The sequence below is a fragment of the Lepisma saccharinum genome, chromosome 17 (genome assembly GCF_977018435.1).
Source record: "Lepisma saccharinum chromosome 17, izLepSacc3.1, whole genome shotgun sequence".
Taxonomy (NCBI): domain Eukaryota; kingdom Metazoa; phylum Arthropoda; class Insecta; order Zygentoma; family Lepismatidae; genus Lepisma; species Lepisma saccharinum.
Window position 1 is genome coordinate 39,643,227 of NC_139245.1, and position 144,179 is coordinate 39,787,405.

A 144,179-nucleotide genomic window follows, 5' to 3' on the forward strand; every position below is an offset into this window, starting at 1 on the left:
CTAGATCTATCAATTGTGGTGATGAACCTGATGAATCACAAAATAAGAATGGTGCCATGAATATGGTGAAGTGCTGCAAAGATCCCGATAAGGAAAGGTTGGTAGCTTGTGAAAATTGTGGCCATTGGTATCATTTAGAATGTTTGGGTTTGTCCGATAAGCATTGGGAATTATACCAGTTAAATGAAAATTATTTCTGTAGAGATTCGTTGATCCGTTCAGTATTGAAGCTTTTGTGCAATGGAAAAGAAGTCAAGAAAATGTTCAAGAAATTGACATTCGTCCTTCTGAATTGGCAGAGACGTCAACGAGGCAAAGTAATGTTCCTTTTCAAATGTTTGATCTGCTGGCAGAGTTAAGAAAAATCAGCGAGTCACAACAGATGGAATTTACAAAAATTAGGGAAACTCAAGATTCTATGAGGCAAACTCAAGAGCTTGAGTTTACAAAAATGAGGCAAACTCAAGAGTCTCAACAGCTTGAGTTTACAAAAATGAGGCAAACTCAAGAGTCTCAACAGCTTGAGTTTACAAAAATGAGACAAACTCAAGAGTCTCAACAGCTTGAGTTTACAAAAATCAGGGAATCTCAACAGGAAATTCAAAATTCACAGCAACTACTCAAGCTTGACTTCCACGAATTGAGTACATCGTTACGAAAGGAATTAGCTGAAGTTGCAGAGTCCTGCAAATTAGCAACACGTTCATTACATCAGGAAATGGAAAGAGAAGTGCAAGGACTAACAGAGAAAATCGAGGAAGTAAACACTACTTGTACAGAGAATTCTGATAAACTTGCTGGCTTGAATGATCAGATTACAGAATGCCAGAACAATGTTTCAGGATTGTCTCGGCAAGTTCAAAGACTTGAAGCCGTTGTGAGCAAGGATGAAATAACTAAGCGCGTGGAAGCATGTGAGGAAAATATTACTAAGTTAACATCTAATATTTCGACTAATGTTGAATCAAGTAATCCTGTACAAGTTTACAGTTCTCATGTGAATAGTAACTGTCAACCTGGTATTCCTGCACGGAACCTAACCTCTCCGAAATCATCTGATTCTTCAGCGTGTGATGTTTCTGATGATGAACACAATCGCATTGCTTCACAAAGACACAAACGTTCTAGAAATAATCGAGTGAGAACTAGTAATACTAACAAGTTATGTCAATCAACCCGTTCTTTATATTCTGATGGTTCTGGTCAGGAAAGGAAGAGGCAAGTAAATCAAAAGTCAGCAAATACGCAGAATCATCGATGTGATTATCCTGACAATTGTATGCGTTCGCTTACTCAAGAACCTCGACGGTTGGTAAGATTGAATGAACTTACTGTTCTTCCTAAATATTCTGGAGATCCTGAAAAATCAAGCCCACGTAAGTTTATTAAAACTTTAACGTCCTTCTTAGACTTACTGCAAGTTCCTGACATGCAAAGGCTTGAATGTATTACTAATTGTTTTCAAGGACCTGCAGAAGGTTGGTATAATACTCATGTCGATTCGTTTACATCGTACAAACAGTTTGTTGACGAATTTCTGAATCACTACACGTCTTATTCGTTAACTCAGGCTCAATTATCTGAACTTAGAAGTCGTAAATATGATCCTAAATCGACGAGTAGTATGGAAGTTTTTGCTATTCGTACGCATTCAGCATATTATAATTTAGTTGATCGTCCAAATGATGCAGAAGTTATTGATATTTTAATCAATCAGTTGCCCACATCTATTGCACAAACAATATTAGCTGCTAGATTAGTTAAAATGGATGATGTAATTGCGTTACTAAAGAGGTTGGATTTAGTGAATTCAAGATCAAACAAGAGTTTTAATGTTCATGATAATGTACGTGAAAAAATTTCCGACATGATGGAAATAATTCGAAAAGTTTTACAGACAATAATAGTGCAAGGGCAAAACTGAGAGTTCAAATTGTTGCTAAAAGTTCATCGTTTGTGAACGATGATGAACCTAATGGAAATCAAGGTTCAAGACGTAACGTAAGACCTAATGATAGTGTTCATTTTGTTTCTTCTAGCGATGAAAATAAAAGAATTAAGAATCCAAGTACAGATGTTCCGTTTGTTGCTGAAAACCAAGAATCAAACTCCAGCCAAAAGACGATGATATTTAATAGAAATAATAATTTTGGGAAACCTAACCTAACTAACAGACCATATAATCGTTACAGACGTAATGGTGCAGGAACTCAAAATTTCCGGCAAAATAGAAGTCCACAAAGCTCACGATACTTCAACAATAATGGTAGATTTATGAGCAACAGTTTTAATGCCAGAAACGAGCAAGAACAACAGCAATTTACACTGCGTCCTAACTCTCAGTTATCTAACAATAATTTCCACTCATTCCAACCATGCAGTGTATGTGCCAATTGCGGATATTCGTCTTCTCAGTTGTCAACGGGAAACAGTTGCAATGCAACTGCAGTGGCGAATACTCCATTAAATGAAAATGCTCCATCTTTCGATCCAAGAGAAACTTCTTGTAAACAGTTCATTTCTCCTGTCCCTGAAGCAACATTAAACGAACGTCGCGGGTGAACGTGGACCAGTTTGCTCGCACTAACATAATGGAGGGTCCGGCTAAATCATATCGTAGTGATAATATAGGCACAACTTGTCAGTATGCTGTATTAAGTAATTCCGTTTTATCTGAAGTTGATCATTGTTATCCACTTTCAATATTTTTTCAATTAGATTGGTACGAAGATGAACCTACTTGGATTTTAAATGATACTGGTATACCTACTCCTATTACTGATCAACCTCTGATCACAGGAACAGTTTGCGGTATTACCATACAGTGTGTCATCGACAGTGGAAGCCAGTGTAATTTAGTCAGTTATGAATTATGGTGCAGTATAAAATCAATTATTCCGAGTGCCAAACTGGATACAGTGGATCAACTTAAGTTATTGCCGTTTGCAGGACATCAGAAGTTTCGTGTTGCTGGTCGGAAGATTATAAGTATTTCAATTAACTCGGAAGTTTTTTCTTTGGAGATGTTTGTATTGAAGCAACTGCATGCTGAATTAATTCTCGGAATACCATTTTTAAGGCAATACAAAGCTGTACTCGATTTTAGAAGAAACGAAATTAGTTTGATGGCGTCTACTGGTTCCGAATTGGTTCAGCCATTAAATTCTAGCAAAAGCACAACTGATAGGGATTCCTGCCAGATGCAGGAAGTTACTATAGTCAAAGAAGTAGAAAATTTACTTGTCGTTTCTCTAGATCAGATCACAACGAAGGTGCGGTCGTGTGAAGCACTCAACAGAGCAGCAGTCTCAGCTTGAGAATCTAATAATAGAATATCATAGTTTGTTTTCTGATCGACCCCGATCTGCATTCGTAGAACCTTATCAAATTGAACTAGACACAAAGGAACCAATTAAGGCACCTATATATCCAGTACCGTTCGCCAAAAGAGCGGCGTTAGAAAAGGAACTAGAAAAATGGAAAGCCTGGGGAATAATTAAAGAGATGTCTTCACCTTATTTGAACCCAGTACATATCGTCCCAAAATCTAATGGTGAGTGGCGTCCAGTGGTGGATTTTCGTCGCCTAAACCAACATGTAATATCACCACTTACCCATGTTGAACCGATAAACGAGCTACTTCAACATTTTAAGGGTGCAAGATATTTTTCTTCGATTGATCTCTCCTGTGGATATTTTCAAATACCACTTACGCCCGACTCATATAAGTACATAGCTTTTTCGTATCGAGGACGACAGCACGTGTTTTGTTACTTGCCATTTGGTATAAAATCAGCTGTTTCTGTTTTTGTTGAAAGAATGAATAAGGTGTTTGGACCAGAGACTCATTCATGTCTGATGATATATGTGGATGACATTTTAATATTTAGCCCAACAATAGAGAAACATTTTGAACATCTTGATTATGTTCTACAGACATTGCAGAAGACGAACATGTCCACAAAATTTGCCAAATGCAAATTTTTCCAAACGGAAATTAAGTTTTTGGGTCATGTGGTGTCTGGTTCTGAGATTAAGGTCGATCATGATAAAGACTCAGCTATTCTACAGTTTCCTGTTCCTCAAAACAAAAAGTCACTTCGCAAATTTTTAGGACTGGCAAATTGGAGGAATCGTTTTATACAGGGATTTTCAGATATTGCTAGTCCATTATATCATCTTTTACGCAAGAATGTGCCATTTTATTGGACACCTCAGTGTCAAGAAGCTTTTTTGTTATTAAAGAATGCTCTAATTTCAGCACCAGCATTGAGTCAACCCGACTTTGAGTTGAGGTTTTGTGTTTCTGTTGATGCAAGCCAGAAAGGATTGGGTTGTGTACTTTGGCAAGTTGATAATGATGAAATTCGTGTCATACAATATGGCAGTCGTGCTCTTAGAGGAGCAGAGATTACATATAGTACACACGAATTGGAATGTTTAGCTATATTATTTGCTCTGGAGAAATTTGCTATATATCTTAAAGGAACTGATTTCAACTTATATTCAGATCATAAGTCGTTGTCTTGGCTTAAAACTGCACAATCACTTAATTCTCGTCTCACGAGATGGGCTCTCAAACTGCAGTGTTTTGATTTCATGTTATATCATGTCCCAGGAGTTTCGAATAATATTGCTGATACGTTGAGCAGATTTCCGCCTTGTACTACTTATTCTGCACTTGATGATAAATTATATATCAATCAAGTAATTGTGGAAGATTCACAATATGATACTTCTTCTATTTGGTTAAAAGCTCAACGAGCAGATGAAAAATGCAATAATGTAATTTCTCACCTGGAAGATAGTACAACTGATAAAACTTTTTCAAAGTATCTTCTTCACAACAAAATTATTTTTTATAAACCAAATTCAGATGAAATTTGTAAACTTGTAGTGCCACGTGAGCTTATACCTTTGGTATTGCACAAAATGCATGATTTAAATGGACATTTTGGTTATCAGAAGGTTTTAGCAGCTTGTAGAAGGGCATATTTCTGGCCGTACATGAGAAAATCAATTAGAAATTACCTGAAAGATTGCTTAGAATGTGCACGAACAAAGATTGTAGGTCGGCCGTTGCGGAGAGATGAATATCACGTCGATTCTCACCAACCTCACGATTTCCTCTCTATTGATTTAATCGGAAAATTACCAAGATCACGTACATATGAATATCTCCTCACAATTGTAGACGTTATGTCAAAGTTTGTTATGATTTATCCGTTAAGAAAAGCAACTGCCAGGGAAATTATCAATCGTTTTGAAGGACAATATTTTAAACATTACCCTGTATGTAATGTATTATTATCAGATTGTGGAAGCCAATTTACATCAAATGAGTGGAAAGCCTACATGGATTCAAGAAAAATTAAGCATATTACTACCACTACATACAATCCGAAATCTAATCCTATTGAGAGGTACAATAAGGAGATTGTTAGATTACTGCGATTATTCTGCAATGATAATCACACCAGTTGGTATCCAAGAATAAATTCTATTATTCAGTTATTAAATCATTCATGCTCTTCAGTTACCGGATTATGTCCTAGTGAACTTTTCTTACATGAAGATATGAAGGACTCAATATTTGAAGAAATCAGCTGGCCAGAACAAATTAAATCTTTGCCATGGAAACGCAAATTGTTTTTAGCAGAAATCAGGACTAGACAATCTAGAAGAAGTAGGAAGATTAAGAATGCATTGAACTCGATCAAACTTCAAACAGGAGATTTGGTTATGATAAAAAATAGGCAAGTTAGTTCCAAAATTAACAGCCAGATTCATAAATTGTTCAACTTGTATATTGGGCCATTCCTTGTCAAGGAAATTAAGGACAATAATGCAATTCTTTACACAATGAACCAGCAATATTATGACAAGGTGAACTTTTCAAATCTTCGAGTGTTTAACTGTTCGGAAGAAAAGAGGAATCAACTCTTGTCTGAGAATTAAATTTATGAGAGTAGATACTTGAAAAAAATGAAACCATTCTGTTTATTACTTTGTACAATTGAATGTTGTATTATGTGCTGATTTGTTATTACCTGTTAGGCACAAATCTGTCTATGTGCACGTTGTTGTCGAATGTCAGATAATATTGTCCATTTGTAACTTTGTTGTAGTTATGTTGATACACATCTGACTGATTTATAAATGAAAACTCCTCCTCGTTGTTTCGTAGTTTTCATTTTCCCGGAGGAGGGGAATGTTGTGACGGTGCTGTGAATCCGCACAATATAATTATATGTTTATTGAAATTATTAATTTCATATTATAAAAATCACTTTATATTAACGTTTAAAAAATGTATAATTATTACTTTGTACAACGTTAATTATGTTTTATGTTATTCATTGCACTCTACGCTGTATAAACGAGATATTTATAATTCTAACGTTGCTATAGCAACGAGAATCAATAGTCAGTATGTAGTAGTGTGTCTGACAAAAATGGAAATATAGGTAATAGTGAACTGCATATTGCTCAGTTATTTCACTAATATATAGACCTATAGAAGTTGTATCTTCACCTTCGCGTTTTAGTTGTAATCGTGCAAATAATTGACTTGTGAACGTCACATTGTTTAATTCCTCTTTATGCATTGAGGTTAATCGAAACATAACTTTAGACTTTTACACGGAATTGAAACATAGAATGTTGCCTCCTTTGATTGAATCGAACCTGTGACTCCTCTTTGATCACAAAACAATAGTGACGGCCATCTTGCTTATTTTACCTACTCTTTATGCATTTAAGCTAATCGGTACTGGGGCCCCACACGGCAAAACAACAGATTCTAATTTATTTTTGCGTTGTAATCAAAAGGCATTTTGTTTTGATTTTTAATATCTGTTCCTGCATAAATACTAATGGGGACTCAACACACATCTTTTTTTTTATTTTAAAAACAACATCATTATCAGCCAATTTGACATTGTGAATCGAACCCCGGGGCCTTTTCATTACAGCATAAACATCCTATTTCCAATTAGTCCATTTTCTCTTTGTGCACAAAAAAGCTAATCGGAACTTTTAAACAAATACAATTGAATATCCAATTTTCACCAACATTGGGAATCGATCCCTCAACCACTTGGTTAAAACATCTCGCGGAATAAACCCCCCGCACCGCGCCGCCCCGCTCCGCCCCGCGCCGCGCCGCGCCGCCGCTTAACACAAAACGCGGCCGCCATATTGATTTTATTCAAATACTATTTATGCACAGATGGACTAATCGGGACCTATAATGGCGGGACAAAACAATTGGCCTCATTTAACTACCTAGAAAATCGAATCCGCGACCTCTTCATTACCAGGCGACAACATTAACCACTAACCCCAAGGCCGCCATATTGATTTTATTCAATCACTATTTATGCACAGATGGACTAATCGGGGACCTAAAATGGCGGGACTAAACAATTGGCCTAATTTAACTACCTAGAGAATCGAACCCGCGACCTCTTCATTGCCAGGTGACAACATTAACCACTAACCCAACTCGATTTTCGAACTCAGCCATTTTGTTGGCTTTATGTACACACAGGCTAATCGAAATCATTCAATATTGACATCGTCGACTTGTAATCAAGGGGTCCCAGGTTCGATACTCGGTGGAGGCACATAGTGGTCCGAATTACCACTTTTCAACTGTAGGTCCACTCCTGATTAGTCTTGCCGTGCATAAAGTGGACTTAAAAAAAACTAACTCAATCTATCAATCAATCAATATTGACTCTACCAGGAATCGAACCCTCGACGCCTCTTGTTTTACAGAGCAATAACCTTAGCCGCTAAGCTTTCGGGGTACAGCAAAATTCGGCGCCATCTTTAAATCATTTCTTCATGTGTTTGCATCATACGCAATGGTTGCGCGCGCATTTCCTCCACAGACACACACACACACACACACACACACACACACACACACAAACATACGCACGTGTTAGGTTAGCATACATCAAGAAACAACGTGACAAATCCATTGACCCCCCTCCCCAACCGCTTCCGATGTCTTCAACGTGATCAGACACGTTCTGCTGACTCAACAATAAAATCGCTCGTACACCGCTACGACCGGATGTAGCATAACACCAGTCGCATCGAATTTTTGCTGACGCGTAGGAACGAAGTGCTGCCTCTCTACTCTGATATTGTCATGTGTGTTCAAGCGATAAATACGGGAATGAAATACGTTTTCTTCAATAATTTCAACTTGTAAGGTGGACTTACAAGCCTTACGTGGGCACTACGCCGCTGGTGCCGACTCTGGTCATACTGTGTTAACTTCTATTTACTGTGATGGACTTTTCCCAGCGTCCACCCCATGGTTTGTTTTTTTGTTTATTTTTTTTTTCTTATTTTGGAAAGTTAGCGTCGGTCGTGGGAACTCTCATGGACGTCACCCCTATTTTTGACCACTTTCTTCGCACAGCATGGTGCTGTCACAGTTACGTGAATTTACCACCATGCGACTTTCACGGCCGAGGGACAGAATGCAGCAGCTAGTCTAGAAAGCTGAAAAAAATGTAACAATAGAGCTAGGTCTCCTCAACGAAATGCGCGTCTGGACGTCAGTGTTGCCAGGCATGTCAAAATTTCACCGGCATAAGTATGTAAAGGTATCACTTTGTCTTTTCCTCTTTCAACTTTCTAAATCTAGTGATTTTCTTCCATGCTAGATGGCTCCACACCCTCCATTCTAGGGGGGGTCTCTTCCGATTCGAGTCGCACCATATTTTCAGACATTCTCACGTCAAGCCTTTTCTCCGTCCATCTGTGCGACCATATATTTGTCTCTCGAATATTTACAAGCCTGTCACCATTTCGAAAGCATCCCTTGCGTGTAAATTTCAGAATTAAGCTCAAACGAGAACTATTTACCTTCATAAATTTCGAATCTAGGCATGTTTCTGTCCACTTTAGTAAAAGGGTGAGATATATATATATAACGCTGTAAACTTGCGAGGTCACACACCCTCCATGTTCATTGTCAGTAGTGGATAATGGAGAAGAAAGTGCAAGCTCCTGATTGGTCAGGGGAGCACAATAGTGCAAAATAGTGTTTCCAGGAGTGTGGAGAGTCCTGGGACAGACAGTCTAAGTTTTAACGGTGAAGAAGTAAGGAGGCGAAGTGGTCGCTCTCGAAAAGTTCTTTGATTCTTTGCCTTGTACGCATATGAGAGCAGTGCGGATCTGTTGACGCTCGGGCGTGTGAACGTGCAAGTGTTAAAACAGCGCCAAGTACGAACTACGTATGTGTGCAGTGCTGATTTGTTGACGCTCGGACGCGTGAACGGGCAAGTGTTGAAGCACCGTCAAGTACGGCGAGTCCAACGTTAAGATGCCTGCCGAACAGCTTATACAGTGATCAAGCGCTGAAATGGACTGAACCGGAGACGACCAAGGAACCCACCAGTGGTTGTAGCTGCTATACTGAAGGACCGCCATCATTTCATCTATTACCCCCCTCCCATCCATATCTCTTCAAACGTTACATCAGGACCATATCAGAAGACTGGGCCCCAACGATGAACTCAGTGCGCGCTTATATATATATTTTTCTTTACAATGTGCATCGGCAGACAAGGTAATGTGCAAACTGTAGTGTAGTACGCGTACTGCATGCATTACGTAATTGGCCAAATAATTTCAACTCTTCATTGCTAATTTAGTTTGTGACAGTGTGTGTAAATTTTATAAATATGTTTATAGGTCTTGATTCTTGGATCAGTTTTGTTTCATGCCTCAGTTAGCTAAAATAATATAAATTAAAATTATGGAAATAATAATGATTGTGTTTGCATCTCGATTTACCTACTCATATTAAGTTTCACCTGCACATGTGTGTGTTACAAGGAGCCAGTTGAGGTTGTATGTATAGCTAGCCGTGGATTTAATTTTCGATTTGTCTTGTTTTGTTGCCCAACTGGTTTCTGGAGGCACTGTTGCCTCCATGATGTGGTGGCTCCCTATTTCTACCGGTAGGCAGTCATTACATTACATTTAGCTTCAATTGTTAATAAATAACATTACATCATTTGGTTCTATGTGTTTCACCTTGTACTTTTCAGAGGCATGGTCGACTCATGGACGACAGTCAGTGGACACTGTAACAACAGTCACTGGGCAGCGTGACAGTCAGTTGGCACTGTGACGACAGCCAAACTCCAAATGTTGCATGTTGCGAAACGAAAAGTCATAAATGGTTGGTAAGTACAATTTACTCCATATTCTCTCTAAAATTGCAAATTTAGTTTACTGTTGATTTTGCAGCAAGCTTAGTGTTAACATGTTCAATAATTTTGTGAAATACAGCAGATTAGATATGGTGTAAGTATTTAAAAAAATGAAAAGACATGCTGAGGACATCAACAGAAAATTTCTTTATTGCTTGCATTTGTTTCGTTGACAAGTAATTCTCTTCGCTATATTTTAAACGTTTATGTACGAAATGCAAAATTTTAATACAATGACCCCACAAATTTCTCATTTAATTTTATAGAGAAAATTTTGTTGAGGCATCGCTTGACTTAAGGAATATGTCATGCAATCCTCTAATTTTGAAAACCCGCTACGATATCTACGATATACCAAATGGTAAAAAAAAACAAAAAAAACAACATCTGTTTAGAATTCATTGTAGATCATTCAATTGAATGGTTGTGTGGTTTTCTTTCGAAATATCTTCATTTATCGCAAACTTGTTCCAAGTACAGCTTCAGTACGAGTGAGAACAGTCACAGATATTTAAATGGCTCCTTGAATAATTGTTTTTTGCAATTTTGGGGTTTTTAAACTAAAAGTTAATCGTTGATCTCGAGTGCAGCCTGAACGTTATCGCGTGTGGAATCTGAGTTGGCGCATCTTTTATCTTTTTAAATTACTGAGGCAAGAGATAAGTTGCATCACTTTTCTACCTCAAGAGTAAAAGATAAACGTTTTATTTACAGTTACATTTCTAAAGTAATGGTTAATTTAGCTTCATTTTGAAATTTCTTCCTACGATATCACGGCATGTCGTCATTTCAATGAGCACGACAGAGCGAGGCATCTCTCCTTAGACAAAGGGACGAATGCCTCTTTTGAGAGAATGGAGAGGGGCCCCATTAATTTCATGTGGGAAGAGATGTCCCAACTTATTTTGTTTCTAATTTACTGTAAAAGAATAATTGTAATAATTCTTACGAATGAATAAATGAAGATATTTCGTAAAATTTTAGTGAAATCTAAGAAATTCCAGATGAAAGGTAAGGAATCATATATTAAAGGGCAATCTGCACGATGAAGAATACTAGTTGAGCCAATAAGTGATGATTAGGGAAAGGATTTTAAGGTGCAAAATCATAATCGGGAAAGGAAAATAAAAGGTTCTGAAAATATTTTCAAAAAGGTGAAAAAAAAGGTGATGATAAAATGCCTTGAGCTCTCTTTTTCTGCGGCTTCTGAATATAATGCGCGTGGACCGCATAGAGAACTGTGCTTCTGCCGAAAAGATTTTATTGAAGTTTGTTGGTTTTGCTACATTATCTTGGGAACTATTGGGGCTGCAATGATTATATTATACCATTTTATAGCTCTCGTTCTGCTATAAAAAAGGAGACTTTAGGATTTTATGTAGCTGCTCAAGAAGTGAAAATCATTAATTTTTTTGTCCAATTTTTAACAAAATGATGAAAGATAATGAAGGAAATAGGTGATGAAGCATCAAAGAGGAGGTAATAAATGTGCTAATCTCACGAAAAGGTGCAACCGAATATGTCTATTTAGAAATGTTTTCAATTTTCAATTTAAAAACACATTTGTCGATAAATATTTGTCATATAACTATGTCATAATGATTTTACAGTATTTTACTTTCAATTCAGCAAACAAGTTGATTTTGATAATTTACGTATTTTTCACAATAAAACTCCATTTTAAACTATTTTAGTTTTATTTTAAACAATATTTATTGTGTTAGGGCATCTCCTTTAATTTTCAGGAGAGGTGGCCAAATGGATAGTAAGAAATTCTCAAATTTCAAACTGCTAATTTACATTATTTTTCAGTCTACCACAAACCTGGATAAAATGAATGCTATCTATCTCTTGCAGGTTCCACAAAAAAAAAAAAAAACTTGGCACACACGTTGTCTAAATTTAGAAAAACCTCCCCCGACAAGAGGCCAGTTATTGGGCAAAGGAAAAACTAGAGTACATTTCTTAAGGGTCGACTAGCGGTTAGAGGAAAGGGGTAGGGTGGGGAGGGTTAAAAGAGGGGAGAACCAGCACTGCGGAGGAGTGAATGGTCCGTGGGGGATGTTACCCAGGCCGGGAGGGGCGTAGGCACCAGCAGGTTGCTGAAAAAGCAGTCGTTGGTGAAAACTTCATACTTCCACCCTTTGACGTGCCGCGTTTGAATGGGCGCTCCGGAGATGTTGGTCTCGGTACCGGGGTGGTGTGATGGGCTAGTGGGCGTGGGTGAAAATTTCTCCTCTGTTGGCGTTTGTGAGAGGCGGGCGAGGCAATCCCTTCTCCCTTCGTAGTTGTAATTCCGTAGGAGAAGAGAAGGGTTGTAGGTGATGTAGTGGTTACATGGAAACTCGCACGACTCGCTCCTCTACTCTTCACACAGCTCAGTCTTCTGTCGCCTGGAAGCAGTTCTATCTCCTTTCCATTTTTTTCTCTTTCCAGTATTCATCCAGTGACTCATGGTCCACAATCAGAAAGCCATTCAAAAGATGGCAACAGTCTCAGACCACTCTATTCTATATAATTTACTGCCCCTTTTTTACTTCCTCAGTCGAATAACAACAAACAAGGTGAATGATAGGATTGACACAACGCAGTGGCGCCAACTTATATGGGCCTCTGGGGCTCGAGCCCAACCAATAATGTGCCTGTTTAATATATTATGTTAGAAATAAAGTCCTTGTTCTTAAATGAACATGTTTTTTCACATACACTTAAAGAAATCTCACAACGTAATTACTTATTAGTGTTACGAAAATACTTCATAATGTGTTACGTCTCCAATGTGATGCTATTCCGTGTCCTATATCATTTATGCATCCGTCGTTATATTGTTAAGAAAGTAAGGGAGGAAATGGCTTACAACTAGGATGAGAATCGATAAACACTAAAAATCTCAAAATAGTCAGGCAAAAGAGCACTGCATCTATTGCACACAACCTCTCTAATGAATGAGGGGTTAGAGCTTTGTTCTTCCCTTTAAGGTGATGTGATGCAATTTGATTAGTTGTTGCAGATGCATTGTCCTTCAACTACAGTGCACTCTGATTGGCTGTTACAAACTAACGGACCATGTAATAGCAAAGAGTGATAATATTGACGGACATGGGTTGAAAGAAGAAAAAGAGACTCAAAATCCAACCAGAATATGCAGATATTAAACTGATTTTTCATCACTTTCTCATTTTAGGTACTCAAGTAGGCAATTATTTTCGAAATAGGCAGTTATTACTAAAGTAGGCAAAAATAGCCACTGTAAAATTCACGTATTTCTCTCGACAATGACCTGAAACGATTTTTAAATGTAAAGGCCTACATTTACCTAGCAAAGGACCAAAAGCGGCATTTCATAGCAATAACTCAGTCTAATTACGACATATATTCTTGCATAAAAATATAACAAGTCTACGAGCTCAGCTCATGGCGCCACTGCACTCATGCGTTACTCAGAATTCGAACCTAAAAACTCTGTCTTCAGAGCGCATTACACTAACCACTCCTTCGCCACAGTCAATGGCTCAAAACATATCGTGTAGGAATCCATTTCAAAAGCGACACGTTGTTTCTGGCACGTGTAGTTTTCAAGCCAGAGACGGTTTTCAAAACTATTTACAATCTAGATATCAAAATCTTCTAAAAAGCACAGACAAACATCTAAACACTATACATATTCGATTCAGGTTTTAGAATCAGTGTGACTATCATCTTATTGTATGACCTTTACAGTCATTCAATTTTAAAATCATTAAAGGAAGACACAAGAAAACTTTAAAATACTAAACAGTACTTATATCAGATACCCGTGATTAATCAGTAGGAAGCGATTTTCTTCCGGAGGCTCGCACTCTCCTTTTGCACTTCGTAGCCACGCCCCTTACATAAGTAAAGCGATCTAGTGGCAAACCAATGTAACAATTCTTTAATAAAGGGCCTCCCCGATGGCGCAGTAATTGCGTCGTTGCCTTGTAATCAAGGGGTCCCAGGCTCGATACTCGATGGAGGCACATAATAGGTCCAGTCGCGATTAGCCTTACTGTGCATAAAGTGGACTTAAGACACGAACTCAACCAACCAATTATTTAATAAAGCCACTGAATATGGTTATACCAGTTTACACAGGTAAAGTGAGCTAAAATATACTAGGGCTATTTTTCAATAAAAGTATCGTATCATATCATTTATACAATTACAGAATTCTATACTATAGTTTTTATATATAGGGCAAATGACGTAATTTTTGTTATTTTAAGTCGCCCTTTTCTTTTCTAAGGTTATCGCGACGATGAAGATGAATTACATACGGACACAAACTCAACACACATGCCTTCTTCAGGATTCAAATCTAGTCTATTCAAATGGTGTAGGCATCCAAAAGCAACTGACCACTGAATGTAGACATGAGTCACTGGACCGCGAACACTAATGTCAATTACATTTTCTTTATTTTCTTTACTAGCTTTACCTTCTTGATTGTGGCATTGTTCCTATTTATAAGATGTGTGTGTATGTATCAAGATGTGTTCACTAACGCATTGCTTATAATAGAAGTTTGTGTGACGTCACACGTATATCTCTGCATGCTGATCATTATGAACTGCTGAAATATGTTACTGGGGCAAACATCACATATCCCTTCAGTAAGCTCAGGATTCCTGATTTTGTAATTCATCAGGTCTATACTTTTTAAACAAAGACCAATTTTGTTAATCTCTCCGTATCTCTTCCTCTATCTCTCTTTCTCTTTCTATCTCTTTCTCTCTCCTCTCCTTTTCCTTTTCCTTCTCTCTCTCTTTGTTCCTTCTTTCTTTCATCCATTCTGTAGCCATATTTTTCTTTATCTCTCCCTTTCTCTCTCTCTCTCTCTCTCTCTCTCTCTCTCTCTGCCTCTCTATCTTTCTCTCTCGCTCGCATTCTGTTTCTTTCTTTTCTCTCTCTCACTCCTCTCTTTCTTTCCCTCCTTCTCTCTCTCCCTCTCGCTTTTTCAATCTCCACGTTCCCCCGGAATGGTATTTCATTGGTAAAGTTTTCCACTAGGAGTTCTCTCTTTGATTCTAGTATCAGCATGTCATTTCATAAGCTGTCCGTACAAGATCAAATGAAACACGAACAACACATTGAATTCCAGTCTTAAAGCAAGTGACGCCAGAGCACACGCCATATCTCTTCTCGAATTCAAGATTACCGCCAAATGCTTTCTAATTACGAATGGTTAAATAAAGCCCTTCATCACAAACTCTGGACTAATCAGAGCACATGTTATTAAAATAGATTATCGAAATAGCATCGAGGTACAGACTGCCATTTATTTATGTTCTCTGGCGAAGAGAAAGTTGTGCGGAAAGAGGAAACAAGCGGTAGTGACTTGCGAGTAAGGAAAGTCGAAATCGTGCAATATCCTTGTCTCTATTTATTTAATCGCAATTATACAACAAAGCAACATAAACTAATGTATGCTTCTACAGCAAGGAGTGATGAGACAATGAATTGCATTCAACAACCAGCCGTGAAATATATCTTGAGTTGATACTAAATTTCAGTTTAGGCAAACAAAGTGAAACACGTATCTGTGAAAATGATATTTTATGCTGTTATTTTTTCAATATGATCACACAGTTCCTCTGTTGCAGTATATTACACTTAGACCATAATTCCGAGATGCATACATCACACTTCTCTCGAGTTTCTGATATAGGTGTGTTTCACCTACGTCGCAAACTGTTGCATTGTGGCTTCGAGCAGCCATGATTGAGGCCAGTTCTTGAAAGTATACGGAATTCAAGCGGGCAGGCGATAGATACCAACACAGACATTCGTGTTTTAAAACAAACGTGCAGTTGGTGCAGATGTAACGAACGCTACGTCGTGGATATTTCGTTGCAAATAAAATTAGCCGTAAACATGGCGGTTGTGCGCATCCTGACTTAAATGAAAACCACTTATACATTTTTCTTTGGAAAGAACATTTCTTTTTCGCGGTTGATAACTAATCTGTTTATTTTATTCTTGACGTACACAGTGCCACCTTTTGGCAAAATGTAAAATTGACATTTTTCATTGATCGTGTACGCGTGAATTTTCAGATCTTTCAAGATTTCCAATAAGAACCCAGTTCAACGGCTTTCAATTGTCGATTTTGTTGGATCGTGAATGCTCTGATTCAAATAAAATTGAATAGTGTAAGGACAGCTTTACATCCGGGTCCTTCTGTTCATACTCCTTCTCATTTTGCTCTCATTCACTTGCATTCCTACGATTCTAGTCTTTTCCTGTCACTTTCGTAGGCTACATTCAAGTTGTATTTGTTTATTTGTTACTTTACGCCGCTTTGTACTTCTCTAGTTTAATCGCGGCAATGAGGATGGATCATGAATTCATGAAACCCCATGTCTTATGAAAGATTCGAGCCTAGGATCTCTGGCTTCGTAGCGCCAACCACTCCGCAACGGAGGCAGGCGTTACATTCAGTTTTAAACGATGAAAGAGGAAACCGGACTGCTTCTATGTTTCTTCCTTGCTTTCTTTCGCCATCTTCTCTGTCTTACTCTCTCTCTCTGTACCTCCATGTTTTGTGACTTTTCCACATACATTTTTCTTTTCTGCCGAAGCCATGTTTAACCATGGCAATATCTCTTCCATAATGATTTTCTACTACACCTATGCATCTTTCTTGGTTTTTTCCAATTTGATTCTTTATCACATAATTTTCCAGCATTTTCATTAGTCTCTTTACACGTCATACCTAACAACCACATAGATAGCGTGTAAGATTAGCATAGGGGAAAGTCGTGCAGTACCCACCACCGTAAGTTTTGTTACCGTTAATGTGCCAGTGTGAAAAATCACAATTGTGGAAACGGTGATCTACAGCAGGGTTTATGCTAAATCAAGGAAAGCTTATGATATCTCATGAAGTTATTGAAAAGAACTCCTTATGAACTAAAATAGATACATTTCCAGGGTATAGAAAAATGCCGTCCAGTACCGACCAGTCGCTTCTTTATGATTAACAGCTTAGTGATAAGACGTTTATTCAAGTAAAGGAGAGGTGTAAAACGTTTACAAGCTGATAAATTGAATGTGGTAATGCAAACAAGATTGAAATTAAAATATGTTAGACAAAAGTTCCGAAACGAGGCTGGGCCTAAACTTAGCTACACTTTAGCTTAGGTACAGCAAAAATAAAGAAATGGAAAGATAGCTTGCGTTGGGGAGATTATTAGAAATAGATTAAGCCATATCAAATAGGAAACTAAAAACCTATTAAGGTTTAGGTGAAGAGAAATTGAAAGATAGGACACGTTGGAGATATTATTAGCAATAGAATAATCCATATCAAATAGTAAACTAAACCTATTAAGGTTTAGGTGAAGAGAAATTGAAAGAAATGGAAAGATAGGGCACGTTGGAGAGATTATTACCAATAGAATAAGTCATATAAAATTGGAATCTGAAACCTATTAAGGTTGAGTTGAACATCAAATATAGGGAACTAGGTCTGAAGGTGACATAATAAAATGTCAGAGCTAGGGTAAAATGAACACTTATCAATTTGACTTAACATATAGTTATCAAAGATATGTATTTGTATTAACATACAAGAAGCGCTTTCTAAATAAAGTAGAAGTTTCTCTTAGGTGAAAGTTTCTGATAGGAATGAAGATAGTTTTATGTAATGAAGTACTTGTAATTGAACAAGTTATACGTACAAATAAATCAATCAATATGTATAATCAGTACTTAGTAAAAGAAGTACCCCTTAGGAGAAATAGAAAAAAATATTACTGACTTTTATAAGCTAGAGTAAATAATAGGAAACTTCATTTTTATGAACTTGCCATTGCTCCAAATTCAGAAAATTCCCTAGGGAGGGTATACATGAAAAGCTTATTAGGAGTCTATATAATGATAGGAAAAACATAATATTATTGACATTATCCAGTTATCTGAGAACTAGATCAGTGAGGAATGAAACATCGGTGCAAAATAATTAGAACATTCACAAGAATTGTCGAGAAAGTTAAGTTTAGAATTTACTTTTATAAGTCTGAAAACAATGTTGCAAAGTTTTCGAGGATTCCAGACAGGAAATGATAGCAATAGAGATAAGGATTAAAGTCTAAGTAGGTTCAGTTTAGTTAAATATAAGTTACTTTAGGTGAAGTTTCAAGATAAGAACAATGAGAGTTTAAAGTATTTGTGATATCACTCAAGTAATGTACAGGTATTGGACAAAATAATGGAAACACCTGTGGAAGTCGGAACATCATGTATTAATACGGTGTTGGGCCACCTTAGCATGCAATACAACTTGGATTCGGGACGGAATAGACCGATACAAGTCCTGAATGGTGGTGAGTGGAATTTGAAGCCATTCTTCATGCAGCACAGCCTCCAGCTCAGGTAGAGACGAAGGAGGTGGAAATCGACGCCGAACCCTGGATTCCAAAACAGCCCACAGAGGCTCGATGATATTCAGGTCTGGGGACTGGGTGGGCCAGGGAAGATGTTGAACTTCATCAGCATACTCTGGAAACCACTGTTGAACAGTGTCAGCAGTATGAATGGGGGCATTATCATCCTGGAAGATGGCATTCCAGTTTGGAAATAAGGTTTGCACCATTAGGTGGATCTGGTTATCCAAAAGTTCTCTATACACTGCTTATGAGACCCGACTGTGCAATGTGACAAGGGGACTGCCGAATACCATGATATAATGCCCCAGACCATAATAGAGCCGCCACCATGTTTGACAGTCGGGCGGTGACAGTCCACATCGTATGGTGCCGAGGGTGTTCGCCATACAAACACACGTCCAGTAGTGGGGAAGAGGGTAAAGGTTGACCAGTCTGACCAAATGACATGTTTCCAGTCCTGCAACGTCCAAGTTTTGTGGTCATTGCATCATGCACGTCACCTTCGAGCACTCGTCTCAGTTATTAGGGACTTGGCAATAGCAACACGCCCATGGATACCCATTTCATGCAATTCCCGCCTCACTGTTTTGCATGATACGGGGTGTTTAGGTGCTGATTAAGTTCTGTAGTCACTTTGGAGGCCATTGTTTTCTTCTGCAACGTCACAATACCCTTCAAGGCCCGGCGGTCCCTTTCCTGCAGCTTCGTCTTTCAACCACTATTGTGCTTAGCAGACCCTGTATCACCGTGCACTGTGTATGCGGTCATGACTTTCGAGATCGTGCCTCGTGTTACACCGCATAACTTTGCTGTTTTGCTCACAGATGCTCCAGTGAAACGGGCACCAACAATTCGACCTCGTTCAAACTCCGCCAGGTCGGCTATACTGGTCACTCACTACACCTGAACAACGTGCACTACCACACTGCCTCACTCTACTGTCAGTGCACAGTCCATACTAGCTGCAACAAACAAGAGAAGGTTGATTTCCGCCGTGCTCAGTATTACCAGGCACATTGAAAATATGTCCCACTTCTGACTCGTGTTTCCATTATTTTGTCCAATACCTGTAGTTTCTGACATGAGATCCATTCTGCCGGCACCACAATCACTCATCTTTATCATTACATGAGTTTCACCTGGCAACGAGAGTTAAGGGAGAACGGTGACAAGGCTGGGCCTAAACATGCTGTTACAGAAAGACTATCTCCACACTCATAGGGTTTCCGTGTTACCGCTATTGCTAAGGTAGTATGTGGGTGTTTATGTCTGTGCTATATTTAAGGGTGATCTCCGGCTGTTAGAGCGGCTAGAGACACCATTAGTATATAGGGGTGATCTCTGGCTGCTGCATGGCGGCCGGAGACACCATTAGTATGTAAGGGTGATCTCTAGCTGCTGTATGGCGGCCGGAGACACCATTAGTAGGCTATATAAGGGTGATCTCTGGCTGCTCTATGGCGGCCGGAGACACCATTAGTATATAGGGGTGATCTCTGGCTGCTGTATGGCGGCCGGAGGCACCATTAGTATATAAGGGTGATCTCTGGCTGCTGTACGGCGGCCGGAGTCAGCGTAGTTCACCCTCCAATTGCCCCCTCACTTCTTAGTTTAATAACTCGCAGTGTTTTCTTTTTTGTGTGCCTCTGTGTGTGAGTGTGCGTGTGCGTGCGTGCATGTGCGTGTGTATGTGCCTCTCTCGTCCCTTTCGGCGCTCACTACGGCGGGTTGATCCCTAGATCCTCTTCTGCTGCACCATCACTACGGCGTCTGGGAACTCTGGGGTGTTCATTCCTACGTGGAGGGGGGATTTGGCGGGAAGGAGGGCGGAAGGCATGGAGGTACCCCACGTCCCACTCCGACCTGAGCTTCCCCATTGTCCAGGATCTCTTCTGCGGTGCTGGCTTTCTCCCTAGGGGCATTTGGGGGCTCTAAGAGGTACCGGGGGTCCTCAAAGGGACCCAGCGGAGCCCTGAAAGGGACAAAAGGAACCTAAAGGGCCAAATTGGGCCCTAAAGAACCCATGAGGCTCTCGAGGTCCGTAGGGGGTTCAAAGAGCCCAGGGTGGGAGTTATGGTCAGACCACCTCTTAAGGAGTACTCCAGTCCGTGATGGTAAACACAAAAAATAAAGAAGGAAAAGAAAAGGAAGAAAAACAAAGAAAGATTTAGACAGCGATCTGCGTCAAATCTGAAGCCAGCCAGGGTCAAGGAAGCAGCATGTGCAAGTAAGTCTTGTTGTTTTATGTAGTATTTTATCAAACGAGCAAAAATTCAATAGAAGTAAATAATTGACATTAATATTCCTTGAGTTTTGAAACACACGATTCATTTATATTGTGTAGTAACATTGGCATTCACTTTAACAACCTATTTTGTGCAGCCACCAAAAAACATTTTGCTTAGTAGTATTGCACTTATCAAGTTTTCTAACCTTTTGCCAGAATTAGACGCGTATACTTAGTGCCTAGTAAGTAGTAAACATATGGAAACTTAGCTTGTAATTTTTTTTTACTATAGAGATGTACAATTGTAGATATCTCTAGCCACTATGCCCTAGAATCCTATTTTGTGATTGGAAACTACTTCCTTACAATTGATTGCTGATTTCAATACGCGCTGGATGTAATTTAATACACTTCAATTGTTATTCTTTCAGTGTCGAGAGAAAGTTCTCACAACAGAAGTCGTCCTCGAAAGCCGAAATCTGGACGTAAAACTCATAAGGTGCTGAAGATGTTCTTATCAAGACAACAAGATGTGTGATGTACTTGTCAAGACAACGAGATGCCAAATAAATGCTTTTAAAATACCTAAGTGTTTATGCTTTACTATCCACATTTATCACCTTCAGCTCTTGAATACTATAACATATGTGAAGCTCATCTCACTGTGAATTGGTTTGGAAAAGTGTGGCCACCTTCACGATTAGCTGTCCAGGATTTGAAGACAAACAGCAAAGACAAGTAAGAAGAGAAGCTTATTCGCTTTCTGTTTGTCGAAAAACAGAATTCATTTGGACATTAAATAAACTCAGATATATATATGAAGCTATATAGGTATAATCTAGTTGAACGTGTGTGCGTTTTCTTAATCTGTGAATTGATTATAAATCGCCCAAATATTCACTTGTATAGGTTAGTATCATATTAACGAAAGTATTTTAAAGATATCTATATGTCATAAGATTAAATCTAGTAATCTAAAAATTAAATAATTGTTTCAAATCTTTATGAAGGAAGTTCAAACTCTTTGCATATTTCCAGTGCCATATTTAATGGGTTTTTTTATCATTTTTTCAAATGAATCTGTTTTCTTACTAGCGATCGTTATATTTCAAAGCAAATCTTATTCTTATAATAACAGTATCCACATGACTCGTGAAGGTTAAATTTGGTATCATATTTAAAGAGAAACTAAATAGTTCTCAAACCTCGACAGGTACTAGAATAAAGCAGTTATGTACCGTATGGCGTATACAGTATTGATATCAATGGTAAACACACTTTTTATTGCCAACAAAATAAGGGGATTCTTAAGCCATGCTAAAGCATAGATCCAAATTTATTTGAATAACCGTGCAACTAATATACAGGGTGGCTCAATAAGTCACTTAACACCCTCAGTACAAGGCCACTGCGGCATGGAATGTGAAAATGGCGATGACCAATCATTGCCTGGCCAAGGGGGAACCACGTTGACGCCACCCACACGGTCGGCGGCCATCTTGATGTCCGCCATCTTGAATTCAACTTCAGAATTTTAAATGGGAAGGGGGTCGTGCGACATATCAATATGGGCTAGAATTTCACGAGAAATGCAATGGTGAAGGTTTTTTCGACGTATCTTTAACCAGTAAAAAGTTATGACTGAATTCTTGTACAGTGTCTCTCAAAAGTTTTATTAGAACGACATTTTAAACTAGGCAACCCAATTTACACAAGGAGTTGGTGGGTTGCGTGTAGACCTAGGCTCAATTTCAGGGTTGCCACATGCACAATAGATATTTATAAAATACGCGAAAGAAATAAAAACAAGTATTATTGTATAAAAGTATTAAAAATATCACTATAATATCTCGTGCGACAAAATTCCTTCGCAAATAAAAAAAATAGGTTTTCTAGTATTTCATCGCTGATGATATATACAAAAAGGAAAAGAGGTGAGAGAAAACGAGAGGTGACAAAGGACAGGAGAAAGAGAAAGCGAAAGGAGAAGACGAAAAGTAGAGGAGAGAAGAAAGAGAGGATCGACGAGGAGAGGAGATGTAGTAAGGAAAATGGAAAAAGATTCTAGGAGAGATGAGCAAAGAAGAAAAAAGATAAGAAAAACGAGATGAGAGAAAAGGAGACGAGAAGAGGGGAGTGGAGAGTAGAGTAAAGGAGAGAAAAAGAGAAGAACGAAAAGAGGAGGAGAAAAGTGCAGTCAAGTCGGAAATCTAAGACTGGAGAGAAGGTACGAGGAGTGGAGATGAGTGGTATGGAGATAAGATGCGAGAAAAGTATGGAAGGCGATATGAGATAAAAGCAGAGCAGAAGGAGAGGAAAGAAGAAGGAGGAGGAGAAGAGAAGAACAGAGAAGACTGAAGAGAAGAGGTAGTTGCAGAAAATATCGTCTCAGCGTTAAGAATTGATGCATTGGTGAAATCGTCGACATGAAACATTCAATAACATTTTGAAATGTATTGGAGAATGTATTAGATCGGTGCGAAATACCTTTTGGCTTAGTTCAGAGCAAGATAAAATCTTCCATGTAAGATCTTTGATTTTACCTGCGATTATACCACTAAAAGCATGAATGTAATTTTAATATTTATAAGAATTATCCAATTTTTGTCCACTTCTCGGTTCGTTGAAATGGAGATTTTGTAATTTAATATTTCCCCTCCCCCCATCGTTAATTCCAAACTGAATTATTCCGTTTCACACGGCGTGGACAATGAACACAATGGGATAGGTCTAAAAGTTACGAAAATTTTCTGCCAACGGAAGGATTTGAACCTACGACCATCAGATTGACAGTCCTGAACGGTAAACACTACCCTACAAGCTTTCGCTCCTGAAAGCAAGTAGAAGGAGCTGACCAATGTGAAATGTAGATGCAACTCTCCTCCTACATGTAATGTGCAAACAATACTTGTTTGTAAGAAAGAAAACGAAGGTAGTACGACTCGGCGAAAACATTTAATGGAGAATTGCACATGATGAGAACTTTTCATTCGATATTTGCGGATGTAGCCTACCCAGTGGTCAGAAGTAGCGAGCTACTTGTAGCGTCGCTACTGTAGCTAGCTACAAAATTTGTAGCTGTAGCTGTAGCGACGCTACATTTTGAAAATTGTAGTTGTAGCGGTAGCGAAGCTACAAAATTTCTGTAGTTGTAGCGAAAAAAAATTTCTCAGCATTTTGAGGTGAATTTAATGTGGCAACAGCGTCAGAAAAAATCGACAAATACCCTTAATTTTGCATGAGGTTCATTAAGACAGTCTATTACATGAAGAAACAGATTATGTAGATTGTAGATTATAGATATCTGCGTAATTTATTTAATTAGTATCAATAATTCAGATATCCACATAACTAACTGACATATATGAATATATTCCAGCTAACAGCTTCGTTTTTTAGCTGCATCGCTATTTTGGAGAGAAACATGCCTCGTTTGCTGCACTGCTGGAAAAAGTGCCTTGTTTGCTTCGCCCCTGGAACAAATCCTGTGGATATCCATGGTGTAAGAAACACCAAAAAATCATTAATTGCTGTGTAAAACACAACTTGCAGTGCAAAAATGAGCGATGCATTTTCCACTGCACTGACAAAGGAATAGTGCCAGCAATAAATGGCTCAGTACGTTAACAGCATTGATCATCGTCAGTATATAGAACCTCACCAGCAAGAAATTATTGTTACAAGAATGATATACAGTTTCTGGAATTATAATTATTTTCGCGATAACTTTTGTTCACAAATTTTAAAATTACAATACGTTTAGAACACTCAGGTTTACACGACAGTTTCCTAAATATATTTTATCATATTGCAAAAAGTATACATTGTTTTCAAATTTATGTATTTTTCCCACTTTTGCGTCGCTTTGCTGTAACTTTTGCTAATCATGACATTCTCATCATCATCATCCTTTGCCGTTTCCTGCCTCTGGCTGGGTAGGCATAGAAGTCAAGCCTCTCCATTTTTCCTGGTCTTCCACCACTCCTCTCTTTCCACGGGGTTCCAATCTTGTCCTCTTCTCCTAACACTCTCCATTATCTGCTTTTTTCACCAACATCTTGGTCTCCCCCTTGGCCATATTCCCACTCCTTTTGCATTATAAGCTCTTACTGGTAGTCTTTCTGCATCCATCCTCTTCATGTGCCCGAAATATCTCATCTGTACCTGATCTATTCTGTCCTGAAGCTTCACCCCAACCACTGTCTGTCGGATCTCCTCATTCCTTATTCTATCCCTTCCTCCACTGCCTGCATCTTCTTTTTGTTTCTCTATTACATTGTCCAAGTCTCTGCTCCATACGTAATTACTGGCACATAGTATGTGTTATATATTACCTTCTTGCATTTCATAGATACACCCCTGTTCCATATTAATCTTCGAACGCTTTGGTATAGTCCACCACCCATTTGTCCTCTTCTGTTTACCTCCTCATCTATTCATCCACTTCTCTCAATCATGACAATGAGGATGAATGGTTTATTTAATTATTCTCTTATCTAGTCTCTTTCTGACACTTTCGGCTAATTGTAAGTACGAGGAAGAATGATGAGCAGTGCGGGGAATGGAGGAGCAGGAGGATCCCATCCTCCCAACTTGGCATCTTTCCTAGTTTTTGTTTTGAGTCCACTTTATGCATAGATAAGCTGATCGAGACTGGATCTGAACCACTATGTGCCTCCGCTGGGTATCGAACCTGGGGCCCTTTTGTAATCAAAGGGCTCCAGGTACTTTTCATTCAAAATGCTGCCTTCCTATCAGTCTATAAAAAATGAAATATTTATTCTCAAGAAAAATATGTTGATGTGAACATGAATACATAATCCTTCCAAATTTTATTTGTGTATAGTTGTAATCATTAATTTGGGTAACACCCTAATTGCAATATTCATATATCAAATTTGGATTGATATGCCACTTGCATAGGTATGGTATTCTCAAAAACTATAGTAAAAATAAGTAACTGAAGTAACACTGCTATCAAAATTATCGAAAGACTGGAATCATGACAACAAATAACAGAATCTATTTACCAGTAGTAGGGGATTTTTTTAATACCCATATGGTTGTTTTCATTTTTTTATGCAGAAGTAGCGCAAAAAGTAGCGAAGTAGCGAGTAGCGAACAGGAGTAGCGTAGCGAGCTACTTTTTGGAAAATGTAGCTGTAGCTGTAGCGAAGCTACATTTTGGAAGAGTAGCTGTAGCTGTAGCGAAGCTACTTTTAAAATGTAGCGTTCTGATCACTGAGCCTATCCTTGCATTGAACTCGAGTGGGAAAAGGGGTAAAATTAGTACGTCCTGAATTGCACAAATATAAATAGTTATTTCATTAATATTTTTCAATGTCTTTGAAGCAGTACACAGTTATCGTTAGAGTATCATAATTCACGATCTTATACATGAAAATATCCCTTTGAACGTGTCAAATCATTTATTTGCTTATTTTTTTATAAATTCCATATGCAGAACAATGTAGCCACTATACACTGATATTACAAATAATGTTACCATGCTCTTGTTTAATAGAAGGGGATTTAAAAAAAGAAAAATAACACCTAGTATGGAGGATCGAACCTGGGACCGCAATCAATTCTTTCAAGAACTCTAACCAATAGACTACGCCCTTTGTTTCCCTTGGAGCAACAGTTTTTAATTATTCTTCCGCATCAATATTGTAAACGTTATCCTGCAAAAAGAAGTCCAATACTCTGATATAGCTCTGTACTTCTAGAATTACTCTATACACATGCATTTGAAATTTTACTCTGAATTTATTTCTTCGTTGTTAGTATATCTAAGCTTGTGAATATATTTTATTTGTAATTTTATAACGGTTACATGAACATCTACGAAATAGTTCCTTATAATAACCTCCGGTTGACCAAGTTGCCAATATAAACAAATGGAATACAGATTGTCTTTGAGCTTACATTGTTAAAAAGGAGCGGATACACGTATTACTATCCCAATACTTATTCAATAAGGTTTCTTGTTTGTCAGAAATTACCACTTAAACTATTGCATGTTGAGCTAGTGCCCACCTAGCCGCCTCTGATGAAATCTATCATTCTTCAGATTCTCTTTAAAATTCGACTCTGGTCACTTGTAACTTGCTGGGTGCAGACACTATGCATCGACGGACAGTGTTTTGCGATAAGAAGCGGCCTTGAATAGCGTGAGTCACTTTGAACGCGAGCAAGCTACGCTACCAAGCTTGTTTGCCTTTGAAAACCAAGTCTTTTTTTCACCGTTTCCGAACGCGATTGCTATTGTAGAAGTATATATTCTCTCAAAAGAGGAAGAAAGGAAATTAGACCAATGTTCTCCAGTCGTTTAAAACAAAAAATTAATTATGATTTTATTTATTGGGGAAAGCGACTTTGTGCCCACCTTTTATGTACAGTTGTATCCCTTGGTGCGGAAGGAAATCCAAACTCATCACTACAATTTGCAGAGTAAATGCCGAAACACGCATTCTGCAGTTATTTTACTCTGAATAAGCAATGACTGTGTCGTCTGACCAAGTCTAAATTTGGAAAGCGACGGGGAGATTAGCCTAGACTTGAATTTCCAAGAACTTACAAGGTGCACCCTTTCTCATGGCCGATGACCTTTCTCATAGCAAGGAGTCTTTAAAGGAAGCTCGTGTTCGGAAAGTGCACTGGAAGATTTAAAAGTTCCCCTTCCCCGGTGTATTGTTAAATGTGAGCACACTCGCAGGTACAAAACTTGGCAGGTTTTAAAGTAAACCTTGAAACAGAAGCAGGGAATTCCAACGGGGATAATTGTTTTGCAGAGACCTGACTGCGATGTCGCGTGCTTCTTGCTGTTAACGGAAACTTGAGTGCACGTTCACAAATCTAGTGCAAAAATGTTTTTCAAAATATTCTTCAAAACCAAGATAACTCGAAATACAATAGTCTCATATTTTAGGGCGTAACTGGGAGGAAGGGAGGAGCAAAATGACAATATTGCCCTTCCTCTGTAGTTTCTTCACATCAGGCAATACGGAAAGCACTTTGTAGAGGCGGAACAACCAAGGGATGAACTTTTCTTTCTTGGCCATTTAGATTTATTAAAAGTTTACTGTTTGTTTTAGACGTCATGTCCATAGCTGGTGAGATGAGTACGAAGCTCCTGCCGCATTTAACTTCCAGGGTTACCCATTCATTTGAGGCTGGGTGAGTCGCGGAGTCTATTTATGCGGGGATGTAATTTATCCACATTCCCGGTCCCCGGATGACATATCTTTCATTCCCCGGCACGGGGCTAAACGTCACAATAGGTAGGGGATGCCGGTCGTGTGATTGCAAACTATCCAAGTTTTTAGTGCGGTACTGAGACGGTCAGTATTGTCGTACAAGTGAGAGGCGGAGGTAAAATACCTTGAAATATTACACTTTGCCTTTACTTTAGTTGTGTCGACTTGAACAATAGCAAAATACAAATAGCATTACCTATACCTGATACCTGAAAATATCAAATGAAAACTCGGACGAACGGTAAAATATAAATATATTGTATCAAAGAAAATATTGGAGTAACAAACATTTTACAGGTCCCCCTGATTCACTCTCTCGTTCTCTCACTCATTCTCACTCCTGGAGTGTGTCACATGGGAATATACATACAAATCATGGATCTAATCAACGTACCATCTCCTTTTTGTTTAAACATTTACGTGAATTTAGGTTATTAGTCTGTTCGCTCCTGTGCTCATTTAAATCAAATATGCACCAGCCGTCGGAAAGCGATTATCTGAAACAATTAGGTCGGCGTAGTTAAACCTTTCTTTCGAATGAACATACGCATCAAAGTCGTAAGCACGACATTTACCAAGTTTCTTGGAAGGGGGTAATACACACAAGCCTCTCTCGTCCATTGAGAACAATTACACCATTACATAGTGATGCAAAACTTAATCGGCTCCAGCTGCCGGAATACACAAATTAATTATCGACGCGAGCAAAAATTACAACAAAAACACTATGCAATAAAGAATACTACACGCGCACGACCTTGCAATACAACATACGCTTTCAACAAATTAAGACTAATCAGTCGACTTTTGACAAGCTAATTGAAGCGACTAGGCGGTTAGTTACACAAAAAATGGAGCACACTTTGACAAGTTACACGGAAAATTAACGTAATAGAAAGGAGCTTCTAACTCTAAATGCAGACAATCAAATTATTACATATGAACATGAAATGGACGGTTAAAGTTACAGTGGTGTAAGTCACTTTTCATTTTTTTAAAAAAAGTCTGACTCACAGCACCTTAAACTGTCATCTGTTGCCAGTTGAATGAATATATGACTTACTTGACGCTTTCTGTTAACAGATTGACTTATCTCGATCTGGTTTCTGTGTCTAAGTCTCTTTTTTTTACAAAGTGACTTACACTACTGTAACTTTAACCCATCCAATGACGTTTTATATAACATTACTCAAAAGTATCAGACACGGAAGTAAGGTTCGAAGTTTCTGAGTCGCTTTGCAAATCAATGAGGCTTCGGCTTTTATGGTAGCGTTGATACAAACAATACATGCGTACATGGACATGAACCAGCTGAAGAATACTCTACCCAGACTCTGCTACATCGTGGGATCTTTCATCAATCCAGGATGCGGTGATTTGCACAAGGTTCCTTTGAGGTCGACCGCGACGAAGGTTGGTTGCGATATATCGGTCGCTTTCACTTTCACAGGACGTCGCGTATCCCTTCTTCTCACAAGCGTCGGCTGTACGCTCTCACGCGTCGGTCCGGGCATCTATGAAGCGTGGTCCTGGAATCATCTCTCTCTCTCTCGGACATCTGTCGGGCGTCGATCTGGAATCATCCTTCTTGGCGTCGGGCGTTGGTTGGTTTCGCGGCATTGTGCGGCGGCGGTGTTGGCGTTGGCGTCGGCTGACTTCGTCGGATGGTGGTGGCGCAGCGTCGTTGCGGGTTTCGGGGAAGGGCGACGGCCCCCTTTCTCTATGGTGTTAGCCGCCCATGGTTATGATAGTTCTTGTTTCATAACCAAATCACCGCGAATGGCTTCACAAGAGAAAGCACACACTGATCACTTCAGATGCGGTCACTTGTTGACTACCCGCAAATAAAACAAAGGCCGCGAATACAAAACAATAAGTGCACGGGGGTCTAGTGTGGAGATGCTCACTCTGCAAAAATCCTGACAAACTGTGTGGCAAACTCGAAGTCCTGCAGATTTATATGACATTCAAAAATGTCAGTTGAAAAGACGTTAAGATGGCTTGGCTTCGGTTTTTTGGCTAGGTGCCACAACATTTGCCCTATTGTCTCGAAACGCGGTCAAAGGGCGTGTCTTCAGGTTGCTGCGGGGAATTAAGTTCTCGCCTGCCTGGCGCTTATCTGGGAATCTGTTGTCTGCAGTGCAGCTATGATGAAAAGCAGCTTGCCCTCCCGCGGCGAATTCTCTTTCCTCAGTGACGAGCCGCTTCGGTTGCAAAAATGTCATGTACTTTGCCGTGTTGACGGTTCGTGCTGTGATTCAGAAAACCTGTCCCCCAACTCCCGATGTCTTGCTCGAATATCAATTTTACCATATATGCATTGGAAGTATTCAGATTGCATACACCAAACTTCACACTTTATACAAGTCATAATAGGATTAAATAAACAAAATGATAAATATCGAACTGTGATTTTATAGGTCACTGGATACCGTGACAGGGACAAGGGCGGAAAAATTCCTACCTTAAATCACTCACCCCGGAAATCGAACCTGGGTCTCCGCGTGGGAGTCAGAAGCCTTACCGACTAGACCACCGCATCGTCTGGCATTCGCCTCGAATGTTTTCCGCCTTTAACATTTTACCTAGAAGGCTGAAGTTCCACCTGCCGCCCTGATTTGGAGTGCTTGCGTCCGTGCAATGTAGTTGTAGATGGAAAAGAAGAGATTTAAAATTCTCTGCCTCCGCCCCTCCTTTCCACCGGGGGACGCTGGGTTTATTGTTTCACACCGACCGCACCTGCACATACAATACCTGGAAGATTCAAAGAAAACTGGAAACGGAAGCAGCGAATTCCTACGGGGATAATTGCACGTTACTATTGATTTGCTGAGACGTGGCTGTAATTCTTATCTTCAAATGCGTCTTCCTGTCACTTACTTCTTGCTGGTACCGAAACATGAGTCCATGTTTGTTTAACTAGTGTAAGAATATTTCTTCAATTTTTTTCAAAACAAAACATAATGGAAAAAATATAGCGCGCCACCGGGGGACAAGCCGCCCTCTGCCCCCCTCCCTCCCGGTTCCCACGTCCCTGGTCACATTGGTTAAGTAATATTTAATCTGGTTCCCGGAAACATCTCCTCGTTCAAACACAGTTATTATTAAGAAAACTACTGTAGACATTTCGAAAAAGTGCTAGTCACAACACGTGCAACATCATCTGAGTAGCACTTTCCTTAATATCATATTATATTTCTTTCATGGGCCTCCCTGATGGTGCAGTAGTAGCGTCGTTGCCTTGTAATCAAGGGGTCCTGGGTTCGATACCCAGTGGAGGCACATAGTGGTTCGGAATCCACCTTTAAGCTGTAGGTCTAGTCCCGATTAGCCTTTCTGTGCTTAAAGTGGACTTAAACACCAATTCAATTCAATATATTTCTTTCATGCTTCGTTGCACCCTTCATTCGACGACACCTTCTTATCTTACATATCTAAAGCTCTGCAAGTAGTTTTCCTTATGTACTAACTCTCCCTTCTTCATCGTTTTTGGTTCATCTTTCCAAACTGCATGAATGCAGCCCTGGCCCAAAACCATGGTAACGGTTGAAGTTTTTGCGTGCGATGACGTGTAACCGGCCAAGTGAATGCATCACTTCAATGTGAAGTCACGTGAAATGACAAAACGACAGTGTTGCAGTATGCAGATATTAAACACCAGAACAAGAACAATGTCTAGATGAGGATGTGTACTACAGGCTATGGAAAAGGAGATGCGATAACCACTAACGCCGTCAAACGGTTGGGCGGGAACTTTACGTCACATACCATGAAGAAGTAATAGGATCTGAGCTGATTATGTCCTTTGCGATTAGTCCACTCAGAATTAGTTCACTTCATCAAATTATTTACTAAATCTCATCAATTTACATTGTCGAATTCATTATTTGAGTTTTTTTTTTGTTTAGGTACAACATCGTGACCGAAGAGAAAATTATGCTCATTTCTTTGTTTTTCTTGACCCTGTACAGTCGGATCCATGAGTATTACCGTGCAAATTGTCCATCACCATGTTCGTTCACTTTATTTTACCCAATAAGAGCTTCAGGAATTAAAATAAAACTCAAAACAAGCTGTTGACAACTTCTGCACCAGCATACATAAAAATGCATTGCTTAAAAACACATACTATGTAAGAAAAAAATTAATAAAAATAGTCATGGACAATTTGCAGGGTAATACTCATGGATCCCACTGTACATCCAGGGTCAAGGAAGTCAGTAATAAGGTGTGTTATATACAGTGTACGTACAACTATAGATTGAATTAGTAGTGTAATATACGGTATTATTGGGCCAAATTTTTTTTTTATAAAATTAGGCTAAAATGCTTATAAAAGTTTATTATTCAAGTGTCCCCCTCTATCAAATTTAAGATTTTTGTCAATATTACTGGGATGAAGAGGGAAGAGAAAAGATGACCCCCCCAAATTGATGTGACAAAACCTAAATTTGCTAAAATTGCTGTCTATAAATTTGTTAAAAATATGGCTTTTCTCAATATTGTTTTAACTACACTAAAAACTAATCCAAGATACTCATATGAGCCACACCCATACACACCTACCCCACATACACCTACACCTACATATATATTTACTTCTGGTCCACTTCCGGTCTACTTCCGGTCCACTTCCGGTCTACTTCCGGTCCACTTCCGGTCTACTTCCGGTCCACTTCTAGTCTACTTCTGGTTTACTTCCGGCTTACTTGACAGACACCTGTGGGTTACTGTGGTGTTTTCTGATTGGCTTACTGTTTCAGATGCGGTCCGCGCTTAGGCTATTTAAAGAGTTTTCGTATTACAGATGAGTTAATATTGTGAGAATAGTTGAAGAGTATAGAGGTGTTGTTCTAGTGTTCTTCAGTAGTCAGAGAAGGGGGTACGAGCAAATACCCTCCTCTCCCCAAAATCTAACAATTTCATAGTGAGCTCTCTTAGTGTAATTTAACTGAAAATCATGATTTTAGCTGATTTTACAAGTATAAAAACTGAAAATTTGTTTTACGCAAGAGTTCAAATTCCAGTTTTATTGTATAAGAATTCTTTTATAGTTGCAGAAGTTCAAAAAACACAGTTCTACTATTGCATTCCACAATATGTCTAAAAGTATATCGAACTAGACGGGTCTAATAATTTCTTAAATGCAATTATTTTTCCAAAGAAACTTCTGCAACACAGAAATGTTGGCAAGAATTCTCATCTAACTTAGTTGTTGACAAAATCAATAGTTTTGCATTCCAAACATTCCCCGAGTGTGCGTGCGTGTGTGTAGATATGACGTCAACTTCTTAAGAATCTCACGTCAATAATACTAGCTTGGGAAGGTCGTGACATTCTCTTTTTCTCTATAAAAAAGAGATAGAGGATCATGTAACTTGCTTGACGTAGAGCCAATCAGAAAACACCACAGTAACCCACAAGTGTCTGTTAAGTAAGCCGGAAGTAAACCAGAAGTGGACCGGAAGTGGACCGGAAGTAGACCGGAAGTAGACCGGAAGTAGACCAGAAGTAAATATATATGTAGGTGTAGGTGTTTGTGTGGGTAGGTGTGTATGGGTGTGGCTCATATGAGTATCTTGGATGAGTTTTTAGTGTAGTTAAAACAATATTGAGAAAAACCATATTTTTAACAAATTTATAAACAGCAATTTTAGCAAATTAGGTTTTGTCACATCAATTTGGGGGGGGTCATCTTTTCTCTTCCCTCTTCATCCCAGTAATATTGACAAAAATCTGATAGAGGGGGACACTTGAATAATAAACTTTTATAGGCATTTTAGCCTAATTTTATACAAGAAAAATTTTGCGCCAATAATACCGTATATTACACTACTTGAATTGTATCTTCTCCAAATATGATGTATAAAGAAACAAACTGCCGGAGAACTAAGTGAGATGACTGTACAATTTTATATTACTATTATAGTGGAACCACAAGCAAAGAAACCTGCGTAGACTCGCGACTCCTGTGCACCGTACTCCAGTGTGGAGGGGAGGGGGAGAGTGGAGCATGCTCTCTTATAGTCCGAGTTGAACGGAAGAGGAGGAAGGTTCTTTTTCTTGTGGTCGCTCTTGTAAGTAAGATGTGTTATTGCTTGGATTAGCCTGTGGTTGATGGAAACTGAGCTGTTTGTGTAATATTGTGGTAATATTAATAGTTGTTAATTAAGTGAGTGCTGTTTATAAAGAGATAATTTTGTGACTGGAATTGAGTTAATCACATATACTTATTTAAGTTGAAGTTTAAAACTACGGTAAAAGGAATTATACTCATTAATGTGATTTTCGTAAGGCAGTTCTTGTTAACGTCATGGCGGATGCCATAGGTTATATGGAACTTAATAATCAAGTAGAAATTATAACGAACTTGGTAGAAGACAATGATATTGTTATAGAAGATAACATTATAGAAGAAACATCTAGAAAACAAGCTAAAAGAGTCAGATCTTCTGAAGATGATCAAGTTCCAGCAAAAGCGGTAAGGATAGACAGGTTAGATAATAGAGATAAAGTACACACGTTTGGAGAAGGTCGAAGAGAAAATAATGTAGACAAGTGTAAAATGTATTATGATACACATAATGGGCCATTTAGTAATAATGACTAGTACAAAAGGTGCAGAAAAGAAATTTAACTCTATGAAAATAGGCAATGAATTGCGAAAGAAAGATATAAGGGTCAGATATATCCAACCAAGTGGCTTATATAGAGCAAATATTTATTTTTACACCAGGAATGAAGCTAACAATTTCATGAAAAATATGCATTTTCATAAAGAAAATAATATTGATGTGTTCATTCCAGAAACCTTATTGGTGAAGGAAGGATTGATATATGGTGTACCCACTGAATTTGAAGAGGAGGAAATTAAGGAAAGTATTGAAGACCCGACAGTAATATCAGTGGAAAGAATGAAAAAGAGAATTCGAAGAGATGATGGTTCATATTATTTTGTTCCTACTAAACTAATATCAATCACGTTTAGATCTCAAGAAATGCCTAAACAGATTATAGTGGTTAGTCACATTTTCGATGTTACTCCTAAAGTTAGAAATGTGATGCAATGTAAGAAATGTTACAGGTTCGCACATTCAGCAGCCATATGCAAGGATAAAGCTAAGTGTGCTAGATGTGGAAGAGAGGAACATGAAAATTGTAATGAAACTCCGAAGTGTTTAAATTGCGGAGGAGAACATGTTGCTACTGATAAGTCATGTGTAAAATGGGAAATGGAAAGAGAAATCATGAGAGTTATGGCATATGATAATTTATCCCGGCAAGATGCAAGAGAGAAAGTAATAACAGGTAATGTTCCAAGCAATTATGTTGTTCAAGGCAATTCATATGCTGATCAAATAAAAAACCACATAAACAAAAGTCAAATAAGTGAAATTAACACAAGAAAGACTGGTGTTGTAGGAAATAGCATAACAATACAAAACAGATTTGAAGCCTTAAGTGATTGGGGTGAAAGAAAATCAGATACATACTTGGAAAATGTTTCATGGAAAAGAGTTCCTCCAGAACATCATAGAGACTATTCCAAATTTGAAAATAATTATGGAAAAAATTTCAGACTAAATTCCTATTCACAAACAAAGAATTATAATGGAAATTCTGAAGGAGAATCAAGTAAAGGTTCTCTAAAGAAATTACAAAGTAATCAAAAACAATTAAATGGAAAGTCTACAGGAACTGTTATTAAGAAGGAATAATGAGGAAGACGTGGATAGTACAAATAGAAGCCTGCAGGAGGTGAATATCGGAATCTACAACAATGAAGAACAGAAAAAAATCGTGTACTTTCCTCACATAAAATCTCAGAAGCATCTTATGTATAATTTGTTACAATTAATGGCGAAACTTATGGCGACATTAACTAAAAATTCTGACTTATTAAATATAAAAGAAATACTAACAGAATGCTCACAAATAAATGGTCAGGTGCAGAAAATTATTGAGGATTTGGAAATTTTTGGAGAGACACCTTAGGGTGTGGAAGGAAAAATAATGGAAAACATTCGTGGGTGTACACTGGAATGTAAGATCACTGAAAGCAAGAAAGCAAAATCTGGTGAAATTAATAGATGAATATAGACCTGAACTTTTATGTTTATCGGAAATCTCTGTGAACCCATCAAACATAAATTATTTTAAAGTAAATCATTATCACATGATTTATGAAAAGATTAAAGATGATAGTAAAGGAGTTGCAATTATGATTCATGAAAGCATTCCATTTGAACCTATATCTTTTGATTATACATTGTCTATATACGACACATATAAAATTGAAGTCGTAGGAATTAAAATTGCTTTTATGAATCAAAAAGTTAGTATTATATCTATATATATTCCTACAGGTGCAGAGTCACAGAAATTAACGACGAATACATTATCGCAAATGTTTCAATGCATAGAAAAGCCTTTTATTATAGCAGGAGATTTCAATTGCCATCACACAATATGGGGAGATCAGGATGAAGATAAGTTGGGGAAAGTGTTAGTAGAATGTATGGATTTGTACAACTTTACTGTAATTAATGACGGGTCTGCTACCTATATAGGAAGATTAGGTACTCGGCCAACAGCTATAGATTTAACGTTAATGTCAGATGATATATGTGGTCAATTTCAGTGGGAAACAGACAGTGATCAAAGAACCAGTGACCATTATCCATGTTTCTTTTATACTGATACTAATTCAGTGAGATCTTTCACTATTCCGCTCAGAAAATGGAAAGTTAATGAAGCTGATTGGAATAAATATTCTAAATTACTTACAATCTTATTTAAAAATACAGATTTAAATAATATTGATAAGAGTACATATGATTATTTTGTAGATTCTGTTAGTATTGTTATGGACAGATCATGTACAAGGGCAAAAGAGGAAGTTGTAAAAAAGTATCCAATAGTACACTGGTGGAATAAAGATTGCCAAAATTTTAAAATACAGAGAATTGAAGCTACTAAAGTTTATAAAACAATACCAAATCAGGAAACTTGGATTAATTATAAGAAAGCAATAGCGCAGGCCAAGAAATGTTATATCAGTGCAAAAAGACAATCGTGGGAAAAGTATTGTGAAGACATAAATAACAAAGAGAGTATCAGTACTGTGTGGGCTAAATTTAAATCAATCCGCAAACCACATACCCCTCGATTAACACCACTCAAAGAAACCTGGAAAGATGAATTTATTATGAAGGTAACATGTAATAATAAACACGAACCTGCAGATGCCCCTGATGAAATTTTCTCTTTCAGTCCTAAAGATAGACATTCACAAGGATTATACACCAATATCATGATCGATGAAATAAGAGACATAATAATTAGAACCAAGGACACAACTCCAGGAAAAGATGGAATAACATACTCGATGATTCAAAATTTACCGGAATGTGGTATAATATATCTTTGTAACATATACAATTATATAATGAATTCAGGAAATGTACCGCAATCGTGGTACACTCAAATGATTTTACCAATATTGAAACCTGGCAAAAGTCCACATAAAGGAGAATCGTATAGACCGATAGCTTTGTCTTCAGTACTGGGGAAAATTTTTGAAAAATTAATTCTAAAGAGAATAAGTTGGCATATAGAGGGACAGGAATTATTTTCAAGGCTTCAAGTTGGATTTAGGAAGGGTATGGGGTGTACAGATGCCTTGGCAACGTTATCATCAAAAATTTATGATACAATGAAAAGGAAAAGTAGTCTTATTGCTGCTTTCTTAGATATTAAAGGGGCATATGATAATGTAAATATAAATAAATTATTAAACATTCTACAAAATCTGAAAATACCTTATATGCATCTAAAAATAATTTGGAATCTATTAAAAAATCGTTGTTTATATTTTTACTTTCACAATAAAGTTGAGGGACCTAGATGGATAACAAGGGGACTTCCACAGGGAAGCCCTTTAAGTCCTTTACTTTTTAATATATATTTAATGGATGTTCAAAGAATATGTCCTGAGCCATTTGGATTTATACAATATGCAGATGATTTATGTATATATGAGAGTGTCAAGCAAGTAGATAAAGGAGTCACCAACATGGAAGCGAAAATAATAGAGATAAAGAAATTGCTTGAGAATAGGTCTATGAATATATCGTCAGAAAAATCAAAGTTCATTATATTTAGTAAAAACGGAGCTCCGAAAAATATGAATCAATACACAAAAAAGTTACACATTCCCATAGAAAATTCAGTGAAATATTTAGGCGTTATATTTGATAGTAAATTAACATGGAAACCTCATGTAAAAATGTTAGTGAAAAGGGCAGAAGTAATTTACAATGTATTTCGTTCTATGGCTACAACAAAATGGGGAAGTCATCCTAGTACCATGATGAATTTTTACAAAAACTATTACAAACCAACAATAGAATACGGGATTATAGTCTTTAATACAATTTCAGAACGTGTATTTCGTCCTTTGGAAGTAATGCAGAGGAAAGTTCTACGAAAGTGTCTAGGACTGATGAAGAGTACTCCTAATGTTGCTGTATACATGGAAGCATGCGAATGGAACTTAAGTTATAGGAAAAGGGAAATGTCTATTAAATATCTGTTAAAAACAATGTCAGAAGTTAATCATCCGTTTAACGACATTCTATTTGACTTGGTTGAATTATATGATACAGGCAAAATTAATAACTGCGAAGATATAGGATGGGTGCAATTATATAATGAGTACTATGAGGATCATCAAAAATTATTGAAAGTAAGGAGTAAGCCCATATATACTCTAGATTTTCCTGTTTGTGAATATAGAGATATTTATTTTCCTGAACAATATACCAAATATGATTACATGGAAAGATGGAAAGATTATTACTTTATATATACAGATGGTTCAAAAAGTAGTCAAAATGTAGGATGTGCTGTTTATGATGTACAGAAGAAGGAATCAATTATGATACATTTACCGGAAGATTTTTCTATTTTTACAGCTGAAGCTTATGCAATTTATCAAGCACTAATTTATACATATAAATTGCAAGAAAAAAATATATTAATATTAACGGATTCCAAAAGTGTATTATATTCAATTTAGTCCAATTATGATTTATTATTTAAATGCTCCCCATACATTATAAACTGTGTAAAAACTTTACAAAATTTAAGGAGCAGGGGAAAGATAATTCATTTAACCTGGGTTAAAGCACATTGTCAAAATTTAGGAAATGATATGGCAGATTTGTATGCAAAACAAGCTAGGGTAATTCAACCTGTACTGGAGTTGAAAACCTGGTACACAGACCTTCTATCGAGGGTGAAGAAAAAGTTGAAGGAAAACTGGACGGAATGGTGCAAAGGTGAATTTCAAAATGCAGGCAGCTTTTATCAGAGGATAGCTAATTTCAATAGAAAGAGGCCTTGGTTTACAAAGGTTCAAGGTTCACGGAATGTGATAGTATTACTAAATCGTATTAGGTCAGGACATACAACTACTAAAAGTCATTTACAAAAGATCCGGATTCTACAAAACCCAAACTGTACATGTGGCAACAAGGAAGATATACACCATATCCTATTTGAGTGTAATAGATACACACAAGAAAGAGAGACATTCTATAAAACTCTTATAAACTGTGAAATTCCTTTTCCTCAGTGTTTGGAATCTTTGATTTGTGAACCTAACCTTACAGTTGGATATATATTGTTATCTTTTTTTAGAAAATGTGACTTAACTATTTAATAGAAAAAAAAATTGTTCATAGTATCTTTTAATAATAATGTACTAAAAAATGTAAGTTTATGTACAGTACATATATAGATATGGGAAAAACTGCTTAGCGGTAATCCCAAGTAAAATGTAAATAAATAAAATAATAAAAATCTTGTAAGTAAGGGGAACCGTGATTGGCCATTTATCTATTTTATCACTTCTTCATAATCTCAATTGACTTAAATGGCCGGAAAAGCAAAGCAAATTTATCAAATATAAATACTCTACTGCAGGCATAGTCGCCGACTCCATGGGGCTTGGGAGGGCTCTAGTCCCCCAATATTAACAATGTGGGGCAGATCCCCCCAAATAATTTTGCTTAAGAGGAACTAATGTATTATTTTGCTTCTCTTGTAAAGTTTACTCTGAATTGTGCCATATGAACTTAACTTTTAATACACATTTAAAATTTTCTAGACCATCAACTTTGGGGGCTGAAACCGCTAAACCATCAACTTTGGGGAGGCTATGACCAGAGACAGCAAAACGCATGATTTATTACTAGTATATACTAAGTATGTAATTATGAGTATTGTTAAAATTTTTACTAAAAAAGAGTTTCAAAAGACGATGTGCATGAACTAGGGTAGTGGATGGGACGTTCGGGCTACAAATGGCTCTCGCATGACATTCAGAACGAGATCATTGATATATTAGGGAGATCTCTTTTACGCTCCGTGGTAGCAGATAATAAAATTCGGGAATATTTTGCTATTATGGTTGACGAAACTTGTTACAAATCCATCCGTGGACAATTAATATTCTGCATTCGAACTGTGAATAAAAAAATGATATTTTTGAGGAATTCATGGGCTTTTATTAAGGGTGTGCGGGACGGGAACGGGACGGGAAAATTTTCAATTTCCCTACTGAGTCGGGAAATGTTCAAAATTTCCCTAAGCTCTGAAAATCTCGAATTATACACGTCATTTTCACTTTAAGTGGTTTCTGGATTAAAAACTAACCATTTACGGTAAGTTCCAGAAATTGACAATGCAGAAAACATCGAGAAATAACGACATTTTCAAATGAGCATTCGGTATTTCCCGACTGCACGGGATCCCGAAAATTCGGGAAATCATTTCCCGAAGTCCGGATCGGAACGGGAAATTTTTTTCCCGATCCCGGTCCTGACTTTTCGGGATCCCGCACACCCCTAGCTTTTATGAGATTCCAAACACTGAGGCTAAAACTTAAAAAAGGGAGAGAGTGAGTCATTCATTAATTTATTTCAGTGATCAGAGCCCCCCCAATAATTTTGACAAGTCGGCGCCCATGTCTGCAGGGACAAAAGTTGTGGGTAATAATAACCTCCTTTTTCCGCCACTACTGAAGTAGGTTAGGATTTATATTCATCTAAATTTCAAGAAACTAAATATTATAGAATTACTATCCTCGTCCTGAAAAAATCACGGTGAAATATTTCCTGTTGCCTGAACAGTTTATATAGCAGAAAACAACCTGCAGTGTCATAATAGATTCTCCAAATGAATTTAGCTTTCAAAGTACAAAATTATGTTACCAAAAGTAAGCATCTGCGCTTCATTCAGTTATACAGACCAATGAATCGTATCGCAAAAGAAAAAAAATCACGTCATGATCAAAATCACGCATTGTGTATTTAGATAATTAGTTTCCATTTCAAGCTTCCACCAGTCTCGAACTTACAGGACGATACGAAACAAGGAACTGAGAGGTTTCGATTTCTTCAGTAAAGAACGGGTCTTTCTTGTCGCACAACAATTTTGCTACCTTGTGCATACATAGCTAGCCTGCCTACCATAACAACATAGGCATTTAACTTAAAATTAAAAATCTTTCTCCCGTGACGTCAGAACAAAAGATTGCTCAAGTGTTGTGCGATAAGTGAGACCCGCAAAGCAAGGATTAATTGACACAGATTAAATGAAAAAAAGGGTTGCCAAACAAAAAAAATATCACAGACTATAAAATATCTACCACCAAAATGTATTTTAAACACTTGTAAAAAAACATGTTTAAAACACATTGTTTTAAACGTTTAAAACAATTGTAAAAAAAACAAAGCCGTGTGTTTTAAACGTTTAAAACAAAGTGTTTTAAACACTTTTGTTTTAAACATGCCAACCCTGTCACGACTTCAGCAAATGACTTCCCTAAATTTCTGGATCCCGAGCAGTCGGGAAATACCGAATGGTCATTTTAAAACGGTATTAATTCTTGACGTTTTCTACATTGCAAATGTCTGTAACTTATCGGAAATTGTTAGTTTTCATTCCAGAAATGCAAAGAAAATCACTTAAGGTGAAAATGAGAATTTGAGATTTCCCGAATAGTCGAGAAATTGCGAATATTTCCCGTCCCGAATGTCGGGATTTTAAAAAAAATTCCCGTTCCGATCAAAAATATTCTGTCCCGCATAACAATAAGTACCTATCTATATTTATTTTCAATTTGTCTGAAGCCACAAAATGTAAATGGGTGGAAATGCTCATTTGTGTACTCGATTTCGTGTGTTCAGTTTCTGGCATGGTTTCCTATCTGCATAGTGCAACACTAGCGCATAGATTTGGAATTCATTTCATGGATAAATTCACCTCTTACCGTCGTTTCGTCATTACGAGTAAACAACGGATTGGCCCAACATATACTTCTAATAACCTTGCATGAATGCACAATATCGTTTCGCTATGTGGCGCTTTAGCAACCATCCTAGCAACCGGTTGTTTACAGCCAACATGGCCGCACCCATGCGCGCGACTAACAGACGACTTTACCAGCGTATAAAATGCAAGGTACATTATAAAATGTTATTTCCCAAGATTGAAAGAGATCCCTACGTTTTCCCTCATTTGGCAAAATATGTCCCTACGCGGGCGTAATATAGTGAAAAGTCCCTATGTGTAAGTACCGTGCGTCCATTTCGATCTGCAGCCGAGAGATCGGGAGAAGCGTGGCGGGCGGCACTGACGGAGATGCCGACATTTGCGGCCTGAAATGCCCGCTTATTTTTATGGACATATGCAGACATTTATATAAATATTGCAAAACGAGCACTAACCTGTGTTATAAGAGCATGGTTTTAATTTTAGTAGCTTAGTGACTGTATGTGCCGATGATTTTGACACGCCCACCTCTTGTGAAACACGGCGTAGAGGTTTGTTTGGAGAACGTTCTAACGCTGCACCAATATCATCGAGTTTTGCTTCGGTTAGAATCCGTCGTTTTTGCTTAGGTGTTTTAAAATTTAACGATACAGTTTCTCGTAATTTAAGGACAAGATGTCTAACCGTATCTCTGTGTGGAGTTGAAACGCATGGGAATTTCTGTACAAATTACCTACACACGTCTCGACACGAGTTTGTTTTCACGTAGGTACGTGTCATACATAAAAAAATCTTTGTTCTAACGTGAATCTTGCGGCTGGCATTCCAATCGTCTCACTGACACGTCACACATACACACTACAATAACACAAACAAGTAACTGCAAGTAACCAAGAATAACACTCTTGCGCACAGTACGAAATTAACACGCTCTTGGTTTACATTGCTCGCCACTATATTTACAACTCTGTCTTCATCTAGTCGCGAAGGAACAAAAAACTCGAGCTCGGAGATTTCGGATTGCAAGGAAGCTCACGAACACTATTGACTTTTAACGGTTTCTTCTACAGCGTAATCTTGATACAGTGTTGCACATTCAAAACCTCCAAACGATCCCCATCGGCACAAAACTCTTTCAAGGATATAAACTTAAGCAGGACGTTACTGGTCAAAACTATGATTAAAATGTTTTATTATCTGTGGCTCTTAACATCGTTTCTAAAGCGTATTTTTTTGTGTATATAAGAGCAGAACTTGGATGAATTACAGAAGAACTTTTGCGTGTTATAACACAGGTTAGTGATCGTTTTGCAATATTTATATAAATGTCTGCATATGTCTATAAAAATAAGCGGGCATTACAGGCCGCAAATGTCGGCATCTCCGTCAGCGCCGCCCGCCACGCTTCTCCCGATCTCTCGGCTGCAGATCGAAATGAACGCACGGTACATGTCCATACGGTTGGCATCACTGAATAGGTGGGAAATGTTCTTGGTCAGCAACTGAGTAGTCTGTGGCTAATATGTGGTGTTCTGTTCTGTGCCGGTGTTGTTGGTCTGGTAAGGAAGAAGTACTTCCGAAACACCGGCCAAAAGTAAAGTGTAAACATCGAAAGGGGGAAAATGTTCCAGTAAATGTTGTTTTCAGTTTAGTGCCGTCGAATAACAGGCAAACATGTGACGATTGAAGTATTTGTTATTACGAAATAATAGTAATTCAGCCAACTGTTGTGATTTATTGAGGTTCCATAACATAATACAAACGGAAAATGGCTGACAGCATACCTTCCTTGCCAGAGGGGAAAATTCGGATATTGGATCCTTCAAATCTGCAGTTTCTGAAGGAAAGACAAGAACAGGTATGTAATACCTTACATAAGTGTGGTTCCGACATTAAAGAACTGTAAGACCCGAGCTGCAATATATAGCTATCTATATTTTCACATGTACAAGTGGATAATTTAGAGGCCCAATCTAGAACAGTCCGCCTGCGACAATTTACTATTTATTATTTTCTACAGTGATGAGACAACACTAATATTTTGCAGAGCGAAGGTGGGGAAATAACATATTCTAATCCAATATGTTGTTATGCTGATGGAAGCATTACACCAAATCTCCCCCTCAATGGTTTCACAGGCCATTCCAACCACACAAATATTTTTGTCTGCCTCCTACGAAGTGTGTTAAAAGTCGTATAACAACATTACTCAGGCCTGTACTTATCCTAAAATAAACTGAGGTGCCCATTACACAAAAGTGATTCCTTTCCTCGCTTCCGTAACACACAATATGGCGGCCACGTCTTGAGTCAGGTTGTGGGTATGCAGTGTTTCCAACCTTCACCGAAAAATACGTACTATCGTGTTCGTCACGTGTGCAAATTGTACATTATGCACAGGTAGCTGACGGATAGCCCCACGAACCATTATGCATGGTAGCTGACGGATGGCCCCACGAACTATTCACGGATAACCCCACGAACCATTATGCACGGTAGCTGACGGATATTCCCACGAACCAGTCACTGATAGCCCCACGAACCATTATACACGGTAGCTGATGGATAGCCCCATGAACCATTTCTGATAAGGTTAGCTTTGGTTAGGCAAGCATAGTGAAAAAAAAGGGGGGTTGGAAACACTGACAGGGGGTTGTGTCACGAAACGTACGTTGCATCCGGTTTAGGTACAGGAGGCAAATGAAAACAATGGCAATTGTGTGTTGGTGAGATATTTCTCTTGAAAAATACATGATTTCCCGTTAAAATATATTCCAAGATGAAAGAAAATACCTCAACGAACGTTGTAAACCTTGGTAGGAATTGACAATATAGAGAGTCTCCAATTTTGTTAATTTTCGGTATACTAACTAATTTTGGCCTCCAAATCACAAATCTGTTGTAAAAAACCAGTGGTCACGTCTGAACATTGTACATTTTGATGAAGCATTGTTCGTTAACCCCAAAAACCATCCACGGGTAGCCCCACAAACCATTCACACGAGGTTAGGTTAGGTTCCATTAGTACTCATTTCACCCCTAAATTCATCGAGAAAATAGGGTTCGTATTGGAATTGAACATCATAAATCATTTTCTTGTAAAACAACGGCGTGGTTTTAAACAATGACAGGAGATTACATTTTCGTTTGTAAAACTACGCATATACACTTAGGGGAGACCGGGGTAATTAGAACAGGAAACAGCCTGTAGAAGTTCCACTGTAAATTACTCAGAAAGTTACTGATGGATTTTTTAAAAATTTCTACCATTTAAAAGGACATCTTTTGCATATTTTTGAAAAAAATAATGACCATACCTGCATTGCAAATACTCGTCCAAAAAAAAAAAAATTGTCATGACACCATAAAATTGTTCCAATTACCCCATTTGGGGTTAATGGAACATAAGTTAGAAATTTCAACTGAATAGCTTTAGATTGCTGTTGGGGTAATACGAACATCATATATAAATGTCCCATTTACCCTGCAAATTTGAACACAATAGCTCTACTTCTTCTGGAGTTATCAATGCTTGTTTAAATAAAATCCCAAGTTAACGTCTTTTTTTCATAAAGTTCAATTTCCCAGCTGTGAAGCAAATATGTGTGAATGAAAATCAGTGTTCTATGATTTATTTGAAAGGTTACAGGCCATTCTACAATGTAGTAAAGAAAAAACTTCTAATAGTTACATGTACAATCTAGTATACCCAAGCGAAATCAAGCAAATTACGCAATGTTCTAATAACCCATTTGCAGAAATTTTTGGGGTAATAAGAACTTTGCTTATAAAAACCAGGCAAATTGCCCATAGACAACCAAACTCACATGAAATGATGTGTGCCCTTATGTTTTATTATAGGGGTGAAGAAAATTTTGCAAGGGTTCTTTCATTCACATCCAGTATATGCAGAAGCAGAGAAACACCAAGCATGCGTCACATCATTTTTGCAGGTGTATAATAAAAGTCAAATACAACTTACGTTTGTGTAGTTATTCCAATAACAAATTTTCTGCATGTAGGTTTAGTGTAGGTACATAGGTATGAAATGTTATTACACCAGTCTTTTCGTTTTAAATTATTCTACATTAACATGTTCCAATAACCCCATGTTCTAATTACCCCGGTCTCCCCTATATATTTATATATATATAAAAAAAATCAGTCTTTGTTGTTTTTTTTTCAAATTTCCAGATGTGATCCCCAGTTTTTTACAACAAATTCATGCTTGGGAGGCCAAAATTAGTTAGTATACCGAAAATTAACAAAATTGGAGACTTTCTCTATATTGTCAATTCGCTCCTAAACTTTAGACAAATTCATTTCCGTAAGTAGTTTCTTCTCTAAAAATGACAAAACTGTTACTGCACATAGTGGTTCAGATCTAATTTTAAAATGGAAGCCCAATCCCTATTAGCCTTTATGTGCATAAAGTGGACTTAAAAACTAAATGAATCAAAGTCTATACTAAAGAGGTTTTCTGATCACGTGCTGCTATTTTTTGTGTCTAACAATTTTTCCAACCCTTTCTTACATGTTTGCATGAGTGGGTTATAATCCTCAGGTTTGGTGGTGCATTATGATTGTGCTCCTGCGTACTATGTACAGTGGGATCCACTAGTATTGCTCGGCAAATTGTCCACGACTATTTTCATGAATTTTTATCTTACATCCTATGTGTTTTAAGCTATGGAGTTTTATGTATATTGATGGCAGAAGTTGTCAACAGCTTGTTTTGTGTCTTCTTTTAATTCTTGACGCTCTTATTGGGGAAAGTAGAGTGCACTAACATGGTGATGGACAATTTGCACGGTAATACTCATGGATCCCACTGTACACTGAGTACGTTAGGATTGTTGGTTTTGATAACCTTAGTATTTCATCATTTTCCTTTATTTCCTACAATTATATACAACATTGTCAATATGAAAACAATGAGTGCCACCAGGAACACTCAACGTCAGAACAAAGTTCGGTTGCTAGGTTAGGCATATTTTATGGCATTTCTTGGATGAAAAGTTGAGTAGCAGGGAGCAACACTTGATGACAATTGACTATCATCTTGTGTTCCACGATGGTCAAACTTAGATACTTTTCACACTGCATGTCAGACTTGACTGAAGGACCAGAAAAGTTAACAAATATATCTATTTTCATGAATGTATATCAATAACTACGAACAATGTTATGTGCCCTATTTACAATTATGCAGGCATTGATGACTTCATCAGAAGCCGTATCTTTGTACATTATACCCTTGAAGCTATTGTGCAGTAGTCCGTGGTGTCTGTCTGCCTGGGTGTAGCGAAAGTGCTACACCTTGCTACACCCAGGTAGCAAGTGCCTCCAGTCACCTTGCTACCTCCGTTTGCTCCAACGGTGAGTGTTCCTGGAGGTGCCCAGTGCTTCAAATAGCAGCAACGTATGAGTACAGCTACTTTTCAATACATAATTACTCACAAACTAATGCTTTCTGATCTTTAAAATGCACAAATTAGTTTCTCTTAGCTTCAAACTTACTTCCACCAGCATATCCTGTATTCCTCATGTAACTTGTAATAATTGTGATGGAAAATTTTAAATGTACGAGGCCATCAAAATGAGATAACATCCTTATTTTTTCTGTATGAAATTCCATTTATGGTTCTCTAGTCAGGATGAAGTACTAGTTGTAAAATTTACAGTAAAATATTAAAAAGAAACTGCTTAAAACTGTATATTATTGCTGTTGTAAAAAATAAGTTGATCAGACTTGAAGTAAGTTTATAAAAAATAAGTTTAGAATGGTAACATTGCATGCCACATGGAAAGTTATATGGTCATGGAATTACATATTTTAGTTTCTGCTAAAATCATTAAACATTTTTGCTTTGTGTAAATTTGTGAGTAATATTTTTGTTTAAAATTTTACTACAAAAGCTATGTGCAAATTTATTTATTTTGCAGGATCTGCAAAGAAATGAAACTCAGATAGAGCAGTGGATGAAGTTCAATGATGATTATGTCTCTCTTAAATCCCGGCTTCAAACACTTCCAGATCAAATAACTTACGATATGATGGTTCCTGTTGGCACACAGGCTCTAATGAGAGGCAAGATGGTGCATACAAATGAAATTCTTGTACTTCTGGGAGATAACTGGTTTGTGAAGAGATCTGCAAAGCAAGCATTAGAAATATGTGGAAGGAGAATAAAAAGTAAGTTCGTCCCAAGTTCCTTTTGTTTTATTGTAATTTTGTCATGATACAAATGCAATTTTTACATGGTTCGATTTCGATTTACATCTGTTAACACATACTGCGGAGTTTCAGCAGTTACTTAAGATTTTGCTCAATACATGCTTTCGTGGTTAAGTTTGCAACGTCCGCGTGCCGGAGCACTGCACACTACACCACGGAGCGGTGCAAAAGTGTACCCAGATATGCTAGCTTGTAGCCAGCCGAAGACATGGACTCAAAGTATCTCAGGGCTTGCGGGGTTTAATATTGAAAGGTCAAAGGTCAACTATTAAATGTTTATTTATATTTATACACGCATGTAAATAACCTGTTTAGCACATACGCTCTTAAATCCTCCTCAGTGAGGTACCTGGGCAGTATTAGTATTCTTATCTAATTTAGGGGGGGGAACCAACTAGTACAGGTAACCAATAGGAACCTTGGTAGTCGTCACATGCCACGCCGCCTGGGGACAACATGCGAAAGCGTCCAATCAATAGCGAGGGACGGGCCAAGGGCCCTCGGTTTCACAAAGGTGTTGGTATGAAAGGACGCCGCAAAGTCAATCCAGCTACGACAAGGGAACGGTTCGGTCCCTTGGTATGTCCAGTCAGTAGCAAGAGACGGCAAGGTACAAAGGGAAGGTCTGGAAGCACCCAGGAGACTTGGGCTTGGGCCGCCACGACCCAAGGTTAGCACACCAAGCTCTTATGGAGCAGACCAGGTAGGTAGGTAATCTGCTTTTCTTATCCTCCTCCTTCCTTCTCAAGGAAGCTATTGGATCCCGGTAGGGGGAACATCCAGACTAGATCTGGGAACCAGGTCTTTCGCAGTCGACTGAGCTCCGGGCCTCGCTGCTTTGTTTATATACTGTTTGGTGGCAGCACTGAGGCGGGTGGAGAAGATCGGAACTAAGCCGGCTGCAGCGTTGCAAACTCCCTTCAATTCACGAGATGCAACTCGTGCGTTATAAAATATCAAGTTTAGCATTGTAAAAACCACTAGCATGTGGCGATATAAACTTAACACTTGTGCGCTAAACTGAACACGTTACATTAAAGAAATTACAAGATAAAGAGATTCGACAATGCAAGTTACAAATTAAACAACAATTACTGCACAAAAGATAACTGAATGCGTAAACCACGCAGGGTATTTAGCATGCTTTCTTTAACCAAAACGTGTGTGCCATAACAATATATGCTTCATGCTTAACAACAATGCACTCAAAATTAGATAAAAGATAAATCAAAAGCGTAAGCCTCGCAGGGCATTTCTCAAGCATTAATAATTATATATGAAAGAATATGGCTGTCACGCAGGATAGCTACATGTGATGACCACGCAGGGTCGTTACATATGCCCCTCTCTCGGGCAAAAATTTTGAGGAAAATTAAAAAGTTTAAATTTTCAGAAAAATTTTTGGTAAACCAGAGTCTATATCTCTTTTACTCTTCAATCACTAAGTCTTTTCTTCATTCACTATTTGTCTTCTCCGTTCGGGGGAACACCTGAAGAGACGAAGGTTGTCAAAATTCACTCGGTCGACTGGGTTCTTGGTCGTCGGGTTCAACAGCAGGGCAGTGTTGCTTCGAACATCCGAGGCGACATAGGGGCCAATGTATACCTCAAACAATTTGGCGATAGTCCTATTCTTTCGGGAACTTAACTTGTAATTCCTGACAAGATCCAAGTCACCTTCTTCTAATTGAAGAGCGTTTCTTTTTACCCTAATTCTTCTTTTCTTGCTTTTGGTGCTTTCCCTAGTCCTTGCCATGAATAGTTTCAGATTCCAATTAGATATTTGGGAATCTGCTTCATTGATGGGCCAATTGAAGTGGTCCAAAACTTCATTAGGCACAGGCCTGTTAAAGAATAACTCGGAGGGAGCGTAACCGGTCGTGTCGGAAACAGAGTTGTTTAGAAGCCAAGATATTTCGGTTAAGTATTTTGACCAGGACTGGTGCTCTCGATGACAGAATAGCCGGAGTAATCTTACTATTTCCTGATTCATCCGTTCGATGGTATTGCTGCTAGGATGATAAGCGGTGGTGAAATAATACTTTATTCCCTTTTTATCCAGATATTCCTTCCACAAGCCTGATGTGAACTGCGTTCCTCTGTCTGATAGAATGGCTCTGACTTTAGGAAAGTGGGTAAAATATCCTTTCTCCATCACATTAATGATCTCTCTGGCCGTGCCTCGCCTCAGGGGATAGACAGAGACAAACTTCGTTCCTACATCAACCAAGGTGAAGACGTATTGATAACCCAAAGACATAGGTAACTTTCCAATTAGGTTGATGGACAAAAGTTCATGCGGGTCTTTCTGGTTAATGTGTAATTTGTCTTTGATGATCCCAAGTTTATCCATCTTGGTCTTCGCACAATCTCTAACATGTCTGGCTACGTCTTGTTTTAATTTAGGCCAAAAATATCTGTTCTTCACTCTTTTCAAAGTCTTAGCCATGCCAAAATGTCCTAACTCATCATGGTTCTCTCGAAAAACCTTATCTTTTAATTTCTCAGGAACACACAATTTCGCCCGTAGTTTTTCTAAACAGGAGATTTCCGTACAACTGATACAACCTTCTCACCTTGGACTCAGCAGGGGAGTCTTCATCTTCCTTCTGTCTCAGTACTTCCAAGATGGAAAGGCAGAAAGAATCATGCTCTTGAGCTTGCACCCAATTCTCGACATTGTCTACTTCTCCTCTTTCCTGCCAAATGTAATTAACATGGAAAAATTTTGGTTCTTCATCTTCCTCACTGACTTCTGCAGGATAACGACTGAGTACATCTGGCACTACGTTTTCCTTTCCCTGTATATAGATAATTTCGAATGAGTAGGATTGTAATTTGAGAGACCATCTAGTGAGGCGACAGTTCCAATTTCTAGAATTTTGGAGCCAGACCAATCCCCGGTGATCTGTATATATCTTGAAATGTCTTCCTCGGAGATAAATTTCGAATTTACTTACACCAAAAAGTATGGCTAGGCATTCCAGCTCATGGATGGAGTAATGCACTTCATTATTCTTCAGTTTCCTGCTCGCATACTGGATTACAACCTTTTCTTCATCTAGTTCTTGGAAAAGGACACAGCCTAATCCTTTTGTGGAAGCATCGCACTGTATGCAAAACTCTTGATTTAAATCAGGCTGAGCTAGAGCAGGAGCGGTTACTAATTCTTGCTTGAGCAGGTCGAAAGCTGATTGTTGAAAAGTACTCCAAGTCCACTTAGCACTTTTGGAAAGCAATTTCAGCAAAGGTTCTGTTTTAGCCGAAAAATCCTTTATAAATTTTCGCCTCCAATTGGCTAGTCCTAAAAACTTCCGAATATCTTTCTTGTTCTTTGGCAAGGGAAAATTCAAGATGGCTTCATTCTTTTTCGGGTCTATTTTTATCTGGTCACCCGAGATCACATGTCCTAAATACACTAGTTCACTCTTTACAAAATTGCACTTTCGAAGTTTTACTTTTAGTCCTACTTCTTCTAGTCTGAGTAATACTGCTTTTATGTGTTGAAGGTGGTTGCTGAAATCCGCATCAAAGATTAGAAGATCATCTATGTAAACTGTCAAATAATTTTCTGTTTCAGGGCCAAAAACTTGATGCATGACAGATACGAAAGTAGATACAGCGTTAGATAAACCATACGGCATCTTTAAAAATTCGTATTGGCGACCTTTGTATGAAAACGCAGTATACCTTCGGCATTCTGGCTTCAAAGGAATTTGCAAATAGCCTGAGGCCAGGTCCAAACTCGTGAAATACCGTGCTTGTTTAAACTTCTGTAAGGATTCATCAATGGGTGGAACCGAACTTTTGGGAACTATCATCAATGCATTCAATTGTCTAAAATCCAGGCATGGTCTCACACTTCCATCAGGTTTGTCCACGACTAGCAATGGATTCAGGTAGGGTGATACAGATGGTTGAATAATGTTTCAGGTCTTCCATAAGCTGAGCTCTTCCTCTAGAGCTGCCCTTTTTGAAAGCGGTACTGGATACGGTGCACGATGAACTGGCTCATTACTCTTCAGAAGGATTTCACACTCTGCACTTTCCATTGTTCCTGGCTTCCCTGAGAATACTTCCAAAAATTGAATCAGCACGTTTAACAACTCCTGCTTCTGGGAATCTTTTAGAATATCTACTGTGTCGACCTTCTCCCTGAGGTCCGCGGGTTTATACATCCATTTCTTGTCTCTCTCTTGGACATTTTGGATATACCTCACAAGTTCAATATCCAGTGGATTCCCTTCCTCATGTTCAGGAGTTTTCCCGAAATTCAACTTTACAGAGTTTTTCCTGAAATTTATCTCTGCCTCGTGCTGCCTCAAAAATGGCATGCCCAAAAGAAGATCCGTACTAAATCCCTTCAATATAAATACTTCAGTACTGAAAGTCATTCCACCTATTTGTAGCTCTACTCACCTACTTCCAAAAACTCGCTTTCTGTGGGTACCAGAGAAATCAACTAATCTTATTTCTGGAACCTTTTGTACCTGAATGCCTGGTATTTGATCCTTTAGTTTAGTCCAGACATTATGACTTAGAATTGAACATTCGCTTCCGGTATCAATTATACAGTTTATCGGTATTTCCATTAATTTTGCAGACACTGCTGGTGATTTGTAACTGGTCTTAGAGGCTCGTGCAGATTTCAGATCACTTCGCAAATTTATTTCCTCTGTTTCGGACAATTGAAAATTTACTTTTAGTTCCTGGATAGATCTTAGTGGTCGCTCCTCCGAGGCCCCTTGCCTAAATGGGAACGAAGCACCTAGACAAGGCTCTAGTTTGTTTGACTAGACTGTGACCTTTGGTTATGCAGGAAGTCCCGGGTTGTCTCTAGGGCTTCCTCCTGCTCAGAGGTCAAGTCTTCTCTGGTTGGTGACTGCCTTCTAGTCTGTTCTGCACCCCGAGGTGAGTATCGTCTAGGGGAACTCCCATCCTGATAATTCCTTATATCAGGGAAGCTTCGACCTCTTTCTGGATAAGGTCGATTAAAGTTCCTCTGACCATCCTGTTGGCTGCGGTCCGCTCCTCTCCAGCCTTGTCTTCTATAAAACTTTGGAGTCCTCGCAGCATTCCTTTCTCTACCGCTGGTTCTGGTCTCGATGTTGCGGACTTTGAAGCTCTTATTATTGAATCCAGACTCTTTACTCTTGGGGTCTTCCTTATTTCTCCAGGCATCGGGATCGTCATAGATGTCGAAGTCCTTGAGAAAACTGGTCAATTCATCAACTGATCTTGGAGCATGCGCAAGGCAGAGGTTCCGGATACGATTCGGCAGCTGTCCTATTATTAGATTCAGCACTTCACTTTCGCTGAAATTGTCACTCAAGTTTCGATAGGCAGCGTAGATGCTCCAAGCGAAGCTCTCCATATTCTCGTGGACTGGGCGAAAATATCGTCGATTTCTTACGGCAGTTAACTGTCATTGTTTGGCTTTCTCAGAGGCAAACTCCTCCTTAAATCTTAGGCAAAAGTCGGCATAGTTGACAAAACTATCTATGTTTCCCGCCAGCCAATGTTCCGCCTTGCCTGCAAATACTCTAGGAAGTAACTCAAGTCTATAGTGCTCAGGTATCTGCATAAGCTCGAAACTGACATTGAGCTCTCTAAGGTACTTCTCTGCCGATTGGGCCTCGATATCGCCTTTGAATTTTGGTATGTGGGCGATATCAGCCATCCTAGGCATCTTGAAATCGGCTCTACGTCGAGGAGGAGATCCATCAGAACTGTCTCCCTCTCTAGGCCGCTTGCCTCTACCTGTTCGAACTGTTCTTTCGACGCAGTAGGGACTTTGCACTACTCTAGGAGGTTCAAAGGTGACCGCTTCCGGGTTTAAGCTTTCACCCCGTTCAATAGAATCCGGGAGTACATCTGAAGTGGCTTCGGTTTGCAACTGCAGTCTTTGAAACTTATCCTGCAGCTCACCTACTCTTCTAATTATAGTTCCAGTTTGTTCATGGATCTCTTTTCGAAGGGACACTTCCAGTCTCTTGGTCTCTTCACGGAGAGAGCTCACTTTTTCTCCAGCAGTTGTTACAACTTCTTCCCGGAGATTCCGCGTCAATGCGTCGGCAGCCTCCTTCTGCTCGGTCCTTTCACCAAGGGTTTTTACCACAGAACTCATTGCTTCAACAGAGACCTCTATCTGTTTAACCCTCTCGGGATCGTCACTTTCAGTTTCTTTCCTAGTAACTTCCCCTCTAGACTGGACCAGTTCTAAGCAGATATCTAGATTCCTCTTCATCTGTTCATGCTCTCTTTCTATCTCTCCACGCCACTCAGCTAAGGGCTCTAGTTGTTCTTCTACTACCCTTACTACCTCCTGTTGACAAGAGATCCGGATTTTCTCCAACTCTTCTCTAACACTTTCTCGTTGGTCAACCTTAAGCTGAGAGAAAAACGTTCGCAACTCCTCCCTACCTTTCTCGGCTTCTAGCTGCCTTCTTTCATTCTCTGCCTCTTTTTCTTTGTTTCTCTTTTCTTCCTCTTCTTCCTTTTCTTTCTTTCTCTTTTCTTCCTTTTCTTTCTTTCTCTTTTCTTCCTGACTTTCCACCAGGACACAGAGAACTTCTAACTCCCTTTCTCTTTTCTCTTCAGCTTCTCTCTTCTCCATCTCCCTTTTCTCTTCAGCTTCTCGCTTCTCCACCTCTCTTTTCTCTTCAAGAGACTTTATCAGAGTCCTAAACTGATGTAACTCTTCTTTCCTTCTTCTGCTTTCTCTCTTGCCCTTTTAGCTTCTTCTTCTGCTTTCTCTCTTGCCCTTTTAGCTTCTTCTTCTGCTTTCTCTCTTGCCCTTTTAGCTTCTTCTTCTGCTTTCTCTCTTGCCCTTTTAGCTTCTTCTTCTGCTTTCTCCTCTTTAATACGGGCTGTCTCCTCTTCCTTCTCAAGGAGTCTCCTCTCCTCCATGGATTCGACCACCTGTCTCATCTGTAACAACTCTTTCTTTCGAGTTTTCTCTAATTGAGCAGTTTCCCTTTTTCTTTGTTTTTCATCAGCTTGTCTACGCTCTTCTTCCTCTTTCTTTTCTTTACGTCTCAGTTCTTCCTCATCTTTCTTACGCTCCTCTTTATCTTTCCTTAACCACTCCAGCAGCCAATGGTCTGATTGGGTCTTACTTGGAAGACTTGGTTCAAGCAGGGACGCTACCAAGGGTGCTGATAAGCATGTTTTACACCTAGCCTCTGCATCAGTCTCTGAGGTCTCTTCTTGCCCCTCACATCTCAAATGGAAATTCTTGAGACACTGGAAACACTGGAAGGACTCCATCTCGGCTCCAGAATTATCACAGCATGCGGACCCAGTCTCACCTTCCATGGTTTTTCTCCCTCTGCTCCGTAGACTCATTCCGGACGTTTCTTTTTCCATTTTGTCACAATCGTATATGTCACAACACTTTACCTTCGTGAATTCTGTATGGTTTCTCCGAAAACACTTCACTACCTTCGTGAATTCAATGGACGAACACTGTCACTAATTCTTGCACTACAACCAGTGAGCCACTTCTAGTCCATATACGGCTTCACCACGTAACTAATCTGACCCCACGTTTTACAAGTCGAGCCCTGTGTTTTTGCAAATCGGGCCCCACGTTGGGCGCCAAAAACTTTTGCAACGTCCGCGCGCCGGAGCACTGCACACTACACCACGGAGCGGTGCAAAAGTGTACCCGTATATGCTAGCTTGTAGCCAGCCGAAGACATGGACTCAAAGTATCTCAGGGCTTGCGGGGTTTAATATTGAAAGGTCAAAGGTCAACTATTAAATGTTTATTTATATTTATACATGCATGTAAATAACCTGTTTAGCACATACGCTCTTAAATCCTCCTCAGTGAGGTACCTGGGCAGTATTAGTATTCTTATCTAATTTAGGGGGGGGGGAACCAACTAGTACAGGTAACCAATAGGAACCTTGGTAGTCGTCACATGCCACGCCGCCTGGGGACAACATGCGAAAGCGTCCAATCAATAGCGAGGGACGGGCCAAGGGCCCTCGGTTTCACAAAGGTGTTGGTATGAAAGGACGCCGCAAAGTCAATCCAGCTACGACAAGGGAACGGTTCGGTCCCTTGGTATGTCCAGTCAGTAGCAAGAGACGGCAAGGTACAAAGGGAAGGTCTGGAAGCACCCAGGAGACTTGGGCTTGGGCCGCCACGACCCAAGGTTAGCACACCAAGCTCTTATGGAGCAGACCAGGTAGGTAGGTAATCTGCTTTTCTTATCCTCCTCCTTCCTTCTCAAGGAAGCTATTGGATCCCGGTAGGGGGAACATCCAGACTAGATCTGGGAACCAGGTCTTTCGCAGTCGACTGAGCTCCGGGCCTCGCTGCTTTGTTTATATACTGTTTGGTGGCAGCACTGAGGCGGGTGGAGAAGATCGGAACTAAGCCGGCTGCAGCGTTGCAAACTCCCTTCAATTCACGAGATGCAACTCGTGCGTTATAAAATATCAAGTTTAGCATTGTAAAAACCACTAGCATGTGGCGATATAAACTTAACACTTGTGCGCTAAACTGAACACGTTACATTAAAGAAATTACAAGATAAAGAGATTCGACAATGCAAGTTACAAATTAAACAACAATTACTGCACAAAAGATAACTGAATGCGTAAACCACGCAGGGTATTTAGCATGCTTTCTTTAACCAAAACGTGTGTGCCATAACAATATATGCTTCATGCTTAACAACAATGCACTCAAAATTAGATAAAAGATAAATCAAAAGCGTAAGCCTCGCAGGGCATTTCTCAAGCATTAATAATTATATATGAAAGAATATGGCTATCACGCAGGATAGCTACATGTGATGACCACGCAGGGTCGTTACAAGTTAGGCAGGTTTGGTTCTCTTAGCATTTAAATAAGGTCCCTAAATGCATTCTACTAAGGTTCCGACTTACTTCTACATTAATTCCCACTAGTCTATGATACTTACTGTCACTTGTGAACGGAGAATACCTTGTCCAGGGGAAGCATGCATGCTGGCGTAAGGTAATTTTTAAGTAAGTTTTTTCCAACATAAATACATTTTTTTTCAAATCCAAACAGTGCTCATTACTTTAAGGAAGGTTCAAATTTCGTGTGACAATGATTTCCAAAATTCTACGATAATTATAGGCTTTCCGCTAGGAGAATTTGAAAAAATCATAAAACAATCGGAACCGTGACCGTAAGTTATTTTGTCAATAAAAATAAGAAATTGGTCAGTTGTGTCATGGATGATTTTTCAGTATCCATTGATGTGCAAAATTAGTGGAAACTTCAAATTTTGCATAATTTCCAGAATAATTTGGCTCTGCAAAAGCATCTCAGGGCATGAATAAAGGCACTTTTTTTTTTCTGGGACATCTATATGTGGTCATTAGGTCAGCACATTCGTCCAGTTCAGTTATCAATATTTGATCTTGCAATTAAAGAATAATGTGTTGTAAAGAGAAAATACATTGTGTGCTTATGATATGATATATATTTACAGGTTGTGAGGAGATGTTAGAGAAACTGCAAAAGGAAAAGGTATTACTTATATCCTGGAAGAATGAAACGCAACTATTGCAGGAGGACATTATGGATGGTACTGAAAAGATTGAAATTGTGGAAGTATACGATGATGAAGATGAAAACAAGTGGAGAGGTAAATTTGTGTGTAACATAAGATCACTTTTAATCAGTGTAAGAGTGTGTTATTGTTTGTATTTAGTCTTTCTGCATGAACATTGCTGAAGAATGCTGTTTTTAGCTTATTTTGCAAGCCAGATATAAATAAACATTCTATAATGACTTGATCGCAGATATTTAGGTTGAGTAATTATCGTTGCACTGATGTTGGCAGAAAATCAAACTGAATACAGTACATAGTAAAGGGTAAAATAAACAACTTTCACATAAAAGTGTGTTGTTAATTTTGTGGGTGAAATTTTTATCAACCATAGATAGGAGTGGATTCATGTTGACAGTTTCTATGTGATTTGCAATTAGAAGAAAATTGAAAACACCTAGTCATACAAAAGTGTTTATTCAAACTTGTGAAGAAACTATATTTGTGAACATATTGCAACCTGCTTGTTTTGCTGTATTTGCAGAGGAACACAGGGAAAAAGTGAGGCAATATCATAGGAAGTTGGCTGAACTTAAGAAAAACCAAAAAGAACCAACAACAAAAGATGAGGTATTGTGGAACAGGCTTGAGCAACTAGAGTTACAAGAAGAAATGGAAGATGAATTGGCAAAGTAAGATTTTTACATTTAAAATATCAGTTTCATTGCTTAACAATATAAAAATGAAATCTTGCAAACTTTTAGTTAGGTTGATGAAACTACTTTTCTTTTTTTTTGTAAAAATTCTTATACCAGGTGGTTATAATTAAAGTGACGGTGTTCAGAGTGGTACAGCACGGGCTGTAATGAGAGTAGCAGTCTGAAACTTCGTAGATATGATAATGAAGCAATGCGCTCGCGAATTATGCAAAAAAAAATAAAAAAAAAATAGTTCCAATTCTCGCCACCAGGGTAAAAAATGGCGCTGTAAGCAGTCAAAACGTGGAATTTTCCGTAACTCTGACGTCAAAGTCGTTGACATTGCCTAACCATTGTGTGAGCTCCCTGGTTGTTGGTGGTGACGCTTGTTGCTTTTTTTTTTCCTTTAGTGATGTGAATGTTCGCCGAACATTAAAAGTTTGATTTTTCCCGTGTAAAAAGCAATGGCTATTGCGAAGAAAGACCGTGCACTGCTAGTGAAGTTGTTTTACCAGAATGGGAGCAATAGTAACGCTGCACTGCGGAAATATCGCCAACAGAAAGGGCTGAGAAGAGGGCCCATGTCAATTAATGGGCTAAAGAAGATGATGAAGAAATTCGAGGAAACAGGTGAATTGGGTGTTGCACCAGGGAGAGGAAGTTGTGGACGAAGTTGCTGTAGCTGTAGCTGACCGTGCAGCACATGCCTCAACTTCTGCAACCAGTGCTAGAGCTGTGGCACGTGAATTGTCACTCCCCTGGTCAACAGTTCGCAAGGTATTGTGGTGCATTTTACACTGGTATCCCTACAAGATTCAAATTGTGCACCAATTGAAACCCCAAGATATTCCACAACGCCGTGAGTTTGCCCATCGGTTTTTGGCACGCATGGAAGTGGATGACATGTGGCCGGGGAATATTCTGTGGACTGACGAGGCGCATTTTACTCTGGTCGGTACAGTGAATACTCAGAACTGTCGCATATGGGGTTCCACTCGTCCACATGTTGTGCAGGAACAACCATTGCACTCAGTTTACGTGACTGCTTGGTGTGGGTTCACTAGCTCCTTCATTCTTGGTCCGTTTTTCTTTGAGGAGATGACACCTCGAGGGCCTGTTAGGTGTACAGTGACATCTGCACGTTATAGGGACCTCCTTGTGCAACACGTGATTCCAGCTTTGCAAGAACGGAACTGTGAACACACCATTTTCATGCAAGATGGGGCAACACCACATGTCACTCGCCACGTGAAAGATTTGCTGCGAGAAACCTTCACTAATGACCGCATCATCTCTAGGCAGTTTCCAGATGATTGGCCTTCCAGATCCCCCGACCTTAATCCATGTGACTTCTGGCTGTGGGGATATTTAAAAGATCGTGTCTATCAGGGACATGTCCGGTCTCTGCCTGATCTGAAAGCTAGCATACAACGACATGTCGCTCAGATTTCACCAGACATGCTGCGAGCAACTGTCTATCATGCCGTGTTACGAATGCAGCATGTTGCTGAATTGGGAGGCCATATTGAACAGTTCTTGTAACCATAGTTCCTAATAAACATGCCAGAATCATTGTTCTCGTGTGTTTGATCTTTCCTGCCTATTTCCTGTAACTATACCACGTTTTGACTGCTTACATCGCCATTTTTTACCCTGGTGGCGAGAATTGGAACTATTTTTTTTTTTGCATAATTCGTGAGCGCATTGCTTCATTAGCATATCTACGAAGTTTCAGACTGCTACTCTCATTACAGCCCGTGCTGTACCACTCTGAACACCGTCACTTTAATTATAACCACCTTGTACATAATGCAGAGTGGCTACTCACTGGGAATTCCGGGATTTTTTCCCCGTAGACGTAAATAATTACAACTTTCATCAATCCAAATCCCATTCAATTCATACATATTTATTTGGGCTGAACTGATACTACTTTGAACTGATACCAATACTTGAAAATTGCAAAAGTTAAAATTTGTTCAAAATATTAACCAATATTTGTGTGTAAATATTCTTCTCCAATTATGTGCATCAATTTACCAATACATTTGCTTCAGAATATTCAAGAAATACATCAGAATATGAAAATAGATGTTATGTAATCACAAAATACAATTTGTTATGAGGGCCTCTCCGATGGCACAGTGGTAGCGTCCTCGCCTTGTAATCAAGGAGTTCCGGGTTCGATACTCGGTGGAGGCACATAGTGGTTCGGATTCCACTTTAAACTGTAGGTCCAGTCCCGATTAGCCTTACTGTGCATAAAGTGGACTTAAAACACCAAATCAATCCAATCAATCCAATTTGTTATGAAAAATATGGTTGCAAAATAAAAATAAAGTTTGAATTTTGCATAATTTCCAAGATAATTAGACTCGGCGAAAGTGTCGTGCAACATTTTTGGGGACCCCGTGAAAGACCAATATTCCGTAAAAGTATCGACTGTTATCAGTAGGTGAATTCCAACCGATACATACCGATACCACTGGTTGTATCGGTATCGGATAAGCCCTAATATTTATAATTGCCCTGAGGCAAGTGTTTACAGTTTAGCTTTTATTTTTATCGATAAGAATAAGAAAAAAGCTGGCTGGAAAATGAAACAGAATTCTGTCAATCCTTTTGCTTTCTTAGTGTCCTTTGCAGAACAATCTACCTGACAGACGGAAGATATTGCAAGATAAGATATCTTGAAGTTGATTAGTTAAATCTGAGTTTGAAATTCTCATATAATCAATAATTTTTCATAGATTAGTATATCCCGTAACATTTGTGACTTGTGTTTGTCTATGTATTTTGAGTCATGAAATTCCAAATGTAAACTCCACATCTTACATTAAATATTTTGTATACATTCCATTTAATTGAGTTGAATTCTTGAATTAGAATTTTTAATACTTTGGAATCACACAGACCCTTTATATTGTTAATTTATTTTTGTGTGAATTGAACTTGAATTTTATTATGGTCCTGGAGTCGCCACCCTGTAATTACTTGAAGAATGAATGAATGAGTTTGAATTTTTGGGTGCATAAACACTTGTGCTGCGACGCCAAGGATCCCAGGTTCGAATCCCGGTCGGGCTTGGTTGTTTGTGAATGTCCATTCATCAATTTCATCATTTCATCACTCATCCCCATCTTCGCAAATTAGTCAAGAGGCACAAAAATAAAATAAACTAAATCAAATCAAATCATAAACACTTGTGGTCATTTCACACCCTTCAGTGTACACGAGGGAAACATCCTCTTATATATAACCCTTACCTTAATCTTTAAAAATGATATGAAGACCCATTTGAGAAAGGATACAATAAAAACTTTCTCAGAAACAGTGTGAAAACATTTGTTGAAACGCTTTCATTACCTCCATACATCGATAAAAAACAGTCTCAGGAAAGTAAAATCGGAACATTCAATATCAATATGTAGAGGCATGCAAATTTCGTTTTTGACGAAAACCCGAAATATGAAATAACATGCTGTAATGTTCATGTTTCTGAAAGGTCTGAGGTGCATTTTTCTACCCTGTTTTGTCACGAAATAATGCGAAATTGACTCTTAAACACGAAATTTACCGTTTATATACCGACGCGACACTTTCTGAAGTCTGAAGTATCCTGTGAGTTATGCAATTCACAGAAAATTGATTGATTCTGCTGTAAATATTTGAGAAGCAAAAATGGACCCCTTTACACAGGAATAAACTTAATACTCTGGTAACTACATAGATGTGCTATTAGAAGGGATAAGTTTATTTTGTGTAATAAGTGAAGTTTTTAAATCAAATTTAGGATTATATTCACAATTTTAAAACCAAAATGTATATAGCACTTTTGATGTGATTATTCACTGCTATAACACCGAAATTTTATTTTATTTACCGCTTTTGAACCCGAAATCAACTCTGTTTTTGTACCGAAATTTTGCTTTTTTATTTACCAAAAATATTTGCCTCTATCAATATGCCAAATGTTTAAAGTAACATTAGAGAGAGAACACATTGGAGGTTTCAGGCCTTGCAGCAGAACATTTTTTTGTATCTGTGAAAGCAAATTCAAACATTTTGCAGACAAAAGTTTAAATTTTTGTTCACTTCAAGTATATGTATTGTATTTCCAGGTTAGGTGTTGAAGATGAAGAATTTGAAACCATTCAAGAAGCAACAGATGAAGAAGATAGCAGTTCAGATGATGATTCCCCTGATTTGAGTGCTACGAAAGTATCAAGTCAGCAACATAGTGATGAAGAAATGAAAGTGGGTGTGACAGAAGATTTGTCTAGTTCCCTAGACACACCTGAAAATTCCAAAATTCTTCCCAGTGAACGAAAGTCTGATGAAAGGCCACAAACTTTGAAGCTACAGAAGAAGAAGAGTGAAGAAAGGAAAGTGTCCTTTTGTTCCGTAGCTCAGGGAGATGAAAGAGATGATGAAATTCCAGAGACACTTCGTATTACCTTCAAGCATAGCCCACAGGAACATGTGAAAGATTTCACCTCATTACAGAACACCGAGATCAGTGCAGGTAGTGATTCCGCCTCTCCACTTCAAAGTCCCGCCGACATATACACTCATTTTGCAGATTTCTTACGCCCTAAATCAATACTCAAAGTGAAGAGTAGTCCCACTGTGAATGTTAGTGCAGTGCCACATCCATCGGAAGGAGACACGAAGAGGTTGAAGTGGCTTGATCAGGAAGATTCTGTGCCTATAGTGAACGTTGGTGTCAATGGGGATGTGTGCGAGAAGCAGAAGGTTGAGTCTCCTGTACCTATTGTAAGTATTGCAAGTAAAAAAAAGAGCTTATGTATTCAAGTTAATTTCTGTGCAAATCTTATTTTAACATGCAGTTGTAAAATAAGCTGTGGTAGTTGTCTTTAGGATGGTCTGACTACCATGTGAGAGCCCCGGGTTCGATCTCCGGTGGGGGAGAACTGGGATTTTTCCACCTGTTCAAGTTGCTCCGGTGCCCACCCAGCATCACATTAAGTGGGTATCGGGAGAAAACTCTAGGGGGTAAAGGCAACTAGGGGCATGGTGCTGATCACATCACCCCCCTCCCCACCTTCGCCCGTGATCAAGAAAATGTGGGGCAATAACTCCACACCCCCTATATGGCATGGTGCAAAGCACAGGGAAGCAGTTTCCTTTTTTTAACTTTTAATGGTGGTAATAAGACATTCTCAAGTGCTTTTAACTACACTTAGCTCTTCTCTTCAAATGAACAAATTTCTTTTTGCTGATGATGGGGATCAAACCTATACCAGACCTGTGATTTGACTGCAAATCCTGTGCTCGTAACCAACTACTCCATGTCACCCTCCAGAATTCTGTGCTAATTTTTGAGGAGAGGGGACCATATGTGCTTGAATTCTACATTGGAATGACGTATAGGTAGAGGCACATATTTTTGGTAATTAAAAAAGCAAAATTTCGGTACAAAAACAGAGTCGATTTCGGGTTCAAAAGCGGCAAATAAAATGAAATTTCGGTGTTATAGCGGTGAATATTCACATGAAAAGTGCTATATAAAATGACATTTTGGTTTTAAAATTGTGAATATAATCCTAAGTTTGATTTAAAAACTGCACTTATTACACAAAATAAACTTATCCATTCTAATAGCACATTTATAAAGTTACCAGAGTATTAAGTTGATTCCTGTGTAAAGGGGTTTATTTTTGCTTCTCAAATATTTACAGCACAATTAATCAATTTTCCGTGAATTGCATAACTCACAGGATACTTCAGACTTCAGAAAGTGTCGCGTCGGTATATAAACGGTAAATTTCGTGTTTAAGAGTTAATTTCGCTTTTTGCAGTTCATTTCGCATTATTTCGTGACAAAACGTGGTCACAAAATGCATCTCACACCTTTCAAAAACATGAAAAATTAACACTACAATGTCTTTTTTCACATTTCGTTTTTTCGTCAAAAACGAAATATGCATGCCCCTACGTATAGGGTTTTGGGCGATGGCAACGAAGGCTGTTTCTTTGATTTGTTTACTTGGAAGATGAGAGAAGAGGTGCTGTCTTGAAATGTAGTATTGGAATATACACAGTGCGGCAATTTGAAATCTGGAATGGTGCTGTAAATAATAAACAAGTGTTCACAGAAATTTACTTACCTGGGATCATTCAAAGTAGAACCCTCCTGCATCCACACATTGTTGAGCTCTGCCTTCCAGTGCATGGAAGAATTCCTGCAATTTGTTTTGTGTAATGCTGAAATCATTGCCGTAGCCTTCTTGATTGTCGGTACATCATCAAAGTAGGAACATTTCACTGCAGCTCTTAGTTTAGGAAATAAAAAATAATCACACAGAGCCAGATCCGGTGAATAGGCCAGGTGTGACAACACAGATTGCTTTTCGGGTGAATCAGAGCTTTGTGACTTGGGGAATGTTCATGAAGCAGACACTAGCTGCCATCAACCAGATACTCCAGCCTCACATGTTTTTATTCTTCGCACGAACATTTCAGTACCTCAAGATACTGAGCAGCAGTAACACTCTGTCTGTAATTTTGATCTTCAGTAATGATTGTCCTCACTTTCTCAACAAATATGGGTGTTCTCACCGTCCTTGCTGCACTTGGATGCTCGCCATCTTCAATTGACTCCCGCCCTTCACTGAAATGCCTGTGTCATTCAAATACACATGTACGGGATAAACAATTGTCCCCATGCACATGCTGCAACATGTGAAATGTTTCCGTAGCAGTTTTACGAGAGTGCAAAAAAACTTGATGTTTTCTTTTTGTTCCACGTTGAAATCATGACACGTGCCACATGCAGCAAAGTTGCTCAAGGTCAACGATCTCTGCATCGATTATTTGTGAGATACCCCTCACTTGTTCGCACCACAGAATGCTTGCACAGTGGCACCACCTACCGAGAACAAAAATCAGTCATGATTTCAAATTGCCGCACTGTGTATATAGTTAAAAGCACTAAACAATGGATAATGATGTCCAATTAATATTGCATACTAATGGAGAACCTTTGTCACCAATATTCAGAGAATGAATCTTATTTTCTCTGAAATTTTGTTTGTACAGGTTTTATGAAATACTTCGGTGGTAATTAGTTATTGTATAAGACAGCCACGTTGGCCCATTGCTATACACGAGACCAGGGAGGGTGATGTAATGTTGGAATTTCTAGCAATATCCCTGCATGGAACAGCTCGAGGGTCACTCAGCCTCAAATGGGTATCTGGGAACAACTGTGAGGGTAACAGCCAGAACATGGTCACCTAAAAATGACAGGTATTGTGAATATATGTGGTTCCATACCTCTGCATCCCATGTGCCTTCAGCGTTCAGTGAACCAAAATAGGGTTGATCCAATCCCACTTTTAATTGATACATTACTAATTCCAACCCATACCCATGCTTAGCTTAAATTATGAGTTAATCAAGGATTTTGCTTTAAAATCCGAATATTAAAATACATGTTATATAGTCACAAAATCCAGTTTTTCAACAAAACTGGTGCAAAATAAAAAGTATCTTCAAATTTTTCAGGATAATTATAAGACTCCTATCTATAAGTATTGTGCAACATTTGTGAACTCTGTGAAGAACCAATATGCAAGAACATATCATCTATTACTTTCCATAGTTCCAATTGCGAGAAATAAAATACTGGAACATTTTGTCATCTTGTGTTTTAGTGCCCTGTGCATACTATTATACATGGCAGAAATTAAATATTTATTCGTGTAAATATTAAAAACCCATTTTCTGGTTCCCCTGGACTTTGCACGCATTCATGAGAATCATCTGTCGGAAGATTGCAAAAAAAAAATCAACTTACATTTAATTTTTGGTTGTTCTTGTAAAGTCAAGATTGCAGTTGTCATCTTACATTCACAGGCATTTGCAGATGTGGTTATCGAGCACAAACCAACTGAAGCAGTACCTCCTAAGCCACCTTCTCAAGCAAGGCCATCGAGTAAATTTCGATCTGCTAGACAAGCTTCAAAGAGATGACGAATTGAAAATGAAGATAGTTCAGACATGAATGTCCATCATATATGAGTAAGAACTGAAGACTGGATTAATAGGACTGCTAATTTGGTAAACATGAGTAAATATTGTGAAGAATATATTAATATTTGTAAGACCTTTTTTTCTGAAAGTTGTTATTTCTTAATAAAATATTTTATTACATCTTAATATTTCATTTGTACACGTACATTTCCCTTAGTCCTTGTCCTTTTAAGTAAAATGCCTCCCCAATATTCTGCTAGTTGAGGCTGTGTATAGGTCTAGCCCGCTTAACTTCTATGTGTAAAGTTGGGCCTATAACTATACACCCAACGGTAAAAGAAAATATTAGGTGAATTGTCTATCACCATTTTCAGTGTGTTTTCCACAATGTGATTATCATGAATTGGAAAAAAAAAAATAAGACCAACAAGCAGAGAGGACATCTGCTTCACATCAACAGAATATCATTTCTTAAAACAACACACGATATAGAATAAAAAAGGATGGAAATAGTGATGGACAAATTGTCTGCGCTCTTGGTTGTTGGCTGTACAACTATACTTTTAACCATTTTGGTGTATTTAGTATTCTAACTTCACAACACACAGTTATTGCATTGGAAAATGGCATAAGTTTATAACTCCACTTTCATTCTATTGGTATTGCAAGTCCACTAATACCTTGTTCATCTGATAATCCAGAACGTTTAGTAAATTCCATCAATATTTTAATAGCTGCATAAAAAATTCCACATGTTTTAACATTGTACACATAATACTGTAACCCAATTATATATATTATTCATTGTACACACAATACTGTAATTCAATTATATGTATTATTCATTGTCTGTGTATCATCATTGAAAAGAGATTTAAAAAATTGTAAATGTTTTAATATAACATATTCTGGATTATGCAAACTTGACAAGGTCCCATCAAAATCTGATAAGCATTTCTAGTCATCCTATGAGAACCAGACGGACGTAACTCCAATTTATCAAATTTACAAATAATGTGTGTGTTCTTAGGAATATGTCTGACCCTTTTGAGAGAATCAATAAATTCGAGATGCAAGACTCAACCTTACTGCTAAGTATTGGAAGTGGAGATATGTCAATCTAACTCCAAATAGAACAGATACGTAAAACAAAAGCAAAAATAGCATTTTTGTAGTTACTTTCCCCTAATTCTCATATGATGTAGTGTACTTAAGCATTATATTTTCATTGAGACTATTTTTAGGCACTTTTTTTTTACATATCCACCCATAACACAAGCCTCGTCCTATCTAATCCCAACATGTTGTCGTGGCAAAGACAAATATCAAAATTTGGGATCGATGAAGTTAAAGAATCATTCTGAAAGCAAAACGTCAACATATATTTATAGGACTCCAGTATTCCTGCCTTTGATGTTCTTTTTTTAGGAATCCTGGACCAAAGGGGGGTTATGACCCCCACCAACCCCCTTAGGCATGCCACTGAGTGTATACAAATTTAACGTGATTAACTTTGCTCCACAAGAGCTACGTACTCCTGACAAATATTCTGACCTAAAAATATCACCAAACAGTATATCACATCCATTCCTTTTGTTTGATATATTACAGGAACATATTTGTACGACTGAAATTTTTTTTGGTGGCATCGACCCAAGTTTTTCAGTCAGTCCCACGACTGATTGATTTAACATGGATGCCTGATATTAACATTCTATGCGGGTAAAAGTTTTTTTAAAGCTTTTTTGCTTATTGGCTGGTCTACTATATAAAGGATTTAAATCTACGTATTGTGTATCTATCAAATTTCCACTTTTGTTTCTTTCAAACATTCTTGGCACCCACTTAAAAGAGCTGCAACTCGCTGCAAAATTCAGACATTAAAATTTACTAAATAATACTCCAATAAATGAAAAAGAATCTTTTTATTGTACATATAAAATATTTGGAATTTTCCAATGATTAAAAAATTATGAAACGTGATAAAATTATTGCATTTAAATATATAGTAACTCAATTGAATACATTATCCGGAAATGTGCCTTTGAGCTCAAAAAATATTGTAGAATTATTTCGAGGTTTATTTCCCCTTTGTCTATACATGAGCATCAAATAAAAGTAGCAAGCTTCTAAGGTGGAAAAGGGATTATAATTAGCCTAAATAACGAATTAATCAGATCAGGAAGGTATTTGTAAAACAAAAAGGCTTGTTTACTTTGTTAAACCACTAAATTGAAGTGATCTTAAAACCCGAAAAACATCAAGAAAAGAAGGGGGTTGCTATAAAACTAAAACAGCTTGTTACGATTACTTTGTAGAATCTTCATTATGTCCATAATTCTGGCAAATTAATGGACTTGAGCTAATGGCACTTCACAGGACACTACAACCACACTAAAACAATAATTATGTACAACACTAAGCACCCATTATGGCAGTGATACATGCTTCAAATAATTCACAAATCTTTATTTATGTTCCTAACTACAGGAATACACATTCTTATTTTCACCACATCTGGGGACACGGTAGAAAACTACAAGTTTCGTTGAGACCTTTGAAACAGGCAGGAAAATATTACAATGTATCCAACCTGGATGTAAACAAAATCCAGTACCCTTGATTTTCTAATATAAAATTGGCTGCAGCTATAGGCCAGCAATGTCCTTGAATATAACATCTAGTGCATTTTTGTTTTTTTAATCTCAAAGCCCAAACATGTAAAGCAACATATTTTCGTTAAGTGCACGACTTAAGTCAACTTACAATATTTTATTTCAGATATCAACTACACACATTTCCAACATGGAGATGCAAAATCGTACACTTTTGTATTCATGTGTATGGTGAAGAAAAAAGTGTGTTTATGTAGTTTATTAATAATTTTACTCAGTTGTTACTCGTAGCAAGTCAACCTAAACCAAAGTGGATTTTAACTCTTACATGTATAGTTATAACAAGATGACTCAATGAACAATAAAGAACATGGTTTTGGGAAAGCAAGGGTTGAATGGCTTAAAAGTTTGACAAGATAATTGGAGGGGGAGATGACATTTTAGAAATAAAACTGATTACTCGTAAAAGTAATGCATACATTTAGGTCTTTTTTTCTTTTACTATTGATGTGATTGGCTGAATGATATAAGTAGCAAACTTGAAGAAGGCATGCCAAAAAAAATACATCTTACTGTAAATGCCAGCTTTAAAAATGCTGATAAGCAATGCATAATACTTATTGTAACACTATTTTGCACATAACTTGCACAATATGTATGGAAAGATTTATTTTTTTTAATTTTAAAAAGGCAAGCTAAAAACTTTTAAAATTTTATATTCATATGTAAATCACATTTTTGGTATATTTGTATGAACTGGAATATATCAAGATTAACCTCTTAACTAGGCATGATGAGTATGTCCATACAAGAATCAAGTTATTGTAACGGTATGACAAACTATCCTGTCACCAGTATATCCTGGGTATAATAAGTAATAGATTATTAGGTGATAGGTTCATAATATTTGAAATTTTGTATGCTAGGCGACACAACCATACATGGCTAATGAGCACACACATGCATATTTAGATTTTGATGGAAACATGAAATTTAAAATAACATGCTGCAATGTTAATTTTTCATGTTTTTGAAAGGTGAGAGGTACATTTTCCTACCATGTTTTGTCATGAAATGAACTGCAAAATGAACTAACACGAAATGTATTTACCAACAAAACTTCCCGAAGCATGAATTGTCATGAGAGATGTGCAAAATCTCAGAAATTTAGTTAATTCTGCAGCCAATTTTTGAGAGCAAAAATTTACACAAGACTAAACTTAATACGCTGATGTTTGTGCAATAAGTATAGTTTTTAAACCAAATGTAAGATTATTATTCATTTTAGCTGAAATGTCATTTTATATACCACTTAGTGTGCCCAGTTTTAGTACTAAAATCGTGTTGTTTTTTTTATTGACCACAAATATGTGGCACATTAATGTGGAAATTGTAGCCCCCCTATGATAATTACTTTGAAAACTCGATAGCCACAGTTTGAGTTTCTTGCAAGAATGGTGGGACGTGGACAGAAATAAAAAATGATTGAGAGATATACATTTGAAGTTCAGGAAGATGAAATTGATATTTCTGAAGAGGATTCCGACAATCTGATTCTGTTTGATAATTGGTTTTCTTATAATTTTGAAGGGGAGGCAGTTCCGAGATTAACAAACAATATTTGAAAAATTCTTATACTTTATTCTCAATGGAAATATGTAAGAATGAATCCTATAATCCACCAAAATTTGTAACGTTGGCTTGTGAAATAATTTGAGGGACCAGGGCTTTCATTGGATGATGCCTAGTCAGTGCATAAGAGCCATGCTCACTATTACCTTTCAAGTAGCTACCCAATTGTCCTCACCGTGCAGAGAACACTGAAATTTTGAGGGCTCTAATTAAGAATTGAATCTGGGACTGCTTGCACCCAAGGTTAGTGCTAACAATTTGGCTTTCCAGGAGTCTTAATGAGTGTTAGTATTCTAATTAAGTTTGAATAACCAGTGTCATACACTGATTAGCCACCTAAAATTTTATTTGCTATTTGTAAGGGAATTTTTCACAATTTCTTTAACACCATGTGTATATACAATTCGATGCTTGCGGAATATTTTCATTTATTACAAAAATATGCAGACAAAGCTTTATTGGATTGAAGTAATAGTTTCATATTCTGTATATAATGATACTACTGAATTCTTGTCAATGACAGCGTACAATTCATTTGGTAATAATTAAGACAAATAGTATGTTGGACACTGGGCAAAAATAAAGAAAAACAAACTTCTAAAATATATGTAGGAATAGTTTTTGTGAAGCATAAATTATATGGATAACAAAATGCAAGGGTTGCTTGCAAATAGCACACCAAGAAATAATACAGTAGGACATAATACTAAACAAGTACATACTTGCCTAGAGCTGCTAGCACAATTCAGGAGATTGAGACAATTCACAACCTGTGGTCTCCACATACTTTAATTAGGGGTAATGCAAGGTATCACCACTCAGTCTTAAAAAAAGTTAAGGACGTGTTCACAATCTAAGACAGTAACACCTGAGTTATGGATCATGAATGAAAACTTTAGTGGTGCACTGATTTGAACCAATTTTCCAACACACTTGTACTGATATTTTTTTATACATGTTTAAATTTACAAATCATTACATACTGCACAGAGACTGAATCACCTCTATTGAAACATTAACCATTTATATTATAATAATGCCATTTATACATAATAAAAAGGGTAAAATAACAATAAATAAAACAATAGTGCTCTCTCTTCAGCAAAAATCTAGATATCAACTGCATATTCTAACTGTACAGCTCTCCATATATGATGGCTAATGAACTGATATGTGCGGTCACGTGGCTACAGCAATCAGTGTCCCTTGTATTGCAGCTCCGAGGGGTTCTGCCTGAGCGACCATCATATATGGCCAGCTGTATAACTTAATGTAAAGCCTAACATTTCCAAAAAATGAAGATACATAAAAAAACATGCGTTTTACACACAAAAATAAACTTATTCATTGATAAAGTTTCTTTTTAATATGAATTTACATCATAGATCCAGCATGAAGATAATTTCTTTCAGTGATAAAAATTGAAAAATTTGACTGCAAAAGTAATGAGAATTAACCATTTGAGTTATTAACTTGTACATTGAAATCAGTGCAACACTAAAGCTTCTCCTCCTTGGCATATACTGATCAGAAGTCAGCAGAATGTTGGTAATAGAATGAGGATGCAGTATAAGATGAACGTAACCTTCACAGTGGCATTCACTGTGGAGGCTAGTGGACTAGAATCAAGAAAGCGTCTTTCAAACAGTGGTTTCTTATGTACCAGCCGCTATACAAAGCTCTTGTATTGCAAACAAGAGCTACTGAACACATCATTGTTATAATCCATCACATATCGTGATTTTATCAAGTTCACACATCTCAGCCATCTTACCACTACAGATATTCATTTAGGTGCTACACCTTTCAGTACTAAAAACGTTAGTTATCTCTATATATCTATTTATAAATATATATTTATCTAAGTTTCAATCACTCAATAATCTACCTTAGAAATTACCCTCTGCCATATACATTTACATAAACTAACGCATGTACTCATATCAAAATATGCACATGCACACACTCAACATGCATAAACTTTTCAACATTTACTATTTAAAAGGTAAAAAAATATTGTCTCATAAACGTGATCTTCAAATACGGAAGAATAAAGACATTGATGTATTATTTGGCAGAAACCTCTATCTTCCCATGTTGTCCCATCACAGAATCAAGGCTGTCTCTCTAGGATACAGATAACTCATTGAAAGAGACGCAGCAAGAACTCTCGTTCATGCTTAACTTCATTCATTCATTTTAAAATACATACATGATGAAGTCTCGCAACTTGAAACAGATTTTCATCTTGATTAGCCTTTTATCAGTTCGCAATGCACAATTGCTTTTTATGATATGAAGTATGGAATTAAAAATCATTCGACTTCTCACAGGCTCCACAATTATAAAAATACTAAAATTAAGGCTTTAGAATCACTTTCCACAAACCGCATTAATGCTCACTATCACACTTGCCGTTGTGCAGCTGCGCAATGCTTCCTGGCTGCAGACTTCTCATGACTTGGAGGTGGAGTTGGTATACCATGTGAATAAATCACTGGAGGGCTTTCTTCTGACTTAGGCATTTTGGCATGAAGCGCTTGGGCTTTTTCCTGAAAATTAATAAACAGAATTGAAATGATTGATTTGGTTTGATAAGTCTCATTTCTGCCACGTTTGGCTAATTGTGAAGATGAGGATGAGTGATGATGGGACACTCAAAGAACACCCATGCCAAGGCTGGGATTCAAACCCAAGACACCTGGCATCAAAACGCACTGTGCTAACCACTCTACCATGGAGGCCGGCTACACAGGATTGAAATCCAATACATTTGATCATTTTATCCACCAACAATCAAACAAACGTGTATTCAAATCTAACCAAAACATTAAATATTGGGAAGGAACCAATAACAATATGATCCATAAATATTTCTTAATTTAGTGCAATAATCTGTCTTTTTTTGTAACTTTTATGAATATGAACACACAATCTCCATTCCATACTCTTAAAAATTAAATGTCGAAATATGCAGCTTCTTTTGCATTGGTAATATACATTTATTAAAGATGTCAATGAACCATACAGGTTCTCAAAGGACCACTTGGAATTTTATGTATCGGATCGGTATAATATTGGTTTTCGGTGTTGGTTAATTTTACATCTGTACTTTTATCAGTACAGAATAAAATTTCATATCAATCCATCTACAACAATATTCTACCGATCTTACATGGAATTATAAATACAGTTAAAATAAAGAGAAAAGCCCTTTATAATTGGAACTCAAAGGGGACATGAAAAAGGTTCGAATTATCCAATCCAAAATTCTAATTAACAAAAACACATTCTTGAAGATGATTTCAAGGTGAAAAAACTTCTGTTCACATTACTGGGTCATTCGAATTATACAAGTTTGAATTAAAAAGAGTTCACTATATAACCAGGTGACAAGAAAAATAAAAACTGCATTTAGAATCTTACAAAAGCCATGCATATATATTAGTATACCTTTACAGTATATACATCTATATAATGCACACCCTGGTTTTTGATGGGGAAAAGCAGCAAACAATTACATCTTGTATATAATGCACAGTACAATTAAGGTTCAAGAAATAGATTTCTTAGGTGTATGTTGTACGAGAGCTGTTGCTACCAAGAGGAGAATATAGTCTTGTGCATACAATGAGTCACCAACCCATGCCACCTCTCCCCCAGTCCCTCCACTGTGTTTAGCATCCCAAAGCTTCTTCTGTAACCACCTTGTTTATTCTGTGGTATAAGAAAGAGATCAAAATTATGATCTGGATTTGCAGTGTTCAGGAAGTGTGCCAGAACTGCACCACTTTTCTGTGTCGCGAAATGTTTTGTTAAAAAGTGAAAAATCATGGAAAATGACCACTTCACTTTTATAGTTTTTTTTTTTTAAATCTAATTCCTAAGAAATCGAACCTGACAATTTTTATGTATGCCCGCTGATATATACATGATATATTAACATGTATGGTTTCATATTGGCTTTCTGAATTATTCCATGCTTAATACGCACCATAGTTGTTGGGGGGCAAAACTTTTGGAAAAAAGTGGACATTATATATGAGTAAATACAGTATATCAAAAATAAAAGTGGCATAGTTTTGCACTAAATTATAACATCGTATTTAAAGATACATCAGATCAGTAATGTTTCCAATAAACCAATGTGCTTACATCAGCCGAAACTAATAGTGTACAAATTGAGCTGACCTATCCATAACTAAATACATAATTAACATAAATCATTGAACATTAAGTTTGAAGCATTCTATTGCAGCAAAAAATAAGTTCTATGAAATACTCCCTCTGTCCCATAATAATAGTCCGGTATGCCAAAATGGTAGTACAGGAATTACAGACGAAGAGGCAGATGGAAAGCACACAGATGAGGAGAGGCACAGTAGATCAGTCTTCAAGATTGTGAAGAGGAACAATGTGACCTTATCCCAACGAGCAACAAATCCCAGACAGCCGATTACCAAGTATTACAGGACAAAAAAAATGTATGCCGGACAATAATTATGGGACAAAGGGAGTTAACAATTGCAGAATAAAAACATCTCACGCCAAAAACATACTGTGTTCAATAAGGATACTTGCAAGTTTAACATACAAAAATGTTAATTACGTTAGGGAGCCAGAAATCAACCTGCATCCAAAACATTATTAAACCTTCCAAAAGCTAAGTTGCTTCACAACTAAGTGTCCCTAGTACAGGCAGAAACTGTTCAGGGTCTTAAAAGCTAATACTAACAAAAAAAGTAATAAACTACAACTAGTATTGGTCTCATGAAGAACTAAACACATGACAGGTCATTATAAGTTGTTTACACTTCTCTTTTTTCAAAAATCACTAAATACCACTGTCATGGAAACTTTCATGCAAAAATAATACCAGCCATGTTTTGCCTTGTGTATCACCTTGCATGTTTGTTTATACGTGTAATATTGGCTTGCTGCATATGCAACTTATTTGTCAATTGTATCGAGACAATCATGACGTTTCAATTACAAACTTGCTGGTAATATACCAGAAGAAAGGAGTGCTAAAAATGTTGTACAAAAACTAGGTTTGCATGGTAGCAATCATGATGTACAAATTGTAACTTGTTGGTTATATCTAGGAAAAGTAAAGGGACAAAAACGTTGTAGAAAAAAGTTGCCTTTGGAGAAAATATAGTCGGCTGATGGTGTTATGTAGTTATTTACATGTTTTGATATTACGACCGCTTTCTTTCTCGTTATGCTGCTTGCAGATCAAGAAGAGTGGAGATAGGTTTCCTTTCATGGATTTTTACCTTTCAGGCTTTATGTAAAGTATGCACTTTCATATTTAGTCTCAAGAAACAAAGTTAGTAATTCCATATGCTTTTATTAGTAAAATATGCTAAATAACACTAGGGAAGAGCCATTTTGTATCCTGTTAGCTAATGTGTGTTCTTAAATAATTTCGGCGTGTGACGTCATATTTGATATAATATGGGCAATGTATGCACAGCTGCATTTCACTTTTCTTGAAATCTGGCAACACTGCAAACTGTTTGTGTGCCAAATCATCATGTCTACCTTCAGTAGTCTTCTGTGTGTGTTGGTATGCGAGGTGTATTGTAACGCTCTTTGCTACAATAAAGGATATTAATATATATCGCAACAAAAAAACATGCATTTGATTTGCAAATCAAATGCATTTACAGCATTTGATTTGTGCAGTGACACAGTGCAGGCCCGAATTTCTTTCCCAATAGGCCTCATAGGCCCGGGCCTAGAGCAGCACTTTGGTAGGGGCGGCACGATTGTTTGTTTTAAATTTATAAGGAATACCTAATACAAAGTAGTTGTATTGTAAATATAAGTTAACGAAGAATATTTCTTAAAGAAAGATATGCCAGCAGGGCTCGGAACTAGTTTACCAATTTCTTGCTTTAATTACAGACGTCGTTGTTTCGAATGTACAGTATTGTACTGAGCTGGGTCTGCAATTGCAGCAAGAACGTGGAGCCTGTCGCTTGCTTTTGAAAGACAACACCAGCTGCACTGAGTTCCAGGAAAGCATGTGATTCACATTGAATTGTTAAGAATGAAACTGTCGGCACAAGCATTATTAAAGGGGTTTCACATTGTACTATTCTACTGTTAGTTGCTCGAGAATATTGTGTGTGTCCAACGTGCATTTGTTGGGATAAGTTTAAAACGACATTACACTCATTATGAGTGATCAAAGATTTGATTTATTTTACTTCACTTTTTGTGCCACTTTTGGCTAATTTGCGAAGATGGGGATGAGTGAGGATATGATGAATAGACATTCACAAACATCCATGCGCAGGCCAGGATTCGAACCCGGGACCCCTGGCATTGTAGCACGATGTGCTAATCACTCCGCCACGGGGCCGGCAAGTGATCAAAGAGTAAGACTCAGTAGGTCACAATACAAAAAGAGAAAATCAGAGAAAGTTGAAAAGCAGGAAGCATTTCTGAAGAAGGTTACGAAAATCAATTCTTTCTTTATACAGAAATTTAATCAGGTAAAAAGTGAGGAAAGTGCCGTTGACGAGCCCAGTGTGTGTTCTGTCAATTCTACAGATGTTTCTCATGCATCCAATGAATCTCAGGCATTATCATCAGTGGCGGATCACCTAATGATTCTTCAGTTGCAATGGTGAACTCTGGTAAACTTGAAACTAGTGGTTTTTCTTGTATGTACGCATTGCTTGCATTATAGAATTATTTTCTTGTAGTTTACGGTTATTACAAGCATAAGAAAACAGTTTTTCTTTGCGACGATTCAGGAGAACACACGCTCCTTTCATCAGACATTTATTTTCATTTTGACTAAAGATACAGTTATACAGTTTTCTTATGCTTGTAATAACCGTAAACTACAGGAAAATAATTGAAATTAGTGGCAGTGTTAGCATAAGTGTTACTGAAAAACACAATCTAGTACTAAGTACAAACCCAGCATTGTGGAAAATTGATGAACAAAAACATGTCTTTATCCGAAATTTGACTAATGGAGGAAAACAAATGAGACATTGGCTGGTTTATTCAGAATCTAAGGACTATGTTTTCTGCATTCCATGTTTGTTGATTGGTGACCGAAAAAACTGAATATCTTTTACTTCTGAGTTTAATGATTGGAAAAATGCCTCAAAAAGGGTGCAGCAACATGAAAATTCTCCTCAACACAAAACAAGCGTGACGAACCTTAAGCTTTCTGTAAGTAATACAGAAAATAACTATTTTTTTTCCATTCTTGATAAACGGTATGGGGGCGGCAGAGCTTGTTTGGCCTAGGGGCAGCAAAGAGGCAAATCCGGCCCTGACACAGTGGACTCTGCTGTGATAAACTATGTCGACTCAAAGAACACCTTATCTGTGTATATCATCCAAACACATTCTATTACTTTCTGACAAATGCACTCCAAAATTGCAATTTAAAAACATCACAAGATTGTGTAAAGATAGCGTACCAATTGAACTTTGGTTGTCGCTGGGATGTCAAGACCTCCCATGGTACACGTCAAGGTTGTGTTGTAACACTAAGAGAATGGTTGAATGGTATTCATTCAATTCATTTTGATGTGTCTATGGTATGGCTTGAACCAAGAGACCACGTGACAGATTGTTATTTTTGTTGCACTGTAACGCTTAGCTATTTCTCGAAGAATAAAACCTGTGCATATGCTGCTGTACCCTTCGCATTGAAGTCTGTACCACATACTGAGGGATTCCTAAATCACTATCCACCACAGTGGAATTGAACATTTCTCGTGACTAGGAAGGTTCTTTCAAATATAAAAGATAGGTAGGTTACCTTTTTGCACAACAATTTCAAATCTTTTATTTCATCCAGAAATTAATGGAATAACTTCACCAGATGTTGGCGCACCTGGTACTGGACTCTGACACGACCAATGTTGCCAGTACACTTCGTAATTTTTCAAAAAAGAAACATCTTTTATGAATATGGCATAATCAAGCCCATAATGTAATGCACAGAATTACTCCCACATCCCCAAACATGCTTTCATTGCATGGTACTACATACACGGGGAACGTGTTACTACATGTATTGTTCTTTTTTATATTCGATAAATACCCATTGAGACCATCGAGACACACAAAATTATATCTGTCTTTTATCCATGTTTTTCTTTCCTTCGTGCAATAATTTTTTTTACACCTTACAAGCTTTTATACCATACTGAACGTTCATGAAAAGAATCATTTTAGTGTTTAATGTTTACAGAATATCCATATAGATAAAGTTAATAACTAATACAATGTTCATGTCTCTATCATTTTTTGTACAACAGTTAAGAACATCCAAAGTCTCTGTTCAGTGACTTTTGAGACACCCTGTACATCTCAGAAATGTGACGTGATACACAAATTTAGAGACACACTGAATTCCTAGCACCGAAATTAGTAAAGATCACGTTATTCCATCCAGGATAGAGAAAAAGTTGAAATTTGTTCCCTACTATAATTCGTGAAAAGCAAGTGTTCGACATGCATAAAAATCAACTTTAAAAAAGCAATCACACGAACCAAGCACAGAATAATATTAGTTTTTCCTCTATCTTTTACAACGTTTTTGTCAATTTCCCTTTTCTACATATGGCCAATAAGTTGCAATGTATACATCAATCATTTCAATGCAAAATTAGTTTTTATACAACATTTTAGGAAAGATTTCAAGATATGAAGATCTATTACATTGAATGTTCAAGTAATACTAAAAGCATGAACATTACTAGCTTTGATTGTATTTGAAAGGTGAAATGAAATCGCATAGGGTATTAATAGCCTGAAGGTAAAAATCCACGTAAGGAAACCAGTCTACTCTTCTCAATCTACAAGCAGAAGAACTGGAAAAGAAGGTGGCCATACACGTTCACTCAAAAATACTACACCATATAACCTACAATTTGAAGCAGAATATAAATTTATTAATAAAATATCCTTACCAGCAATTCCAAAGTGACAGAATGTGTCTGTAGCTTGTGTGTGGGATCTAGATGTATCGAAAAACGATCAGGATGTGAAGGTTGCCATAAATCAGATGAATTGGATTCCATAGATTCCCTGACAGTCATCGCAAATGCACTCATCCACTGCACACAGTCCGCTATTTCACTATACTGCAAGCCTGTAAAACAACGGTGTTAGTTAGTATCTTCAATAACTAATTTGTTCTTAATTTGCATTCTACAGCTTTCCTCCATCCCAGTCACACACATATACTAGTTTAATTTAAACTACAACAAATTACTTATTTCACTTGTGATGCACAGGACCACATATGTATGGCGAATAAAAGCTCAAAATTCAGTACAAAACTGCACATTTTGGGGTCAAAAACCGTATATAAAATGGAGAACATAACCATAAATTTGATTGAAACCTACACTTACAACATAAAATAAGCATTTCCCCTCCAAAGAGCACATTTATGTAATTATCAGAGTATTAAGTTTATTCCTGGGTATTGTTGTTTCTCAAATATTTACAGCAGTATTAATCAATTTTTCATGAATTCCATAACGCTCTGGATAATTCAGACTTTAGAAAGTGTCATGTCTGTAAATACTAAATTTCATGTTTAAGCGATCTCATTTTGCATCATTTCGTGATAAAACATGGTAAGAAATGCACCTCACACCTTACACAACCATGAAAAATGAATATTAGTGTGTTATTTCATGTTTTCCGTCAAAAGCTATATGTGCATGCCTCTAATGATGCAGTGCAGGGGTAAAAAATATAGGGTGTCCGGTTGTCATAGCACCTGAATTTTCATTCTATTTTTCTTCTAATAATTCAAGGAAATTCCCATTACAGTATATGTTCTTTTTCATGTTTTTGTTTTCTGTATCATTTAATCAGAGCAATAAACATGTCATTATAAATTTTTACACTGTTGCTACCTGAATTTTAAAATTGGCAATGATATGATAGAATTGGCCATATATTAGAATATAGTGTAAAGTTATTTATGTTGTTTCCAGTAGAACCATAGGGTTGGGGGGAAGGGGGCACTCTGGCACAATAATTAATTGCTTTTAATCTAATCTTGCACTCATTTACAGGATTCTTGTTGGAAAACCTGATGGTAAGAGGCCTGTAGAACAATCTATTTGACATACGGAAGAGTATTGCAAAATAAGATATCTTGAAGTTGATTAGGTAAATTTGAAATTCTTATGCAGTTAACAATTTTCGTAGATTACTATATTCCGTAACATTTGTGACTTGTGTTTGTAGAAGTATTCATAGTCTGAGTATGTGAAATGTCAAATGTAAACTCCGTACCTTAAATTGGTCTAATATCCTAATTCAATTCAAATGTATGGTATTATATTAAATTTGTCTTATATTCTAATTCAATTCAAATGAATGGTATTATATTATACAAATACAAGTCACAAATGGTACGGATAATCTACGAAAATTGTTAACTGCATAACAATTTCAATTTTACCTAATCAACTTCAAGATATCTTATCTTGCAATACTCTTCCATATGTCAGATAGATTGTTGTGCAAAAGACACTAGCAAAGCAAACTAACAGAGAATTCCATTTTATTTTTAACGCAACTTTATTTCCCTGACTCGATAAAAATAAAATGGGAAAAACTTGCCTCAGGGCATTAATAAATATTTATAAAATCAATGGAATTTGGATTAATAAAAGTTGCAATTTTTCACGACTGAGAAAAATTCAAGGAATTCCCGGTGAGTAGTCACCCTGTGTAACCATTATTATGTGTATGTTCGTATGCACACATTGTTTTCTTGTGTAACTTGACAATTTCAAATCTACTGGTTTGTAATGAACAGATAATCCAAGTGTTGGGAGTCCATAACAAAATGTACATTTATGATGTCACAATTCATGAGAGATTTCTCTTACCTGATATTTTTAATGCTGTCTCCTTGTTATACATATGGTACAGAGCAGATGCAGCCAAGACACTATAAGAATACCGAAGTGATGAGATGTCCAACGAACACAAATCAATAAGTTGTACTGTTTGAACGAAGCCTAAACTTGAGTATCGGGGCAGTATGAAACTGTCTGGCGAAGCAGTTACCCAACCCTGAGTATGCAACTGAAGGAATATGGTTAACCAAGAGATCACAGTTACTGGAGAAAGTTGCCAGTTCAGAGCCTGGGAGAGAAAAAAATGCATACATATATTAATACCACATTGCAATAAAACAAATCATGCTATAACTATTTGCATCAACTGAAACTGTTTAAGTGAAAATGCCTTCCATGTAGAGCACTGCCATAAATTATACTTTTAACATACATTTTGACAACAAACTATATCTGACCTATTGCTGGAAACATACTATTATTCACTATATAATTTACTAATAGCACATTGATTACGTTATAACAGGTATAAAAAACCAATACAATAAAAGTGTTATTCTTCTCACTCCAATGTGTCTGAAGATGCAAATAATATTTTTTTTTGAAATGTTACCCAGTATGAAAATTAAATGCACTATTTACAAATACAAGTCTATTTCAACCTGGTCCACTGAAAACTTAAAATAGATGTTCCACTGATTACACTGAATAATTACGATTTTTGCCAAAAAATGTATACACAAAAACAAGGGGAAAAATTGTTTTCAGGCTCATGTTCTTTGATATTGTAACATAACATTATATGCCACCTGATCAAAAATGTCTAGCCAGTTTCATTTCCTAGAAACACAGGAGAATTCTTCAGGCCTGCTGAGCAGTATACAAAAATGCACTTAATGGGAAAGTCAGGTCTTGCATTGAACCACATGCAAGTACAGTCATAGTTGACAAGACATTGTCTTAATATTGCATGGGTGAAGTTCCATGGTACTGCTACAGTCTCCATCCTAGATGCCATTATCTTTGTTAATAAAAACAGTGATGCTTGGAAAAGGGGGGCGGATGAAAAAGAAAACTGCAACATGTAATCTGCAACTTCACCTATGCAATACATATGCAAGTAGTCTGACCTTCCCAGAACTCCTACACTGTTACACCTGAATCAGACAAAATGTCAGCTTTCTTTTAATTATCACTGATACTTTAATAATTATAAGAACTAAAAGTTGTGTTCATATAAATCTGCTTTTAAAAAGAGTAAACTAGTGTAGGAACACCACATTTCATTTCTATCCATGTTACATTGCAAGTAATGTTTTTCTAAAGCACTGGTAACAACCTACTTACAATGCATTCAACAACTTTATTTTCAGGAAAAGCTTTAACAATACATACCTTCAAAATGACTAGTTCCATTTCTAATATTTCCTCTTCTGTGCATGCACCATCAGTCACATATGCAAACTCTGCTAACTTAGGAGGATAAATCTCTTCAATCTTCGCGGCTATAAATAAGCACGTTACACCTGCAATTTTGGAAAACAATAAGAATCTAAAAAGAAACTATTTAACTTTCAATCATCACAATCACTTACAATATGCATCTTTACCCCACATGATTCCACAAATCTGCTAACAATGAATGAGAAATAGATATAAAAAAAACAATTGCAAACCTCCATGCCTGAGAGCGATTTGTACTCCAAAGCAATTGTTTGTACACTGCCTAACAAAGATCAAATTGGTAGTCGGGAGAATATTGCATTATGGAAACATTTAGGCGCACACAAATTTCTAACATTGGAAGACAAATCAAATAATAAAATAGTATACTTTAGGCCTCATGTTGATAACATGACCACATCAAATCAAAGAACATATGTATATTTCGAGGTTTCCTCTCAAATCTTTGTCCAACAGGGTAAGGTTCAGAAGAGTTACATCACATAAAACTTACTGCATGTCAAAAAGATAGGTGTCGATAAAAACTTAACTTAAGGTAAATGAAGGAATAGAAACATAGTCCATTCATGGCAGTCCACTACGCATGTGACAAGACACCACCAGCAGATGTGGGCAAAAATGATGAGGAAAACACATGAGGTAGGGGTCTGTTACTTTGACTTGATGTGATCAAATAGTGTTAAAGGTCAACAGCCAATAAATGATGAAGGTTGTTTTACAGGATAAAGTGCAAGGCAGAGGAATATCACAATCTTCTGGCTGTGTAATATACCTAAAACATAATGATAGCATGTTATGAACATTGATGGATGCTCACCAAAACTTGAACCTTTCACAAAACAGTTGTACTGGTATTCCACTGCAACTGTACTATCACAAACTACCAGTTATGCATAAAAATATTCACACGTTTACATGTTGTCCTGACTAGCCAGAGTGGCAGAAAAGTGACAACAAAAATCAAATCAATCATAAATTCTTACATCCATTCCTAGGACAAACTATTGTAAATTTGAACATAAACAGTGCATGCAAAAACATACGATTGATTTTAACACAGAATTAGCATTTTATACTGACAGAAATTTCATATCTATTGAAACAAAGCCCATCTTCATCAAACAATTTTAGAACAAGGGAAGAAACTTACCTATCAATTGAAGATACTGTTTGCATATGTCTTTTTGTGTGAATAAATATCGATCGAGAAAATCCATGGAGAGATAGTAGGTTTCCCTATGCAACTTGTAAACTTCACAAACCTGGAAAAGATTAAGTTTGATCACTAATTCTGTACCTTAATGTCACAAAACTATCTCTAGAAATTTAGTAGTCCTATCAAGCAGTAAAAGCTCTCAAAATGATGATGTTGTTCAATAATCTTGCAAACACATTAGAATAAAAAGCATGTCAAAAAGAAATGTGAAAAAAGTAGCTTAGCATTTGTTGTTTTGATACAAATAGATAACTAGCAGTGTCACACAATAATTATGTGTGTGGTGGGGGTGTACTTAGACAAACACAAATAATAGCATCAAACTTATTGCTAGATATTACCAGTTTACGATTATTATAGTTATTACATATTTAATGATAAAAATTATTTTACATCCCAGCCTGACCTCCTTTACCAAAATATTATTTGTTGAGAATTAATAAAATCATTTTGCATGTGGCATGCAAGAACTCAAAACTCACCTCTGTTAGCCAATCTAGCAAAATAGCACGCATTCGTGCATGAAGGTTTGGGTGCTTGGACAAAACATCAGCATCTCGATCTCTCAACGAGTCGAGATCTTTATGATACATTAAATCCCACAATTGCTTTGGATCAGCCCATGACAGTTGAGGTAGTGACGACCGGCCATCCAATACAGGCGTCGGCGGCAAGCACGTCAAGGCACGATGGCTGCCAAATACATTAAAGTGTACAATTAAGGGAAATAAATATATTAAACAGAAAAAAATTAGATGCAACATCATCAAAAAATAAAACAAACATACCTATGAGAGAAATTCTTATTGGATTTTCAAATTACATAATCACAAGAATAGAATTATGTAAATTTTAGTACTGTACACCCAAGTTCGTTAAAAAATGTCCTCAATATAATTATGTATAGTGACTAAAGTGGAAATTAAACGAAGGATAAAAATAACTGATTTAACCAAACAAAATGGAAAGAAAACTGACCATTTATTGACCAATTGCATTATAGCCACTCAGTAGGGTCATGCATATTTAGTTTTTGACGAAAAAACATGAAATGAGAGGTAACACCCTGAAATGTTAATTTTTCATGTTTTTGAAAGGTGTTAGATTCATTTTACTGTCAAGTTTGTCACAAAATGATGCAAAATGCAAAATAAACTCTCAAGCATTCTGAAGTCCGAATTATCCTGAGTGTCATGCAAATCACGGAAAATTGATTATCAAATATTTGAGAAGCAAAAATAGACTCCTTTACACAGGAATCAAGTTAATACTCTGATAACTACATAAATGTGCTATTAGAAGAGAAATGTATAACTTGTGTAATAAGTGTAGTTTTATATCAAATTTAGGGTTTTATTCATCATATTTACACCGAAATGCCATTTTTATATGATGCTTTTGAACCTGAAATGTGCCTAGTTTTTGTACAGATACTCTGATCTTTTATTCATCATAAATATGTGGCCCAACCTACCAGTAAAATAGCATTTTAAAAGTGTATCTGAGAATTATTCAGCAACCAAAAAATGCCAAACCTTTTTACTTTTACATTATCACATGTCCATTTTATACCTGCATCAAAAAATAAAACCAGTAAGTAGAGGATACAACATGGCACTCGAACTTAATATGTAATTTTCTTTCAGCACAATAGTAGTTATCGTAAGGCACACAGGAGCTCACTGGTATTATTAACATTTTTTTAAATGACATCAATCACACTCACCACTGTTACTCCTCTTCATAGTTAGGGTAATTGGGAAGACCTCAGACAAGGATATAAATACTATCTAACATGCTGATTGGTTGGTGAAACTGGAGCAAAATGTCAGTTCTATAGCTCTAAGATGCAACTTAGTACGGATGGGACAGAATAAACGGTACTCTATTGGTATTGACCAATATAGGCATGTCAGTGAGTCAGTAAAATTATGTAAAACTAAACTGAATGGCACAACAGCCCTCTAAGGGCCAGTGCCTTTAAGAGCTGTGTTTTCATTGGGTGACACATAGTGCATCAGTTATCACGAGTCCCATCTGGATTTCAAGATTGGAAATAAAATTACCACTAATTAAAAATTCAATATACTTCTGCAATTATGTTATTGTTATGAATAGTTCTTGCATAATGGAATTTTTTTTTCAAGACAAAACCTATTATTTCAATGTTATTACTAGGGCTTGAATTTTCATGACTTAGCATATTTGTTTTGGGTAAGGGTGATGTGTTCCCTAAACGTGTAGAAATTCATATTATGAAGAAACTAATTAAATGAAGGTGCTTTTTAAGGACATATCTCGGCATATTTGGCCATTTCTACATGATGGAGCATATTATGAATTTTCAGTCATATTCAGCATATTCTTGCATTTTCAAATGATAGGGCATATTTTGTAAAATTTTAGGTCATAAGAGCATATTTTGGTGATTTTTAGGTCATAAAAATCCTAGCCCTAGTTATTACATAAATGAAGTTTGAACATTTCCATAACTTATAAGGATATCCCACTTTTGCCCTTTTATGTTCATAGGACACCAGCTAATCAAATTACCTGCTGAAAGGAAGTTCTTCTACAGGAGTACAGTGGCCACTAACACGGATAGCTTCATTCCGAAACATCCCTTCAGATGAATCAGTAGACTTATCACTAGGCTCTTCTAGCATCTCTTGCTTTGGACTATCTACCACAGTCTCTCCACCAACATCAGAACTTCCAGATATGGGTGCCCAACAAGCCTAGAAATAAATACATACATCTTAACGAGCTTGTTCATTCATAGTTCTTAAATCGGTATTTTACTAGCTTCAACCACATGCATTACTTTCACAAATATTTCAAATTGCAAACATTGCTATGAAGTGCAACAGATACCCTAACTTATATGTGATAATTAGCATTCTAAGTGGAGAATTTGTTTTTACAAGCAAACTAGATCAGGGTGTATACCAAAATAACAAATACAAAATTCTTAGAGTTTCTCTTAACCTTTGTTTACACGACCCTTAATTAAGTTGGAAATTTGCAATTAAGAAAATAAATATTTAATGAAAAACCCCTGCCGAAAGGCCAGTTAAAAAAAGCTGTATTTATTAAGAATTAAACTTGCTTTATATATTAATGCATACTGGACTGCATTTGGCAGACTAGCAAGGCCCTGGCGTCTGGACTCTCAGTCAGTATAATCTCATGTGGGGCTTGTGTTGTCATCGCCATGTATTTGTGATGGCCCCTTCATCTATCTTACCTTAACACCATTTATCCTGATCTTCGCAGGATAGTTACGTAAAATATACAAAATCAATCAGTCATTGTGATAGCAAAATCTGTTGACCACAAGTATAGTCTCTTGACATTTTGTTGATTTTTGGCCTACTTATTGCCCTTTACTTTTTCTTGACTTTAATGACTTTCTTGACTGTTCGATTCCCTGCAGATACTACACATGTTGCTGCCATCTGCCTAAGGTACACCAGCACCTAGGACCAAAAATTTCCTTTTTATGTTAAGTTTATGTAAAGATAGGCTAATTGGGACTTAGACTAAAAGTTTAAAGTGGGATTTGAACCAGTACCTGCCTCCACCAGGTATTGAACCCAGGATTATAAGGCAAAAACGTTACACTATGGCAATGGGGGAGGCCTTCTATGGTTCTTGAAAAAGATACATAATCCTATACTACCCTAGAATTGAACTCTTTAGATGCACTTCAAAACAAAATCAAACCCCTACACCAGCAAATGTTTTGAAAACATTGCTCACACCTGCTCACTCACACATACACACTTGTTATTTAATTCTGTACCTTATCTTGAAATTCCTGCCTTCGCTTCAAAACCTGAGAATCGACATCACTTTCCTAGAAAAAGAAAGAATATTAATTGTTAATAAAAAATACTATTGGCCGCGGTGGCTCAGTCGGTAACGCGTCTGACTACCATGCTCAAGGTCCCGGGTTCGATCCCCGGCCAGTTCAAATCCGGGAACTTTTCTAAGGTTGGAAGCGGCCCCGGTGCACACCCAGCGTCGAATAACATGGGTACCTGGGGGAAACCCTGGGGGGTAAAGGCGGTCAGGCTGATCACATCACCCCCACTCACGACCGGATCAAGAAAGTGTGGGGCGTTACCTCCACACCCCCTATACGCCTTCATGGCGTGGTGCTATGCACAGGGGAACACTTTACTTTTTTGTACAACATGATTAATACGAGATGGAACAAAGTAAATTATATGTAATACACATATATCAGTACAGTAACACCCCCTCCCGAGTTACAAAAGTAATGCATTCAGTAAACGTTTACGTAACTTCGCAAGAAACTGCAATATTTATTAGTGAGTGAGTGAGAGTGTGTGTGTGTGCAAACAAATTTACGTAAGTTACTTTACATAATTTAAAATGTGTGCATTTAACCAGGAAATTATAGGACAAAATATGTTGAGATTGCTTGCATATTAAGAGTTTCTTCAATCGATACAAATACAGATCTTGAGTCCATAAAGCAGAGGAAACGGGGAACTTACAAGAGGCTGTAAATTTCCAGAAATTGATGAGTGTGTATATGTGGTTCAAACAATCACATGAGTGCAACATACCAATAAGTGATCCATTAGTTTGCACCAAAGCAGGGGAAATTGATGAAAAATTGAGCATCCAGAACTTGAACATTTAGGAGACCGATCGTCTCGATCGAGACACACTGTCAAGTTCGTAGATTTTATGTTATAACTTCGCTATTTTTTACTACAATTTAGATTTTCTTTTTTCATATCGTTGTTAACACATGTACTTAACTGAAATGGCTGTTGCTCATTTTTTCTTTTCATGAAAATGGCAGGAAAAACGCAACTTCTTTCTTGCATCTTTTTTCAAGAGAAAAATAGTCCGCCTTTGTTGTTCTAAAGCAATGCGTTTCCCTCGCCCCAGGAAACTGCATTGGAAGGAAGTTTGTATATCAGTACCCAAGGTAATTTCTATGTGCAAGTTGACCTTTTCATTTCCTTTTTTTGAGAGGGCAGGGGGGGGCTTTTTTTATTTAAAAAAAATGATTTTTGGGGGGATCCCCCTTCCCCCTCCATATGTACACCAAATGCGCATAAACTTTATATCGTCTGAATCTGAGATTCATTCCGCGTACAACGGTATATCATTCATCTCTCTAGAGCAATTAGCCTCTGAGCTACAGTCATTTCAAGGTACCGCTGCATTTTGAAGCTTGAATCAGTGCCATGCTGACCATTCCTTTTGGGGGTACAACTCGCGTTACATTGGTCATAGGATAATAATGCAAATATTTGTGTGTTCATGTCAGTGATAATTTCCATGTGCATGTCCAGACTGTCATGTACTTTTTTCTTGGGAGAAGGAAATCCCCATTTTCTTCCCGAAATTTTGAGTGTTCTCCCCTCCCCCGCCACATATACGCCAAATTTGCATAAATTTGATATAGTCTGAGTCTCTGGTTCATTGAGCGTACAACGGTACATCACTCATCTCTCTAGGGCAATTAGCCTCGAATCTACACTCATTTAATTGAAACTCTGCATTTTGCTCAAAATCGCCTCTGGCATAAAGGGGATTACATGTGAAAATGGCCTTGGGCTCCAAAAGGTTAAAGCCAGTCTGGGTTGGTGTGTTTTAAACCTGTGTAAAGTCTTCCAGTGAAGTACGAGGCTAATAAGAAGCCTTGGGTTACTAGTGAACTTTCTAAAAATTTGCTTGTGACACTAGACAAAAACTGCATACAACAGGAAAATCTTGTTATTTATTGATAACTGCACGGCTTACTCTAAGATCTCTAAACTAAAGTACATTAACATAATCTACTTTCCTCCCAAACAGATGTCAGTTGTGCAACTTATTGATAAAGGGATAATACAGAATTAAAAACATTTGTATGGATAAAATTAACATTGTTTTGTCGGATGCTAGTCACATGCTGAACAAAGCTTGGAAGCATGTCTCTTGTCTCTCAACAAACTGAGTTCAACATTCAATAAATCAATGTTCAAGTTGCACCAGAGGAATCAAATGCTCTGGTATGCAAGTGGTGGTTAAGAACTGATGTCCGTTACGACAAATATGTAATTTCATGATGGATGTGGTAAACGGTATTACGTACATGAAGTTTTGTGTTTCTGCTTTGCACATTAGCGGGTCTCTTCAGATTAATTTTGAAGGTTCACTGCCTTAATTCACTGACAACAATGAAGAAGGTGAAGACAAGATCAGCAATGAAGTAACAGAAGAGCCAGCACCAACACCTTTTGAAACTTTGAAAAATGGTTGAAAATTGAAGATTTTTTACGTTAGAGATGACTTGTTTCAAGTAATTATTGAAATTGAAGATTTTGTTGCCTGTGTGAAAATAAGAAAACAAAAATGATGAACTCCTTTAAGCGAGAGCACATAGCTAATGTTGTTACACATGTATGTGATTTTGCATGTTAATACAGAATATGTACTTAAACGTGTACCCCATTTAGCTTTTACTATTGTGAGGAATTGCTTTGCTTGCTTGCACTATAGAACTAGGCAAAAAATAAAGCATTTTTTATGTTCAAGCCTACTGCATGTTCATTACTTTTGTTTATACGATACTAAAGTAGTTTTCATATTTTCAATATCTTTAATAATGCATGTTTTGCATAATTTGAATTATCTCCATGCCTCTTGGAGTTCAAATTATAGAGTCCACTGTATTTCAATTTGCTGAAGAAGATGCTTGTATCACATTAAGGTTTGCAAAAATACCACCACTGGTTTATGATGACTATTTCAGGTTTATAAACATTTTATTACAAATCTTTCCTATTTCAGCTCAGTACTTCCCCCAGATAAAAATAGCAAAATTTTGCACCTAAAACTTGTCAAATGTACAAAATCTACCATAAAAAACTATTAAAATAACCCGTGGGGCAACAGCCAGTGAGGGTCAGGACATACCAACCAAGTATGTGGTGAGTGTGGTCAGCACAACAAACCCCAAGTTGTTGTTGCAGGTTTCAATGACCAGGAGACTCGAGCCCATGTGCATCCCGTAACCGAAGCCCAAAGCCTAGACCACACGGCCACGGTGTGAGACTTAAAAAGCTAACAACACGTGGAAAATATGCAAACATAAGTTAACTTACCTCCGCATCTGAGCATTTCCTTTTCCTTGATAGAAGTGTTGGCCGAGTCCTCTGATGACTGCAAGCAAAAATTTAAATTAGACTTAACAATTTAAGGGTCTTTCATTTTGTGCCAAACTATGTGGTTATTAACAATTATGCATATGAATCTTTACATATAAAAAACATGAAAGTTCATATCCAGCAAAAGCGAAGTTTTAAAACTCCACAATACTGTTTTGTCGAAAGTTAGCTAGCTTTTCCTTAAAAATGAAGTGCAAATGTTTAAACATGCTTGAAGACAAAGAAAGGTTGTTCCAAATATTAATATGCAAACATTCCACTACAATTATACACATCAAACGAAAGGAAGCTTGCTTTAAAATATTGGAGAACAACATGGAAATATTAAAATACATGTTACTTAATCACCAATCCATATTTACATGCAGTACAGGACACCCGGCCCATTGGTTAGTGATATACGATGGCTGCTGGAAAAGTTTCTGCAATCAATATGAAAAAAGACACTGAAACTGATACCTCAGAAACTGCTATTCGGAATGTATCAACAGCTGCTTCAGGCGACACAAATTGCTCACCACCCATCTTATTTTTCATGTGTGGGAACAAAAAGAAGCCATCAGGTGATAGATCAGTTGAGTACGGACAATGAGCAATTAGACATTTTTACTAGACAAAAAATCAACAGTTTGGTGAGCTGAGTGGGAACTGGTGTTGTCGTGGTGAAGAATAATGCAACGATTGGGGTTTGTTTTACGAAATTCATTGATGACCTCTGGCAAACAAAATGTTGTATACCACTCAGCATTTACAGTCCTTCGATCTTCTAAAGCTATTGTTGCCACATGTCCGGTATAACCGAAGAAACAAGCAATCAATTGCTTGGCAGCACTCCTCGAACGAACAACTTTTGTTGGTTTCAGCTTATTTTGAAACACCCAAACAGTGAATTGCTGTTTAGTTTCGGGTTCGTATGAATTAGTTTCGTCCCCTGTAATGATGTAGTACACCAAATTTGACTTGCTTCGGTTCAATTTTTTGAGCATTTCTTTACACCAATTTACATGATCATTTGTTTTTGAGCTTCGGTCAAGTTGTGTGGGATCCAACGGCTTGAAAGTTACTGTACCTTCAGATGACCATGCAAAATTGTATGTACTGCTTTCATGTCTATGTTCAAGGATGCCTGAATCCCACGGTATGTCACATGCCCATCTCTCTCAATCATTTCATGCACAGCATCAACAGACGTGGATGGACGACCTTCACGAAATTCATCACTGAGGAATGTGCGACCATGTTGGAAGTCGGAAAACCAATTGTACACAGTCCTATTGGATGGTGCTTCATTCCCAAAAGCCAAATAAAGTCGCTCGATGCATTGTTTCGGTGTTAAAACTACATTTGAAATAAAAAAAATCAATGCCCGAAAGTGTTCACGAGAAATTTCCACATCTCACACAAAACTACTACTTCAAACTGCTGTGAAAAATAAACGAATAGGCTACAACAAAGATAATTTAAACATAAAAAAGGTGTATTCGTCTGATTTTTATAATAGCGGAACACAAGCGGCACTGTTGGTGGTAGTCTGCAGAAACCTTTCCAGCAACCCTCGTATTTCAATGCAAAATAAATGATATCTCCAAAATTTGCATAATTTCCAAAATATTTAGTATTTCAAGTGTTAAGGGGCAATTTTCTAGATCACCAAAATACTAACACAGGAATGATTGGCAGTCGTTTGTGAACAAATTCCAACCAATACTGATAATTTGGCACCCCGAGTCAAACTGCAGACATTTTCCAGAACATTTCTTCTACATACTAACCAGACTCATAAATAAATAGAAGTTGAACATTTTGTTACATCCTGAGAAGGTTAATTCTTTGAAAAATAAGTATGTTATATTGTGTTCTTTGTTCCACAGATTAACGTATCAAATACAATAATGTATTATATTTGTACACATTTTGAAGGCGGTTGCATAAAAATGTTTCTCTCCCTTTAATTTAACTTTATGTTTCTGCTATTTCCTCTGTTAATATATTCTGATGTGAAAAAAGTTAAGTGATGAAGTTTGAATTTTTATGTCAAATAAACATACAATAATAAAATATCAGGATAATATTTCCATGCAGAATTATGTACATGTAAAGAGTGACACTATGATATCTTGGAAATTAGAAGAAAAAGGAATGCTATAACTCAAGTAAAAATCCTACTCTACACGATCAGACTTGTCCCATTTCCATTCCCTTGATTTTAGAGAAATCTCGTCTTGACTGCCCTACCAAGGCCTACCAAGTAGCTTATTTGGTGAAGCATGGGGAGCATGTTGAGTTCCACTGCCATTATTTTCTGGTTTTCCAGACTGAAGTTTAATATCAGCTTTCAAGTAGCTCACCAAGCTGATACAAATAAAAACAAAATAATACTGGGGCTGATTAACTATATGGATAAAGTAAAAGAAAAGTTCCCCGTAAAAATAGCACATTTATGGAATGTGCGGGTAGGGTCCCACACATTCTCAATTTCTACCATTGATTTCACTGATTTGAGGCTGGGTGAGCCCAAAGCCACTTTATGCACGGGACAAGGCTGGATAATTTCCAACCTTAGACCACCCATCCAAGTGCCCCACGTGGCAGTAAGATCCCCTACTGCTAGACCACCTCACCCTATATACCTAGGTAGATACTTCAACTTGGATGCAACTGATAATCCGGATAGTACAAATTTGATGGATTTGTAGAAAATCTGTAGTAAAATATGAACATAACAAATTAAAGAATACGTGGATATCCCGTAAAACAGATAAATTATTAAAGTGTCTGGATAATGGATACATTTGAATATATCCAGACATTTTGGATAATCTGGACAATATAGAATATCCAAATATGGAGAAATAATATAATTCAGATTTGGCCATTCCAAGTTCAGACCCCACAGTAAATTGACGATCAGCACAATTAGTCTATCCAAGAATAGCACTAACCACTGGCTGCATGAGATCTCTAGTTTAGGACCTACATAAAGTAACTGTATGTGATAAATGTAATCTCAAATTACTCAGTCAAACTTGCAGTGAAGAGGCAAATCTTGTCTTTAGTTGAGAGTACTAATATTAACTGTGTTTAAACAAGTTCACTGTTCTCTACCAGGGTGGCCACTCTAGGAACATGATAAAATTCAAGTATAATTCCAGGTTTTCAAGACTAACTTTACAAAAATTCAAGTGTATACAAGAAGAGGTTTTCTCTAATACAACCTTATGAGTGATTCAAACTTATCCAAAAATTCTAATTCAATTCAATGAAATGGTATATATACATTTTAAAATAATTTAAGGTGTGGAAATTACATTTGCTATTTCACATACTCAGACTTAAAATACATCTACAAACACAAGTCTCAAATGTTACGGGATATATACTAATCTGCGAAAAATTTCATTGTATGAGAATTTCAAACTCAAATTACCTAATAAACTTCAAGATATCTTGCAATAATCTTCAGTCTGTCAGAAAGATTGTTCTGCAAAGGACACTAATAAAGTAAACTGACAGAGAATTATGTTCTATTTTCCATGCAGAGTTGTTCTTTTTTCTTTCTTCCTCGATAAAAATAAAAGCTAAACTGCAAAAACTTGCCTCAGGGCATTTATAAATATGTATAAATTTAATGGGATTTTAATTAATAAAAGTTGCAATTTTTCATGTCTACGGAGAAAAAGCCAAGCAGAATTCAAGGAGTCAATAATTCAAGCATAATTCCCAGAATTTCCAGTGAGTAGCCACCCTGTCTACCTTAATATGCATGTTTTCCCATACAATATGCAGCCTTTCATTTTATGGAACGACTTAAGATGACCGGACCCCTCTCCGATTTTCTTCATGTTTGGCATACTCACTAATTGAGGCCTGCTAATGACGAATCTGAAGTTAAAAGTTGTTGGAAATGTCTAGAAATTGCAAAATAAGCAAAAATAAGTCATTAGTTTTCGTAATGGAAACTGTCTATTTTCGTGAAATTTTGTTTCACAAGGATGTATATATATATTCCTGATACTACCACGACACCAAATTTTAACTATGTTTGCCTAACCTAACCAAACGTCAATGGTTCGTGGGGCTAGTGTCAATGGTTCACAATTATTTTGCAATTTCTAGACGTTTCCGACAAATTTTAACTTCAGATTCGTCATCAGCAGGCCTCAGTTAATAAGAAAAAAAATATGCACATATCTGCACCGAAGACAAGAATGGTTAGGTACACAAAATATATTTAGAAACCTCTCAGCAAAGAGGTAACCTAAACTACACTATGGAAAAATAATCCATCCATAGGTTCCTTCTATCATGCACTTCTCATTCTGTGACGCATGGCCAATGCATTAACTCCACAGCTGCCATTATCTTTCAAATAGCCATTTAATTTGCAAGTAGTCTTCAGACATTCCTGCAACAAAGAAATGTCGTAGATCCTACCAAGAATCAAGTCCAGGATAATCTGTTTTGGTTTATCTTCTCTTTACTATGCGCGTATGCCATTTTTGGCCAACTGCGAAAATGAGGATGAGTAATTATATGAAGAGACACCCGCAAAGAACACCAATACCCAGATTAAAATTCAAAACCCAGGAACCCTGGTGTCTTAGCACACTGCCTTAACCACTCTGCCACAGAGGCCAGCCAAATCCAGGAGAACCATTTGAGTGACACAGACAGGTACGCGACTCTCTCACAAATATGGAGGAAATCACAAGCTAAAATATTTAGCATGGATTATGAATGGTTCATTAGTAAATGAAAATCTGTTCTTGTGAAGCAAAGCATGCCTGTTACCTCAGCATGAAGCTGAACAGCACAAAGGCTTCACGGAAGTAAATATAGCACCCAATACAGCATTCCACAATAGCAGCTATAATTTTACATAATTAGGTTTGGGACAGAGCAATTTTCAACGTGTTCTTTCACTATTAGAGTGTACATACAAACAGTTTTTAACTAAAAAAAACGTGGTGAAAGTACTCTGAAATGGCACGTCCTTACTCATGCTGGACATACATTGGGATCAAATATCTGTTATTTGTCTTTTCCGTGTGCTGGAACCAATATTGTAGTATGTAAAACACTGAAATCTGTAATTTAAAAAAAATTAAATTCGCCAAGGGGCAAAGTGGATCCTGTCCATAATCATACATTAAGTTGAATCATGAAGACATTTAACTTACCTTATTCGTGGCATTGTAGCAGAAGAATCACCACAGCTCATTGCTTGACCATCCCCATTCACTACAAAACAAAAATAAAGCCCTTACAATCTCATTGCTATCACAACATTAAATTTTGTTAAAACATCCAAACATTAGAGAGTAGTTGGATTAAACAAACACATCACTTTAATTTGTACTCCCTGCACAAAATTGATAATTTCATGTGCAAGAAAAATAAACCATGTAGATCGTGACCAGCATAAAATTTCTACCAATACCAATAAAGTAACCATAAAATTGCAGAAGTTCCTTTAACACAAATGGTTCAATAATAATAACCCATGGCTCGACAGCCCACGAAGGGCCTTGACCTATCTCCCTTTCACAATTCTACCTAGAGGTGTGGAGGTCTTCAACCAGTAATGGGGTGACCTGGGGTCAGCACGTCGAACCCTCAGCCGTTGTAGAAGTTTTCCGAGAAAGGGTTACGCTACTCTCTCGTAGCTCCCCAATTTCCTCACGATGGTGGGTTGCCAGTCCTATACACAGGCCAAGAACCCATGCCGTCCCACAGTCAGAGCCCAAACCACAGCACCAGAGAGAACACTGGCACGGAGAACACGTATTTAATGAATGTATGTAACCAGGTGACTGCAATGGGTTTTTGAATGACAGAACAATTAATACATTGTATCTCTCATATTTTATGCAATTTGTATGTTGTCATAACATCACGATATCTCTGATTATGGAGATGCATGCCCTACAATAATTATTCAGTGCACACTGGAAACAAACAAAATGTTCCTCTAGTATATGTCCTATATACTCACATGGAAACAATAAATCAGCATATTAGTGTAACAAAAAAAGACATTTTCTAGAGTATATAAGATTTCGACAAAAGCACTTTCCTCTTTCCATTCTTACTGCCAGAAATGCCATACAAATGATACCAAATTCGCATACCAGCAAAAATTTTCCATTGAATCCTATCACATTCAAGTTAACATTTGTGATTATGAGGACAGTTTGAGAGCTACTTGATGACAGTGGTAGCTGTCTCCCCATGTGGAATTATTAATGGTATAATTTAACAATACAGGGAATTTCTCCAATTTGTTTGAAATTCGGATACTTACTAATTTGGGTCTCCTAATCACGAATCTGCACTTAAAATTTGGCGCTCACGTATAGAAATTCCTGAATGGCTAACCCCATGGACCATTGGCACTAGCCCCACGAACCATAGGCACATGGTTAGGTTAGGAAACATAGTTAAAAAAATTTAGGGTCGTAGTAATATCAGGAATATATATATATTTCGTTCTTTAAGTATTTGAAACGGAAAATCTTACGATAAATAATGAGCAATTGTGCATTGTCGGTTGCGATGACACCCTCTTATTTTGCAAGTTTGACACGTGAGCGCCAAATTTTAACTTCAGATTCGTGATTTGGAGCCCTAATTTAGTGAGTATGCCAAATTTCAAACAAAATGGAGAAATTCCTGGTATTGTAAAATCGCTCCTTATTAATATTATTGTTGTTATTATTTGTTTAAGTCTACTTTATGCACAGAAAGGCTAATCGGGACTGGACCTACAGTTTAAAGTGGGATCCAAACCACTGTGTCATGTGCATCGACCAGGTATTGAACCCGGTACCATCTTCTCATGTGGAGATGCTGGTCTCCCATTGACTGCTTCACCTGGGTGGCAGATAGGGAAATGCTCTTCAGATATGAAGGGTACAAGGGAAATAAAATACCTGGGTAGGCCAGAACCAGCACTGCTGCCTTGCAGGAAGTTGGTTGATTAATTGGTGTATTATACTTTGAGTTTCTGCCACGTTTTGGCTAATCACAAATATGAGGATGAGTGATTATATATAGAGTAGCAAAGAACATCCATGCCCAGGCCAGGTTTCAAACCTGGGACCCCTTGTGATGAAGCATGCCGTGCTATCCACTCTACCACGGAGTAGATGTGTCCACATAAAGGAAAGGTCAAATTGGTCTCACTGCAGAACATGGGCTGCTTTTTCCCTCTATATAGACAACAAAATTTATTTCCCCTGAAAGTACGTACCTTCTACTTCCATTTTCCGGTGTTCCTTTTACGATTACTATTATATTATTGCACGTAAAAAATGTTTTTCCTGCTACTAAAAGCAATGCATTTCTCCATTTGTTCGCGTCCATATTGTTTACGAACTCAAGTGTTGTGCGATAAGTGAGACCCTTCATTTCGCGGCATTCGAGTTGATTTGTTGCTCCGGATTCCACCCACAGACGCACAGTTTCTTTCATTATTTCAGATGAGGAATGCTTACAAGGTTAGGTTAGGCCTGTTAGGTTGGGTTCCAATAGCATAAATACAATGAAAAATGTTTTTCCTGCTACTAAAAAGCAATGCATTTCTCCATTCTTTCTTGTCCATAATGTTTACGCACAGTTTCTTTCATTATTTCTTCGAGGAATGCCTACAAGGTTAGGTAAACCTAGCTACCTAACAACATAGGCATTTTTAGCTTTCACTAGATTTGTGCAGGAATATGCCTTTTCCTTCGCTTCTACGATTTCAATACCGCCCAACCTGGACACGTTTTTTTGTTGTTGTTTTTTAAAGAAAAAATATTTTCCGCACCTTAAAACTTACTTTTCCCGATTACTAACTACAAAACGTTACCAAAAAATTATGAACCGCGTCCCTCCTAAGCAACCCATATTCTGCAGTCTTACCGTCAAATTGCCTGATATGAGTATCGAGCTGACAACCCAACCTTGCAAAACACTAATGAGAACCAAACAGCGAAAAGCTGTAGCTGCCGAACAAGACAAATGGTAGAATCTCTTTAGGAAAGCTAAGGACCATCCTGGTGTTTAGAGCCACTTGCCTTGCCTTGATCCTCTTAAGGTCTACTGCACCATGGGGTTTAGATTGATTGAGTTGGTGTTTTAAGTATGTGCCTCCACTGGGTATCGATCCCGGGACCACTTAATTACAAGGCGACGACACTACCACTGCACCATCGGGGTTTAAAAGGAATGATTTTGTTAAACTTATTTGCTGTACTTTATGTAGTACCAAATGTTCAGGCCTATGATTATGTCCCATCAATGGTTGCTTACAGGGATTACTGCACGAAAATGATCAATGATTTTTATTATTATTTATTTTTTTTTTTTACACAAGTACTCCTTAAACAAGGCTACCCAACTGAAGTGACCAAGGACAGGGACACCTACTTATAACCACTATTATGGATCCTGTGTAGGAAAGGGTTTATTTTTCAGAAATCAATTTGCAAGAATAGATAGTTACTGCAGTCTAGAATCAAAATTCACTCTTTAAAAAAGACGAATTGACTGCCAGTTTGTTTGGACTTAGTCAAGGTTATTCGGAAACTGAAGTTGAATGAACTTCAAACTACGTGTGGTCTAATCATAAGCACACATATACATGTGTATGTGTGCCTTGGGTAATTATATACAATTACAATTATACTGTGTAAAATGTGTATTGTGCTAATTCACATTTTTCTATGCGTACATGGACTCGCATGAATGCACCCAGTAACCTTGAAGGTACACTGACTCGTTCCGATTTCGAAACGTTAAGTTAAGGTTTCGAAATCCTTCACATATAACAGCACAAGTTGCTTTTACCACTATGCAAAATCATCGTAATTTACTCCTGCAAGCAATAGTTCACTGCCATAATACTTTTACATGCAACACAAGCATATGTAAAATGAGCGCCAAAAAGTCGCGCCCAAACTACATTTTACGTGGCAAAGTTAACAATTGTGAAGTAGTGAAGAAATTTGAATTGCTAAATACTCACATCCCTAACATTAATCTCTGATTTATGATTCCTGGTATGAAAAAGTAGAAGTTTAATACAAAAAGTGCATTAGAATACGAAAGATACACTGCAACATACAGCTTTCTATTCAATAGTTCGAGATCTACGGTTTAGCATAAAAACTAACAGAAAAGTGCAAATATAAAGACAAAGTAACTATTAAAATCTTCAAGAAATAAAAAAAATAATAATTTCACTTCCCAAGAAAGTAATTTTCTTCTGTGAAACCCCATATGGTCTATAATAACGAGTTCCGGTTATGCTTTGACAAAAGTCTTTTTTTCTCTGAAAACGTAAATGATTAATATGAAGAGAGGTTAAGCATATGAAACAAAATTTGATAAACATACCATATATTTACTAAATTGTTCCTGTTCCTCTAATCCACAGACGTGATAGCCTTCAAAAGCAAATGAATGAAATTCTCTTGCATCACCAATCCATAGCACTCTGGCGGGAAATTACGGACAGTAAGTTTCGAAAAAAACTCTTTAAAACGTTCATCTTCACTTAAAATGACTTCACAGAATTAAAAAGTAGCTTCTTTCATTCATAAAAACGTACCATTTACACTAAATTCTTCATAAACACACATTCATCACCGTGCAACTAATGCTAACCCATTCGCTCACTGCCGGCACTGTTACCCGTCTGATGTGGATTCGTCAGTTGCGAAGGCGCCATGTTTTGGAGGGGAAGAAGTTGAACAGAGAGGGGTGTCACGTCATTTCAGCTTCTGTGATTGGTCGAAAGTCTATCGCAGAGAAACTCGTCCTGCCCAGCTGTTTCTCAGCTGATTAGTGTCTGTATCAACAACATACCGGCGCGGGAACAACTTCTACTGGACGATGGTCTTCCAAGCGGTATAGCTGGAGAAAACGCGCCAGAATAATGTTGCATATGGTTGTATAGGTTCCCACCCCTGTATTCGAAACTGAAATGTCTTTTCACAAATATTTCCCGCCTAAATAAGATGTATTTTTCTAGTTTCACAGTAAAGTTACCTTCGCGGCTACACAAATCTTACAAGAATACAAACTGAAAAATGCTTCAACAACATAAATGGGACTACCACTTGGATTTAGCATTATCATGAATAAAACAGGATATCAAAAATATGTAATTTTACCTAGTATTGCAGAGATAAACCCCACATAAGAAAAGCCAACGTAGGCCAATATAAATCTCTTACTTGAGATTACAGTATTTACATGATGCACACATATTCTCATAGATTCGTCACGCAAAAAATACATTTTCGTCTTGTGGTTTATGAATTATAAATTGGCTCTTGGTAACCCAACTTTATCCTTAATGGGATAATACTTACAGGCGACATTTAAGTCCATCAGAAAAATAGAAATTGCCCTACCCCGACAGTTCCCGCATAAAACACCGTTCCGTTACATACCGGTACTTACGGACACGTCGAGGTACTTGGTATCCTTCGAGTTATGCTTCACGCCAATACCTTGCTCAAATCATCTATTCTTCTCCCTCGAAGAGTCCGCCAAGCTTGGGAGTTCGTTATAAATTTTGGCGGACGCGGGAAGCGATTCTTTGGTGTGGGGTCAATGACAAGCTTCTCACTTTCACCGAGGGGGGCAGGGATTTACAGTGAGGAGTCGAGCATTCTTGCCTTGTGATCTTGCACGTAGATATACCAATTTACAGCAATTTACAAAATAAAACACTGAACTGAACTTCAAGAATAAATTCACTGAAACTGAGGGCTACTTCACAGTCAGGTGACACACAAAAAAAAAGTTGGTACTTTATTCAACTTTAACCTTAAACATAAATTTTCATGTGATATTTAGGGATATAAGAAATGTGACTATAGGGATGTAATATTGTTTGTTTTTATTTCCACTTGATGCACAGACAGGATAATCGGAACTTGGTCTAGTTTAAAGAGAGATCCGAACCACTCCACTATGTACCAACAGCGGGTATCGAACCCGGGACCCCTTAATTAGAAAGCGAGGACTTTACCATTACTTCATCGGGGAAGGCCAAAGATGTAAAATAAAATTGATGTCAAAATAACAAAATCATATGCCCTTGTAACATGTGGAACAGTTCCTTTTTTCTAAAACTCGAAACCATTTCTGCTGAATTAGAAGAAAAAAAAGTGCAGTCTGCATATTATACGAAGTTGTACAGGAGCTTTCAGACCGAAGCGACAAGCGAAACACAATACATGTCGCTTGGGAAGGAGCCAGTCAACAGGAACGTTTCACACCGTATCACCATGACAGTCGCATTCAAGCGACACGTGTTGCCTTTCGCTTCGGTGTGAAATCTCCCTAAAGCAAAACATTCGCATGCGCAAACAGATCAGCGCACGGTATTGTGAGAAAACGACCCGAGTCCGAGCGACAAGTGCAGCTTGTCGTGTCGCTTCGGTTCGAAGGGTTGCATATATTACTGAGGTACTAGTTTATGGATTATTCCTAACGTTGCAGTCAGGCCCGTAGCTAGAATTGATCTCCGGGGGGGTTGTAAACAAAGTACAATTTTAAAAAGTTTAAGAGTATTAAATGAAGGTAAATTGAATTGAATTGACTTTAGCGAGTTTCAGCTGTTGCTGGTCTACCACCTAATCCCAAAAAGTAAATTCAAGATTACAAAGAAATTGAACAAGAGAGTACAATAAAATACAAAAGGAATAAAATCCCATACAATAGAACAGATTAAAATTAAAATAAAATTCAATATTACAAAGAAATTATATGTGGGGGTGGGGATTAATGAGTTATAAAAAATTTAGAAATATCGTACAAATACTACATTTATCTATATCTTTTAAAACATCGATTTTTGAAGTGTTGACTGCTACAATATTCAATCATAGTGCCTACAGTACATTCCACACCCGACCGAAGCAATGAAACTCTCCTTCGTTCCGAAAACTTGGGAGCTGTTAACCTTTGACACAGATGCGGAGGGAATTTGCATGATGACTTTAAAGTCGCAGATTGCAACAGGGACAACGAAGGTACAGATAAAGGAGCTCCTCTGTGAAAGAACTTTCTACAGTCTAGAGAAGAGAATCTTCTAAATACTTGCCGCTACTTACACTTCTGCGAATAAATGTATTAGCTGTTGTTCATGTTCTGTGAATTTATCCTTCACCGAAGTTGTGAGCAAAATAATATCTGTTGTCTACATTTTCACACTTCACTGCAAACAAATTACACAAAATAGTTTTGCCTAATATCAAGGGGGCTGATGGCAGTTCCAGGGGGGGCTCAGCCTGGCTACGGCCGTGCATCATTTCTCATATCTACGTCATGGGTCCCGGATTCGAATCCCGGGCTGGGCATCGGTGTTCCTTGTGTGTGTCCATTCATGAATTTCATCACTCATCGTCACGAATCACGATCAGACAAAACTGGCATAAAAGCGAGGTAAATTAATTATGCGTATATTCCTCACTTCATCATCAATTCTCAGTCGCGATTAGCCTAAGAATTGTAAAAATGACGTTTAAAATACCGTTCTCTTTCACAGAAGCCATAACGCTATTATGATGAGATCGTTGCGCCTAATGCCCTAATCCCGTCTCACTTCAACGTGTCCCAAATTCGCGGATTCCACTGCACTACGTCACCCCCCCCCTCCCCGTCTCCACTCCACCCCCTGGTTTCGTACCGTTTGGTTCGACCTTACAGGTGCCTCAAAGTAAATACCAGAAATCCATTCTTGCAAGCAACCTTCAGGAATGTCCTTGAAATTGAGGTGCTTTGCCCGCCGGAACTGGCGATCCTCATTTTTTGATTTTTTGGCTGGAGGACATGTTGTGGTTCTCCCGCGCTTCTTCGGATTCTGTTGGTAACAATTAAAATGACTTTCTTACAGAGTAGCCAAGGACGTATTTAGAGGGGGGTACAGTGGGTCCAGACCCCCCCCCCCCGAAACAACAGTTACCAACTACTGAAATTAAAAACGAAAACATACTTCTTTAACATTTGTTGCATAATCAAGGTTTATTTGGGGTTAAAGGGGTGGCCATTTCTCAAGACACCAAAATGTGGTGTTTTTCAGTGTTTTCATGTCGTTCTTTCTTCCTTGCCTCGAATAATCCCACTGAAAATTTCAAACCAGTCAAGTAATAATCGGCCATTTCCTGATCATATGCAAAATAATAATATGAAAATATCTTTCTCCTTTATTAATTAAAAAAAATCCCCAAGTTGGGCGAGCTGACTATATTTCATGTCCGTGTAAATTTTTAAAAGAAAAAAAAATTCCAGTTCATGTTTATGTAAATATTTTATTATTATCTATTATTAACTGTAATACAGCGTGTCATTTCACGAGTCGTTAATATAGTCGTTGTAGCTTTCAGAGGCAAAAAAAGACAACAGTAACAAGGACGTATTTATAGGGGGGCCAGGGGGTCCAGAGTCTCCCCCCAAGACTTACTAAGTACACAAATTAAATCATGAAAATGAAATAATAAAATAACTAAAATTAAATAATGAAAATATACTTATTGTTTAATCGAGGGTTATTCATTCCCGCCAAACTTATTGGAAGGCAAGGATTATATTGTGATCATACGACTCTGAATGACTACCAAACAAGATTTATGAAAGATTTATTACTACTTATAACGTAACATTCATAAAATATCACCAGTAACTTTACTTTTTGTCAACTGGATCCAACATTATTTTCAATATTCAATTCTTTACTTATTTGACATTATAATTTCTTTGCCAGACCAGTTATTGTTGCTGTTTTTTTTACAAAATTTGCCGATCCTAACTACACGTAAGCTAGATAATGAATACGTGCTGCTATATCGTCCTTTTACCCATTCATGTAATAAAATATAATATTAATTTTAATATTTTAATTAATACTATTTTATTACATTATAATTATTTTAGTTTAAACAGTGTAAATAATAATAATAATATTTTGAGACACTTGATTCTAAGCCCCCCCCCCCCCGTTTCGTGAAAATTTCACTTTCGAGCCCTGAGTATAATCGTCTATAGGATTTGTGTCCTGTCTATATGTGTTCGTGATTGTCCCTACATCTTAATCTTTTGTCTTTAATCCAAAATATAAGGTTACGATCATTCATTTAACTTAAGATTATTATTTTGCGTTATTTTTCTGTCACTATTAGCCAGTGGCGGTGAATATGGGGGGCGAGGGGGGGCGTTGCCCCCCACTTTTCGCCACTTTTGCCCCCGCACTATGCTAAACCTTATTTACAAAGGGAAATAATACTGTATTTGCCCCCCCCCCCCGTTTTGGCACCTTGCCCCCCCGGTTTTGGAACCCAATCGCCGCCACTGCTGTTAGCTTATCGTGGCGATTACGATGAATGATGATGATGATAATGATGATGATGGGTGGCCAACTCTCTTTTACTTCCTGGGAACTTCTGAATTAGAGCTAATTTGTTGGATCTTCCGGGCTCCCGTATTGACCTGCTATTTCTCTGGTGTGTTCCAGAAATTTAAATTATAGATTATTCACGCCAAATATATTTCGGTATAAGACGAATTCGTCGACTGCAAGATCTTTGCACACGAAGAAAGACGTATACTTATTTTTGAAGTGGACGAATACATATAAGTTAGCACTAGAAACATGAAATTTTGTAAATGTTAGTTCTACATTGTGACCTCTCTATTATGTACAGTGTAGAATAGTTGTTTTGTTCAATATTATCCATACCATGAACATCTGCTCAAGTCACGCCGAGCAGTTACAAATACGCAAAATTTGTTGACTATATCTCCCTTAAATTCATGGACGAAAGCTGGTCACCTTAGTTGATATTAAAGTGGAACAAATAAAGACACATGAACAGGATACATAACACAAATCCTACCATTGAATTATACTGGCTGTGGTTCAAGATGCCTGAGCCTCGTTAGCCTGTTACTTTGTGAAGTACTACCAAAGAATGTGGTACTCCTACCAATACTATGAATGTTCAAAGGTACAACTGTAATGCAATCAAGCTGGAGAGACATAAATACATGTATATTCGCCTTCCCCCACAAAATCGGAATAGATGTCAATGCATAGCAGTGTGTTATTGAGTTTTACGTCCACTTAGGCTAATCACTGTGCAAGGTGCCTCGATCGGGTATCGAACTCGTGCCCCTTGGTTACAAGACAATGACATTACCACTACGCCATCGGGAAAGCACACTGTTAGTTATTCATAGAGACATGCATGTTTCGTTTTTGACGAAAACACGAAATGTCAAATAACGCACTTTAATGTTCATTTTTGATGTTTCTGAAAGTGTGAGATGCATATTCCTACACTCTTTTGATTGATTGATTGATTGATTGATTGATTGATTGATATGCTTTATTTTACTTCGCTTCTTGTGCCACTTTTGGCTAATTTGAGATGAGTGAAGATAAAATTGATGGACACTCACAAACATTCATGCCCAGGCCAGGATTCGAACTCGAAACCCCTAGCGTCGTAGCGCGATGTGATAACTACTTTTTTTTAATATTTTAAAAACGGATACCCCTATTCGGTGGTATCCCCCGTCATTCACACTTTTTGTCAACATTCATACATATCAGGGTATTTTTTCTCTTAATTCTCGGTTTTCACATTTACGGACAACACAAACATCCATGTCCTATCCGGGACTCGAACCCGGGTCCCCTGACTTCGTAGAGCGCTATGCTAACCACTCCTCCCATCGGGGAGGCGCTACGAAATGATGCGAAATGAACTCCAAAATGCGAAATTGACTCTTAAACACGAAATTTAGAGTTTATTTATGGACGCAACACTTTCTGAAGTTTGAATTGCTTCTTTATTTACCAAAAAATATGTACCTCTAGTTATTCAACATCGATGTTATTATAAGTGAAGTAGTTAGTCAGACAAGAGTCACACGTCAGCAAACTAACATTCTTTCCTCATCCAAGATAAGCGGCTGTTGTTGCTTACACTTATCTACAAGATACCAATAGAAGTAAGCAACAATCGGGCTCGTCGGCACAGATCGATCAAGTCAGTTGAGTGCCTGACATAGTGGACTAGGAATGTAGTTGCCTTGTAATCAATGGGTCTCTAGTTCGAATGACGTTGGGGTCAAGCGCGACGCTCTGGCGTAAAACTGTAGGCCCAGTCTCAATTAGGTTCTACACATGAAGCCGGTTTGAAAATAACTGATGAACTTTGGTCTTGCATCAGCAACGAATTTGTTTTCTTTCTGTTTTGGGGCCGGCAGAGTGGTTATTACAACGTGCTACGACGTCAAGAGCCCCGGGTTCAAATCCCGGCCTGGGCATGATTGGTGTTCTTTGTGAATGTTGCTTCACCAATTTCATATCATCATTCATCCTCATCTTCGTGCTTAGCCAAAAGTGGGAGACAAGCGAAGCGAAGTAAATCCATCAATATTTCTGATCTGGTTATTTTACGTCGCTTTTCTACTTGTAGCCTATAGTACTAATCGCGGCGATGAAGATGAATGAAGAACAGATGAAACGGATGATGGACATCGACGGGATATCTGGCCTTGTAGTGCGTTGTAGTTATGAATTTCAAGAACTTCACTGAAATCCGTTTACCATCTTCGTAACATACACACACAAGGAGTAATGCTTTGATTGATTGGTTGATTTGGTTAATTTTATTTCGATTTCCTTCCACTTTCGGCTAATCGCGAACACGAGGATAAGTGGTGATACGAAATTGATGAAGAGACGCTCACAAAGAGCACCAATGCCCAATCAGGGATTCGAACTCGGGACCCCTGGTGATCTGTGACGAGAGTGAATGATCCGTGGACGAATCGGGGTGGAGGGACGACCAGCCTGCCAAAGTGCTTCTAAATGTAACATAAAACATAACAGTATATGTTGAGTTGTTGGACTTCTAAGTACTGTTTTTAATGTTTATTTTGCTTGCATTTCTACACAATTTTATTCCCTGTTTTTATGTTAACCCTCGCCTGGTAACAAATTTGACACCTTCCGTTGGTTTACTCGTCACCGAAGAGGTTTCGTACACAATTTAAATATAATAATACATGCCATAGTAATACATAATAAGCAGTGACGTGCCCAGGATTTTCATAAGGGAGGGGTTACATGTACTCTTTTTAGTAATCAGTCCTCATTTTGCCATATTTTCTTGACTTTGATGTTTCTTTTTTTTAGGAATTCTGGGCCAATGGGGGGAGATATGACTCCCACCAACCGCCCCTTGGGCACGCCACTGATAATAAGTATTAATACTATATGGTACCGCACCGTGACCATAGGCGTTAGGCTTTGGGCTCCGGCTACGCGACGCGCGCAGATTCGAGACTCCTGGGGCAAGTGTAACAACTGTTCTCCTCAGATTTCGGCCTATGTATGGGACCAGTAGCGCCACCCACCATCGTGAGGAAATTGGGAAGCTACGAATGAGTACCGTAACCCGGTGATGGAAACCTACAACGACTGGAGGTTCGTCGTGCCACTCGGGCAAAACAGCGACAGCTAAAAATCGGGCGAGTCGGTAGCTCTGTTGGTGGCGAAATGGTACGGCATGTCAAGAGGCTCGGGTTCGACTCCTGGTCGGGCCTACAATTTCCACAAAATAAAACATAACAAAGAATTCAAATTTCTGGGCACGCTACTGATTTCTAGGCATATCTATGAGGTAACTTAGAAACAGACGCCTGTGGAGGTTTGTATCTTCCAAGCTCGGCCAGAAAGATCGAGAATGCAATTTCAATGAGAATGGATCGAACCCAGGTTACAATGCTTCTCTTCTCATGCTTTGGTTGGTTCGAAAGAGGCTTCGTGGGAACTTTGCGAAGCAGGTGCTGGGTCGAAACTCCAGGGAAAAAGAGAGCAGACGGAAGCCAAGAAAACTTGGGGGAAGGGGATTGAAGGGGGGAACGTATAGGCTCCTGACTAGGGGGACGTTGCAGTTCTACAAGTCCAAGTAGCCGGATCAGAACCGAGCGCTGTTGGGTGGGTTGAAATTTTCCATTCTCCCCCCAAAGGCATACACGCTGTACGGCCTGAAGAATAAGGACCCGGTCATCCCTTTTGTTCGATCCGATGCCTCAAGGGGGGGATAATACTGATACATACATACACACACACTCGCGCGCAGGTTTCAGGTGCTGGATCTGCTTCCTGGTAGCGAAGAGTTCAGCGCTCGCATAGACTTGCAAATGCGAGAATGCCAGATGCCGAAGACTTGGCGAATAAAAACCTGAACCACATCGTTCTAGTTGTTGGCGGGGAAAGACTAGAAGGACGCATGAAAAATCGGCGCTGTGTCTGCGACATCCCCTTGCCAAAGACACGAGATGTCTTGGGCGTCGCCAAAAAAAAATGTAGAGGGGGGGTTAGACCATTGATAAAACTTGATTAGTATTATTAATCGCGAATATTTTGTTATTTTGCAATAATAACAATTGTAGACTTGCTTTGTCTATTAATGCATCCTGAATTGCACGTTGCAGACTAGCGAGGCTATGTTGTCTGGACTCACAGCCAGTATAATCTTATGTGGGGCTCGTGTTGTCCCTATATGTTTGTGATTGTCCCTTCATGCATCTTATCATCATTCATCCTCATCTTCGCGATTAGCCAAAGGGGCAGACAAGAAAGTAAAATTAACTAAATCAATCAATCAGTCCTTGTGACAGCAAAAATTCTTCATCACAAGTATAATTTCTTGACTTTTTACTGACTTCTTGATCTACTTAGGTCTCCCCGATGGCGCAATGGCAGCGTCGTCGCCTTGTAATCAAGGGGTCCCGGGTTCGGTGCCCGGTGGAGGAGCATTAGTGGTTCGGATCCCACTTTAAGCTGTAGGTCCAGTCCGAATTAGCTTTACTGTGTTTAAAGTGGACTTAAAATACCAAATCAATCAATTAATTCTTGATCTACTTGTTGATTTCTTTACTTTTTCTTGATTTTCATGACTGGTAGACACCCTACTAAACAATGAATTACTTTTTATGATATGAGAGCAAATAACAGCATATCAGGGCCTCCCCGATGGCGCAGTGGTAGCGTCGTCGCCTTGTAATTAGTGTTGCCCACGAGACGAGACGAGACGAGACTTTGGTCTGTCTCGTCTCGTCTCGTGTCTCGTCTCGAAAATATTCGTTTGTCCCGTTGTAACGTATTGTTGAGATGTCCGAAAAGAATTACGAAAAGAACTATAAATACCCCTCCTGAAAGTGGACTATGTCTCGCGGGAAACAGCAGTGTCAGTTGCTTTTGGCGTTACACCGTCTCGTGTCTCGTCTCGAAGGGTTCTGTCTCGTCTCGTCCCGTCTCGTTTTGTCTCGTCTCGTCTCGTAAAAGTAATGCAGGATATTATGCCAACAAAAGTTATAACTGGGAGACATCACAAAATATTATTCTCGAAAATGGGTTAATCCTGTAATCACTTTGCTCACTGTAGCTATAGTGAGAATAAATATGATTCCTTAATCATAAGAACATGAGTATATCAAATAAAGTTTGTTGATTATATCAATAGCTAGATAATGTATAGAATCTGCCTTGCTTTTCTAGCCCCCATCCACTCTTTATCCATCGTACACGCAGGGAGCTTTCAGACGGAAGGAACACGCGACAGGAGACAAGCCACACGGGGGTTTACACTGAAGTGACAAGCGACAGGATCCCCTTCCGTTCCGTCTATGATAAAAGTATTCACCGTATGGGCAGTACCAACAGATCGAGGCGATTCTACGCTCGATATTAAGAAAACGACCCAATTTGAGCGACAAGAGACACGTGGTACTTCGGTTCGGAAGGTTACGTTTACTGAGGGTTTGTATCTAAGCGAAACATGTTGCTTGTCGCTTCTCTCCTGTGGCTTGTTCAATGTGACTAGCGACACAGAAGTATCACACTGAAGCAACGAACGACAGGGACAATTCAGTTTATAAGCAAGCATGCATCACGCATGCGCGGATAACAATCCTCGCGACTATACACGACGGTATCCAGAAAACGGCGTAAGCAGAACAACAAGCAAGCGATAAGCGAGACGTGCAGCTTCGGTTCGAAGAATTTTCTGTGAGGAAGATTTCTTAACACCAAAGTTACAGGCGACAAGCGACACGAGTCGCTTGGAAGTGAACTTTCAGTAGTCAATGCAACCTTTCGAACAGAAGACACACGAAAAGCTGCACGTGTCTCTTGTTGCTTCGGTCCCTTGTTCACGGATGCGGGGTGAAGACTGTAGACAATTTTGTCGGTTGGGTGTGAATTATACGTGTCGCTTGTCGCTTCGGTGTGAAATTTCCACAAGATAGCTTTCAGGTTGAAGCGACAGGCGACAAGCGACACAGGGTTTTCGCACCAAAGCAACAAGCGAAACGCTCCTTTAGGGAGATTTCAGACCGGAGCGACAAGCGACACGCGACTTTTGGAACAAGCCAATCAACAGCAACGTTTCACAGCGTAGGAGCATGGCAGGCCGCACAAACCTGCGTTCGATTGGTGAAATCCTGAAGCGACACGTGTTACGGGTCGCGTGTCGCTTCGATGTGTAATCTCCCTTAGTCTATAAGCAAGCTTTCACTGTGAATTCACTACCAACAGACAGAGGCGACACAATGCACGCAATTAAAAAACGGCCCAGTCCGAATGACACGCAAGCGACAAAGAAACACGTGCCGCTTGCCGGTCTAGTCGCTGCCGTTCATTTCCAAGCGACAGTTGTTGCTGTCGCATGTCACTTATTACTCCTATGATTTCAGGCAATATTATGTTCGTTACGTCAAAGCAGAGTATCTAATTGCACTAGCTTTTTACTAGGTTTTTAGAGCCGCGGTGGTGTAATCGTTAGGGCGTCTGACTGCCAGGCGAGAGACCCGGGTTTGATTCCCGGAGTGGGTGAATAAAGGTCGGAATTATTCCGAATTGTCCCCTCATAAAGCAGCTCCGGGGCTCAACAGCCTCATATCAATGGGTGCATGGGGGCAATCCTGGAGGGCAAAAGCGGCCGGAGTGTGATGCTGATCACTTCGCCTCCAAAATGACCTTTCCCCCACATCCCGTAAATGTGCCTTCATGGCCCTGTGTTATATGAACTTGGAACTTTACCTTTACCTAGGTTTTTAGTGCGAAATCTTTGGAGTTTGCAACCAGCACTCGAGGCTGATGTGGATTTTGAGAAGAGGGTCGCAAATGAAAGAAGGGTCTGTTTGGGCGAGAAATTTTATGACGATTGTCAGCAGTATGGCTGGAACAGGGCCGTAGTAAACAATGGCAGTGACTACCTACGGATCGTTTTGCTCAAGGATGAATGGAAGAGAGCTCCTGGGGTAGCAGATAGTCAATAGAAAGATACAGGGATTTTGCAAGTTAAGATAGCTGGGACGCGAGGCTAACGTCTCGGCAAATTCGTTACGGACAACGTGTAACAAATTAGGATTTTTCGAGGGGGAATCTTACAGATCTTTATTCATGTAATAGAAGCTGTTTTGGGTTTCCAAAGAAAATGCTTTATTCCGAATAAATAAATATTTGCAATTGATTAGTTATTTTGTTTATATTTTTTCGAGACTTTCGAGACGAGACGAGACTTTTCAGGAGCCGTCTCGTCCCGTCTCGTGTCTCGTCTCGTTTTCGAGATGAGACACGAGACGATTGTTGATTTAGTTTATTTTACTTCGCGTTTTTGTGCCTCTTGGCTAATTTGCGAAGATGGGGATGAGTGATGAAATGATGAAATTGATGAATGGACATTCACAAACAACCAAGCCCGACTGGGATTCGAACCCGGGACCCTTGCCGTCGCAGCGCGATGTGCTAACCACTCGGCCACAGGATCGGGCGAGACACGAGACGAGACGGGACATGTCTCGTCTCGTGGGCAACACTACTTGTAATCAAGGGGTCTCCGGTTCGATTCCCGGTGGAGGCACATAGTAGCTCGGATCCCACTTTAAACTGTAGGTCTAATCCCGATTAGCCTTACTGTGCATAAAGCGGACTTAAAACGCCAACTCAATCAACAGCATAGCAACAAACCCAAGATTTTCCAGAAATTATCGCAACAGGAAATGTAAATTTGAGAAATCTGGACGTGGTGGAGAAGCTCTGTCGAAGCCCTTCAAGATAGAGAGAGCAAGCATTCCCGAAGTGTTGCTGGAGGTCATTTGAAGGTGCCTGTATGTCCTCGAACGTCACGAGTATAGATAGACTGGCTGAGTACATCAACGGAATTCCAAATATCATCAAATACATATTTTATTATGATTAGCCAAATTACTCCTGAAATCCTGCTGCTGCACAGCTTTCACGCTAATCTCCACAGAAACAAATTCATCCCCGTAGGATTGTGGTGGGGGTGTATGGGGAAGGAGTGACCTTAGCGAAGCCACCCCAAATGTCAACATTGCTTTCACGTAGCACAGGGACTCAACTGCACTGTTGCAGAATCAGTGACTTATCTACACACACCAAACACCTCCCAAAATTTCCTCAACACCAGAGTTGTTAAAGGTCCAGGAATTCCGGTCCAGGAGAGAAAATCAGCACGCGTAAATGGGTTCTGAACCGTAAAGACCCTTTTTTATCTGTAAAGTATTTCAATTCGGTCCAGCAACCTTCTTTCCGGCCGGTCCAAGTTCCGTATTGAAATGAAACAATACGCAACTTGGACCGAATTTAAATTGTGCGAGAAAAAAGGTTTCGGTCCTGTTGCGTAACTCAATAGAACCCATTATAATTTACACGTTCCTGGACCTTAAAAAACCGTGCTCAACACCCCTGAAATTATTCACAAATGCCCAATTTATGGTAATTTTGGCTATAAATGTACCCCTTTGCACCCTCCTAAACACAAAATACACACAATGCTGTTCCCCTCGCACGTGTTCATTGGGCGAACCCTCTCGAGTCAATACTTGCACAGAGACTTGCTTTCGTTCGCTCCCTTCGGAAATTTCCTGGGCAGAGTGTACTGGGATATTCTGAAAACAGCCTTTGTGGGTCAATTAAGTCTTTTACAGGTCGAGAGACAAGCAATCTTTCTTCGACAATTCCTGAAACTTCCTAGATACAAAGTTCAGTCCACTATGTGTCCACTAATCAGAATTGAACCCCATTTAACCCAACCACTGCGCGGTGTGCCTACTCCGGTTGATTACAAGGCGACGGCGTGTCGATTCCTGCATGTGGTTAAACCACCGAACCGTAAAGTTGCAATGGGCTCAGGCAGACGCGTGCTCAGTATTATCCCGTCCGGCGCCTACCAACCATACTTCTTTGTTTAGGTGCATGTGACGGAAATAGCCCCCATCACATTCACCCCCTTTTTCCACTGAATACACTACTAACGTCGAGCTACTCCGATTACGGCTTCACACACAGGTAATTTACGTTAAGAACTGTTGGATACACTTTACACATGTACTTGAATAAATAAAGCTGAGCATACTGATTAATTTCATCGTTAGAAAAAAATTCCTACAACCAGATGAAGCCAGTCAGAAGATAATCCTAAACGCTCGGCCATGAAAATAGGCGGTTGGGCAGAATTGCGCTGATGCCACATAAAACCTGGTATCCACTTGTTGCAAACCAGCGTATCGTATCCCCGTTCCGTATTATCCACCCTGTAGCATGATTGATACTGGAGTGCGATACGGTTCACAGTCTGGTCTCAAATGACAATGAGTACACCGCAGCAAGTGGCACCAGCAGCATATAGTTTCATTAATTACGTTTTACCGAGAAAGAAAAAAAACGCAAATCACCACGTTGGTGGATGACAAACATGTACGCGAACCGTGAACTGTATAGTGGAAGCATCTTATTGGCAGACTTGCGGTTCCCGCAGATCAGCGGATTATACAAAAACGTTACTTTATATCAATAAATGCAATAGTATTTTCCTTATTCCACTCCATAATAAAGATAATAAAGAAAACAAATTGGCAATGGGACATACTGTCATTCACAGAGCTCACTACACACTGAAGGATGATGCAACGAGGCAACGGAACACGCGCATGCCCTTCCACACTGCCCCTCCTCCGCGTATCGTATCCTTCCTTTGATGTGACGGGGGAAAACCGCCAAATGAGCGATCGGGTCCGTTGCGTATCTTTTCTCACATGTTGAAACGGAGCGTTGCAAGTTTTTACGAATAAATTGATACGGAACGGGGATACGTTACGCTAGTTTGCAACAAGTGGCAAAAGTCGCTGGTTCCCGCGCACTGTGTGGCAAAGTCGACCGGGCTGCGTTGCCTACTTCGAGCGTCAGACCGACCTCTCTCCGGGACACGTTTGTGTCATCCCTGACCTTTCGAGCAAATACTGTCAGTTTCTATCACGAGGATTTCAAAGACCAACTCTCCAACGAGATCTTTCATTCCCTGACACACGGCGTTGTGCTCCGACGTGGCAACAGCGCAAACTTTGCCACCCGCCTAATTTCATAGCCGTGCGTTTAGGCGCCAGAACTGATTGATTGATTACAATAGGTTATTTTACGTCGCTTTTTTCTGACACTTGTGGCTAATCGCTTAGTTTATTTTATTTCGTTTTTCTGCGAACGAAAACAAGTCTCTGCGCGCAGAGAGGGCTCGACTAATGAACGCGTGAGAAAGGAAGCGATTGCATGAAGGTGAAAAATCGTCTGCAGTCAGGGCCGGCTCTACCGTACATGCAACACGTGCATTTGCACGGGGCGGCAAGCTCAAGGGGGCGGCGGAATATATAAAAAATGGAAGCTGCATTATTTGAGGCAGTTTGGTCTTCTTGGGGCGGAGAAAAATCAAATTAAATCCATTTGCATATGCAGTATAAAGCAGAAACGGATAAGAAAAGGAAAGAGTGACTGCGAAAGAAAGCGGTGACGAAAGTTTATAATAGTTGTCCTCTTACAAAGCACCTATTATTGTTTTGTCTGTGAAAATGGTAAGCAACGTCTACTGTGCGTGTGCGGTGCCGAGTTAGAACGCTATCTATTGTTTGATCGCACGCAAGTCCTCCAGTCCTCCGCCCCCGCCCCCTGTTGTCGAGTTTGAGTTAAACGGACGTGTCGCATTCGGTAGTCGGAAATAGAGTTGAATTGTTCTTTGCGTGTTGATCGCGAAAGGTGGTGATGATAGGTATTGCCGAATCGCGCAAGACGCAATAGTAAGTACGAATATCCGCTGTTTTTGTCGTTGCTGGTTGCACCTCATTTACGATCTTGATGGTATAATGATAGTGCAGTTAGTGTATGTCGTGTGTGAGAACGCGCGCGCGCTTGAGTGTGACTAATGTATTGAGAGACTCGTGTATTTGTACTATCTTAATGATAAACAATGGTAAACAACTGGTTTGTCAAGTTGTTGTAAGAGATTCAAAAATTATTTGTTGCATTTGTAATTATAAACTAAAGTATGTCTGATAAAAGGAAAAAAAACTCTCGGGTGCAGAATATCGTAAACGCAAACGAGAAAAAGAGCGCAATGTAGAAAAACAAAGTGGAGCTTTGCACAAATTTCTGAAATTTATTCGCGACTTTGCAAATAGAAAAGCTACAAAAGTTCATTTGTAAGCTCTTCAACTTAAGGGGTGAAAATGTACAAAGTGAATAGTATAATCATGAAGAAATCGTGCTTTACGAGGCGTACATAATTGTACATACATAGTTCATTGTAAATAGTTATGAAGTGAAGATATGTCACTTCATGTACAACGTTCTGGAAAATGTACCTATGTCATAAAGAAATAGTGAAATAAATCAGGAGAGCTGAGAGTTCTGCACCTCTGTAGAAACTATGTTGAGTAAATTCAACATATATTTTATTATTATTAGGCTTAAATATATATTGTTATTTTTATTTATGAATAACTTATCTTCTCACATTATGTATTCTTTCTATTATGTTAAAAATTGGTTATACCATGTGAAATTGCCACGGATAACAAGCTTAGTTGTTCATACATTACTTTCTTGTTGTACGCATTTTTGGGGTGGGGGCGGTAAAATTGCACGGGGCGGCAAAATTCCTAGGGCCGGGGCTGTCTGCAGTTATCAGGGAGGCATCAAGTATCTGAGCGCTCGGCGAGCAACGCGATCGTTCAGCTGCTTGATGGCCAAATAAGCGTTGCTCGGCGAGCGCTGCTCACTTGATCGTTGATATTGTTTTGTGTTTCCATCTATTGAGAGGGCGGCAAATGAAGAGCTATTTGTGATTAACGGCTTGATATGGCGTAATTACAGAGGAATTTCAAGTAATTTAACTTAACAGAAAGTAATATAATTTTCCACTATTTTGTAATTTTATTAAAATGAAAGTGTTGTTTATTCCAGACATACACCGTAGTTTTTGCAAAGTTGTGCAAGTGTGTGAAAACGAAAATTTAAATTTCGAATAACGTTTGGTGAATAATGTTTGGTTTTGTTCTCATTCACCAGCACCCATCCTTGATTTAGAAGCAATATTAGTTTTGCAACGCGCAATTACAGATGATGGCCCTGATGTTTTGATAAATAAGTACACACCGTCAAGTAAATGATCCGTCTGCTCAGCGAGCCATCGCTCAGATACTCGACGCGTCCCAGCCGTTTCCAGCAGCGCGCACTGCTTTGCTCCGCCTACTCCCTTCTCCGCAGTTATGCGCGGCCTTGCTTCACAGATTTTCGAGACAGAGTGTACCAGAGCTCGAACTCGGGACCTACAATCGTACTAAGAGAAAGACCGCGATCAACTCGCGAAATGAAGTGGACAGTCATTTGTGCACTCCTCTCGCAGTTACAGCAGATAAATATGTTCCCCTTCGCTTGTGTCGGAGTGACCCCGTGTTGCCATATCTATAAAGCCCCTTCTCAAAAAATTCAAAAACACTAAATATTACGTCCTTACTTTTACTGAGTACGGTTTTCCCCTTCTTGATGATACACAAACACTGGATTAAGGTGACGGTGATGTGCTGATAAAAGCCGCGCATTTTGGCAACGCAGCGGCGGGATGGCATGGAAAACAGCTGATTGCATCATCCAGGTTACCCTCTCTCGTTTAGGGTTGAAAATTTGGTAACGGAGGTAGAGCGTAAGAAAAACAATGACTAGGGGACCTTGATTTTTAAATTATTTTTTTTTCAAATTCGGTGTTTCTTTTTTTTAACTTTTACGTGTTTTCCCCCAAAATTTGCGTTTATATTTTAACACATTTTCCTGTAAAATACATCTAAAATTATACCTTCATTGTGCTTCTAAACTAATATTTTAAATTGTAGGTCACATGGCCTACGCTGGTTCGTGGCATTTTTATACATTGGAACCGTCATTTGAGGAATTTATATTCCATTATTTCTCACGCGACAAATCCCGATGTTACGGCTCCCGTGTAACGGTAGAAGCGCATTCGATCCCCGCCAAAATCGCACCATTTCCCTCGGGACCGCTCGCGAGACAAAATCCCGATGATACGACTTCCTTGAAACGGTAGATGCGCATTCGATCCACGCCAAAATCGCACCAATTCGCTCGGGAACGCTCGCGAGACAAAATCCCAAAGTTACGGTCTCCGTGTAACGGTAGATGCGCACTCGATCCCCACCAAAATAGCACCATTTCGTTCGGAAAAGCTCGCGAGACAAAATCCCGATGTAACGGCTCCCGTGTAACGGTAGATGCGCACTCGATCCTCGCCAAAATCGCACCATTCTGCTCGGGAACGCTCGCGAGACAAAATCCCGATGATACGACTTCCTTGAAACGGTAGATGCGCATTCGATCCACGCCAAAATCGAACCAATTCGCTCGGGAACGCTCGCGAGACAAAATCCCAAAGTTACGGTCTCCGTGTAACGGTAGATGCGCACTCGATCCCCACCAAAATAGAACCATTTCGTTCGGAATAGCTCGCGAGACAAAATCCCGATGTAACGGCTAACGTGTAACGGTAGATGCGCACTCGATCCCCACCAAAATCGCACCATTACGCTCGGGAACGTTCGCGAGACTAAATCCCGATGGTACAGCTCCTGTGTAACGGTAGATGCGCACTCGATCTCCGCCAAAATAGCACTATTTCGCCCGGGAACTCTCGCGAGACAAAATCCCGATGTTACGGCTTCCGTGTAACGGTAGATGAGCACTTGATCCCCGCCAAAATAGCACAATTTCACTCGGGAACGCTCGCGAGACATAATCGTGACGTTACGGCTTCCGTGTAACGGTAGGTGCACATTAGATCCCCGCCAAAATCGCACCATTCCGGTCGAGAACGCTCGCGAGACAAAATCCCGATGTTACGGTTTTCGTGTAACGGTAGATGCGCAGTTGTTCCTCGCCAAAATCGCACCATTTCGCTCGGGAACGCTCGCGAGACAAACTCCCGATGTTACGGCTTCCGTGTAACGGTAGATGCGCACTCGATCCCTGCCAAAATCGCACCATTTCGCTCGGGAAATCTCGCGAGACAAAATCCGAATGTTACGGCGTCCGTGTGACGGTAGATGCGCACTCAATCCCCGCCAAAATCGAAACCAATTCGGTCGGGAACACTCGCGAGACAAAATCCCGATGTTACGGCTCCCATGTAACGGTAGGTGCGCACTCGATGTCCCGCTCGAATCCCACCACTTTTCTCCGTGATGAAAAACGTTTCATAGGAGGTGAAAAATCCTTGGAAACTTCCATTTACACACGATTTCGTGTAGCTGACTGAATCATTTCATGTATAACACACCCCACAGTTTTTGGAGGGATAAAATTTTGGAAAACTTGCACGTTATACATGCGTAAAAATGGTATATTCTATTTTTTCAACCCTCAGCCACAAGAATGGTGTTGAAATTGGCGAAGAGGTCACAATTGGCATTTTATGCCAAACTCCAGTTATTTCGCTATTTCGAATGGGTGAAAAATGTGTTCAGAATATGTCACTGCACATTCAAAAACACTTTTTTTTGGTAACAATTAAAATCTTTCGGTGTTATTTGGTTTGTGAAAAATCAAGGTCCCACTAACTACTGACTCGTGCCCCTTTAGCATATGCACCACGATTAATCGTGAGGTGTAATAAACGCAATTTAAATTACAAACATGTTTTTTTTTTTTTGTGGTATTCGTTTCACTATTGATTGGCATTCCTACTACATATTCAGGTCAACTTTGCATATCTAATCCGATGCAGCATGGCTCATAACATTTGAAATTAAACATCATGTTTCCCTTATTGACGAGGCGAATTCAATATGTAGAAACACGCGCTTAGCGACAGTCCAGTGTTTTCTTCTTTTTTTTATTGAGAAGGGAGCGAAGTTTGCCAAATCGAAAAATGATTGACAGCGTACTGCATTGCTTTCTTTTCAAGCATCAAGTTTACCTAAGTTTTGACATAGCTCTCTTAAGAGAGGCCTCATTGTCGCGTCCCACCGTCTTGACAGAAGGCAGTGGTTCGTTCGCTTTGTCGCCTTTTCGTAGGAAACAAGAAAGGCGACGCGACGGAGAGAAGGGTAGGGAATCAAGGTACTCAAGAGAAATCTTTACCCCCCAAAATTGTTGTTTTCGCGCAACCTTCCGCGGAGCAGATGATGTCAGAATGTACATAGGGATACTCGTATTACAGTCAGGATTCCCGGCCAGACGACAATGAGAATTTTCATCTTTTGTTGGCCGGACCTGACTCTAGAAGGTTTCCTTCTCGTATACGGCCCCCTCTCTGCCGTAAGCCTTCTCCGGCAACCGTACAAGGGACTTCTTTCCAGTCTCGCTCATCCAAAGGACAGTCAATGCAAAAAGGAAGGGGGGGACGTTCACTCGGAGTTCGGAAACTGCTAGTCTACATATGTGTCTCCCGGCGCTTGCATCTTTGACAATGAAACGAGGAGCGAAGGGGAGGAAAACCGGCTACCCCCTCTTCTCTCGTCTCCTTCGTCCTATATTGCACCTTTTGGGTCTGGCGGATCTAAAACTCTTCCTTCGTTCGAGCTGTAAGGGAACCTACGTACGTGCAGGTACAGCAGCTTCACCTCGCTTGCCCTTCTCAACAATAAGAATTCGCACACCCGAAAATGGCATGGGGAAGATTTAAAAGGGCTCGATCTTCAAGTTGTGTTGGAAGACGGGGGAAAGAGGAGCAGTCCAGATTTTTATAGGCTTCGTTTGTGAGGATCTCCATCTTGCGTACTGCATTTAAATACCCCCCCCTTTTTTTCTCCTTCGTGTTACTCGGCAAGATCTCAGCATCTGCTTTACGCACCCATTTCTGATTGCAGTTCTTTGTCTTTACAGAACCGTGTGCAGGGCCGGTCTTGAATGGATGCGGGGCCTGGGACATACAATATAAGGGGGGCTTATAACTAAAAGCTTTCAGATGTCTGGAATTACAAATGCTTACAGATCACAATATAAAAATTATAATTAATAAACAATTATATGCCGACCACCTTGGCGGAGTGGTTAGCACAGGGGTCCCGGATTAGAATCCTGGACTGGGTTTGGGTGTTCTTTTGTGAGTGTCCCTTCATCAATTTCATCAAGTCATCACCCATCTCATCGCTATTAGTCAAAAGTGGGCGAAAAGCGAAGTAAAATAAACCAAATCCATCAATCAATTATAGCTATATTGCATACCGTGGTGGTCTAATCGGTAGGTTGTCTGACTGCCACACTGGGAGATCCGGATTCGATTCCCGGGATGAGTGATCTAAGGTCGGAATTTTTCCGGCCTTGTTCCCGCATAAGCGGCTCTGGGGCCCACCCAATGAGTACTTGGGAGCAACCCTGGGGGTAAAGGCGGCCGGATCGTGGTGCTGATCACATCACCTCTAAACTGGTCGTGATCAAGAATGTGTGGTGCCCTACCCCCACATCCGATATGTGCCTTCATGGCACAGTGCACGGGAAACTTTATCTTACCTTACCTTATATTATTACCTAATGGCAATAAGCACAACGTTTTGAATGCACAAAAAAAGCCCTTCAAACCAGGAATTATGGGAGGCTAATAAAAATTCCTTGCTAGCCGCGAGGGTCCATTCGGTAAGGTGTCTGACTGTCATGCGCGGGACACGGATTCGATTCCCGGAATGGGGTATCTGAAGTAGGAATTCCTCGAGCACTGCTCCTGCATTGAACGGCTCTGGGCTTTAGCCAGCCTCTAATAAATGGGTACCTGGGGGCAACTCTGGTGGTCAAAAGCAACCGGAGCGTGGTGCTGATCACAGCACTTCCACAGATGACCGACACTGTGAACGTGTGACCACTCCCTCACATCCCTTCACGGCATGTTCCAACATGCAACATTTGGATTTTAATAAAGTTCCAACTCCACGGCGCAACAGCAGGGTCATGTCCTGCGATAGCGGCTCTTTAATTGGATGACGCGTGGTCAGCGCGTAGAGTCCCATCGCCGCTGTTTTTTGGCTTTCGAGACCGGAGCTCCATACTTCTTTTCAAATAGCTCTCCAATTGTCCTCACGACGCTCAGGGCATCTACCAAAATAACAAATCCATTTTTTTCTTCTTTTTCTTGCCCTTTCTTTCCTTTCCCCCCTTTTTTCTTAGAATTATTTAATCGGCCCCTTCTTAGGTATAATTACAAATTAAGAAACATTGATATTCTTATTCAATGAAAAACCCTTACCACAAGTCTAGTTAAGATGAAAACTAAAGATTTGTCGATAACTTTTGCAAGAGTGTCTAATGCCTGAATCACATGAGGTTGGATTTCCTGCTGGATTTTCCAGTTGGGCTTGGACTATTTGTGTGGCACTGGCTCACCTGCTAGTTCTCGCCTCACACGATACTTGTTTTACCGTACTTGTCATTATACTTTTGTTCCCATAAGGCATTGGGGACAGTACACAAGCTAAAAAGATGGACGAGCGATTTGAGGAATGTTGTAGAATAGCTACTGCCGTTATTAAAAACTAAAATTAAAAGAAAGGATGGGTTAGAAATTGCCCCGAAAGAAAATATGCAAATCAAGGTGTACTGAACAAGCTTTTTAATGAACTTGGGTATTGAGATTCGCAGGATTCATTCATAAATTATATATTGTTCAACAAAATATGTCAAACATTTAATGCACTGGTAATAAATAATAAGGATCTTCATTATCGGCTAATCACATTTGTCGTGTACAAATCTCACCGCTTTGAATAAATTCATAAATATGAACCAACCCGAATGCACATAATCTAATCGGAAACCACACCAAAATAACTTCCCCTTGCCAAACTCACAGCTTAGCTTCACATGTCCAAACTTTCGCTCTGATTGGCTGTTACCGCAGCATCTAGCAGAGAAACCAGTTGCAATAAGAACACTGTCTAGACAACAAAATCAGTCAAGCAGCCAGCCTGGCAGACATAATTTCCAGTGAGGTATTGATTTGCATTATTTTACTTCCCTTTTGTGCCACTTTTGGCTAATTTGTGAAGATGGGGATGAGTGATGAAATTGATGAGTGGAAACTCACAAACATCCATGCCCAGGCCGGGATTCGAATCCGGGACCCCTGGCGTCGTAGTGCGATGCGCTAACCACTCCGCCAAGGGAGTCGGCCAATCCTACTGGAATTCCAGTTCCGTGTAATTCGGCCCTTAGCATGACTCGATGCTTGTCTGCATGAATAGGATGAATTCGATTTTCTTCCCTGTCGTTTCCGAGTTTCACATACCAACTTATCCCCAAACTGTTTAAAGCCATTTGCTTCAACTTATCTCCAAATATCTTGATGCAATTCCAAACAGGCTGATTGAAAGCTCATCGTGATAACGTTCAGTTTCAACATATTTCTACTTCCACGACAAATCTTGTTTCTGTTTCACGCACGACTGGTAGTGGAATTTCATTCCGATGTTTTCAGCTTCGGTGACTAGGGAACGGATTTTTAGATGCTAAAAGAGGGGGATTTAGACTTTCTGAATTCAATTTTAGGACTTTTATAATACATCAATAATTATAATTACTAATTAATAATAATTTTATGAAATATCTAGTTTTAGGTGAAATTTGTAAAAAAAAAAATCCTAGTTCCAGTGTAATGAATTCTATTCTTTGATTATAAAAAATATACAGTGTGTCCAATAAAAACTATTTTTTTAAGCACCTGAATTTCTTCCGGTCGTCCATAAGTAGATGTTTACACATGGAGAAACAAACAAACGTCTCTCCACTTCGCATGCTTGCTTGCAACTGTTGCTACTTTTCAAGGCATTGATCTTCGCTCCTCGATGCCACAACAGCCTAAAACAGCTTGCATCTTTCGTTTGGTATACTACACGTACGATCCCTGATCGCTTGGGAGGTAGGGTGTTCAACAACGGAGTGTCATCCACTATACTTCCACATTTATCCAATTTGGTGATACAAGTTGGAAGCTTGCGTAAATTTTCACAGAGGGAGGGCATAGACGCTGACAACCCTTGCCGTTGTATTGTCGCTCTAATGGACCATACTAGTGGTGACGTCACAGCAGACTGAGCGCGATTTGAGTCCAAAGTAGGTAGTCAAATTGTTTTGTCGTATATATTAACATTGGAATTTCCATCGCAATGGGTAACTTTAAGGATTGTGGCAGCAGTGTATAGTAAAGATAAGATTTCGGAGAATATGTCGATATATTACACATACCTTACAGAGCATAAGGTAAAGAATAACTGTAGTAATTAAATCATGCATTTTTAAAGAAAATCTAGCTATTTCGTTTCCGAACACAGCCGAAGCTCAACCGAGCTCACCTTCAGTGACGTTGCCGATATGAATTCTGGGAGTTCACAAGCCTCACGTGACTGCACGCCTATTGGCTGCGATTCCGGATCGGACGCCGCTAAGAGCATTCGCTTTTCTCGAATTTCTCTCCATTTATTCCTTTCATTCTCCTCTGTAAGGTATGTGTAATATACCTAGGTATGGACGTATTCTCCGAAATCTCATCTTTACATTGATGTACGACACACATAGCAATTTTGTTAAATAACTGCTGTCAGAATTCTTAAAGTTACTCCTCGTAATGGAAACCCCAATGCTATTTCATAGGTTAAAATTACGTGAGATACTTGTTTGGACTCAATCTTGCAGCGTGACGTCACACTAATATAGTCTATTGATTGCACATCTGATTCGTTCAAGGTCTCAAGCATTTGTAGTGGGAATTAAGGGTTGTTCTCAATAAAAGTTATTTTTAAATTTAATGAAAAGTTTAAAAAGGCGCTTTTCAGGTACAAAATAATTTCAGTTGAAGGGTGCTGTGCACACGAAATGCGAAGATCTCCCAAATACGTAGCATACGTCTAGAGTGAAAAAAATGGTATGGAACTAGAAATCCTTTCCCTACTCAGTACCACTAAATTCATCTCTATTCTCCATCCTCTTTTTTTCGTCTCCCGTTCTTTCTTACACGGTTTCTTTCTCTTTCTTTCTCGCTCTTCCTCTTTTCATTGTTTCTCTTTCTCTATCTCTCTCTCTCTTCCTTTCTGTTTCTCTATCCTCTTCTATTTCTTGCTGTTTCTCTACCCTTTCTCTCTTCCTCTGTATCTCCATGCTCTTCTTTCTTTGTTTTCTACTCCCTTTCTCTATTTTCCTCTGTTTCTCTATTCTATTTTCTCTGTTTCTCTATCCTCTTTTTCTCTTCTATTTTCTGTTTCTGTATGCTCTTCCTTCTCTTCTATTTTCTCTGTTTCTCTATCCTCTTCTATTTTCGGTTTCTCTATTATCTTCTATTTTCTTTCTCTATCCTCTTCTCTCTCTCTCCTATTTTCTATTTCTGTATATTTTTCTTTCTCTCTCTCTTTTCTATTTTCTCTGTTTCTATTTCTTTCTCTCTCTCTCTCTATTTTCTCTGTTTCTCTATCCTCTTCTTCCTCTCTCTTTATTATATTTTCTGTTTCTCTATCGCTTTCTTTCTCTCTCTCTCTCTTCTATTTTCTGTTTCTCTATCCTCTTCTTTCTCTCTTCTATTTTTCTCTTTTTCTCTGTCCCCTTCTTTCACTTTGCTACCAAGTCATGGCATAACGAGAATATATGCAGTTCTAATACGTTTCACAATGAAACAAGTAGTCTTCTAAATCAGTCATCTCCTGGGTCAACCTAACTGGACCTCTATGGTGGCGCAACCTCCTCGCCAGTAAACTATTTTTCATTGGTGACGCGTGGTCACTTCAGACTTGAGCAGTGGCAGATCCAGAATTTACACTTTCAGTCTCATACTTCACAGAGCCGAGAATTCTAACATGTATATGTACAGTCGGTAGCATAAAAATGGGATTATTTGTTTTGGTTGGGAGAGTTTATGTAATGTTGTTGGTAACACTTATTGATTGTCATTTGCATCACCAATGTATGCCATTTACAGACATGTATCGCTGGAGCTGCGCTCAACGTGCTGTAGTTCTGAGGGCGTTGTATAAAAATAGCGACTCTGTTGCTGTTGCGAGACGAGAATATCGACGTTGTTTTAATCTCGGGAGACATGATCTTATTCCGTTGGGCAATGCAATCAAGACGTGCCTGAAGAACTTTGAAGCTAAGGGAAGTGCACTGAAGCAGAAACATTCCCATTCACATGTTGGAATGTGCCATGGACGATTTCGATCGCAGATTAACCAAGTGTAAACAACGAAACGATGGTCACCTGCAGGACGAAATTTTCAACACATGGACCTGACTGCATATTTTGCAAATGATGCGTTTGCACTTTTGTCTAATAAAACGTAATATTAGTTTCACTGCATTAAAAAAAAGCCAATATTTATGCCACACCCGTTACTTAGAAATTTAAGGGACAAATGCAGGGCATACCAGAAGTCGAACCCGTGTCTGCCATGATATGCCATACACCGAGTTCGAGTCTTGGTTGAGCAAAAATTTCTATGATATATTTGTGTTGTGGGCATTCCCCCCCTGATATTTCTGGAAAGAGTTAATGTAATTCGAATGGTGAAATTGTAAAGATATTTTATAACAAAAAGTATTGTTTCTGTGACTTACAGGCCGTAAGTTACAGCAACTATTATTATTATTATTTGAAATAGGGTTACATTTATGCAAATTGTATTTAGATATACAGAATATGGAAATTACAAATGTATGTAATTAAAAAAACATAAGTAGTAGTAGTAGTAATAGTAATATAATAATAAAAGTTTCTGTGACTGTCCACCTGAGAAAAAATTCTGAGAGCGCACTTTGTTGTGGGCATAAACTAGTGGCGTGAGGTTGGAGGCTCCCCGCCCCGGAAGGAGCTAAAATTAAATTAGCTTTCTTTGTGCTCAACTGAATGAAAACGAATGTTTCAGCACTAAAATTAAATAAACAAATACTTTGTGTACCGTTTGATGAAAAACATGAAGGTTATTTCCGCACTACTTGCGAAGATATGATTCGATTGGGATGAATCAGTTTTGTATTGACAGTGTGTAAACTAAAGTCCATGATGCAACGATTCTGTGAGGGTCACGAGCGTGGTTTGCGCGTGGTCAGCGCATGGAGTCCCATCGCCGCTGTTTTCTGGAGCAAGCTACTTCATTTCAAATAGCTCTCGAATAGTCCTCAAGATGCAGGGCCAGCATCTTGGAGTCTCCTACAGGAAAACGGGAACCATATTGACACCGGGTACAAAAATTAATTTGCAATAATAATCAGAGCCTTCATTTTTCATCAGCTGGAAATCAACTGTTTGTTATCTTATTAACTCAGTATTATTTATTTATTTTTACATTACTTTCCTTCCGAGGAATCCTCGACGGCCGATGGGGTTCCGGGTTCGATACCCGGTGGAGGCACATGATTGTTTGAATCCCACTGTAGTTCCGGTCCCAATTAGAATCTATGTCCATAAAGTTGTAGGGAGAATTCACACCGAAAAGAGACGCGACACGAGAGATTCACACCGAAGAGGCAAGGTGCACGCAACACTTATTTCTTTGTTCAATTCGCATGATGGTACCAATATAATTGCATTAATCAGTTTATTAGTCACCCGAAAAAAACGTAACAAGAGACATTGTTACATGTAAATCGCGTTGTAAAATTTGTACAAGTTATTGAAACTTTGGAGAAGCATGTTGTACATGAGAAAACTAAGAAATAATATGTATTGACCTCAAACTGTATACGTTAGACTTTCCAGCCTGAATAAAGCGAATACCTAAACACTAAAGAAATGGTTCTCAACCTTCGTGAAACCATGTTCCAGTATTTGTTTTAAGTCAATGACCTTAGCCAAAGAATTTTCCTCTTAAATACATATACAGTATTGAAGATCTTATGCATGAATTAACATGCAACTATCAAATTAAACATTGATAAATAAATTCTGGCATAATCATACATAGTAATAATAGTTTGATTACGTGTAGGATTGTTGACAAATATAAAAATATGGATGACGAAACGGTAACGTCGTCTATTTGTAAATAAGTGATCCCGGGTTCGATAACCGTGGAGGCACATAGTGGCGCAGGTCCCACTTTAAACTGTAGATCGAGTCCTGATAAGTACATTTGTGCATAAAATGAACTTAAAAAACGAAAACTCACAACTCAAATATGATATTGTGATTATGATAGTTGTCACCACTTTCAGCAGAACCTTTCGCAGCTCAGTATAGTTGATACGAGGGCACGGTATTGGGTCGCGCGGCCCGGTGGTTGAGAAACTATGCACTAGAGTACTTTACCATGTTGACTGATCTATTTTGGACAAAAGTGCCTCCATATGCTAGCTTTTTCAAATAAAATCAGTCACGTCGTAAATGGTCAAAACACTGCCTCTTTACAAGATGTTCAAGGCAAATTACAGCCGATAACTGCATCAAAAAACTTGATAAAGCGAAAATAACATTGTGTTTAAATCTTAAAACATTGTACATATCGATACTTTATCATTTCAACAAATTAGAGGTTCAAACATGACGCCGGTCGGGCTCTCTCCTAGTCTGAATATAGCTCGTTGGAATGAAGCATTCGCTGCGCATTCGCGAACAACAAACTGAGGCGGCACGATGCACGGTATTGAGTAAACTGCACAGTCCGAGACACAGGTAAGCGACATGCGACACGTGCAGCTTGCTGTGTCTCTTCGGTTCGAAAGGTTGCATTAGTTACTGAGGGTTCGCTTCCAAGCGACACGTGTCGCGTGTCTCTTTGGTGTGAATTCTCTCGTAGTCTACTTAAAACAAAACACAAACTTGTAGAATATATCTCTTTTATTTTCATATCCACATTGTCGTGGTCTTAACTCGAAGTAGGCTATGAATGTTATGAAGTTATGTATCTCCTTTTCGCCATGTTATAATTATTTCTATCATAAAATATTACCATACCCTTTATTATTAAAATAATTATTAGTAATAGTATTTGTTATATGCGAGGCAGCCGTCCCGAACTTTATTTAGGCATCCCTGATGGCGTAGTGGTAACGTCGTCGCATTGTAATCAAGGGATCCCGGTGGAGGCACATGGCGCAGTGGTTCGGATCCCACTTTAAACTGTAGGTCCAGTGCCGGTTAGCCTTTCTGTGCATAACGTGGACTTAAAAACAACAATTCAAACCGAAATCTCTTTCCATATGCATGCCTGAATCCAATGTACGTACATTTAGAATCTTTGAGAATTTCTAAACACAACGACATTTTTCAAAATGCAGAATATCGGCGAAACCAGACTGAACAAATCATTCATAAAAGGCTCAGAGCTTCGAGAAACATCTTCAACATAAGCGCCACTCTGCCTTCACGACCCACATCTGTGGATAATTCTTCTCGGTTCGGGTTTCTTGTAAGAGAGCAATAAAAAAAAGAGGGGTATTGAACATCTCTAGAGATCCTGCTGGTGGTACTTTCAGGATCCACAATGGATGTTCTTTCTTTTTAGGACCGCGTGCTTCGCCTTCCCAAACCGGTTGCAACGCCCCTTGGAAGGGTGCAATTAAACACCATTCTGCACCTTGTCCGACTTCTCGATATGGATTACTGAAAGAAAAAAAACTCCATGTTTTGCAGTTTTCGGAACCATCGGTGTAGTAAATTGAAATACATGTTCAGTATCATGAACCATAATTACTGTATCTGCCAGCGTATACGATTTTCGTACACAATTTTGAAAAAAAAAATATTTCTCACCGAATTTATAATTAATTTACATTATTTCAAATATAAAGTGATATGTAGGTCTACTTTCAACAAATAACTTACCTAATCTAAGTAGAAAAGAATACATTTTAATCTTCTTCGTCACACACCGCAAGGAAGCTAGAAAGAAATCGTCTAACTCAGAACAGAAAAAATTTCGAGAAATGAAGGTATCGGCGTATAAATATGCAGCCTGTTTTTCAGACCTATTTTTAAAGGAAAAAGTGCGTCTTATACGCCTAAAAATACGGTATTTTATAAATGTGGAGCAAAAATATTCATATCATTTCCTTTCTGAAAAGAAAGTCCCATAAAATTTCCAAATTTGGAAAGCTTGAGTGTTTGTTAGGTTAATCGGAACTGGAGTTAGAATTTAAAAGCGTATCCGAACCACTGTACCTCCACCGGGTATCGAACACAAGATCCCCTGATTAAAAGGCCATAACGTTACCGAACCAACGTCATCGCTGAAACAACAACTGTTATCGGGTCAGTGCTCGAAGTGGAGGGCGCGGGGATGCTATCCCCCCGCAAGAATAATTTCATTAAGCATCTCCCTATCTGCTGCATTGTCTCCATGTTGATGCATACAAGCATCACTACCGTATTCTCAAACTCGACCAAGCTCCCCACCCCGGCTAGGAATGTCCAGTTCGGAAGCAGCGATTTTTAAAAAGTAACTTTGGTGTGAAAGAAAAACGATTAAAATTTAAAATAGGAACGGAGGAAGAAAAACAAAAAGAAAGGAAGAGGCAGGAAGAAACAAACATCTGAAGAAAGAAAGGGATACAGAAACCAGAAAACAATGACAGAGGGGGGGGGGGAGAGAAAGAGAGATAATGAAGAAAGGAAAGAGATAAAATAATGTAAGGGGGCTTTGAGACCGAAGCGGCAAGAGACACATGTTGCTTGGGTAGCGATGCACGAAGGCACGTATCTAGAATTAAATTTCGAAAGGGGGGGGGGGTCCGAATCATATGTCTTACATATAATTGTTTATTGATTTGTTTTATTTTACTTGGCTTTTTGTGCCATTAATTTCCGAAGATGGGGATGAGTGATGATGTGATGAAATTGATGAATGGACACTCACAAACATTCATGCCTAGGCCGGGATTCGAATCCGGGACCCCTGGCGTCGTAGCGTGATGTGCTAACCACTCCGCCACGGGGGCCGGCTGTCTCACATATAATAATAATAGTAATATAATAGGTAAAGTTAGTTCCCCGTGCATATAGCATCAAGCCATGACGACACATTTAGGGGATGTAGGGGGTAGGACCCACACATTCACGATCTCGGCCACTTTGGAGGTAATGTGATCATGATCAGCACCACGCTCCGGCCGCCTTTACCTCCCCCCCCCAGAGTTGTCCCAGGTACCCACTGATTTGAAACTAGGTGACCCCCATAGCCTTAGATCACCACCCCGGGAATAATAATAATAAAATAATAAAGTAACAATAACAACATTGATCTTAGATTATTAAGTATAAAGTAATAATAATGATATTTAAATAGGTAAATTAATAATTATTATTTTTGTTATTATTGCATGAACAGATAAAGAAAGGCACGTATTCTTTATCTGACTTCTGTGTAGTTAAGATAAATAACATTTGTATAAAAACAGCTGTTCTACCAGAGAAATTTCTTTTTTCTTATTTAATTTTAGACTTGGTTAGTCTTTCGGGGAGTTCCGAACCCTCTGGACCCCCTAAATACGTCCTTGGATGCACGGTATTGAGAAAACGGACCATTCCGAGCAACACGTGCAGTTTGTCGCGTCGCTTCGGTCCAGAAGGTTGCATTTATTTCTGAGAGGCAGCTACCCAGAGACGTTTGTCGTCTCGGTTTGAAATCGAGCAACCAGAACTCGTCTGGTAACGCCAATGAGTCTCATGTCAAGTCACATGTTAAATCGACGTGTGAGAGTTAAATGTCTGTTCTTAAATCTAAAAATAGACCGTGAAAAGAATTAAGTTTCATACATACATACATTCTTGGTTCAACGAAATTCCAGCAAATCAACCTCGGACGAAAAATAAACAAAAAATGTCACTTTCCCTTGTGAGAATCTTGACGAAAATTCGACACACAAGCACTCCACAAACACAAGATTCAGACACTCCAACTGCTGCCATCTACAAAAAAAAAACAAAAAAACAATCACGCAAGGCTCTCTCAAGGTCTCCGCAAGAGACCTGATGAATAAGGAGGCCCCGCGTTTGGGGGGGAAACGGAAATGGAGGGGGGTAATTTTACGCGAAATGCAGAATTACATCTTCAGAGAGTGTCATTGTTACAACAGAAGCTCGTGAATGACAGGATGTAGCTGTAGTATGATCGAGCGCATGCTGTCTCGCTCGGCGTGATTTAAAAAGGAAGTAAGTTCCATCACAAGGCCTGATGTGGCCTTGGCATTCTGTGCGGGAGGGCATTGGCACGAGGCGCTGAGTATGGGTGGACTTTCCTTCAAGCCTTTAAACAGCGACCGGTTTAAGAATAACGCAATCTATATTCTGACACACAGTCCTGAAGAACACCAAAATGCTATTGATAAGAGGCAGATTCAATCTTTGCCTCGGAGATCTTGGCCTTGGGGTTACGCCTTCGAGTGCCTAAAGGAGAGTGTACACTAGCCTCACTTAGGCTTGCTTTAGACAAAATCATTTTCCTTTGCATTTTTCTTGACATTTGTGTCATGACCAAAATGCTACTGTGTAAAGTGAGAAATCTTATGGCATTTCAGATGCCATGGCATATTTCATGGCATTTCTCAAAGATAGGATCCGTCCTATTTCCGTAGCATTTTCGTAGCATAACCAATCAGAAGCGACCTCTAGGTCACGAACGCAGCTGTAATGGCGGCCGCGTGAGATGTAAACAACGTATCACTTCACATTTTTAAAACACGATAATTAATCAACCGATAGGAATTACGCTTCATATTAAATGGTTTTAGATAGAGAAGCATGGCGCTGATTAAATATATACTTTACAACGTTCACTGTACACGTATGGAAGAATAATTTAGTTTTTTCAATTGTAAACACCGTGCACTCGCCATATATGGTGTAACTCGATGTGCCTATCGTGCTGTATGTATCATACAATGTAATCTCAACAGCTGCCCGAAGTGTTCAATGAAATGCTTTCATGTAAAGTGCTTTCTGCAATAAGATTTTTGGAAGCATTTACATAGCATTTATGCTAGCAAAAATGTCAAAGGAAATGATTTCGTCTAAAGCCGGTTTAGGCTGGCATTAGATGAAAGTATTTATTTACCTTGGCATTATTGTTAACCTTTCTACTACGATCGTGAAGAAATAATAGCAACTTTTGAATTGCATTTGATGATCGTGATGTACGGACAATACTTTACAAGATAATGATTTAAAGGTCGAGGCGAGATAGCGCCAAGTACATTTTACTTATGAAGATACTTTTAAGTTCAAACAAATCCAAAAATCTGAGTTTAAACCCGAATTTCTTCCGCCACGCGTACTTTGTAACTTGAGTTTTACACTCACTTTACAGTTTACAAAGTGCGAGATCCGAACCACCATCTGCCTCCACTTGGTATCGAATCCGGGACGACGTTACTACTACGCCATCAGGAAGGACCTCGTTTCATTTATTGGTTTGCTTTATTTTACTTCGCATTTCTGTCACTTTCGACTAATCGCAAAGACGAGGATGAGAGATGAAAATGGTGAAGGGACACTCACAAGCCTAGGCTGGGATTCGAACCTGGGACCCTGGAGTCTTACCGCGCTGTGCTAACCACTACGTCACGGAGGTCGGCGTCAGTCCGATTTCTTTTAGCACTTAAATCCAAGGACATTACGTGGCTGTTCAAAACTTGTATCGTCTGGACTTCTTGAATACACCGCTGCGTATTAGTATATAACGGGAATATGTAACATTCCGAATAGAAAAAAAAATAGCAAGCAACTTTGAAACAAAAACCTCTCTTGTATTCTACGGTTCTTAGAATTCCTTCTTAGGTACTGAAAATCATACATATTAAACGAAAGAAAAAAGGTGATAATCTTGGCCCGTGTTTCCTTGTAAGATCGTGTCTTGCCCACACCTGGCGCCCTGTTCTTAGCACCTGAGCGCGGAATTTAAAAGTCCTTTTCGCGACCCGGCCTTTCTCTGACATAAAAGGTGCAGCTGGCGGTGGCCTGTGCCACAATGTGCCAGACGGGATCCTTACCAGGCCGCCGCGGTTTGCCCAACGGATATTTCTCAAAGAAAGTGAATTTTCGTCGGGTAACAATCGTGTACACGTGCTTTTTTTAAATCGTGAGGTCGGCCCAAGTTCTAAAAAAAAGTTATACGTATATCTTCTAGAGTTACGGGGTTCGATCCTTGATGGGGAGACTTGGGTATCATTAGCATATTTTTTTTTTGGGTGGTCCAAGTTGATTAATGAAATTTCTGAGAATGTATTGCATCCATGTGTGTGTGTGTATATATATATATATATATATATATATATATATATATATATATATCATAGGCGTGCGCAAACTATTTTCTTTGGGGGTGCCTTAAAGCCTCAATTTGCCTATATCGACAAAGTAAGGTGAGGTAAAGTTCCCCGTGCCATTAAAACACACTTAGGGGATGTGGATATTCTCGATCTCAGCCATTTTGGAGGTGGTGATCAGCAGCACGTTCCCGCCACCTTTAACCCCCCCCCCCAAGGTACCAATTGATTTGAGGCTGGGTGAGCCCCAGAGCCGCTTTATGCGGGAACAAAGCAGGAAAAAATCCTACCTTAGATAAACCGCCCCGGGAATCGAATCCGGGTCTCCCGCGTAGCAGTCAGAATTGCTTGCTTTATTTTACTTCTCTTTCTGTGCCACTTTTCGCTAATTTGCGAAGATTGGGATGAGTGCTGGTATGATGAAATTGATGAATGGACACTCACAAACATCCATGTCCTGGCCAGGATTCGAACCCGGGACCCCTGACGTCGTAGCGCGATGTGCTAACCACTCCGGCGTGGCAGTCAGACGGCCTACTGTCTACACTACCTCTGTTAACCTAATTATCGTTTAACCACATACTTATTTTTTACGGAAACTATTAGGCATATGAATATGCAATTTTAACATTACAGTCTATCATCTTCGCACAGGTTTTTCTTTCATTGTAACGATATTTATATTATTTAAATAAAGAAAATAAAAATTGAAAATCAATATTGGTACAGAATAGCCAAGTAATATCAGCTGAATCCTTCTCATTAAATAAATCTGTAGGTTCAGTTTTCCACGTTTTCTAATGCGCATTACTTCATAAAATATAAAAATATAATATTGTACCCGGTCACTTGATACATAATACTCTGTGCAATTTATAAAGGTGACAAACATCGCACCAGAAGTACGTACGTACAATCACCAGCAATAAAAGTTTCAAAATTATTGTTTCATTTTAATTCTGATGTACGGTAACCGGCAATAAAAATGGGGACACCTGGATACTGAAATACTCGTTTCCCTACAAGGCGTTATGCGTGTTGTCTAACTCCACGGCGATCTTCTACCACCTTTTTTTCTAAGTTTTAATCTTCAACATGTTCTGCTCATTTCTCTTAGATAATAATACGAAATATCTAAAAATGTAAATTTAATAAGGTTTGTACAGTCACGGACACTTTTGGATTGTAAAAATCGTATTGATTTTCAATGGGATCTGTACAACCCAGAAGTGTGCATGACTGTACATATTATGATCATATACGACACCTGTACTTCAAACTAAGGAACAAAAATTTGATAAATATTTAGCCCCGCGAATATTGTATGACTACAAAGGTGAGTGATATTGACTGATTACTCACAAAAACGGTCTACGGTAACCGATAGATACGAGTTTAAACACGAGGTTTAATATCAAAAGATATGTTGCGGCTAGCTACTAATGCACCTGCATACCTTGTTGCAGACACAGTCACTTTTGTTCGCTACTCAGGCTATGAACCTTTGCGTAATCCACCGTATTCACCGGACCTGGCACCTTTCGATTTCTTCTACTTTCCAAAATTCAAGAACCAGTTACGAGGAAGATGATGGTAAGGTCATTAATGAAGTGAAGATTTGGTTTGTGCCAATTCTGCAATTCTACTAAGCTGCTATTAAAGGACTGTTGCATAGATGTGGTGAAGGTGGATAAGACTCAGTGGAGAAAAAATTCAGTTACCTAGCACGTTCAGATCATAATCAGGGCAAACATTTTGTAAGGGCAAATTTAGAAACAAAATGACCAAAATTTAGGCCTTTGTGTTTGTTTCAATTGTTGTTTTAAGTCCACTTTATGCACAGATACACTAATCGGGAATAGACCTACAGTTTAAAGTGGGGTGCGAAACACTGTGCGGTGTGCCTTCACCGGGTATCGAACCCGGAGCCCCGTTTAGGCCTTCGTGAGAAAAATTAGGGAAATGTTGAGGAAATTGTGGGGTGTTGAGGGTGCGTGGATAACTGGCTGCAACTTTAAACTGTAGGGCCGGTCCCAATTAGCCTATCTGAGAATAAATGTGGATTGAAAACAATCTCTGACAAAATTTAAGACCGAGAACGAGACAGATATTTACAACTCGAAACGAGGCCGCAGTGGCGTGCAAGGAGGGGGAGGAGTCATAACCCTCTTTTTGGTCCAGCATTTCTATATATAAAAAAGGTGTCAAAAACAGGAAAAGGTGGCAAAATGACTACTAAAAGAAGTATACGTAGCGACCCCCTTCGAAAATCCTGGACACGCCATTGCGAGGTCGAGACATGGCGCATAGTCTCTATGTGGAAGGAAAACTGATATTTGGGTGCCTTGCTAAAAAGGGTCGCCCCTTACAGACTCCCGGTCTACGAGAAGCAAATTACAGATGCTATTGAAGCGTCTATGCCCGATATCATTGGCCATAGCGACATTTTACCATCATCCCCTGGCTACGTTCAACGTCTTGGAGCATCTGTTCGAGAAGAACAATCTGAACACGTTAACAATGAAGCTCAATACACCTGGACACTGGAGGTGGAGGAGACCCGACTCCTTGTTACGTATCGCGATCCGAGGAAAGTTACAAGGTCCCGTTGGTCACGACGAGAGAAGAATCCAGCCACGGGATGGGGGGATGAGGAGGAGAGGGGAGAGAGAGCACGAGCTCTTGCCACCGGAAAATATCTCCATCTCTTCTATTGGCACAGGAACCAAGGACGCATTCAGGGGGGGGGGGTCCGAGGTCCGGATAAGTAAAACCTATTTGAATAACTCAAACAAACACTACTATCCCTGGAAAAAGTTTGGGTATGCCTACGTGTCAATCTTTCCTCCTTAGCCGTCCCATTGGCCGAATGTCTGAATAGTGATGTTGCTTCCGAAGGTTCCCGATTCGAGTCCCGGTCTGGTCATGGGTGTTCCAGTGTCCTTTCATGAATTTCATCTATAATAATAATAATTTATTATCTTCAAAGTTACAAGTTCCCACGTTTGAGTCTTGGCCTGGGCATGTTCTTTGTGAGTGTCCCTTCATCAATTATCACCAGTCATTCTCATCGTCGCGATTAGCCAAAAGTGGCAGAAAACGACGCAAATATGATATGGACGCCACTGATAGAAGCGCAATTATGGAAATCATATTTACAAAAAAACAAAGAAGAGGGGAAGGAGTTCGATTTCCGTGTTCTGCGCCAGACGACATACGCCGTCTTATTTACATTACACCAGGCGGCTGTCGCGTACGCCTTGTGAGAGTACAACTCGGAACCTTCACACCGTCCATTCCTCAATGAATATTCATGCGAAGGATTCCCCGCTGCATCTTCTTGCGCTTTTTCTCCGCGTTTTTCTTCGCCCTGGGCCCCCTCCTCGACCGGATGTTAATGCTTTTTTTTTAGTGAGGTGGCTCTTCCTTCCTGTTGGTCACCCTTGGGTACCTGCCGTTACGCACATGCGACGATAACTTTCCGTGTAACTTACGCACCGATAACTGCAAAGCGTCTGTTCTCCTGCTGAGGAAGTGAGGGTTCCCAAGCGGAACGGCAGTATGTGGAATTACATGCTACCCTTACTCGAGCTGAACGCACTTCTCTTTTCTGAAAGAACAAAACGCAAAGTGAACTCGCAAATTGTTATTTTACCTGGCAAAAAGTCAGATGGGGGAAGCAGTGGCGTGTCCTGGGGGTAGATTACAACCCCCTTTGGGCAGTGTACGAATTAAAGTTAAATTAAAATTAAAATTTATTTTTAACCCCCTCAAAGAAAATGCAACTGAAAAGCATACAGTACATGTTTCACTATGTAACAAATACAAACCATTCATGTCCATTAAGGGTACAGTCATCAAAGATTTCCCTGGCGGAAAGCGTGCAGCCTTGTGGATTAAAAAAATACACCATTCTGCAACTGAACAACTCACAGAGCCGAGACAACAGCAGGCTGTTTTCCACTTGAGCTTTCATGATACAGTGATGATATTTTACAGTGCTCGCAAGAAACTTGTAGGAAGGCCAAAAATCCAATATGCTGACCAAGGCGGAATTTAATTTTATTTTAAAACATAAACTAAACGTTACGTTTCAACCTTCTAGCAAGGTCTTCTTCAGACTCTGTACCAAATACAAAATTAATTATGCTGCCTTGGTCAGCATATTGCACTTTTGCTTATCATGGAACCAAGGCTAAAGCCCCCATCACACGGAACTGGATTTCTAGTTGGAATGCCCTAGTTGGCGATGAACTGACTTTCTACGCAGAAATTATGGCCGCCTGGCTGACTGCTTGACTGGTTTCGAGGAATAGGACATGTTCTAATTGCTACTAACTTCTTCGACTAGATTCTGTGGAACAGCCAATCAGAGCAAAGTTTGGCCATGTGAAGATAATCTGTGAGTTTGCAAAGTAGCGTTTTTTGTCTGTGGTTCCAGAGTGCATACTGCACGAAAGGCATGTTTACAATTGAAAAAAGCTAAAATATCCTTCCATTCGTGTATAGTAAACGTTGTGAAGTATGTATTTCATCAGCGCCATTCTTCTCTACCTAAAACAATTTAATACGAAGCGATATTCCTCTCGGTTGAATAGTTATCGTCGTTTAAAAGTGTGAAGTGATACGTTGTTTACATCTCTCGCGGCCGCCATTGTGGGAACGAAAGACTATCAAAAGTACGGTGTAACAAGTACCGTGTGAGGCAAAAACTAGCAAATGGGTAGCCAGTCCAGCGTCAACTAGAACGTTCCTACTAGAAATCCAGTTCCGTGTGATAGGGGCTTTAATGGTGTTATCATTGTAGGAAGGTTAGATGGGTCTTAAGTTTGAACTTGGCAATAGAAATTTGGTCAAGTTTTCGGTGTTACTATTTCGATAGCACTTTTTGTGTACGAGTTTAGATTTTCTTAGAATGTACTGTACTAAGTGTTTCTAAATTACTTTTAAATGTTATCATAAGTTTTCATTAACTAGGTTATTACCAATATTCTAAGATGCTTAGAACCACCAGGCAATAGTTTAATTTACTGACTGGTAACATATATATGCATTGTGCATTTACCCCCCCCCATAAAGCTTACCTCCCGCCGAAATGAAGACACAAATACGCCACTGAGTGGGCATTCCTCCCAAAGCAAAAAGCTTAATTCGCACAGTGCTTTTGGGATCAAATAAGGAGCGCACATACATTCAGATATTATTAAACAAACGAAGTCTACAGGATTAGAAACTTTCGTTTAAATGTTTCTTTAAGTTCACTTTATGCACAGAAAGGTTAATCGGGACTAGGTCTACAGTTTAAAGTGGGATCCGAATCACTATGTGCTTCCACTGGGTATCGAACCCGTCATCATCCACATTCCTTCCACATCTGCGTCAAAGTTCAACAGCCAGCCCCCGTGGCAGAGTGGTTAGCACATCGCGCTACGATGCCAGGGGTCCCGGGTTCGAATCCTGGCCTGGCAATGGATGTTTGTGAGTGCCCATTCATCATATTATCGCTCATCCTTATCTTCGCAAATTAGCCAAAAGTGGCACAAGAAGCGAAGTAAAATAAAGCAGTTCAATCAATCAGTGGCGTGCATACAAGGTAAGCTACCGAAGAACTACTTCGGAATGCAATTCGCATTTTGCATAGTTCTCAGGATAATTAGACTCCCCGATAGTGTGGAGAGGAGCCCGTGAAAGACTAATAAAATGCCGCAAAGCAGTGGCGTGCGGTGTTTTCATCAAGGCAAGCCTGCCCCTTGATGTACTATTCTTTATTTAAAAATTATATATTCAGTGCTTCGGATATCTAAATGGCCACCGCACGCTTCTGCATCAATCAACAGTTCGCTAGTTTTGGGAAAGAAGGGGAATTTTATTGCTTCAGCCGGAGGTGCAATGTTTGAGTTTTTGGTTATAAGTTCACTTTATGCACAGGATGGCTAATCGCGATTGGACCTACAGTTTAAAGTGGGATCCGAAACACTTGTGCCTCCACCGTGACCCTTTGGTTACCGCTACGCCATCGGGGAGGCCGGAGGTGCAATGTACGGTATGCACAATGATTGAATAGTGTGCATTTTTAATGATATAAATATCTGTATAATCAAAAGTAGTATGGAGTGTATAGTAAGGGCTGATGTCACTAGCAGCCAATTAACACTTTAAGAGTTGTTTTTAGAAGACAAGAAAATTGTAGTATTTGCACATAATTTACCTTCATTTAATACTGTTGAACTTTTGAAAAATGGACTTTGTTTACAAAGCCACGATAACCTGTGAGCCTCCCCTGGAGAGATTCTAGCTACGGCCCTGCACTATCACCGTGTTAAACCATAGGAGCATACCCCCGCCAGCTAGGCGTGGATTCACGGGGAGGGCGATTGGGGTGATCGCCCCTTCCAACTGCTAGGATTTCGAATATATTATTATGCCTAACATTTTTAAAATACATTTTATCACCACGTTTAACGGGATCAGAATATTGTTTTTCTTAAGTCCACTTAAATGCTAGTGAAAAACTAATCGGAACTGGACCTACAACTTAAATTTGGATGTGAACCATACCTCAAAAGGGGATCAAACCCGAGAGCTCTTGAGACAATAGGTTTTTGTATTCTCTTATTAACTTTACTCCTAATATTTGGTCGTTCAGTTTACCGACAATAGGAGGATAACGACATGAAAAAAACAACCATCTATTCTAGCCTTGGGCCCCTATTTTTGCAAAATTATACAATCTGTAGATCATGGAAGTCAGCTTGGTTCCTGTTTGCAGTACGATATGTTGTTTATGTAAATCGGTGAAAGTGTAGGTTAGAATTGATTCTTGGTGGGTTGAGGTACCAGACTGAGAATTGCTCCTTCAAACTGTAAATTCTGGATCCGCCACTGTCAGTGATGTGCGTCTACGCGTAAACAGCGATTGTCTACATTCTACGTGTAGACTATGTAATCTACGCTGATGACGTAATCAATGTAGACAACATGGCGCTTGGCGTTCTTCGTGCAAAGTACACGCATTATGCTAGGAGCATCAAACCAGCATCAGCAGTTGAAAATAGAAAGCGTGAAGTATGCCACGATTCAGAAATACGTAAGTATTTAAGTATTTATTTACGTTCAGATACAATTCCATTGAATTACAGAATTTTATAATTTTTTAGGTGCCTTAACTGCATTTTCTCCTTCACGATTTCTTCGTGCATTCTTTCTGCTAAAATCCTAAAACGAAAGTCCATCTTGTAATTCGATTGAAGTGGGGGAAAATAGACCGGAAAGGGGGTGGGGGTGGGAGCAGGCCTCAGAAAGTGAATACAACTACTATTCAAAACTTAAAGGTGCATTTTGTATGTAACCTGCACGTCAAAGTAAAAAGTAAAATAGCTCTTGTTATTTTCTTAAGTTTCAGGAATTTAAATCACTAAATAACCCACTGAAGAGCTCCCGGCTAGCCAAATGATTAGCGCCCCCACCTTCGGTGCGAGCAGTCTCGGGTACGATTCCCGGTGGGACCTCTTAAAATTTCGGCGTTGACCCAGCATCGTGAGGACTATTGGTGAACTGCTTGAAAAGAAGATGTAGCTGGCTTCGATGCTATGATCACCCAATGAAAAGGCCGCTTGGCAGTCCCTGGCTCTTAGATGGCTATTGCGTCGTGGAGCTTAGTTTAAATACCTTACTGTGCATTTTTTATTATAATACTTTCAGAAATATCGATATTCTTTCGTCCTTTACGAAAAACCAAGCATATAATTGGTATCTTAACCAGGATTGTTAAAAATCCAGGAACCCATAAATTCTAATGCTACAGGACCGGAACTTTTTTTTCGCACAATTTAAATTCGGTACAAGTTGCTGTTTCATTGAAAAAAGGTTCCCGGACCGTATTCAAATTCAGCCGGGAAAAATGTTCCTGGACCGTATTAAAATTGATCCGGAAAAAAGGTTCCCAGACCGAAATGAAATACTTTTCAGATAAAAAGGGTCTTTACGGTCCAGAAGCCACTTACGCTCGCTGATTTTCTATCTTGGACCGGAATTGAATTTATTTAAAATTCTTGAACCTTTAACAATCCTGATCTTAACCGATTTTTAAGTCATTTTGTGAGTTATTTTTGTCAGATTTTTGTTAAAGTCACATCCAAGTTCCAATACCTGTACGTGAGATACACAGCAATTATTATATTTGGAGTAACTAATACACGAGCGGTGCATGCACATCGTACTATTATCAATAGACCAAAACCCAGAAGGGGGAGGGGGTAAGCCAGCGCACAACGACGGTCGAATAGGCTTAATGAAAATATGATTACACAAAAGGTAATAATACAACCACCAAACTGGATGAATGAAAGAACGCAAAACCCAAATGGTCTGAGGAACAAACGACATATGCTCCCCCCTTCTTCCACTTCCCCCAACCTTCTATCTTCTTGGCTGAATCAAGTTCGTTGAACTGGTTTACTTCTCCCTGGCGTCGTGTGTGTGTATAAAATGGTTCGGTAACAACCTGTCACAGTTGACAGACTCGGGCAACTGGCTCATGCGAGGAGGCATGCATTTTGCAACCACCAAGACCTCGAATTCTTTTGGCCAGCACTTCAGCTGGCAGTAGCGTCGTTCGTCCAATGCTTC

At 38.7% G+C, this 144,179-nt stretch overlaps 2 protein-coding genes across 3 annotated transcripts; one reads left to right on the plus strand and one right to left on the minus strand.

Annotated features, from left to right (window-relative positions):
* Positions 1 to 44,018: 44,018 nt before the first annotated feature.
* Positions 44,019 to 67,131, plus strand: uri (unconventional prefoldin RPB5 interactor). The gene is made up of 6 exons (XM_083139321.1): positions 44,019 to 44,336; positions 48,425 to 48,674; positions 58,196 to 58,351; positions 58,800 to 58,947; positions 63,075 to 63,729; positions 66,835 to 67,131. Exons 1-6 carry the CDS (start codon positions 44,247 to 44,249, stop codon positions 66,949 to 66,951), a joined length of 1,416 nt encoding a protein of 471 aa, XP_082995447.1. The 5' UTR covers positions 44,019 to 44,246; the 3' UTR covers positions 66,952 to 67,131.
* A 1,755-nt stretch (positions 67,132 to 68,886) lies between these two features.
* On the minus strand, positions 68,887 to 101,630 carry CycE (cyclin E). Of its 2 annotated transcripts, none has more exons than XM_083139324.1 (11): positions 101,330 to 101,630; positions 97,129 to 97,189; positions 91,886 to 91,943; positions 88,555 to 88,608; positions 87,303 to 87,487; positions 85,232 to 85,442; positions 84,684 to 84,795; positions 83,465 to 83,595; positions 82,100 to 82,358; positions 80,153 to 80,334; positions 68,887 to 73,750 (listed from the first exon to the last, which is right to left on the minus strand). In XM_083139324.1, the coding sequence occupies exons 2-11, from the start codon at positions 97,167 to 97,169 to the stop codon at positions 73,604 to 73,606; spliced, it is 1,380 nt and encodes a 459-aa protein (XP_082995450.1). In that variant the 5' UTR covers positions 97,170 to 97,189; positions 101,330 to 101,630; the 3' UTR covers positions 68,887 to 73,603. The 2 variants fall into 2 exon arrangements, with proteins under 2 accessions (XP_082995450.1, XP_082995449.1); XM_083139323.1 differs by having other exon boundaries at positions 97,129 to 97,192.
* Positions 101,631 to 144,179: the final 42,549 nt, after the last annotated feature.

Excerpts from the sequence above, each read along its gene's own strand:
- uri (XM_083139321.1), top strand. The coding sequence starts at position 44,247 with ATGGCTGACAGCATACCTTCCTTGCCAGAGGGGAAAATTCGGATATTG. Across the intron at positions 44,337-48,424 it reads TGAAGGAAAGACAAGAACAG|GATCTGCAAAGAAATGAAAC; the intron begins GTATGTAATACC and ends TTTATTTTGCAG. Across the intron at positions 58,948-63,074 it reads ATGGAAGATGAATTGGCAAA|GTTAGGTGTTGAAGATGAAG; the intron begins GTAAGATTTTTA and ends TTGTATTTCCAG.
- CycE (XM_083139324.1), bottom strand. The coding sequence starts at position 97,169 with ATGAGCTGTGGTGATTCTTCTGCTACAATGCCACGAATAAG. Across the intron at positions 87,488-88,554 it reads GGCAGGAATTTCAAGATAAG|GCTTGTTGGGCACCCATATC; the intron begins GTACAGAATTAA and ends ATTTATTTCTAG. Across the intron at positions 80,335-82,099 it reads GACAGCATTAAAAATATCAG|GCTTGCAGTATAGTGAAATA; the intron begins GTAAGAGAAATC and ends GTTGTTTTACAG.